Source organism: Boleophthalmus pectinirostris, unplaced genomic scaffold, assembly GCF_026225935.1.
Source record: "Boleophthalmus pectinirostris isolate CB_2022bp ecotype Guang Dong unplaced genomic scaffold, ASM2622593v1 HiC_scaffold_20, whole genome shotgun sequence".
Lineage (NCBI taxonomy): Eukaryota > Metazoa > Chordata > Actinopteri > Gobiiformes > Gobiidae > Boleophthalmus > Boleophthalmus pectinirostris.
The window spans coordinates 17,922,835-18,067,013 of NW_026571153.1; the positions used below are offsets into that span (position 1 = coordinate 17,922,835).

The 144,179-nt window shown below is 39.0% G+C and overlaps 4 protein-coding genes and 1 pseudogene across 6 annotated transcripts; 4 read left to right on the forward strand and 1 right to left on the reverse strand.

Moving 5' to 3' along the window:
* The first annotated feature begins 1,386 nt into the window (after window positions 1-1,386).
* On the forward strand, window positions 1,387-3,601 carry msantd1 (Myb/SANT-like DNA-binding domain containing 1). The gene is made up of 3 exons (XM_020924024.2): window positions 1,387-1,764; window positions 1,851-2,141; window positions 3,322-3,601. Exons 1-3 carry the CDS (start codon window positions 1,460-1,462, stop codon window positions 3,599-3,601), a joined length of 876 nt encoding a protein of 291 aa, XP_020779683.2. The 5' UTR covers window positions 1,387-1,459.
* Window positions 3,602-5,679: 2,078 nt separating this feature from the next.
* Window positions 5,680-47,259, forward strand: rgs12a (regulator of G protein signaling 12a). The gene is made up of 18 exons (XM_020924023.2): window positions 5,680-5,804; window positions 6,317-8,154; window positions 9,462-9,554; window positions 26,170-26,191; window positions 28,184-28,341; window positions 28,870-28,962; window positions 29,525-29,668; window positions 30,883-31,065; window positions 31,163-31,310; window positions 32,050-32,147; window positions 33,254-33,445; window positions 34,235-34,308; window positions 34,407-34,533; window positions 34,969-35,068; window positions 35,171-35,229; window positions 35,549-35,657; window positions 36,219-36,728; window positions 46,967-47,259. The coding sequence occupies exons 2-18, from the start codon at window positions 6,385-6,387 to the stop codon at window positions 47,257-47,259; spliced, it is 4,173 nt and encodes a 1,390-aa protein (XP_020779682.2). The 5' UTR covers window positions 5,680-5,804; window positions 6,317-6,384.
* Window positions 47,260-49,028: 1,769 nt separating this feature from the next.
* Window positions 49,029-79,237, forward strand: LOC110159464 (hepatocyte growth factor activator). Of its 3 annotated transcripts, none has more exons than XM_055156423.1 (15): window positions 49,030-49,375; window positions 49,449-49,497; window positions 49,756-49,849; window positions 55,425-55,498; window positions 56,248-56,388; window positions 59,149-59,280; window positions 62,684-62,794; window positions 64,991-65,165; window positions 66,870-66,967; window positions 71,177-71,218; window positions 71,302-71,551; window positions 75,334-75,473; window positions 76,444-76,584; window positions 77,668-77,810; window positions 78,935-79,237. In XM_055156423.1, exons 1-15 carry the CDS (start codon window positions 49,325-49,327, stop codon window positions 79,103-79,105), a joined length of 1,812 nt encoding a protein of 603 aa, XP_055012398.1. In that variant the 5' UTR covers window positions 49,030-49,324; the 3' UTR covers window positions 79,106-79,237. The 3 variants fall into 3 exon arrangements, with proteins under 3 accessions (XP_055012399.1, XP_055012398.1, XP_020779681.1); XM_020924022.2 differs by having other exon boundaries at window positions 49,035-49,375; window positions 71,302-71,539; XM_055156424.1 differs by lacking the exon at window positions 71,177-71,218 and having other exon boundaries at window positions 49,029-49,375.
* LOC129409966 (5S ribosomal RNA) lies at window positions 64,528-64,645 on the reverse strand (annotated as a pseudogene).
* An 83-nt stretch (window positions 79,238-79,320) lies between the features above and the next one.
* Window positions 79,321-107,230, forward strand: LOC129409762 (protein Dok-7-like). The gene is made up of 13 exons (XM_055156412.1): window positions 79,321-79,621; window positions 79,718-79,763; window positions 80,614-80,844; window positions 84,652-84,852; window positions 92,560-92,679; window positions 96,267-96,365; window positions 96,435-97,267; window positions 98,985-99,033; window positions 100,122-100,688; window positions 101,377-101,459; window positions 101,567-101,636; window positions 103,300-103,476; window positions 105,263-107,230. Exons 1-13 carry the CDS (start codon window positions 79,568-79,570, stop codon window positions 105,397-105,399), a joined length of 2,667 nt encoding a protein of 888 aa, XP_055012387.1. The 5' UTR covers window positions 79,321-79,567; the 3' UTR covers window positions 105,400-107,230.
* The last annotated feature ends 36,949 nt before the right edge of the window (window positions 107,231-144,179 follow it).

The window sequence follows — 144,179 nt, forward strand, 5'->3', positions numbered from 1 at the left end:
AAATCTGATTTAAATATGCACTATGTAACTTTTTGCTTGGAGATTCGTCATCTGCTTGTTTTTACTGTATATGTGTCATTGCTCTGCCGGGAATGTTCCACAGTATGACATTAAACAGCTCTACCTAACAATGACTCAATTACAGGTGGTTTTATAGCTCAGAAATACCTAGAAACGCAGGTGCTGACTGTGTGCGGGGTTGCCTCTCCACAGATCTGACCTGTAACTTGGTCTGGTTTGGTCTCCATGAAGATAGAAAGATTTAACGTACTGTGAAACATTCCAGACAAAGCAGTAACATTTCCATGAAGAAAAGCATCTGATGGACCTGCGTGCACCTTTAAATCCAAAATTATGTGTGAATTAAAACTGGTCCTGCCACTTTGATAAACTCTGGGTTGCATTGCCTCAGTCACATAGTCTCTGAGGCCTGTTGGAGCTTGGGCCTTGCTAAACTACAGCACTTACATAGTTCTAACCAGATAATATTAGGAACAATGTCTTGAATGTGAACAAACTAAGCCTATGCAAAAGCTATATTTAGTAGTTGAAAAGCTCCTGTTGCTTGTCTTTACCCAGTAGAGACACTCCATCCCTGTTGAGTAGCCTTTCAGCTGGAGCACAATGCGCATTTTGTCTACTCTGCCATTGTTTTGAGTTTCACACAGTCACACTGCCAGTATTTTCATCTCATCGCATTGTTCCAGAGAAAGAAAATCCTCCCTCTATCTTCCTCTCTGAAGCAAGACGACTTTTGTATTATTAAAAGCTTTTAAATAGAGCAGTAACTGGCTGACTACCAAATTGGCTGCCTTGTTGCCTTGGAAACACATATCCGTGGTTTTGGGCTCGCGCGCTTTCTTCCCCTCCCTCTCTCTCCCCCTCTCGTTATCCCTCTCTCTAATTCTGCCTCCCACCCACCGACCCTCTCTCTCTTTTTCATTCTCCCTCCTTCTCTCTCGCTCCCACCCACCCTCTCTCCCTCATTCTCCCTCCCTTCCTCTCTCTCTCTCCCTCTCTTTCTCATTCTCCCTCCCTCCTTCTTTCTCCCTCTCGGCTCATGTTTCAAAACTGTCAGCAATATTCTCACACACTGCTGCCTTTCAGCTAAAAGCTTTTTGTGTGTGCGTGCGGCGGCGGAGTGCACAGCGCGAGGGGGGGAAAGGACGGCAGGGGGCGTGTTTGGGCACGGGGAGGGGGAGCACGGTCCCTCCCTCCCCGTTGCCTTGGAAACTTGATGTCACGGTGACATCAGAGAGCATTAAAAGCTTTTAACCGGTTTCCTCCAGCCCTAGGCCCCATTTTGAGTCCTCTTTCAGCGAGGCTAGGGGGTGGGGGCACGGCGAGCTTGCAGGGCTATGCGTATAAGGCTTTTATGGCACAGAATCTGACTGCAGACAGCAAGGCAGCTCTCAATGCAGTAAAAGGCTTTCAAATCCAGCCGGTTAAGATTGAAGGCATGCAAGCAGCACAGCCTGTACAGCAGCCAAAGATAAGCCTCGCAAACATGGCTGCAGCAGAGGACAGCTTCAGCTACTTAATGCCAGGAAGCAGTGAGAAGCACAGGAGGGCCCCCAACTGGACTGATGGAGAAATGAAGGCACTCCTGTTCGTGTGGGAGGAATTCCACCATGAACTCAAGAGCAGCAAGAGAAACGCCAAGGTCTACGAGAAGATGTCTCAGAGGTTCTTCCAGCTGACAGGAGAGCAGCGCTTCAAAGAGGAGATCAAGATGAAAATCACTAATATGTCTTTCCAATACAGGTGAGAGTGTCCAGGTAGGCACAGAGCTACAGGTAATGTTTTTCTGTGCATTATATCTTATCTAAATGTGTTCTCTTTTTCCTTAGGAGGCTAAAAGCAACACAAGCTGACAACGGAGAGGTACCAGACTGGCCCTACTACAAGACCATAGAGAAGATTCTTAATAAACCAGTAGAAAATGGCAGAATAAACAATATGGATTTCAGCGCAGCTATGGCAGGGCCCTCCACGTCTTCCCCCAGCGACCCACAGGTGCTCCACACAGAGGACGGCATTGTGGAGTTTCTGCCCGAATACACTGGCTCCTCAGACGAGATGGAGATCAAACAAGAGCTGGACTCTCTCAGCTCAGACAGCGAGCTCATACAAGCTTCCAGGTAACAGCAAAGTCTGGTTTCAGATGAAGGGAGTTTTTTTTTTTTTAAATTGGTTACACAAAAGATCTTCCAATTAAAGGTGCATTGTGTAACTATTCTGGTGGAGCATCCGACAAATGCTTTGTTATTGCTTTGTCTGGAATGTTTCACAGTGTGGCATTAAACGTTTCTATCTTCATGGAAATCCGACCAACGAAGTTATAGGTCAGGTCCGTGGAGAGGCAACCCTACTCAGAGTCAGAGCGCCTCTTTTTCCAGTTATTTTTGAGCAGTATAAAGCCTGTAATTGAAAAAATGTAAGGTAGAGCCGTTTAATGCCATACTGTGGAACATTCCAGACAAAGCAATAACATCTCCATGAGGCAGAAGTGACATATCCATAGAAACAAGCAGGTGACAGACCCCCAACCAAAACATTATTTAGTGCACCTTTAAAGATGCATTACGTAACTTTTTGGTTGGCGTTTGTCATTATCCCAAATATGACATAAAAAAGCTCTACCTTATCTTTGTTCAATTACAGGTGGCTTTATTGCAAAAAAATAAAAACCTGGAAAAACGGGCATTCTGACTGTAAGCGGGGTCACCTCTCCATAGATCTGACTAGTAACTTGGCCTGGTTTGGTCTCTGGGATGATAGAAAGGTTAAAAGCCATACTGTGAAACATTTCTGACAAAGCAATAACACCTCCATGGAGAAAAGCATTTGACAGACTGGGTAAAACCTTTCTTACTTCATACCTACTTAACAAACTTACTAGATTGCTTTTTTGATTGTGATGCTTCTTAAAGGCGCATTGCCCAACTTTTCAGGTGGAGGGTCTGTCACCTGCTTGTCTCCATGGAGATGTTATTGCTTTGCCTGTGATGTTCCATGGTATGACAATAAACACATCTATCTAGCATTTATTCATTATGGTGCTTCTATTGCTCAAAAATACAATAATTGTCACTGTGAACAGCGCCGCCTCTCCACAGATCTGACCTGTAATGTAGCCTATAGTTGTCTCCCTTGAGATAGATTAAGTAATTTTGGTTTAATCTTTGGTTTAAAAACAGACAAAGCAATAACATGTTCATGAAGACGAGCAAGTGATGTACCCTCCACCAGAAAAGTTGTGCAATGCTTCTTTAAAAAGAGTTTAGTTATTAAGTTGAGTTTTTATTCTCTCTTCTGCAGCTTACAATCTTCGGGTAAAAAACGCCTGACAGACAAAAAGCAGCTCCAGTTGAAGAGGAAGAAAGTGCGGCTGATGCAGTGCATGCTTCAGGAACAGAGGAGGTCCAGCCGTGCTCTGGAGGAGATGTGCAGAGAGGTGCGGAGAGCTCTGCACCAACAGAACCTGGTCCAAGTACAGTGTCTCCAGATGCAAGAACGTATGATGAACCTCATGGAGAGATTGATCCAGCTCCCGTCTGTCCCGTCACAACCCAGGCACCACGATCCTGCAAACCACTGAAGTGTTAAAGTGAACTCTATAGTATTTTTATTATTTTTTTAATCTTTATAGTTTATCCGTGTATTATATGAATAGCATGTTGTAACAGATGTAGACTATTCAATACACAAATTACTTTTTATCAACTGAGGGCATTTTGTGTAAATTAAAAAAATCACTGTGACCAAAGAATCCTGTTTTTAATTTTTAAGGTGCTCTGTGTCTGCCAAGTGCATGTCTCTGTGGATATGTTACTGTTTTGTCTTACCATCTGCATGGACACAACACCAGGTCAAGTTGCAGGTCAGATCAACGGAGCGGAAAGATATTTTATTTCCAATAAAATGCAAGATAGGGAAGTTTAATATTATGTTGTGGAACATTATGGGCAAAGCAGAAACATCTCCATGGAGACAAACAGGGGACCTTCTATTTGACTTACATAAGACAGCTTTAAAGGGCCCATACTACACTATTTTCTGATCTGTTATAATATGATATCCTCATCAGAACCATACTTGGGGTTGTGTTTTGTTTCATTTACACATATTCAACACACAAATCCTGCATATTTAGGCTGAGTTCTTCTCTCAAATGGAAAACACTTCCACCTTGTGATGTCATGTGGTAATACAGGAAGTGTTTTCAAACTATGCACCTTTACTAGAATCATTTGGATAAAGTCAGATTTTGGAATTGCCAATGTCTACTGAACTAAAGGTAAAAGGTAGCTGTTAAATTGGCATCATAAGGTGGAACAGAGCATTTTTTATTTCTTTTTTCGCTTTGGAGATGTAGACGTCTAATAATAAAATTACTCAAATGTGTAAAAATGAAACAAAACACAAGTCAGTATGTTTCTGAGTAATTATCAGCATTATAACATGGCTTATAGCACACAAGAGTTCATTTTGTTTAATATAGGAACATTAATATCAAATATGCCTTTTTTATTTGATTGTTATTATTTCTTTTTTTGCTGTATGCCGTTATTGTTTACAGTGTTTAGCTACATGATTTCTATACTACGTTTGCCATAGTCTTTTTTCACAAAGCTTGCAGATGCATACCGGGAGGCTTATGAGCTTAAGGTTAAACTGAGCATCTTTTGAACATTTATTAATGCAAAATCACTGCTTAATACACAAGCACGTCAACAAGCATGCACCACCTCACTTTAAATAAGACAGAAGATATTCACTTTTCCATTCATTATCTATTTGTAAACATACAGGTCTGTAGCCTACTAAAAGAACATGCTTTTGAGCCCATTTTAAGAGGATTTGGAGAAAATAAGGATTAGTTCCGTTCACATGTTAGGTCAGTTGTAATGTAACTTGTAGCCTTCTACAGACAAACATTGACGCATATAGGCTGAATTTCTCATTTATTACTATAAAAAATCAGCTAGTTGTGAATTTGTGGGTGGTTTGAGAGACCCATTTGCGGCTCACTTAGCTGAAGACAACCACCACTAGTGCATCTCTGCATCTGACCCATGTGACTCTCCAAGCAGCCGTTGCAGCCCTTTGACCAGAGAGCTATTATGTACACACAGCAACACCAGGAAGTTTTGTATCAGTGCAGCAGACAGAGGAAGGAGCATGGAATTTTATGGAAAGACATTTTAAACACTAAACGGTAAGACATTTTCTTTTATAATGTTAATTAGGAGAATAGATATAGGCTATAACCATATGTATACTGTGTATGCTTATAACCTGTGGCACAACGTATGTTTGTTTCTTCTGCCATAGTTTAATTGATATTATCCAGCTGCACATGGATACGCATGTAAATAATAATTTAAATGCAATACACTCAAATTATTTCATATCTGCAAGTTAAATAATTAAAACATGTATTTAAATATTGTCTACTTTACAACAGCCTTCAGCTTCAGCCAATAGCGTAACTCTGTTTGTTTGAATGGGAAACAAAGAGAGATCGCTAATTGGGCGAGAGCAGATGTCACGTGACGCAGAGACGTTACGCTGTCATGGAGACCGTGAAAGACGCTTTGTTCCTCGTGCGTACAGAGCGTATATATAAACGGAGAGAGGCGGCGCTGCTCGGGCTCCATATGGGACCCTAAATCACGGCCACAAACCGCTCTGTCACTTGTTAAAGACGAGTTACGATGTGAAAATGTAAGCAATGTGGATAATACCGACATGAACGGGATTGTTGTGTTGTTTTGAGGAAGTTTCTCCCGCTGAAAACGGTAATATAGTGTTATTTAGTTTTCTAGTTAACATTAAATTTGGTCCGCTCTTGTAACTTAGCGTTAGTTACTTTGTTTAAGATGTTCGTAAACTATGCGTTTTTATAACCTATTTAGGCCGAATATACGGCAAATGCCTTTAAAATCAGTGATTCGACAAGAAAAGTGCTTTTAAAGTAGAGATTTTGGATTTTAAATAAGTTTAACATGCGTGACGGGGCAGCTGGCACTCTGGGTGGAGGGGTGGATTTTATTAGGTGAGTTAGGACAAAAAGCACTTTGTCTTTTTGACAGATAATTGACAAATGTAGTTATTTTCATTTTATTTAGCATGCAACACAAAATCTAAATATCCTAAAAAGCTAAACCTTAAACCTACTTTTATGACATTTCAATCACGAATAAAGACTTACATTTCTAACACAAATAACATGGCATGTGACACACAAAAAGCTTCATTGTGTGTGTGTCTTTGTTATACTTTTTTGTAATTCTCGCTTTCTGTGTTTCAGAATGACAACAACACACACAAGTGTTGGCAGCTTACATTAACTGACATACAGTGGTGGCATCCACAAAGATGAGGATCCAAGGGCAGCCTGAAGGCGCTAGAAGGCGTCTGGATTTAAGTTTAGTTGGTGAACTGAGGGGTGTGGAAGTCAGCCGCGGTCGAGCTGGATATGGATTTACTATAGCAGGACAGCGCCCATGTGTTATGAGTGGGATTTTAAAGGGAAGCCCTGCTGACCTGGTGGGACTTAAACAAGGGGATCGCATAATGGCTATCGATGGGACAGATGTTTCAGCTGCCTCTCATGAGACTGTGGTACAGCTCATTGGAAGCTCCAGGGGCCCTCTGAGACTGGTGGTTCACACTGAAGGTCGCATAATTGAAAATCCTATTCTAGCTGATGAAAAGTTTGGCCAGAAAGGGAGGGGTTTCCAAAGAGCAGGTGTTCTCCGTACCATCTCAGACGATTCTAATAACTCCTCTTTTAACCAAGTAACCACTTTTAGACAAAGGCCTGTGTCAGAGCCGGACATGTCACAGTGGTCACAACAATGGAGTGCTTTAACTCAGCAGGACAAGGAAGAGCTCTCCAGGTCAAGGGACACAGACTCTGTTTTCACTGACACAGAGGAAGTGAGTCCAGAGTGGAGTGTGTTGAACATGACTTTGGTGGTGGGCTACCTGAGCTCCACTGAGCTCATCCTCAACACTTCAGACTCTGATGACTGTTTAAAAGCTATTCTGGAGCGAATCCGACAGTTGGGAACAGAGCAGGACACGCACACTTTGGTCATGATGAAGATCATGTTTGACTGTATTCGACTGTGTGACGATGCAGGTGCTGTACTGGCAGCTTTTCCAGCTGAGAACCTGGTTTTAGGAGCAGTGTGTGCAGAAGATTCCCGTTTCTTTTGCTTGGTGACCACAGCACACATCATCAATGGCCAGGTACCAGAGGACAGCCCCTTAAGGGCCTCCTGCCATGTTTTCTTCATTGACCCAGAGCTGAGCAGACATCAGGACCACATCGGCATCGCTGGACGTTTTAGCTTGAGCTGCACTGCAGACCCGGACACGTCTGGCTGCCTGGAGTTCCCCCAAACACCGTCAGACGTGCTGCACTTCGTCACAGTGTTGTACAGTGATATGGGAGAGGCGGTGGAGAGGCTCAGGACCAAGCTGGACTCTGAGGCCCAGCAGCAGGCTTATGCCAATGGTACCAGTGATAACCACGGCAGCGCTAGCAGCAATGGGGACAGCGGAATAGGGAATAGTTCACCTCCTGAACAGAGAACAGATCGGGATTTCCCATCCATGGTGAAAACCCCCCCTGGATCCCACCTTCCCAGCTGTCCCTGGGATTATCCTGCGTCTGAAGACCTCACCCCAATAAACCTTTCTAAGAACCAGCCCAAACCTAATCTTGAGAACAGTACAGGCACGCATTCCCTTTCCGAGTCTCTTCCTGGCCCCGATGGTCTTACCAGCTTCTATGGGGGACCCCCACCCAGGCTGGAGTTCCAGTTCAAGCCACCACCTCCACCACTGCCGCTCACTAAAAAAACAAACTTCTTGGCAGACCCTCTTCGGAGGAGCCAGAGGTGGTTTTCAAAGCCCAAGTGGTCCAGGACAGTGAATGATGAGAATGAGCCTCAGGAGGTCCCCAGCTGGTCTAGTGCGGGCCTAGGGTCCGGCCCCTCCAACATGCCGCCGCCTATGAGCCAAATCCCCTCAGACAGGTACCAGGCAGCGGACGCCATGATGCTCCCACCACAAGAGGAGTGGACCAAGCGCTTTATTGAGCAAAGAGACAAACAACACAAGTGCGCTCACAAAAATGTAAGACTAACGTTTTATTTACATTATGATGTACATCATGTCCAACCACATTAATTGTTAAATCTTGATTTAATTGGCTATAATAACCTTAATTAATTGATTATTTTGATTAATTGCACAGCCCTGATTCTGTTCTACTATTGCACATTTGAAGGACACTATTTCACACTGTGTTTGCCGCTCACACTCATACAAACATCTGTGTTTCTACTTGTTCAACACAGGAAGTATTAAATTGGTCACCACAAGTTGTCCAGACACTATGGGTGTATTTGTAAAGCTTTTCAATGGCACTTAAAATGTCCCACAAAGAGCTCTGCTTTTTAAATTGGTGGTGAGTGTGAATGAAACTGAAATAACACCTGTTTTTAGTCAATTATGTCATTGTCAATGTTGAATGTTGCTCTCCTGTTTGCCCACAAGATGTCCCTATGTACCCAGAAAGCCCAGAGAAAACCACTTTGATACAGAGCTTATCCAAAATTTTTGAATAGAGTGCAAATGTCTGAGTAAAAAATAAAACTGTTAACAGCAAATTCTACAATGTTCTGCACAATCAGAACTGGCATAACATTTGCTAGACACCCCTTCCAAGTTTGCATTTGATCAGAGGGAGACAGTCTTGCACAGGAAGCCAGACAAATGATAGGGCAGAGCACATGTCACACCAGGATAATTATCTGAGTCAGTGATTCCTAATTTTTTTTATACTTCTTGACTGGCACCAAGCCTCTTCAGAAAACATCGAAATGTTCACCTCATCCATGCCCATATTGTAATTATTTGGATAATATCAGTCCTGGAATTTTCAGTCTCTACTGAACATAAGGTAAAAGGTGCTGTTAACATGAACACTGCCACTACGTGACATCACAAGGTGGAACAGAGCATTTGAACTTTGGGAAGGTAGGTGGACTAATAATAAAAGGTTACTCAAACAAACATCTGTGAATGAAATACAACTTGAGGTATGTTTTTTAGGAGGTAACAACATTCCAACGTGGCATAAAGCTCACAAAAATATTTTTTTGGTAATGTAAAACCTTTAATTAATTTGTGTCAGCCTTTTTACCATTGACACTCAAAATCCACCCAATCACCACCACAAAGACATAAAAGGCCAAATTTATTTAATCAGTTGGTTTTCAATGAATACAGTGCTTTTAATGTGGCTTATTTCAAGGCATTTATAGTGAAATGTTTTAGCGTTATCACATTAGCCAGTTTCCCAGTGTATTCATAAGTTTGAACCTTTTACACGCTTATGACCCCAATTAATTTTCCTCTCATGTTTTCTGGTCTTTCAGGGCTCAAGGTTTTGGGGAAGGGGTGTCGTCCGAGCCTCAAAACGGCGCTCATCAAAACGCCTCAGTCTGGCGAGATCTCTGGACGACCTTGAGGTAATGAGCGACTTTGTTTTTTATCTGGGCCCATACAGAATTTGACCTGATGCAATTATAACTCACCTGCTTTTGCTTTGTGTAATGTTGCCAGCTGTTTGTAGTTGTTTCTAAAGAAAATGCTTGGATCTTGGTTGGTAATTTAGAACAAATAACTGTAAATCTGCAGAAAGAAGACAATACAAAGCTGGGCAATAGTCATTTGTTTTGGCTCATTCCAAATGGTGTGTTTGCAGTTAAAAGAGATGCTTAATATTATTTGTTATGTAATTTGGATGGATAAAGAAGTTCTTATTGTCACTGTTAGGTAATCACTGGTATAAGGCCCTTATTCATACAACAATAACTTTGAAATACAAGCAATTAGAACATACTGTATCTCTTATTTGTGTTTAGTCGATTTCAAACATGATTTCTATACTAAGGAATAAACTTGATACTGAATACAGATTCCGATACCACAATGATTTAAAAAAAACACTTCAGCTTCATTTAGATAATACTATGTGATTTTCAACATAAAATTATAACAATAAACATTTGTAACTTTGCAATCCCTCCATAGAGGTCCATGGGCGTATGCTAATCTTTGATTTATGTGATCATTCTAAAGCGATTGAGAAAAGGTTAATTTCTGTCATGTGAATGTGACTTTTATTATCAATATCTTCTCAAATGAGTGTCTAGTTTTGATTACTAGTTTTAGCATTGATTAGTATCTCATTTTCAATACTCTGACAACCCTATGTCTTACTGATTCCCAAAATGTCACATTTTTTAAACCGCTAAAGTTTTCCAGTCTAAAAGTATCCTTTTGCCTGGACCACATCTCTTTTTAACCCCTCATTTCCGTTACCTTGAACTGTGAGTTTGCTATTACACTTGTAGTAAGGGGTCCCAACAAAGTGCTCTTTGTGCCGAGGTTTGCCTGTCCCCCTGTTTGTTTGCCCGCACTAATGAGTTAGGCCTCACAACTCCTCAAACTCTATTAATGTGCCCTTTCTTCTACTGTACTACAACCACACTCTCACAAAAGCACACTTCTCTCTATTCAGACATGCCATAATTGCTATGAATGCGCATTTAAACATTTGGACAATGCAAACCGAAATAGGCTGTACTGTATTGTGTATCCGTGAATTAGTCAGAGCTGCACCAGGACACGCCCCAGACCTCACATTGTAAATCAAACAAATGAGTTCCTTAGACTTGTGGAAAAGGGGCTAATTTGGAGCCTAGGCGCAGTGGAGTTAAATGGTTCTATTAATGATGAGAGATTCTTTTATTGTCGCTTCCTGTCATAACAAATCCAGTGTCATGCACAGAGCTGTCAGATGATTGGTGGTGGATGTTTGGAAGAATTTTGGCTTCCTCGCGCTGGTAATAATTTTCTATCTGCTGTGGAATAAATGATTGCTCCTGCGTCGTCACTATTAAAAACAAGACAGCTGTTTAAAAAGTGTCATGCTGAGACACCACTCAATGGGAGAGACTGAGACTGTCGGCTTGCAAATTGTGCTCTGATAAAAAACATCACGTCTTCTCTTAAGATTCAGTCTACAAGTGATATTTCTTTCTCATTTTTTTGGCATAGTTTTATTTTTTGTTTCTGCAGAAGCTATTTTATTTCTATAGATGATGTGACTTGTGGGTACTGCTGTTATACAGGGCTGTAAGATATGACAATGAAAGAGCATATTCCCTTTACCTAATCAATAGTTATTGTTATCTTGCCTCCAGTCTAGAAAGTGTTGATTTGCATTGTTTTTCGTCCACCCATAGTGCCAACGCGTTGCTTCATAGTGTAATTCCTTGCTGATGTCTTAAATCAGGCCATTTATTATAACTAAAGCAGTCTATAAATAATTGGTTTATGTGTTAACACTAGAGCTGCACAACTGAATTGAAATCTTAATTATCAGAATGGTAAAGACTAGAGGTGTAACGATATTCATATATTCAATCACGGTATGAATCCCACAGTACGATATTTATTGTGATATCCTGGGAAAGCTCACGATATAGTGGGGAGGCTCACGATTAGGGATGTAACAATATCCAAATCTCTAAGTGCGATATACATCTCACGGTATGAAATTTATTGACATATTTTGTGGAGGCTAAACAGCTAAAACTGTTAATCTGTTACTTTTTCCTCTTAAAACGATTTGACAAGACTTAATCCAAAGAACTAAGACTTGAAAGTGCTTAGAACTGTTATTTCTTCTTGTAGTCTACACTGAAATGGTGCAAAAGATCATGGTCTATGTAGTTCCCTCTGTTTTTAAGCTATTTCTGCACCATAACTTTTAATTTAAGCAAAGAGACTTGTAATTCGATACATTGTGATGGTCCACGATATTATTATTATTGTTACATCCCTAGTAAAGACTGCAATTAGTTTAATAAAAGAAAATCCTCTGCAAAGAACAGAACTTGCTCATTATAAAAAACATCTTGTCTTTATTTTTTTTAAAAAGTCTATGTTCTCAAATTCATGTAATTCTTGCACTAGTTTCTGTTCATATTTCAGTTTTCTCTCAAATCTTAATGCTGCTGGAGGGTTTACAATGCACACTCTGATTAAATGTTTATCAATTAGAGTTATTCCTATCCCTATAGACTAGCTTTACAAATACAAGTTTTTTTTTGAAGCATACAGAACAGTCTATATCTTTTCCTACCCCCATACGAATGTAGTAGTACCTCTTACATTCATAACAATAATACGATCCTCGGAGCTTTAAGCCGGGGCAAGTCTTTTTGCCTGAGCATGTATGAAATGTTACAGTTGTCAGCGGTAATAAAGCATCAGGGTTCTATTTCAAGGCCGAACATTAGTCTGGCTTTGTGGATAGAGATCACAGTGTTGACTTCTCTGCTATTATAGACCCAAGCCCATCCAATGACATTAGCAATTATGTCCATATAAAGAGTTTCACAAGGGGGAAGGCTGGTGGTTTACTTTAGCAACTCTTTATTTAAGCCACCACCGAGCTATAATGTGTTAAAAAAAAAAAGAAGTGGTACTGGTATTGACACGCTCCCGATGGTTTCAAATTACATTGGGCAATCCATCAAAAATTTGCTGTCGACACTTTGCAGCTGATGTCATTAACATTCCCTCTGGGTGTGATGCTAACTGTGGCACTGCTCCGTCTGAAGCTCTGTTAATCATATTATAGACTTTAATCTGAGTTTTTTTTTATGCTATCTGACCAGAAAGAACTGACAGGTGAGCTGATTGTGCTGTGACAAACAAATCCCTCACGAATAATATTACAGTCAAAAGACAGAAAGCATTAGCCAACATTTTTTTCAGTTATTCACGCTCACCTTTTTGTTGAAAATCAAACGCCTATGCAGGACCATGAAGACTCACATCGATCACAGGCTCCTGAAAATGTCTTGTTTAAATCCATTTTGCATTTTTTTTCTCTTGACTTTCAGATTATTGTAAAACTTTTTGGGTAGTGTTTGGTAATGTGTGCAACTTCTCAACATTCTGCCGTATACTTACATGTAAGACCCCCCAGTGTGATTTCACTGCAAAGTATCAATAATATGCCTGAGGTTCAAGTTCTGCACCGATGTGAAAAGATAGAAAAATAAATCATAATAGTCCACATATTTCAGCACTTACTTTTGTTTGGAAGCTTCTAAACACTGTGAGTTTATCAGCTTTTTGTAGTGTTTGACACGTTTCCTTTTGATAGAGGATCTAATTTTGCGTGACTTCACCCTATCTGAGATATTTTGTTATCGTGTTGCCTAGTGCACCTACCTCTTGTGCTTGCCCTTTTTTCATGTTGTCATTATAAAACACTGTTAATTTGTGTCTATAGTGTTAATCTAAACATCTGGTGCTGTAGAACTGTTTTGGGATTCACCTGTTGGCACCTCCGGTTATGTGTAAATCTAGGACAATTTGAAACCTTCCTTCCAAAGACTGTTGCTGTGTGACAGATGAGCTAATGCTAGACTGAGCTTGTTATTTTTTACCTAGGTTTCTCTACCCACGCAGCAAGACGAACCACATGTAGCTTTTGTGTCTTTCTAGTTGAGCGGAGATGCAAATTGGGCAAATTCATTTACTGGGAGCGATCTTGTGAAGTGTATTGATCTTTCTGAGGGCTTTGTTGTTACCCCCCACTACCCCCTATTATTTTTGTTGACAAATTAGTTTTCCCTCTTTATCTTGTTGCCAACGCTTGTCAAGCCAATGTGTAAAACCCCCACATCCCACTGCTACAAGTCTATTTCTGTTTCATCCACATGAGGCAACTGCATTTTTGTTTTCAAACCCATGCAGGCAGATGACTGAGCTCAGTTTCAGAGGGATGACACTATTAACAGGCCACCGAGCTACTGTTCGCACGGATATATTTATGTAAACTAAGGCAGCATAGCATAATGTAAATAGCTTGTTATATCAACACACGCATATAGCAATAAGATGTGGATACCAAAAAGACCTGGTGCAATTTCTTAATGTAATTTTTTTTTCTATTTATGATTTGATGTGAATTTAGATAGGAGTTATATTAAAAGTACGCATCGCCTGTGTGTCTCACGAAAATATTGTTGTTTGTCCTGGAATGTTCCACAGTATGATATAAACTTCTTATCTTTTATTTATATTATAATCTATTGCCACTAATACTTGGTTTTGTTTTATCTACTTATATTATATTACATAAATTTGATTCTTGTGAGCTTTTTACTATTTTAGAATGTTGCTACCTCCTCAAAAACGTACCTAGATTTTGTGTTTTTTAAGTAACATGTTTGACTGACCCTTTATTATTAGTCTGTCTACATCTCCAAAGCTCAGAATGCTCCACCTTGTGATGTCGTGAAGTGGTAGTTTTGAAGTTAACAGCTGTCATTTTACCTTTTGTTCAGTATTTAATTTAGAATTTATTGTCATGTCCATTGAACTGACCAGAGCATAAAGTTCTGTACTGGCTGAGCTTCTCTCCAGTGTTAAATTGAATTATAGTGTTAACAGATCGAATATCAAATTTCGCTGGTCACTCTAAAAATCCAACATTTGTCTTCATATTGTAACTTGCAACTTTTACCTAATGGCAAACATCCCAATCACTCAGTTCAGGTTTCTGTTTTTGAATAGTGACTTTTCTGCCCCATGAATACACAGCAACTCCAGCAGCAGATCTGTCCTGTGGGCTGTTAACATGCAGCGGTAGAAGGCATGAATCTGTAGAGACAAGGGGAGAGGAGGAGGGAGGAATTTCCAGCTTGGAGAGAGAGAGAAAGAGAGAGAAAAAGAGAGAGAGAGGGAGAGAGGGACCAGAGCGCTAGTGAGAGAGGGAGGAGGGAGAGCTACCGGCAACAGCTCCGCACAGAGAGGCAGCGTTTGAACTCCCTGTAGCTGTCAGGATTTTGGGCTCCCCCTTTGGCACGCTCGCCTCTTCCTCCTCTCCTCCTCCTCCTCCTCCCCCCACAGCAGAGTCGTGTGCGTCTCCTCTCCACTGCAAACAGACAGAGGCACTGCACGCGGACCTTGCGAATGGACCCTTTTACTCTCCTCTCCAGGCTCTGAGGACCAGCCAAAACCAACAGCAGCTCTTGCCATACATGGAGCAAACTTTAACGCTCAATACTGTAAGTCATGGATTGGATGATGCTGTCTTCTTTGCTGTCCTGTTACTTTTTCTCCTTCTCCAGGCTGCTCGCAGATCCAGTGAAAGCCTTTAGAGAAACATACAGAGGTTTGCTTGTGTGGTCTATTAGAGGAATGTTTTGACCTGTGCCAGCTGAAAATTCGCGGATGGCATACTCTGCACACACTTTAAATTCACTTTACGGATTTATACCTATAACATTTCACAACAAAGTAATATGTGCTTTTGTATCTAGCACATTGAATGATTTTTAAGCTTCAGAATTTGACATTGAAGTAAAGTGAGCCAAAGGGAAATCTGATAAGCGCACTGTAAATGTAAAGTAGAGTTGTGTTTTCCAGAAGCGCCCTTTTAGCCACAGTTAAGTTTGAACTTGAAATGACTGCCTGTGGTTTTGCCTCGCCTCTGTGAGGTTTGTAGAGACATGTTCCTGCAAAGACTCATCAGAAGACCATTCGTGCTCATAGTCAAAATAGCCCATTTCATGCTTGACTACTGCACTCTGCACTATGTTCGCTGCGTCACTCAATAGACACACTGTGATTTAAAATGAGAATAATGCACTCGTGTAAATCCTTGTGTCTTCTTGGAGTTTGGTGTAAGATGAACCAGAATGCCGTGTTCCTGGGGATTAGCTGGAGAGCTGAGAATACACGACACACTTTTATCTGGATGACATCACATGGCCAGCGCTGGAGTGTGGGTGGACAGTTGCACTCACGAAATGTGTCCTCAGGCTAGCATTATAAAGATACAACAACGCAAGCAGCCTGACATTTTCCAAATGTCTCTGCCATGATTCCCTGACTTCTGTCTTGGGATGTCTGAGATGAGAGCTGCAGCACTTCAGACTCGCACAACTGTTTAAGGGGGAGTTTTGAACTTCCTTTGAACTTTTGTGATGATATTAACATATTGAATTTACATGAGTTATAACCCATTTCCAGTGCTGTGTTTGGAGCAGTACAGCTACCTATTTTGGTGTTTGCTTTTATTGTATCTTTATATTCTTGGTGTGCAGAGATTTGCATACACACCAGATTTTTCTCCATGTATCCAGCTTGAGAACAGCCACAAAAAGTATGCTATAGTTAAAGATGAACTGTGTAACTTTTTGGTTGGGGGGTCTGTCACCTGCTTGTTTGTTGCTCTCTCTAAAATTTTACACAGCATGAAATTAAACTACTTTACCCTAAATATATTACATTACAGGTTGCTTTATTGCTCAAAAATACCTAAAAAAACAACAAGCATTCTGACTGAGCGGGGTCACCTCTCCACAGATCTGACCTGTAACTTGGTCTGATTTGGTCTCCATGAAGATAGAAAGGTTTAATGCCATACTGTGAAACATTCCAGACAAAGCCATAACATGGAGATCCATGGAGAAAAGCGTTTGAAGGACCCTCCACCTGAAAAGTTACACAGTGCACCTTTAAAGGAAATGTTAAATGATCCTCTCTGGCTAGTTGTATATTAATCTCTCGACAGTGATAATCTCGAATCTAACAATTACAAATACACAAACAGAATAGGCTCTGTGAGGAGTTATGAGTCGGGGGTTCTCTCTCTAATTGTTTACATACTTGTAAATGTGAAGTCACTCTCAGATGGGAGACAGAAGCGAGATTTTTTGTTTTGTTTTGATTTGTTGATGAGAGGGACAATGTTTGTGAACACAGAGAGGGAGAGAGAGGTCAGAGGTACAGTAGATGGTTTGAATTTATGCAGAGGAAGAATCTTAAGTCGATTGGAAAAAGCTTGGTATCGCCTTTCATGATGAATACCAAATTTATGGATGCAGTGAAAGAGGACATTGAGGAAAGAGAATGTGAAGAAAGAAGAAGATGGAGGCAGATTCACTGTAGCGAGGAAGGAGCAGACTGAAGGAAAAAAAGATGCAATCCAAATCCACAACCTGTAATTTCACCACTCATTTATACTTGAACAAGGTTTATGATCCTACTGTATTTACTCAACCAAAACAAAGAAAATCGTACATTAAGAAATGTCTAGTTGAGCACTCCAGATGTTTGTGGAACCATTTTAAAAATATGATTTTACTTGTAGCCTATTTCCTTCTAACAAATCACCAGATGTGGCTGTGGTTGCTGATGTTGCATGTTGGCCATAACGTAGCCATGGAAAATCCTGCCTTTCTCGATGTTGCACTGAATGACATCATCTATCACCATGTGGGACCACCTAATATATTTTTAATCAGCCTCACAGCCAGTCAAGTGATCCCTGTTGATTGATTGAGTATCGGAAAACTTGGAACCGGAATGTCTATGGATCCAATACCTCAGAAAATGATTCATTCCTCACTTACTGTTTACCTCGCGTCTTGTATTATTAATCACTTCTGCTTAAAGGAAAGTCTATTACCAAGGGTGTGGAGGTTACACAAGAAGGGTTTTTATCACAGAGCTATACAGTCATCATCATGCCTGACATGTTCCCACACTTCTTCACACCTGAGATTGTCTGACTTAATATTTGAGAAAGGAAATGTTACTGTGGTATTGTTATGGCCTTGTGATGTGGCCAAGGACATGGCACTGGAACTTAGAACTTATAAACACTGTTAAGATGCTTAAATGAGAGTCCTTCATGGGAGTCTGGGGGCATGGCTTCTAGTGTTTTTCCCAGTATCTGCTTGAACTGCATTATATTTCCCACAGTAAATGTTGAAAATCAGTCTCTTGCAGATGCTAAACCAGCTCATTCAATAACAATTGCGCCTGTCACCATAACAAATTTGGAAGTGTGATTTATTGCTGAAATAAATGTAGACCATTAACAATGATAATGAAACTAAACCATAAAGCAGAATGATCCTTTTTAGTAGAATTATCCCCCAAAAATGTTCTGAATGTACAATATAGTTAAAAACCATGAGCTTCAGTCGTAGACTATATATGTATATGGACAACACGCTAGCCGCCACATTCCAAGTTCGCATGCGGCTTTTCCGGCTCCTACTGACCCTGGCCCCTTACATTGGAATATTGTGACCCTTCTCTCTCTAACTGCTGCAGTGAGCCTGGTCATTTTGGTCTTAAATGTTCATATTAACCCACTCTACACGATCCGGGTCGTTTTATTTTGCTATTGTGTTTGTCAAAAAAATTCTGTTATTTATATACAGCCTGGCTCCAAATTCACTGTAACGGCTAGCGCCATGAGCTTCATTTGACTAGAGCTGAACACTGTGGGTGACGTCACTCGCTCACTTCTTTATACAGTATATGCTGCCGATAAATAAATGAGACGAACACAAACATAATGACACACTTAAGTAGTGAGTTTGTGTCTGTAATGACGTGAGAGTTCATAATTTAACCTTCTACTGCTCAAGAAATGAAATGTCCCACTAGTTCAAAGAAAATGTACACACAATAAATGCTGACCTCCAAAACTGATCGCTCCTGCTGTAATTTATTGAACGATAAGTCAAATCGTGACCTAATAATAATAATAGTTCTGAAGAAAAAAAATCATCTGGCCTTTCTTGAATATTTTTATATTATTTGTGTTGAAAATGACTTGGTTTGTATAAAATAGTATTGTTTATTTAGTATCAATCTCAGCAAAGGCTGTTCCTTCATACCAAATTCAAACATGATTTTTTAGTCTAGGTGTGTGGTGGTTTTACTAAATGAGCATTGATATCAAATTGCATAGGTTTTGACAAACATCATTCTTGCTGCAATAGTTTTCAAACCCATTTTATTGTGAGCTCCACTCTGAGAAATGATGACGCAAGTTGCTAACATTGTCAACAGCGTCGTGGTCTTTACCATTGTGACATAAGACCAACCCTGAGGCCCTTTCCCACTGCTTATAGTTAGTTACCTGCTTAAGTTACACATCATGGTATTTCACATAGCGTGGTATAAAGGTTAAAATGTATCATATGACTTATATTCATAGTTCGAGTTCACATGATAATACTAATATATTCTCTCCATAGCCTTTGCCATGGACTTTTCACTATTGTCCATTGTAACAAAACCTATGGCTAGAAGGCATGAACTGCAGCCAGTGTGCAGCCCCTTCCCATGTTGTGGACTGGGCTCAGGTTGCCTCATGCATCAGCAAAAGATTTAAATGTGAACAGGAAGTCAACACTTAGCTCTTGGCGGAAAGGTATTCTGTCCAATTGGGTTTTCATGATCACCAAAACTCTTTGTGCGTACTTTCTATGTATTACAGCCACACGGTGGAGAAGATGGAGGAAAAGCCGTCTTCTCTTTTGGGTGTTGGGTTTCAGGTTGGAAAGTCCATTTGTGTCCTTTATGGAGAGGGGGGATCTGCAAAGTGTGGGTGTGGTGGCATCTTGTGCGGTGTAGCTTCCCCGGGCCCGCAGGCTCTTTCTGTGATAATAAATTGGGAGGGAGGAGCTGTGGTCTGGGGCTCTACGTTTGAACTTTGCTTCTATATTCAGGACTTCAGCTGTGATTTGTAAAACTGGTTTATTTTGGGGCTCTTACTTATTGTGGTTTTTCACAGCGATGTTAACAGTTTCATTTGTGAAAGCTGCAGCTGCAAAGTCAGTTACTTTTTATTGTGCTTTTTCTTTTGGGATTGGTGAAGTCATGTCTGTGCCAGTAAGTCCATGCCATGTTGGGTGAGGAGAAAAAAAAGGATAGAAAATGTTGTGACATTTGTATCATACCATTTGTGTTTCTTAAATATTCAGTTGCGGAGAACTTTTATGTCTTATTTCAATGTTTGACTTAAAAAAACTAAACTAAAAACTTCCATGTATATTTTCACAAAAACAAACAGAACAAAAATCTATATTCACAGACATGTGCATACACAAATCGTAATCATGTTGAATGATGGAAAATGCAGGGACTTTCAGACTTCCCTCACCCCAGGCACTTCCTCCAGCTCCTCCAGTGAGGCATTCCCAGGCCAGCCAAGATACATAGTCCTTCCAACTTGTTCTGGGTGGGAATAGCTAACTATTTAGAACAACAAAGTAATAGGGAACATAGGAAATCTAGTGACCATGAGGAAAGACATTTCTCTTCAATGGAATGCATGTACTGTACTCCAGTCAGCACTAACTCATTAGCAACAAGTGTCTACTGAACGCAGCCTGCTCACTACAGTATATTCTAGTAAAACCTCTTTAATCCATGCGGGACAGAGACCCATCTGCTGCTCTAACTATTTGGAGTCGAGGCAGATTAGCGGTGATCTGGGAGATTATCAGATGAAACGCAGTGTGTTAATGGCCACTGTTTGAATGCAAATGACACTGCTCTGTGGGGTCTAATGAGGGCAGCTTTTTGTTATTGGGGGGATTACACTTGTGAACCACTCGGGCACAAGTCTGGACCATTTCCTCAAACTTCATATCATCCTCCACTATAGATTATATTGCTCAGGAACACACAAAGATCGAAAAGTTTCGAGCAGATCACAAAAAATGTATTTGTTTAGGATGTAATGTATTCTAAATATCTGCTGATCCTGAGCTTTAGACCTTACAGACATTTCTCAATGCTTTCAGCTTTGCTTGCAGCTGAATTTTCAGTCCTCTCTTCAACAGAACTTAATCTATACAGGAAGCCGGATCTCTTAGAGATCTTTAAAAAATGTTGCACATACATTTTTCATTTACTGCAAAAGTTGTTCATGGTGTTTTGCTGTTATACAAATTATAATGATGAAATAAGCTAATGCAAACCTTTCAAAATGCAAACAAAACCATTAAGCAATAATATAGAGTTTGGGAGCCACTCTATAGCTCCTCTTTTATTCATTCTGTCTGTGAGCTGTATTTACTCTTTGAATGAGATAAAAACATGTAGCTGTCTGTAGTTGTCTTGTTGCCATCAGTCTTTTGACATCATGGAGATAATGTGACTATAGATTTTATTTGTTTACATCGGTCTTTGTGAAACATATGCTGACCTCATATGATCTGCTCTGATTTGCACACAGACCTTTCAATGCTGTCTGAGCGCTTCTCTACACTTGACAGTGCATAAATGCTCTGACTTTTGTCATTTTCTAAATTATGGCCACACTCTTTGCTTGCCTCGGAAATGCATGTCTTTTCCATCTTATCAGCTGCCGCACCCTTGCCCTCTCCCTCAGAGGAAGTGTCTCCATGCTGGGCTTTCTTCATGTTATTTCCAGGGAATAGTTGTCCTTTGCAGGAGATGAGGCCCTATGATTATTTTCCATCATCACTGAGATTGCCTGGCAGAGGACTTGACATGCAATTAGTTGTCTTGTGACAAGCTCTTCTTATTGATGCTGAAATGCCTGTCAAGAAATGTTACACAAATTGATTGAATCAATTGGCCCCAGAGTGCATGTGAAAGTTATTCTGTTTAGCAGTGGGGGATGTCTAAGAAACAGAAATATGTATTTGCTAGAGGCTGCTCAGAGCAGACTGCCTTAACACGCTCACCTGCAGCAGCCAGGTCAAAGGTCACACACACTCCTCCAGGGAGAGTAACATGTGTGTTTGTAGGCTTGAGTTTTTACCATAGACATGGCAGAGCCATTAAAATAGATTATTAGATACCACTATAATTGGAACAATGGCAGACTAATAATTCAAAACATCTGTGCTTCTCTTCAGGTATAAACAAACTGTTTTGCTTGAAAATGGCAGCAGTTCATGATTTCACATGTTTTATAAGTCAAAATTGCTATAAAAAGAATATAAAAATTAAGTCAGGATAATGGGGCCATTTTCTGCAAGAGGAGAATAATGAGTAGGACCAAAGGCAAATGATGGCAGGGATTTGCCAAGAACAGTGGCAGAGAAAAGCCAAGGCAAAAATGTTCTTTTTCTGGTACAAGTGTGAAAAGAAAACACCACTTGACACTATTTGCCTGGAGGTGTGAGAGTGGTGACTTCTGTGACAACAAAAGTGAGGTTATTTAGTTAGGCTAGTGGCTCACAAATTTTACTATGATTATTTTAAGTCCATATGGTTTCAATCCATTCAGGGTTTTTTTCTTGAAGTAACTCTGTAGAAGGCGAGTGGAAACAAAAGGGGAACAGTGTGGTTTGGGAGTAATGGATGGGGATTAATCATCTGATTCCTTCATACCACTGTGGCATATGCTCTATGTATTGTCAATGGGGTTGTCATAGAAACAGCTGTAGAGTAAGGAAATCTTTCTTTCCTCTGCCCCCTCTCTCCGCCTCGTACCTTCAGATCTCTCCCTCCTTCTTCGCTCTGACTTGTACAGACATGGTTAGTGGAGTTTTGGGTGGGGAATATTCAGGTATGCATCAGCACATACACACACACACATATTTGCCCTGTGCGCTGCGGCTGGAGCAGTCTAGGGAACAATGAGTCTCAAAAAGAGACTTTCTTTCAAAAGGATGTGGAACTTCGGCTCTGTAAGTAAACTCCGGCCTGTTGGCCCAGTGTCTGAGGCGGGAGAGGCTTTTGTTCACTCAGCTGTTCTTCTCATTACTTCTTTGTCACTCGTCTTTTCCCACTCTCAGCAGCTGTTTGGACCTGGACCTGGATACTGCGTTTCCTGGACTTTGGGTTGTGAGAATGTTTGAGTCCTTCTCTTTTGCCTGTGTTCAGTTACAGTTTGTAGTGGATGTGATTCTTTGGAGCAGACACGTGTAAAAACAGACTGAAAAGCCAAAAAAGTTTTTTAAAAATAGGAAGTGGCCTTGAAAATGTGAATAGGTGACTGACATGAACATTGCGGTTTCCTCTGTTGACTTATTGCTGTAGCGATTGTTTTTGTGGGAAGGCCTTACATTGAGAGTGATGTCAGTGTGGTCCTCAAACTGTGGCGGCTGTATTAAGCCTGATTTACATGTTCCAACTTGACTTTGGATTTGCTTCATTTCCGAAACAGTAATAGTTGTTATTGTAAAGCTTTATGTAACAGATAAAAGCTGTGTTATTGTTTGGCTCATGTGGAGTAGCTGTTCCCCCTGTGGTGTCACCACAGGAGGTCTGTGTGGACGAGAGGTGACACTGTGACTCTGCTGCTCATTGTACAGTGATTCTGAGGAAGTCATTACAAGTTAGACAACAGGTTTGTGTGTGTGGTCGCAACTCATGAATACGACTGTGTGTTTGACCCAGTCCACTGACCAGGTACAGCCACCTAATGATGTCATTACACTGCATTGGTCCAATTGTAAAGGCAAGAAGTGGTGTGTTGCTCTTGTATTTCACACCATAAATGACCACGATTAAGAAATTTCCTTTTATTTTTTTTTCCCACTTTATGTTCACCTTTTGCACTGTGTGTGGGTATACAGTATTTGATATAAATTAAGTTATTTCATGTACAATCTTAAAACATCACTTATTATATTCTATTACAATGGTGGCAGATTGTGTTTAATTATTGCTAGTTACACAATAGCGTATGTGTCAACACCACTTCTAAGTAAGCTACATTTACTGACAGAACATTCCTTCTTTTGTTCATCATCATCTGTTGCGTAAGTCATCGCAATAGTATGTCACACAACTATATAAAATTAATAATATACTTAATGATACTTTAACAGACCATTTAAAGTCTGAAAAGCTCAACATAAAGCCGGTGTCACTGTCTACAACGTGCTGTCTGGGCTGTCAATACGCACCAGTGTGTTAGTGTTCTGTCTGTTTTTAGACCTGAAAAGACTGACGCGTAGACTACATCCCAGTCCTGGTGATTGTACACAGACAGGCCACCACAGAGGGCACAGGGCTGGTTGGCTGTCTTGATAATTACTATATCGACTTATCGTTCTATATATGGAAGCTGGAACCTTTTTTTGTCTTTTTTGAGCATTTAGAATGTTTATTGATCCACAAGAGAAATTATTTGGACACAGAACACATCACAGTATAATATAATAACATACAGAAAAAATATAAATGGTAATAACAAATAATATAGTAATACAAAAATATTTCTCAGCTATATACAAGCAGTTAGTGTCATAAAATAGTTTCAGTATTGCTGTTTATCGTCTATTTTCTTCAGCAATACATCGTACTTCAAAATTTGTTGTTGTGACAGGCTGACTATGTGGAGCTGGGAGAGTTGTGAAGAGGCCGGGATACACAGTTCTTGGTCAGTGTTTGATTCGGATTTACGTGTGGGGAGTCCCAACATGGAGCACAGGGGCAGGTCACGGGAGCGCATGACTCCAGGCACATCCTCAGACTGTAAAGGGAATACATTAACATAAAGGAAAACAACAAGTCTCAATGGTGTACTCTCTAGTCTAGTAGAAGTACCTCTAACGTAGACTTAGACAAACTTTATTGATCCACAAGGGAAATAATTTGGGCTCAGTAGCTCACACATCACAACAAAGAACAATAATATAAATGGTAATAATGAATTCTAAATAAGTAGCCAAAGAGACTGGTCAAACAGAGCTTAATAAGTAAAAATAGTATGCATATAAAGAAATAAAATGTATAGAAATATGGTAATACAGATATATCTCAGCTATACAAGAGCTTTTAAAGAGAAACAGTGTAAAGATGAACTAATGATTGACAGGACATAGGGTTATCTATTACATAAGGGTGAGTTGTTGTACAGTTGTAGGGAGTATGGTAACCTGTCATTCAATAAATGATAAATGGAAGAATATGTTTTTGGGCTCAATGTCGTCATGTTTTTGAGCAGCAATTCATCATAATTTGTTATCATGGCAACAGGCCTAAGTACACAACAAAATTATTGCTTTGGGAAAATGTAACGTTTATTTTTGCAATATTATTGTGTACCAAAAAAGAAAGAAGAAATATGTTACTGAATAAAAGATAAATAAATAATAAGCTCATCCTTAACTTTGAATTAATTTGAACTGACATGACTTTTGATGGATTTGGATTAGACTTGTCGTTCATTCCTCTGAAAGGATTAAGAAGTCAGTATTGTTTTTATGTGAAAGCCTTTTATAAACTTATTTAATACTTGTGACATTGAAGGTTCATTTGTCCAGGCTTGTTCTTTGGGTAATTAATGGTGAATAAATACTTCTTGGCACAGCGCGCTACAACTGAAAGCACAGAAAATATTGTTATCCTTTGGTTTTTAACATTCGTCACAATATCAAAATTGAAACATCTTTTATTCATGTTTTGAAAAGCAAAGCAAAAATAAAACCATCTTCTTAAAATAATCAGCTCTTTTCAAATAAATCCTCCAAGGCAGTGATTTTCAAGTGTTTGTGAACCAATTCTCATTTCCATTTAATTCTATTCATTGGAAGCTTTAGATCTCCCCTGGTAGATATTGTTATACTACTAAACACTATACACTAAAACTGTTGCTCTAACGCACCATTATACATGCCTGGACTAAAATTAGACCTTGTTGTGCATGCTTTGGACACAGTAGCTCACACACCACAATATATTATAATAACAAAGAGCAACAATATACATGGTAATAATAATTTGAAATTGAGTAGCAAAAAGTCACAAGAGACTGGTGTCAGATAAGGCATAAATGTACTGTATATGTACAAGTAAACAACCACTACAATAGGACTAAAATTAGAGCTTGTTGTGCATCTTTTGTGTAAGCGCTGTGAGGGAGTTTTTGTATTTTTACAGCTTGTCTCCAACATTACCAAATGCATGTGGCAGGATTAGCACGTCAAAGCAGACCATTACACTCATAATGGTTTCTCAAGTGGCCCAGACAACCCTCACCCTGGTATTTTGGGGTGTAGTAGTTAAAGGGGTGGAGGGGGTGGGGTCTGTCCTGTGCAGAGGTGTGAACAGCTGTGTGTGGTAAAAGGGGCAGAGGTCCCACCCACTCCCCCCTCAAATGACCAGTAGCCCTGCTCCCGGTACCACACAACTGTATGAACCAAGCACAGAGTAGCACAGATGCCTGAAGAGACGCTGTTAAGGCACCAGAGCTGTTTGAATGTTGGGGGTCATGAGGGCAGCTTCTCACTCATGTCTCTCTTTGTTCTCTTTCAGTCCGCTGCGTCTTCAGATGGTGGTGAGTACATTGTCTTTTATTGCAATTATCCAAACGCACAATCCTATACCAAGGCCTGCAAGTGCTCTTTGAGTTCAAGTGTGATTCATTTCTGTCTTTCATTTTGAACATTTTCTTCCTCATCTTTTCTTTTCTTGACTTAGAGGATTCTTAAGCCATTTAGCCACACAATTGCCTCACAAAATAACACATATTGGTTCTCTGTTTCACTATAACCTATTTTGTTTCTTTTTGTGACAGTTATAGATAGGGATGTAACAATAACTCAAATATTGTGATATCGTATTGTCAGTAGTCTCACAAAAATATCGTGGGCCATCACAGTGTATCAAATCACAAGTCTCTTTTGCCTAAATTTGCAGCAATAGCTAAAAAATGGAGGGAACTACATAGACCATGATCCTTTGCTGTTTCAGTGCAGACTGCGAAACAACTGTTATTAAGCTCTTTTAAATCTTAATTATTTGTATTATACAGTAACAGTACTAAAAGCTTTTCAAGGCATTTTAAAAGGAAAAAGTAACATTCACAATTTGGATAGTCTCCACAAAATACTGCAATAAACACTGTACCGTGATATGCATATCGTGAAAGTATTGTATCGAGACATTTGGATATTGTTACATTCTTAGATAGTCTGTTCTAGATAGTGATGGGGTAGACCAACAGAATTATTAAACTAGCATTCCATTTCCTAATTCATGCATACATTTAACTTTATTTGTTTTGACAATTTGAGTTCTTTGATCTGCCAGCACAGTATTTTAAATGACGTTATTGTTTATGTTAAGGACCAACTAATGGAATTATGCAATCTTAAGAAACTACTTATTCATTTCATGCATAGATTTACATTTGAGCCCTTTTATCCATGGTTGAAATCTGCTTTAACTCACACTTAGCCTATTTCCATTTAAACATGCAATGATAATGTGGTTGGAAGCACCCTTAACAAAAGCTGTTTGTGGAGCATGCTTCAGTCTATAGTGTGTGTTAGATTGCATGCTGTCTGCGGCCTTCCCCTTTTTAAGCACCAATATTTGCTAAAAGGGTCATCACCACCACAACTGCTGCTGCAGCTTTGTGCACGCCGGCCTGGCAGACATGTTTGCTTTTCTGGAACTATCCCATTATCTTTGCTGTTCACAACCTGGCTGACAACTCAATTCAAAGGGGAAATGCTCTCAAATAAAACTCCCCGCTCAATAACTGTAATACTCACTGGTTTTAAGGGTCATACGAAGGCCAGAGGTGATGTCATACACTATTTACAGAACCATTATTGCAGCACATCCATCTTGAGTATTATTACATGTCACATATCACTGTTGCTAACCCAGTGTCGCTAACCTCTCTTTTCTGTGGTTAGCCATTAACACCAGTGACCCTTGACAAACTGGCACGAGGCAAGAACGTTATTGTTGAATACCACTGAGATCCTTTTGTTTCTTGTTGTTTTCTGGCACTCGTGGTGTGGTGGGCCACAGTCCTAAAGTGGCCATCTGTTGCAGTGATAACAGGTACAGAGAAGGTCCACACCAAACTAGTGCTGCTTAGTCGTGTCCCGTGTGACTGAATAATACATTTTGTAGTCTAGTAAAGTTTCTCCTTAAGCCCCATTGTGTTTTATATTTTTCTCTATGCTCAAACACAATTCTAGCTCTGTTTTTAGAGAAGAGGTAATTGTTTCCTCCATCCAGTGATTAAGTTGCCAGCAAATAATTTATTTTCCATTTGGCCAAATTCAGATCAAAATGTATTCTGTATTCCGCTCTGATTATTCAATAATATGCTTGTTTTCCTCATGAGCATGTTGCTATTAGTTTGTCTCCTTTGTGACAAAGACGAGTGCAGATGAGTGCACCGGCTGCTCTTTTACCAAAAGAACCATAAATATTCAGAGATGCACTCACTGGAGGCGGTCCCCTCTGGCACAAATTACCCTTTCACTTCAAAGCTCCCTAACCTTTGGCTTTGCCCTCTTTCCTGCAGATTACGGTGGGGTCCAGTTGCAGGGATGCTGCAGCCAGAGCAGCCTGAACAGTAATGGCAGTCTCCCCGGAGCAGGGGGCCAGGAGCAGCGTGTGGCCAGCTGGGCCACGGGCTTCGAACGGCTCCTCCAGGATCCTGTTGGCGTGCGCTACTTTTCGGTAAGATCGTGGAAAACATGAACCTGAATGTAGTCCTGTTTGTATCCCTCTTACACACAAATAACTTGGGGAGAATGGGGAAAGACATTAAAAGCATTAATTACCAAAAGGCAAATAAATAAAGTCTTAGCAAAATGAACTCATTTAAGTTCTCATTGATAATAGAATCACAGGGTCAATGCAGATGAAAAAATAAATCTAATGCATGAATGTATCTGACTCAACAAAATTACAGTTCAGTTTCAGATTTTATTACTAAGCCAAAGTACAAATGTAAAATGTGGGCGCCTCCTACATAAAAGATGGCTTTGAATTTGGCCCTTTTGAAATCATCACCATTAACTTCTTAAACAGCCACCTTCCTCCTCACCTACTCAAACAGTGATCAGCTGGAGCCTACACGCTCCTCTGCCTACGCCAACACAAATTTTGTTCACAGCATTACACCCATCATTTTGTTCAAGAACTGTAATTTGTAAATATTTGTTCACATTTTGTATTGTTTAACTTTTGAATGTCTTTCTACAGGAATTCCTCAAGAAAGAATTCAGTGAGGAGAATATCTTGTTCTGGCAGGCCTGTGAATACTTCAGTCATGTCCCTGCAACGGATAAAAAGCAGGTGAGTGGATACTTAGAGGTACAGGCTATGATTTAGTGCAGTTTCGTAAGTTGTGTCACCTTTGAATCATCAGCACTCATCACCTGCTGAGAGATCTGTTCTCATCTGCTAAAGCTCACTGATCCTTTTAGCTTTACAAATACAAGCTCATTATTGTATCTTGCTAAAATAATTAATTAGTTTTATAGAACAGACCTAGAGTCAGCACATAGTTGCCTTACTTATAAAGCTCACAAAATGGATTCTTGTGAGCCTTAAGCTAGGTAATGTTAGTTTTTATCCTTACTCTGTAGAGACTGACAATTCCAGTGCTGAAATCATCCAAATGATTTTAGTGAAGGTGTGTGGAGTTCAAAAACACTGGTCCTGTATTAATCACATGAAACAAGTGTTTTTTGTTTGAGGATAGAAACCAGCCTAAATATACAGGATTTGTGTTTTAAACACATGTGAATAAAACAAAACACAAATCTGGGTATGTTTGTGATGAGGGAACAACATTATAACAGATCAGAAAGTGGCATAACATGGACCCTTTAAACAGCTCTTCTCTTCCCTACAGTTGTCTCAGAGAGCCGGGGAGATCTACAACAGCTTCCTGTCGAGTAAAGCCACAATGCCGGTCAACATTGACAGTCAGGCTCAGCTCGCTGACGACGTTCTCACCTCGCCACAGCCGGACATGTTCAAAACACAACAGCTGCAGGTGACCACAGTGGATCTTTCACTAATCACTGACGATTAGAAATTATTTATAAAGTGCAGAGTCCTAACCAGTGGTGGAAGAATTACTCAATTTTGTTACTTAAGTAAAAGTACACATACTGACAAAAAAGAATTCTAATGAACGTATCACATGAAAAAATGTATTCAGGTGATAGTTTTAAATACTTGTTTAAAAATGTAATTAGAAAAAAGTATTTTGTGCAGGTTTTGAGGCTTTAAATCCATTTTGATAGATTTGTGCAGAATTTTTGAGTTGTTCCTAGCTGTTTTTATATGTATATATTTGTTTGCTGAATTTATAAACATTTTAAAAATAACCCCTCAGGCTTTGGGTAGGTTTAAAACTATAATAAAAAATACTTTTACTTTTCAGTGCCGTTCAAACATGTAGTGAAGTAGAAAGTACAGATACCTGCTCTCAAATGTAGCAAAGTAAAAGTAAAAAGTATCCCCTTTAAAATTTACGTTAAGTAAAGTACAAATACAGATACCTAACATTTATATTTAAGTGCAGTACTACTTTTACTTTGTTACGTTCCACCACCTTACTTCTTTAAAGTACATTGTATTGAACAGTATGTATTACAGTGCAGAGTTTAGGTATTATTTAGTCACTTGACACCTACCAAGCAAAGAATCATGATTGAGAACAATGCATTTCAGGTAGATTTTATATTTGAAAACGTTGGCGGCATTATACAAATTTGAGAGATTATTGGTTTTATTGTTTATATTTCAAACAGAACTCTGAGTCCAAGCCCATCGCTGGTGGTCTTCTGCCTCCTACTCGTTCATTACAATGTTTTTGATCCGTATCAGAACTGCAGATCAATCCTGGTTTCATGTACAGTGGGGGATTCTCGCTGCAGTGGAGGGCTCTGTTCTCACCAGTCACTTAGCGCCAGCATATTGCCGGTTTTCGGGTGGCCATCTGGGTTTGTTTACGAAAGGGCTTTGAGGCTTTACCAAAGAGATAAACACAAACTGGCACACACCCACTCGCTGCCATGTACAGCCTCAAACATGCATTTAGATCTGTGTATTTTCAAAGCATGCACGTGTTAGAATGGTAACTGTCGCGACACCTGTCATAACACCAGATGTAACCCAAATGTTAGCACCGGATTCCCACTCATCCCTTTAATTCGCACCTTCTCTGCCTTTTACTGTAACGACCACATCTTCTGTCCACAGATTTTTAACCTGATGAAGTTCGACAGCTATTCTCGTTTCCTCAAGTCTTCATTGTATCAAGAATGCGTGCGATCAGAAATAGATGGTCTTCCCTTACCGGACCCATACCAAATTCCCTGTAGCCCAGCTCCCTCCAAACACAGCGCCAGCTCCGACCGCTCCAGTCTTTCCACTCCCAAAAAGGTACTTGCAATGATAACATTTAAACAAACTTAAATTGAGTGCGGAGTGATTTTTGGAAGTCAATAATAATAAGGTTTTTTTTTTCTTTCACACTAAGGAGGCTAGAAAACAGAGGTCGGGGAGGTCACTGAATGAAGACAGCAATGAAAGCGCAGATAAAAAACGTGGTATTTTCTTTTCGTGGTCCCGGAATAGGAGTTTTGGAAAAGGTCCAAAGAAAAAGGACATTGGGGACCTTAACCTTGGTGAGTATCTTTGTGTTTTACTAGATACAAAAATTTCTGTTGTTTTTGAGCCCTTGAACTACTACACACGGCATGCATATACAGCTGCCAGATGCTCATCAGACTGTAACAACTTTTCAGCAAAAACAACTATGATTTTTAAAGTAGCTATAACAGGTTGGATGTCTCATTTTACTAAAACACAATTTAGATAATTGTATTTGTGATTTTGCAATATATATATATATATATATATATATATATATATATATATATATATATATATATATATATATATATATATATATATATACACACACATGTTTCCCATTTTGGCAATTTTTAAAGTTTTCAAAATTTACTTCTGGTTGGAAATCATGGCACCTCACTGGGGGATTTCATAATGTTCCTGAACAAAACTCCCCTAATGTACACAGAAATTATTATCTGACAAATACAAATATTAGAAAACACCTGTATTTTGTTGAAATAATTTTCAGAAGTATCAGAAAAAAATGTTTCTTTTATGTAAAATGTTCCTAACTTTTGGACAGAATTCTTCTTAGTGTGAAGTCATGTTTGAGTGAGTCATGTTTGAACTCTCCACTTCCTGTAATTTTCAACATATTTTCAACTTTTCAACTTTTAAATTGCTTCTTGATTGTGTAAAACTAGAATGTATATTTTCAATAGTTATAATCTAACCAAATTAAATCATAAAACTCTGTCAGCGCACTTTAATGTTTTGTGTTTTTTTTAGACCACTGGGGTAGCAATGGCCGGAGGGAGTCCCAGGGCTCCCTCTCGTCTGGTACAAGCTTAGAGATGGCGACTTCCTGTTCGGCCGGCAAGATTGAGGTAAGATATCTCTAGCTGGAGCACCATGGCAACTGACTGGTGAACTTTTTGTAATAAGCCAGTGTTTCTTATTTATTTGTCTTTTGCGTGCCCACTCACATTTGTTTATAGCATACAGTACATTTACACGAGAGGCTGGAAATCTAGACACAATTACAGCTTGAACCTTAAAGGGCTCATTTTACGCTATTTTCAGTTCTGTGTTCCACTTTGTAATGTCACGTGGTAATACAGGAAGTGCTCCTCTGCGTTTTTAAACTTCACGAAAATTCGTCTATCATTTGTTCATTCGTTTTTCAAAATAAAAACAAAAATAAGAAAAAAAAACAACAATTTTCTTCATTATTTGTCTCCAAAACCAAAATGAAAAAATGGATGACAATAAATTTTTTCAGTTTTCGATTTTGTGTTTAAATGAATAATGGAAAAAACTTATAACGACCGTTCCCTGTTTCCGTCACTTAAACTTCAATGCCGGACTTTTGGGTTGCAAACGGACTGAACCAGGACTAAACCAGGTCTACAAGGACTAAACCGGTCTCAGTCCCAGTCTCAGTCCTGGTTTGGTCCTAGTCTCAGTCCTGATCACCCAATAGTCTACGTAGACACATTTCCGGGCCCATCCCGACACTGCTGATTCAGTCCTGGGATCAGTCTGTATGCGACGCAAAAGTCCATCTTCGCAGTTTAAGTCACGGAAACGAGAAACGAACATTATCATTTTTTTCCTTTTTTCATTTAAACACAAAATCGAAAACTGAAAAAATGAATCGTTATCCGTTTTTTTTTTTCATTTTGGTTTTGGAGACAAATAATGAAGAAAGCTGCTGTTTTTTCATTTTCTTATTTTTGGTTTTATTTTGAAAAACAAATGAACAAATGATACACGGATTTTCATTCACTTTCAGTACAACCTCAAACATGTGGGAATGAAACAAAACACAACTTTAGATATGTTTTTGATGAGGTAACAACATTATAACATGCCTTAAATCTCACAAGCGTCAACTTTGTGTAATATAGGACCTTTAAAACCTATTGCCCACTCTTTCTTGTACCTCTTCATCACCTTTAACTTTTGCGTTTATTACTGTGTCCCTCTGTAGCTGGAGAACCGTCACTCAGTCGGTGTATGGGAACGCTCGCCAAAGCAGTGCAGCGTGATTCTTCCTGACGGCTCCAGCTCCTCCATCACCCTTCGACCCGGAGCCTCCATCAGGGACGTCCTCCAAGATCTCTGTCAAAACATTGGTGTCAACATCGCTGCCGTGGACCTGTTCCTGGTGGGGGGAGAGAAGGTAAACGAGGGAGAGAGGGCGTACGACTGTCACAAGGACACGTCAACCTTCTGTAGTGGATTAAAATGCACTAGCCATGATTTAATTTGATGGTGCTGACATAAATGCCTTAAAAGTATTACGTTTTTATCAGAGGACATTAAATAGAGCCACCATCTCTGTTACTGTTATCACTTTTAGAAGATGTAACTGCTAAAGAAACTTCTAAAGGCATGGCAAAATAGTGTATCATATTTGAAAACCGTGGATATTCATTTAAAGGTGCATTTTGTAATTTTTCAGGTGCAGAGTCTGTCACTTTACTTATACTTTACTTTACTTTATTTCTTTACTTATACTTTACTCCATGGAGATGTTATTGCTCCACCTGAAATGTTTTACAGTATGGTATTAAAGCTTTCTGTCAGACCAAGTTACAGGTCAGATCTGTGGAGAGGCGACACCACTCACAGTCAGACGGTCTGTTTTTCTGGATATTTATTAGCAATAAAAACACCTGTAATTTAATAAATGTCAGGTGCAGCTGTTTAATGTCATTCTGTGGAACATTTCAGGCAGAGCAATCATGTCTCCATGGAGAGAAACATTTGCAGTTACATAATGCACCTTTTGAAATGTATTTTCTGTTTATCAATTTCATTTCATATTTATTATTACTAAAAGGGATAAAATATAAAATGTTATCTTATCAGAAACAGATGTAGAGTAAATTAGCTCATACTGTTACAACTTTTTCTTACATTTTGCACATATTTATGCACCTAATTTTGGTCCTCATTTGTCCCCCAGCCTTTAGTTTTGGACCAGGACTGTATGACCCTCAGCTCCAGAGACCTGCGACTTGAAAAACGAACATTATTTAGGTATTTTTCATCTCCCAGACATTATGTCACGACTCCAGTTAACCCCAGTGCACCTCTTTTAATCTTCAGTTTGTTTTTTTCGGTGTCTTTGTTCTTAGGCTGGACCTTGTTCCCATAAACCGTTCCGTGGGGTTGAAAGCCAAGCCCACCAAACCAGTCACTGAGGTCCTCCGTCCTGTGGTGGCCAAATACGGCCTCCACCTCAGCGAACTGGTGGCCAAAATAGTAAGTCTTTCCCCAGTGGCTTGTAATGCCTTAATCTTTTCTGAAGCTTGTGTGTGTCCCTGGAGTATAGAGTGCCCTGTGTGACAGTGGCTCAGGGCGGGGTGCTATGGTTAGAGTTTGGGAGGCGACCGCATCCTTTTCCATCTCTACACAGTGGTTAGCACAAACTGACTCAACCCAGCCTCTGAAAACACTGCAGCAGGCTATAATTATGCATGACGACACTCTTCAAACATGCCCACTTTTTACTCCTTCCCCTAAATCCTTGCCAGATGATATTTTGGTCCTGTGGCTTTCTAGGGATTATAACTATGGTATAAACTAGTAAAGCCAGACGAAAGATGTTTGGGGAATTAAGGTCAAAATAACACTGTATAGTCACTGTTATGACAAAAGAATGTCTTTTTAACTCTGTGTAAAATCTGTGTTTTTTAGGCTGGGGAGACTGAGCCATTGGACTTGGGTGCACCCATTTCAAGCTTGGATGGTTTGCGTGTTGTTTTAGAGCGTGCAGATCCAGCAGCCTCAGGGAAAGGTACAAGCTAACAGACATTCTAATAACATTCCCCAAGTCAAGTCTTTGCTCTTGTCTTATCTATTTCTAAACCTAATTAATCTCCCTGCCTTCCTTACTTAGATAAATCCAAGTCCTCTTCTCTCAAGAGCCACCCTCCCACCAGAAGCCTCTCTGCTACTGTAAGTACAGCCTTTTATTTAAACCTGACATTTTAATTTCAGATGGGCTTTCTTGTGGCTTTTCTGTTTTTCTGGTCGGTGTGTTTCCTGTTTTATGGTGTTATCTCAGTCTGTGGCTTACACACATTTACTCTCCTCGTCACATACAGATAATTCATAGACAGAAAGAGCATCTTTAGATAAACTCTGAGTCTTTGCTCTGTAGGGTGCATGGCAGCTCATGCTTCTTCTCCTCCACACATACAAACACACACACACACACACACACACATGTCCCTCCATCCCCTAACAGAGAGCATTGTGATTGTTGCATCTGCAGGGAGATGAGAGGTCAACACCAAAGGACTTTGCTTTGAGAGCTGGACCTGACTCCGGACTCCCAGGCGAAAAGAGAAAACAGAAAAAGATTAATATAGATGAAGCCGAAGGTAAATGACACTTTTCATTCTTCTACTTTTGGTACTTTTGCTTTGCTTTGAGACTAACTGGAGTCATTTGTAGCTTTAAAACAGTTGTTTTGTCTTGCTGCATGAAAACTGTCTAACTGCTTCGTAACGGTGCACCACCTGTTTGATGGTCTAACAAGGTGCCAAACACGTTAACATTACAGCATGAGTCTGAGCTGTGTGATGATGTGCGTGATGAGATGTGTGAGTGTGTGTGAGTGTGTGTGAGTGTGTGTGAGTGTGTGTGTGTGTGAGTGTGTGTGTGTGTGTGAGTGTGTGTGAGTGTGTGTGTGTGTGAGTGTGTGAGTGTGTGTGAGTGGTGGAGTAAATGAATAATGCACTGCAAAGCGTCTTCAAAAACATTATATAAATCATATGCATCATTATTATTAGCAAATGAAAATAACAATGTTTACTGTAACGCATTTAAAACAAATGCCCCCCTCAGTATTTTGAGCTTCTGAACTACAGTATTTGAACCTTAGACAAAGTGAATCTGTTTGTGTAACTCTTATTAAACTCTTCTTCTCTCCTCTGCTCCAGAATTCTTCGAGCTGCTGAGCCGTGCACAAAGCTCTCGGGCCAATGATCAACGTGGCCTTCTGAATAAAGATGACCTGGTGCTCCCTGACTTCCTGCGTCTGACCTCTGACCTCTCCTGCTCGACTCCAGAGTCCATCAAATCGCACAGAGAAAACGGTGTCCCATCACGGGCGCCGCTGTCCTCCCGCTCCGAGAGCTTGGACTCCTCCCTTAGCTCCAGTGCCAACGGACTCTCCCGGAGGTGCCTGATGCCCCCGCGCCACACATTCGGCACGCACCTATCCCCCATCCCACGCCCCTCGGACTTACGCTCAGGCCTACGCACAGTGGAGGAGGACGTGCCCACAGACCTGACTCTGGTGGGAGAGGGTGACATCAGTAGCCCCAATAGCACCCTGCTGCCCCCCTCTCCGCCCGCCGTGCCATCCTTCAACACCAGTCTCCCGGAGGCCAATTTCACCCCTCCCCCGCCCTGCTCCAAGCCCGACGCAGAGGGGAAAGCCACTTCAGGTACAACGGTGTAACAAACTGTGCGTGTGTGCTGCATGCATGTATTCCTCAACACTGACAGATGCACTTTAAAAACACAGTATCATGACTGCTAATATTTTTTGTTTTACATAGAAAAGCATGAGTGTGGAACATTTACTTCAAATACTACTGACTTGTGAATAGTGACATGTATATTTTGTTCAGTAAAAATGTGGAAGAGTTTGATGAGGGACAGAGAAAGACAGTTGGCTGTTTGACATGATAATGCAGAAGCTAAAGGTTCACTATGTAACTTTTCGATCGGGCGTCCGTCACTTTATTGTTTCTGTGGATATGTCATTGCTCTGCCTGTAATGTTCCACAGTATGACATAAAACAGCTCTACTTGACATTTATCGATTATAGATAAAACCATCTATAATGGCCGATGTTACCAATAAAAGCAAACATTCTGACGGTGAGTGGGGTTGCCTTTCCACAGTTTTGACCTGTAACTTGGCCAGATTTGGTCTCCATGAAGATAGAAAATGTTCAATCCCAGACAAAGTAATAACATCTCCACAGAGAAAAGCATTTGACGGACGTTACAGAAACGTTACACAATGCACCTTTAAGAGAGGTTCTATACATGTTTAGTATTTGAGAAGAAAAGATTTTTATATTGAGTTTTGCTGTGGCTTTTAACATTATGGTGATGCACAAATTCATGAAACTGTTTTTGAATCGACAAACACAAAATAAATGCCAGATCGTTGCCATAAACAGCCTCAGAACAATTGCTGTACTCCTCTCCATCCCACCTCCTCTGGTTAAGTGCAATTCAACACTGTCAGTGTCACAACAGCGCTCCCTTTACTAAACCACGCGTTATTAAAACAATTTCAAACGCTCACCGCAATTTGAGCTTAAGCGGTGAAAATAATTAGCAGTTTATGTCCAAGTACTGCTTAGTGTGAGTGACATTGTTGAATTGCGCGTCATCTTTTATCTGAGTGATTCACCCTCTCTGTAGATGCCTGTTATAGATAATTATAACTGCCAATGATCTCTGTACCTGTGACTGAGTAGATCTAATAAATGTTAGAATTTGAAATTACTCTTGTCTGTCTTTTTACAAATTGTGATTCGATTTTTAGAATTTCTACCATCCAAAATCATCCTGTGCTTGTCTCTTTATAAATCTTTTCCATCTCTTCCCATACTGGATACTGGTTTTGTCTTGTGGCCTTCTCATCCTCCTCCTCCTCCCTCGCTCCCACTCATTTGTACTTTTGTTGTAAACGCTTGTTACTGGGTGTGCTGCTGGCTGTGGGTTTGTTTAAACATTGTCTTTGCTTCTCTCACAGGCTGCATGCTTTTTAATGGTATTTTTGCACTGGCGTTTGGAGCTGTGTTCTGTCACAGTGGATCTTCGGGGTCTGTCTTGTGTTGGAAGCGTTTGTGTTACAGTTGAATTCTTCCTTTGGTCTATGATAGTCTGTGTTCCCATGTTCACATTTACCAACAATTGTGCTGTAAATAGTGAAATGTTTTGCTATTTACATTTTGTGCATTTATGTAGCTGTACGTTTAGGCAACAACACCTGAAAATAATGAGGTATAGGATATATTTTCTTACATTATTCTTTCATACTCTTGCATGCATGCAACAATATTTATTAATTCACTTAAAGCAAGGTTCTCTTTATACCAAAGGCATGTCATATGTAAATGTTGGGGTCACTCAACATAAATAGTTTTAACATAATTAATGTTTTCACAATACAAAAATGTCATACACTTATTTTCATACTAATGAAGCAGCTTAGTACTAATTTTAATATCATGATAATAATGAAATACACTCTTTTTGGTACTGTATATATAATGTAATTTTAACACAAAACAATTTTAGTTTCTGTAAAATAACTTCATCTTGTTCTGATATAGGTTAAGACCATTCTAAAACCTTTCAATACAGACTCAATTTTGCCAATTTTATGTATTTTTTATGTATTTTTAATGTATTTTTTCAGTATTGAAACAATCAGTACCCGCTTTTTGCACACAGCCCTACAAAGAGGAGAAAACACTGAAAAAACACTAGAGTAAATTTATTTACTGCAGTTGGAGCCCATCAAACTGAAGGCAGTGTGAGCTGTTCAGATGTATAAGTTTGGTTTATTTGTAAGTTTGTTTTTCCATTTGAGAGAATGGTCACACTTTTCAGATTTCATTCATTCACACCAAAGACTATAGACACATTACAATAAAGAGTCACAGTGCTCCAGCGCAGAATAGTTTTGTTCCAGAAATAATTAATCATGATAATAGGTAATTTATATATTTAATATTTAACAGGGCTTTACAAGACAAGGTAATAACATCAATAAATGAACATGTTACTTATTGGTTAACGTAATGGCAGCTGCAACGAATGAAGCTCTTTTTAAAACAATTTGAAGAAGAAAAAAAAAATCTGCATACTAGTGTGCACTTATTTACTGTAGTTGGAGCCTTCAGGTGTCTAATCCCGTGGCTGGGATGATCACTGACAGCTATTGATTTACTATTGGAATTTAAAGATTATAGTTTAAATCAGGGGTGTCAAACACAAATTCACAGAGGGACAAAATGAAAAACTGGGACTAAGTCATGGGCCAAACTTAATATTTATTTAAAAATTTCAACAACATCTGCATTCTCTTCTTTTGAGATATGTAGTGTTAAAGCTGTCTTATTAAAATAAATGATTAATAATAGTTTTGCTGAAACATTGAATCCAGAACAAGCAGAATATAAAATAATAACACAATTTTACCCCCGGGCCTGAGTCTGACATGCCTAGTTTAAAGAGTTTGAGGATGCCTTAAAGGTGCATTGTGGAACTTTTCTGGCAGAGAGTCCATCACCTACTTGTTTCTATGGATATGTCATTGCTCTGCCTGGAATGTTCTGCCGTACGACATTAAACATTTATTCAGCTCTAGCTTAAAAATACCTAGAAAAACAAACATTCTGACTGTGAATGCCATCGCCTCTCCACAGATCTGACCTGTAACTTGGTTTGGTTGGGTTTCCATGAAGATAGAAAGGCACCAAACACCATACTGTGAAACATTCCAGACTAAGCAATAACATCTCCATGGAGAACAGCATTTGACGGGCCCTCCACTAGAAAAGTTACACAATGCAGCTTTAAGCGCTCGGGGAAGTATTACTGTATAAAATATTAAAAGTAAAGTTGTTTTCCTCTAGTATTATATAATAGGCTCACATTTACGGATAGATACCCACACAAGAGGATGCTGAGGAGACTAAAAATCAAAGCTCTTTGCTACGGGCTCACTTCTCGTTGCTAAGTGCATTAAACTGATTCTTCCCACCACCGGGCGCCATGGAAACCTTATCCTCTGAGTTGACTGAGATAGAAACTGTCACTACTGCTTCTCATCTATCTAACAAACCGATTCTCTCTCTCTCTTTCTCCCTCTCTCCTCTCCTCTGCTTTCCTCCCTCCTTCTCTCTCTGTCTGCGCCGGCTCCAAAATAGAAACCAAGAAAAAAAAAAGAAAAGAAAAAGATGATTCAGTGTGCTCTGTATTTTTATCACCACCTTTCCCAAGAACAAGAAGTGAAAATGCAACCAAAAGTTTAACACGCCCCCGAGTTTTTAATAATAAAGTTGTTACAGTAGAAGTCGAGACTAATAAAAAGATTGGTTTTATCGCCGCAGACATCCAACAGCTCAATTTCGTTTCTAAATTTGGCCCGTCAGTCTTGAGCGCGCGTCTTTTCCTTGCACAGATCCTGTTCCTGCGCTTCTCTGCTGAACTGTCGCCCTCTGCTGGGAATAAACAAGCTCATACATCTTTTCAAACAAGCCTAAAATTTAAACTCTTGCCATAAACTCGTCGCGTTGATGAATTACGCACGAAATTACGCACGTAAAACGTAATTATACAGGCGTTTATTCATGCAAATTTCACAACTCCTCATATCAAAATTAGGACTCCAATTAACCAGCAGGCTTTTGGTAATTCCCCTGTTTTTCTCTGGCCTGGCGTTTCTTGTCCTTTTGCATTTGTTTAGCAGATTGGGCGCAAATGAGCTCCTGATTAAGCTGTGCAAATTAAAACCAGACGCAGCAGAAGTGGCGAGCCAAATGGAGGAGAGAAAGCCACGCGTGAGTTTTAATCACGGGTGTAAATTCATCTTCTGGCAAAAGACGGAATAAAAAAAGTTTCTGCAGTGACAAAGTAGGCCACTAGGGGGAGACATTACACAGTTAAAAATCATCAATAGCTGCTAGTTTATGTGCTGGTTAAATGTGACAAGTTTATATCACACAGTTTAGTTTAATAATGCCAATATGAAATGTTTCCCAGAGATTCTTTAGAGACTAGGATTTTAATTTGAGAAATAGCTGGAAAATAAATAGATAATGTTCAAGTTTAAATTTTAATAAGTCCTTTTAAAAGTATCTAATGCGCAACGAATAAAGTGTGATTTAATTTTGTGATGCTATAGTCCAGGTTGTATTTAGATTATGGAGACACCCATTGTTTCCTCTATTAAAGTTGCACTGTGTAACTTTTCTAGTGGAGGGTCCACCACCTGCTCATCTCTATGGTGATGTTATTGCTTTGTCTTGTATGTTCCACAGTATAGCATTAAACAAATTCATCTTGTATTTATTCAATTGCAGGTTTTTTATTTCTCAAATCTACCGCAGAAACATACATTAATAGCTTGAGATGGCCAACTTCTCCACAGATCTGAACTGTAACTTGGCCTGGTAAAATATTTTGAGAAAAACAACAATATATATGGACATGTGATAGTATTAGAAAAACATGTACGGCGAAGTTTATTTGTAATTTTTAAAGACACTTGGTCACCTTAAGAAATAATTTTTAAAAATTACAAAAAAAAAAAAAGAAAGAAAAAAACTTGGCCTGGTTATGTGTCCTTCTTGTCTCCATGGAGATGAGTTAAATTAAATGCCATACTGCAGAACGTTCTAGGAAAAAAACAACATGTACATGGACTCAAGCAGGTTTCAGACCCTCTACCAGAAAAGTTACACAGTGGCCCTTTCTACCTGCATATGCTCTCGGGTTTGTTGAAAGCAGACAAGATTAAAGGCTCCCTCTCTCTCTCTTTCTCGTAGGCTAAACGGAGTCTTATCGTATAAATGGCTGTTATAGTTCAGAGAGTTGGAGTGGCTTCACCTGTGACCGCTTTGCCTTGGTCTTTGTTGTATCTGAGCTGATTGTGAGCCAGTGTTTCTTATCATCCATCTGTAGCCACTGAGTGTACACAGATCTTTGGCAGAGAAAGCACACTCAAATCTGCTCTGTTTGTTCTTTTGCATTTTGCAGTTTAATGGACATTTTTGTTGACTCTCGAAGCGCTGTGTCCAAATAAGAACGATCTGAGTGGAACAGTGTAGAGATAAATTACAGTTGAAACTTGTATTGTAAATGAAACCTGCTAAGTGTTCGTTTCAATGGTTGCATGCACTGACCTACAGTTACTTTTACTTAAGTAACTTTTGGAAGAAATTGGACTTTTCCAAGTAGTTAGACTTAGACAAACTTTATTGATCCACAAGGGAAATTATTTGGACACTGCTCACTCATCACAATATAATATAATAACAAAGAGAAAAAAGTATAAATGGTAACAATAAATTCAAAATAAGTAGCAAAAATAGCAAGAGACGGGCATCAAATAAGGCATAATTATATAAATGTACGAGTGAAATAAAATATAGAAATACTTAGTAGTTTTCTGGCATCATAGTTTTACTTGTACTTGCGTAATATTGTGTTTGAAGTAACAGTACTCTAGAGTAAAAGTTTTGGTTTTCCTTCTAACCCAGAAGCTTTATGTTGAGAATATTACATGATTTTAAAATTTTGTGCTCCTTAAAGTCACACTGTGGAACTTTTCTGGTTCCCCCAACTGCTTGTCTCCATGGAGATGATACTGTGTTGCTTGAAATTTTACACAATATGGCATTACATCCATGTCCATCTCCACAAGCAGACAGCGCCAACAGACCAAGTTACTAGTCAGATCTATGGAGAGGTCAGCCTGTTCACAGCAAAAATGCAGTGTATTTTTGTGGCAATGTAAACATCCATATTTGAATAAGATAAATACATTTAATGCCACACTCTGGAACATTCTCAGCAAAGCCATAACATCCCCATGGAGACAAGTAGTGCACCTTTAAAATACGATTTAGGCTTTAGTTTAGTTTATTTATTGAGTTCATTTTTTCACCATGTACTTTGAAAATACTCAGTTTTGACCATTGTTTATTGTTTTTTCCATACAGTTATAATAATTTCAAAAATGTAAGTCAGACATTACAGTAATTCATACAAGTACTCTAATGTGAGTACATTTCAAACCAATACTTTGTACTTTTTCTTGAGAAATTTTACATTCAAGTAATGTTACTCTTTGGCTTCTCTACCCACCTACCCAAAATATTATATGTACATGTAACGTATACTTCTCTTCCTGCTGATTTTGCAAAGTTATATTGCAAATTTGAGTATTTTTAATCATATAACACATATAAACAGCATTGCTTTCTATTAAAAGTTAACCCTAAAAGTATATAAGCACCTCTTTTTTCATTCACCAGTAAGTGCATAATCTAGCATCACAAACCAAATATTGAAGCTGTGACTTTTATTAGACCGCTGTGTACTGTCCCATTTTACTTCCTGTCAAAACAATGTCCAGGCAGATAAGCCCATTGTTACTCTTAACAGTATTTGAAGTTCACTTATGGATTGCAGCGACGTATTTAGTGACATTTTCCTTGCAGGGTCAGCGGTTGGACTCCTTGCATTTGTGTTTATGTCTCACTGAATCACTCTGCGTTAGTTTGTGGCAGTTTGAGTCACCGGGCCCCTGTGTTTAGAGTCACTGTGGTCATGGAGTTCAAATAAAAAAAAACGAAAAAAACAGTGTTGCAGCAAAAATGTCAGATGTTTACGTCTTATAAGCTTTGAGGAGAGGTGTGTACTATAATGTATTTTGGAGTTTTAGCTCACTTTCATAAGCAATATTCTATGGGCTTTTTCCCCCATTCCAAAGATACTGTGGGCTGCTTGTTTGTCTCCTTGAAGATGATTTTGCTGAGCCTGGAATGTTCCACAGTATAGCTTTTAACAAATTTATTTTCATTTATTTAAAACTACCTTAAAAACATGCATTCTTATTGTGAGTGTGACCCGTTGAAGTGACACTGGCAGTAGATTTAAAGTTTAAAGCCATAGTGTGGATTCCACGCAATCAGAAAAGTTACGAAGTGTGGCTTTAAAATGACATCTCGTATGCCTATTTTGTTGGTTTATTTTTCTTTGGATTCAGCATTTCTTGAGTATTTAACTATTTTCTTCATATTGTGTCTGATGAATTCCTGGTGGTACTTTTATCTTTTATGTTGTAGTTAATTGCTATGGCAACCGTCCTGATCATGAAACATTGTGAAACTCATGGATTGGTGGTTTTCAGTTTCTAGACTGTGATGAAGTCATACTCCCAGATGGAGGCAGAAGCAAATACTTTTGCTATTGACTACATCTCGTACTTTTGTGACTAGACCCATTAACTTTGTTTCAGGGATGGAACCAAGTCTTTGTTTTGCAAGTCTCAAGTCTTTGAGCTCAAGACAGAGTCAAGTCCCAAGTCAAATACAGGAAAGTCGAGTCTCAAGTCACTGGCCCATAAGTCCAAGTCAAGTCCAAGTCATCTGCTTTGAGTTTCAAAGTACAAAATATAGCTTAGATTTTTGCAATTTATATGAATTTTAAACTAAATTGTACTTAAAAAGTCATGATCATGGAGTTGTAGAAATTGTATTTTTACTTTTTCAATGTTTTGAGAAGATCTTAGTATGAATCATTACGGTCAGAATAGTAAGAATGTTCTATATAGATCCCTCCGTATTGCATTGTATGTACTGTAGTTACATCATGTATTGTTCATTGTAGAAAATTCAGCACCGCATTTATCAACTGTAAATAAAAAATATTTTCTAAAAACATTTTTTTAGGAGAAGCATCAAGTCTTCTCAAGTCACAGGCCACAAGTCTGAGTCAAGTCCCAAGTCACTGACCTTCAAGTCCAAGTCGAGTTCCAAGTCTTAGTCCATTTTATCAAGTCAAGTCTCAAGTCCTAAAAATAGTGACTCAAGTCCAATTCACGACTTGCAAGTCTCACCTCTGCTTTGCTTTTTCTTTGTTACAGAAACAGAAATCTGCATTTTAACAATTACAATTTTAACTGACCCCATCTGTGTTGAATAATGTTGGACCATAGAGTGTTGTGATAACATCTGAAACTGAGCGATACTGTGCAGTGACATCACGTCAGGGGTGTCCTGTGTATCTCTACGGTGCAATGTTCATCAGTTACCATGGAGACACAACGTACACATTAGCAAACACTGTCAAAAGCATTTTAAGATAATCTGAAAACTACAAAAAACACAAAATGGATTTAAACAAAACATTTTCAGGAGCCTGTGATCAAAACGAGCGTTCATGGTCCTGTTTAGCTTTTAGTAATGTTGAAAATATGTTAAAATAAAGCTCAGGTTAAGTCTAACTTGAGTAACAGAGCTTCAGACAGAGCAGTGCCTACAGCTACACCCCCGGATAATGTTGATGACGTCAGCTGCAAAATATCAATAAGTGCGTGACGTCGTGTTTAGGATTAGTCACTTGTCTTGACTTTACAGACCTGGAGCAGTTGTAGTTTTGAGTCAGTTTGTTTTGGAACTTCACAGCTGTCCACAGGAAGTCACTGTTGATTCTGCACCCACACAGAGAGGGGCACCAGCTGCTCAAGATTCACACGTATCAGGGTTTTGTCGAAGTAAAGAAAAGAAAAGTAAAGTAATGAAATGTTTCTAACGTGGAGTGGACACCCAGACTTCTACTAAAACTTTGGGATTGTTGAATTTCCTGAATGAGTGTAAACGAATAGAACCTTACCATTTTTATTCAAAGTGATTGTTGCTCTGTTTATGTCATCTTATTTATTTTTTTATTTTTTTACTATTATTTCTGACAAAGCACTTGTAGCCAATCATGAACCAGTGCTAGTGCAGTCTCTGCAGCTCATTGAGGGAATTCTGGAGGTTCTGAAATTTCACAACAGACATGAGCTGTCCATATACTGAGAATAAGAGGAACTTGTATAAATCCCTTATACGTATTACACGCAAAACATGTTCATTTGTGATTGTGAAACCTTTTTTGTAATTGTAAGAGTGGAGACTATAGTTCCTTGTTAATCACCATGGAAACGGTTCTAATTCTTCTTCATTTTGCAACACATGTATTATTTTTAATGCGCTTTTCTTACTGCAATGGCTTTTAAGATTTCAGAATAATTTCCTTTTTAGATTTTTTTCTGCACTATACACACTGTCATTAAATGGTCTATTTTTTAACTCGTTTCATAAATAAACCGCCCTGGACTTTAAATGAAACACAACAGTTGGATGGGTCAGTGGGACTTTGTTTGACGCGTTCACGGTGACTCTGGGCTTTGTTCAGTTGTGGCGTGTAGGGAGGGTGCTGTCTGGGACCGCTGGATTGTTGGCGTGTTCACAGTGACTCAGTTGTTCAGTTGTGTCTAGAAGTGGCACATTGCACTTGCTTTTTCGGTTCGTTCCTCCGTTCGTGTGTGTCTGCGTGCGCTGCGGCTTTGTAGTTTACTGAAGTCGTGCTGGGACACCCGAGTGGATTCATGTATAGGGCGCTCTGGATTGTGGGGTGCGCAGTTGTTTTATGATGGGGTTGGAGGCTTAAGAGTGCCCCTAATATCCTAGAAAATACGGTATTCATTAAAGGTGCACTAAGTAACTTTTTGGTTGGGGGTCTATCACCTTGTTTCTATGGTCACTGTTCTCTCTGAAATGTTCCACAGTATGACATTAAACAGTTCTACCTTACATTTATTCAATCACAGGTGGTTTTATAGCTCAAAAACACCTAGAAAAACAGGCGCTTTGATATGAGTGGAGTCGACTCTCCACAGATCTGACCTGTAACCTCATCTGGTTTGGTCTCCATAAAGATAGAAAGGTTTAATGCCATACTGTGAAACATTTCAGACAAACATCTCCATGGAGAAAAGTATTTGACAGACCTTCCAGCTGAAAAGTTACACAACGCAACTGAGTATAATGTATAATGCAAACAACTAACTTATAACTTGAATTTCTTTGTTTCTCCACAGACTGTGAGACTGACACGAGCTCAAACTCCAAGTCTCCCATGATCAAGGTGGACCAGGCCCCGTCGCCTGCGGAGGTGATGGACGTGGAGGGTGTACACCTGGAGGAAGGGGGCGCCGCCGAGTCCACGTCCCAGGGCGAGGACTCGGAGCTCAGCTTGAGTTTCCAGGGATACGTGGCCGAACTGCGCCAGTGCCAGAGCAAAATGAGGAGCGCTCAGATGCCCCAAAACGGACGCAATCCTCCAGAGGGACAAGACTGCAAGACAGAAATGTACAAGGCCACAATCGTCTAAAGGGAATTAAACTACTGTTGCACTTTTAAAAGCCTATGGCACTGTTTAAGAAAGAGGGTGACTCAAAACTATGGGCTGCATGTAAAAAACTGAACATTTCAACTCCAAAAATGATTATAGTATTAGGTATTGTATATTTGTTACAGATTCTTGGTGTAAACATGTTGATTTATAGTTTTGGCTGTAATCTGGAGCCTTCAGTGTTTTGTTTTGATATTGTTTAGTAATTTTATGAGCCAGAATAAGACAAGGACAACCATAGAAGAAGCTTGAAATTTGTGTTTGATATCTTTGCTATACAGATTTCAATGAGGCATACTTTATAAAAAATCCTAGATTATTTTGGGAATATTAAGTTGTATTGAAGACTGTCAAATTCTGAGTCGTTCTAGTAAGTCTTCCAAGTACATTTGATTTAGTATTGTTCTAAAAGTTCCACTATGTAACTTTTCTTTTCTCGTGGGGTGCGTGTTTGTCTCCTTGGAGATGATTGTGATTTGCCTAGACTGTTCCACAGTTTACCGTTAAACTAATTTATCTTCCATTTATTTAAAAACACATTCTTATTGTGAGTGGGTCCTGTTGCTATCATTTGTTTATCTCCATGACGATACATTAAGTTTAAATTTAATGCCATAGTGTGGATTCCAAAAAAAGCAAACAATCCACCAGAAAAGTTACATAGTGTAGCTTTAAAATGACAGCTCGTATTATGGTTCATTTTATAAAGTATGCCTTTGTCAAAGTGGTACTATTTTATTGGTTTATTTTTCCTTGGACTCATGAAGGATTCAAAATTTCTTGGATATTTAACTACTTTCTTGATATTTTGTCTTATGAATTCCTGGTGGTACTTTTATTGCCTGTTCTTCCTGTTTCTGTGGCTGCAGGTTGTTCAAACTGTTGTTCATTAAAGAGCTTCAATGGTTGTAACTGAAACAAACCTCATTAAGTCTCATACTTTTTTGAGTTCACCCTGCTAATGTCCTGCTGTGCACATTCTCAAGACTAAGTAAACTGCTATAAAAATGTCTGTTAATATTGTCAATAATTAACAATAATCCTGCTGTAGGTAAGCTGCTCTCACCTGCAGGTCTGTTGCCATGTGCACGCTCTGTGGGCCAGAGCTCCTCTAATATTTTTAGCAGCAGCACATCTGAAGAGAGATTATTACAGCTGTTGAAAATGAGCAGTTAGATTAGGGTTTGTCTTGACGCAGCATGTCACTGCTGGAATGCTGACAACTCTCAGCTCTGGTGGTGGTTAACCGTGGTCCTTAAATTAGCACTAAACTCCAAAGTGGAGCTGTTCATTTCCTCTCCACTGGTTACAAAGTGATTTCTTCTCTGATGAAGGTTCAAATAAGTCCCTCAGAGACCTGTGCACATTATTTCAACTTCGCAAACTGTTTTTCAGTACTAAAACAGTGTTGCTAGTGAAACAGACTACAGACTACTCTAGTACTTTGCAGGATCATACTTTATACTTGAATGTAGGAGGTTTGTAGGAAGCAACAAGGGACTGGAAATTACAATAAACAAGACCATAAAAGATATACAGTGAAACAACAAGTTGCACGTGGCTGTGGGCTCATATAAATAGCTGGGCCTATAGTCCATAGGCCTAATCCAACGGGCCCATCTTTTCCATAAGTATGAATAGGCCCAGGTCCCAGAATACCTGTGTTTACATCAGCGTTGTTTGACCAGGAAAACCCGCACAGGGCGGAGGAGGGGAGGATTGCTCCGGTGTCCCGCCTCCACTTCGGGGGACTTCTCCTGAGCTCTGTCCGCGGCTCGTGTGGCTGCGGTGAGCGCGGCCGTGGGCGTCCGTCGCGTGAAGGTGCGCTCCAGCTGAAGATGCCTCACCATAGACCAGCCTAAATGACGCAGCGAGTTTACACAATAGCGCTTGATATTACACAGGACAGGATCAAACTTGCAGAGTTTCCCACGTTTCCTATGTCCACGCGCCGGCAGAGCGCTCTCCACCTCACAGATATAACGTGACACACGTACGTATAGACGTGCTCCAGGAAGCGTCCGTGAACGAGCACGGGGCGATCATGCTTTACGTAACTCTTCTGCTTCTGTCCTACGTGATGAATGCACACGCGGTGAGTTTAAGATTAACTTTTTTTTTTTTTTTCTGTTAAGATAAACGAGAACTCAGGTTGTGTTTTGCTTTAGCGTTTGTTGACATCCAGTTTAAAAGAGGCGCCCGATCCCAGCAGCAAAGGTGAGCTGTGCAACACTCTTTATACACCTTAAGTTGTCTGTTATTGTCAGGTAACGTTAGTGTGTGGAGAAAAAAATCTAAATTAAAGTTTTTTTGTGCCATTTTTCTATAACAACATTCTAAACTATGTCTGCATGTAAAGTAAAGAGCACATATGAGGTGTCTATTAAATTCAGCAGCATTTGTACTTGTTCTTGTTTCTGTATCAAGTTTAAATCAACTGTTTTTAACATAACTAAGGAAGTCTCTTTGTGGCAGTTTTTACTACAACAGGGAAACAGTGTAAATTCCCATTTCGTCAGGGAGGACGCATTCATCACCACTGCATCACTGTCCTGTCCTCCAGGCCCTGGTGAGTCCACCTGGAGTTCTGTTTTGTTTCATTCACACGTTTAACACAAACCCTATGTATTTAGACTGTGTTCTTCTCTCAAACAGAAAACACTCTGTTTCACCTTGTGATGTCATGGTACTACAGGAAGTGCTCCACTGTGTTTAATAATAATGATAATAATGCATCAGTTTTGTATAGTGCTTTTTGGACATCCAAAGACACTTTACAGAACATTATTCATTCATTCTATACCCGGTGGTGGTGAGCTACTACTGTACACTGCTACTACACAGCTGCCCTGGGGCAAACTGATGGAAGCGAGGCTGCCAATCTGTGCCATCAGCCCCTCCAACCACCACCAACACTCACACACATACCACTTTCATACTAGGCAATGTGGGTGAAGTGCCTTGCCTAAGGACACAACAACTGGCACCCCACAGTTTAAACTCCATACATCTTCACTAGAATCATTTGGATAATTTCAGCCATTCCAATTGTCAATCTCTGCTGAAAAGTAGAAGGAGCTGTTAACTTGAAAACTATCGCTTCATGACATCACAAGGTGGAACAGAGCATTTTGAGCTTTAGAGATGCAGACAGACTAATAATAAGGGGTCACTGTGATCGAAACATAACACTACTCTGGGTCTGTTTTTGAAGAGGTAACATTTTAACATGACTTAAAGCTAACATGAGTCAATTCTGCAGACTAGGACTTTTCACTGCATTAATATTGTTCTTAAATCTTCAGTTTTATCCAGTTTTTGATGCACTCACATCAGTTTTTTTCCTGTACCAGTTCATCTGTGAGGTCTGAGGTTGGGTGTGGGACAGGGCTGAGACATTTTGAGACACACAGACAAAAGTAGCTTGTAAAAACAGTGATTAATATACAATGATTATACACATAATTCACATAATAAGTTGTGCATATTTTTCTTTCTTTTTTTTTAGATGATACACATTTTAATTGCAAAAATAACAAAAATATCAAATGGTAAAAAAGAAATAAACTGACCAATGACTAAAGACTAATGAGCTGGAACTACAAATAAATGGGAAGCCAAACATTGAAAAAAGAAAAAAAACAACTTTTGCTTAGAAGCTAAATAAACACATTAAGAGATAATTAATTAAAGTTGCATAGCACTGTGATTACACATTGCGTAGTAAGCCCAATTATTTTCTTTATTGATGTTTTGTACATTTGACTTGTGCTTAAAGATACAATATATAACTTTTCTAATGAAGGGTCCACCACCTATTGTCATGCATTTTCATTTATATTTTGATTATTATATTTTGGTAAAAGATTTAAATCTAAAACTTTCATTTTGTCTTCTTTTTACATCCACAAGCCTTAAGTTATTTGTTGCTTGTAAACTTGAATCATGTGTTGTATTAAAACAAACTAAATGTAATTTGCTCCATGAAAAGAACTAAACTTAAAGGGCCCATATTACGCTATTTCCTGATCTATGTTATAATGTTGTTTCCTCATCAGAAACATACCCAGAGTTGTGTTTGTTTCATTCACTCATGTTTAACACAAAAATCCTGCATATTTATTCTGAATTCCTCTCTCAAACTGATAACACTCTGTTCCACCTTGTGATGTCATGTGGTAAAACAGGAAGTGCTTCACTCTATATACACCTTCATTAGAATCATTTGGATAATTTCAGCCCTGAAATTGCCAAGCTTTGTTGAATAAAAGGTAAAAGGTTAACTGTTGCTGTTAACATAAAAACTAAAGCTTCGTGACATCACAAGGTGGAACAGAGCATTTTGAGCTTTGCAGAAGTAGACAGACTAATAATAAAGGATTATTCAAACATGTGGGAATGAAACAAAACACAAATCCTGGTATGTTTTTGGGGCAGTAAAAGGATTATAAAATGGTTAAAAGCTCACAAGAGTCAATTTGGTGTAATATGGGACCTGTAACAAAAACAATGACTTAACATTAGTAATAGTTTTCTTGTTTAACCACACACAGATGCTTAACTCATTATAGACTGCTCTGCCAAATCCGAACTTTTTTCAAATACATTTTAATCCGTTTAAGATCACTTTCAATGAATCTCAAAACCTCAAGATTTAAGTGTGGAGAGAAAAAGCATTATGATAAATGAGGGGATAATAGCGGGATAGAGGTAGGTGTGTCTGGATCATTTGTTGTAAGTAGAGCGATAACAGTCATTTTGTTCTGGGTAATTCATGCACACAGGGAGCAGCCCGGGTGAAGCTAATTATAGTTCAGGGTCACAATGGATCCAGGCAACAGGCAAGCAGCAGTGATCTGTGGTGCAGTGGTCGCCCTGTAACCGCAAAGTTGAGCAAGTGAGTGGAGAGTAAATGAAGTTTGGTCTCTTAACATACAAGCTCTCCTGTGGAAACAACACTAAAGGCTGCTCTAAATATGCTTTTCTTCCATAGGGACATATAGCCTGATTCACTTTGTAGAAACCGTCTGACCTCGCAGCATTAGAATTCGTTCTCTCAACTGTAGGCGGGTACTTTTTAAAATTTAACCAGTCGCTACTATTTTGTCGTGACGAATGTAATGCCCCACTAACAGGACTAACTGGTATATTAAGCTTTTCCCAAATCCTGTAGGAAGAAGAACAATAACGTCTTTTCCCTTGATAAAATTCACCAAACATTCTCTTTGTTCTGCTGTGAGATAGTATTTTGACCCCCATAGTATATTGACCCTGGGGTCAGCATACTGCTATAGTAAAATGCCCCCCCCCCCCCAAAGGATTTTGACTCCCCTTACTTTTTTCTTTCTTCTTACTTATATGATCATTATTTCTCATGGAATTTACTTTTATTATATATTGCTACATATTCACTGTCTTTTAAGGTATTTTAAGGAATGTTTTAATGGATAGCGACTTGGTATTTTGTGTACATGTAACATATGTAGGTGAGCCACTTGAAAGTATCTGACTATAATAAACATATTGGGGGGTCAGATTTCTATAGCTACAGGATTTTGACATCCTTTATCCTCCTTTAATGATCCTAATAGATCATTGTCAATATTCAACTAACATTATTTCTTACTTTATATCATAATAACTATAATAAACATATTGAGGGATTAAATATGTCAGTGTTTTAATTTGCAGATATAGTATTAATATTCAAAGTTTTTCTATAGAATTCAAGTTCTTTATTAATAAAATATAGATTTTCATCATTTCAAGGGGGTCAGTATTCTATGGGGGGGTCAACATACCATAATAGGATTCTGACCCCAGGGTCAAAATACTATATGGTATGTTGACCCCGGGGTCACCTCACCGCGGGGTCAAAATCCTACCACACCGGCTTTAAATCCTCGATCTCTGGAATCTTTGCCAACACAGAATCTATGGCGCTGAATGGTTGGTGCCCGAGCTCTTCCACTTCTGGTGTTCTTGCAAACTGTCTAGTGTATTCTAACTCCTGACCTAGTCACTGGAGAGAAATGAAATTGAGCGGAGGCACTACGTGGCACCGGCCTGGCTAAGGGACATAAGGATCACTCCTTAAAGTAGCACCTACACTTTACACTCTTGTATGTAACAGGATTGTGATGAAATGTACTGTAAAGGATTTTTGATATCCAAGTCTGATTTGTTCAAGTTTCAACTCCAAAAAGTTAGTCGAACATTGATATATATATATATTTTTAAATTCAGATCCAGTTTACTCAAATACTAAATCCCAAATCTCCTGTGTATATTTTGTAGTATCTAACATTGCAACAAAATGAAGCAAAACATTTCTTTGAGATGTCCCACATGAAGAACAACATGATACATTTTTTTACAATGTGTGTATGTGAGTAAATTACAGCAGAAGTTTCAAATTGATATCTTTAATTCAAGACTTTTCCCTATTCACCTGCAGTGTCTTGTTTTATTAACAATGCCCAACTGGATCTTGTACTTTAAACTGTGCAGTATATAATGAAATCTAAATCTCAGTTTGACTTGCACAGTTCTCAAATCATAAAGGCTGCAGTTATTAAGAAGATATGCCCCTAACATTTTTAAATAGAAATCTCTTGTACCTAATTAGACCTCTACAAACATGTCCTGAAATACACGCAATTCTTCTATTAGTGTCAGTTCATACTTCAGTTTTGCTACTTCGAATCTTACTTTTGAAACATGTCACAAATCTAAATCGCAATACTTGTCAGACCTAGTTTGTAACCAACTATGTAAATCATTGTCGTTTGTCACGCAGTTCCCAAATTGCTCAATGTTAGAATTACACTAAAGATTTTCTGGTGTCAATAGCAAAGTCATGTTTTTTTGTTTTTTTTTTACGTATTCCAGGACATATTTATTAGTTTTCAAATAAATAGTTGTGATGTTAGATACAAGTGGAAAGTATTTGAGCTGTTCTCTGAAGTTGAAGCAGGGCCAGTCCTTGTACACAGAGGTGGCTAAAGTACTCAGTTTTGCACTATGTAACTTTTTGATTGGGGATCTGTTACTTGCTTGTTTCAATGGAGATGTCATTGCTTTCCCTGGAATGTTCCACAGTGTGACATTAAACAGCTCTACCTTATGTTTATTCAATTACAGGTGGTTTTATAGCTCAAAAATTCCTAGATGTTGTAGGGTTGCTTCTCCACAGATCTGACCTGCCACTTGGTCTAATTTGGAAAGGCTTAATGCCATACTGTGACACATTCCAGACAAAGCAATAACATCTCCATGGAGTAACGTATTTGAAGAGCCGTCCACCAGAAAAGTTACACAATGCACCTTAAAGTAAATTTGAATTTTGTTCAAGAGAAACAGTTGAATCGATAATCTCTTTTCTAGCTGTTTTATTTGTATAGTTTTCTTTGCTCAAAAATGTGTTAAAAACAAACTCCTCAGACGTTTCAGAAGGTCTCAAACACTTTCTACTCCACTACAAAAATGCAGAGGAGTAGAAAGTGCAGAAATATGTTCTCAAATCTAGTGATGTGAAAGTAAAAAGTATCCACTTTAAAACTGACTTATGTAAAGTAGGGTCCACTTTTCTCCATGGAGATGTTATTTCTTGTCTGGAATGTTTCACAGCATGACATTAAGCCTTTCTATCTTCATGGAGACTATCTTCATGGAAACTACACCAAGTTACAAGTCAGATCTGTGGAGAAGCAACCCCTCGCTCACAGTCAGAATGCCTGTTTTTCTGCGGATTTTTGAGCTGTAAAACCACCTGTAATTGAACAAAATGTAAGGTAGATCTGTTTTAATGTCACACTGTGGAACATTCCAATCAGAGCAGTAACATTTCCACTTCTGATTTTGACATAAATAGTTGAGATGTTAGATACAAGTGGAAGGTATGTGAGCTGTTCTCTGGAAGTTGCAAGTTGAAGCAGTGCCAGTACTTGTGCACATGGCCAAACGCCTGTTTTCCACCTACACTTTTTTTACAGTAACACAACTCTGGACGTCTCTGGGAGTTTGCGGCATTAGATCATTGTCACATTGTCATTATTGTGGAAGCTGGAAGAGGGCTGCAAGGAATTCTTATAAAAGAAATTACAGTGAATAATAATTGGATTTTACATTTCTCATTTTCACAGGTGTTCTCTGACTCATAATTTTGACCGTGACCGGAAATTTGGTTTCTGTGTACAAGAGAGACAAAAACCTGGGGGTAAGAACTCTAAAATCCATGGTTTGAAGAATGATAAAAAAAAAATAGGACAGTTGCCATAGTGATTAATAATTTCAAATAAAATACATCTTTAGAATGGAAAGGTACTAAAATGTTGAGTGTAACAGGAAGCTGAAACCCATGAATGCTCAGGTATTTTTCAGGTATTTTCATTAGAAATATCCAAATCGTAAATTTTTAACCTGGTCCAGTCTATTTTTTGTAACAAGACAGAATTTTAACAGTATTCATTATTTTGGGTTTTGTAATTGTTATGTGTACTTACCTGGAAAAAACACAAAAGTGAAGTTTTTTTTCTTACTCTAACATCATTTTGGGCTGCTCTACATGTATCTCTAATGGTGGAATGTTTAGGAGTTACCATGGCGAAGCAATGTACACAGTAGCAAACACTGTCAACAAAGTTTTAAGTCTGTATAAAGACTCAAGAAAAAGAAAAACAAAACACAAAATGGATTGAAACAGCACATTTTCAGGAGCCTGCGATCAATTTGAGCGTTCATGGTCCGGTTTAAGAGTTTGATGTTCAACAAAAATGGTGAATGACTAACTGAAAACCAGCTAAATCATTTATTTATGGTCAGATTGTGTTAAAATAAAGCTTAAATTAAAGTCTAATAGTAGTTCGCATCACACTTCCAGGGAATGTTGATGATGAGCTGTCCAGAGCATGTTGTGATATTATCTGAAACCTAATTGACACTTCATTTTGGTGTATTATTTTGTAGTTGGTCTCCCTGGTCCCAGAAGAAACCTGAGCCCCTGTCTGTCTGGTCCCTGTCAGAATGGAGGTATGTGCTCAGTGATCCAGCGACAGGAGTTTGACTGCACCTGCCCCGAGAGCCACAGCGGGCGACTGTGTGAGCAGAGTAAGTACAGTGTTCAGTACAGCATCATGAACTGCTACAATGTGGGACCTATTCACAAACACACTGACTAGATCTGGGTAATACTCAGTAACTTTTCTAATGCACAGTCCGCCACCTGCTTTTCTCCATGGAGATGTTATTGCTTTGCCTGAAATGTTTCACAGTATGGCATTAAGCCTTTCCATCATCGTGGTTAGTTGCTGGTTAGATCTGTGGAGAGGGAAGAGCTGATAGTCAGAATGCCTGTTTTTCAAGGTACTGTATTTTCCAGGCTATTAGGCGCTCTGGATTATAAAACGTCATTAAATGGTCTATTTTCAGACTTTTTTCACAAATAAACTGCACCGGACTTTAAAGAAACACAACAGTTGGATGGGTCAGTGGGACTTTGTTTGGTGCGTTCACGGTGACTCTGGGCTTTGTTCAGTTGTGGCGTGTAGGGAGGGTGCTGTCTGGGACCGCTGGATTGTTGGTGTGTTCGCAGTGACTCAGTTGTTCAATTGTGTCTAGAAGTGGCACATTGCACTCGCTTTTTTCGGTTCGTTCCTTCGTTCCGTTCCTTGTCGGTGTGGAGTGAGTGTGGCTGTGGGTGTTTTCTGCTGTGCGGTCGCTGTCTGCTTCGTGTGTTTTTGCGTGTGCTGCGGTTGGTGCGGCTGTAGTGGTTGTAGTTTACTGAAGTCGTGCTGGGACACCCGAGTGGATTCGTGTGTAGGGCGCTCTGGATTGTGGGGCGTACAGTCGTTTTTTGATGGGGTTGGAGACTTAAAAGCGCATCTAATAGCACAGAAAATACGGTACACTGCAAAAAAGCTTGGCCAAAATTTAAGATATAAACACTTAAATCTATCAGAGAATGACTTAAAAGTAGTGGAATGATCTGCCAATACCTCTAGACTAGAATGAAGCACTTATAACCTGATATAAATGTTTAAATTTTGTCGAGACCAGAGAAATTTGCAATTTGTTTTTGACAAATAAAACCAACTGTAATTACCGTATTTTCCGGGCTATTAGACACGCTCTTAAGCCTCCAACCCCATCAAAAAACAACTGCGTGCCCCACAATCCAGAACGCCCTATACATGAATCCACTCTGGTGTCCCAGCACGACTTCAGTAAACCACAAAGCTGCACCACCCGTAGCACACGTAAACACACACGGAGCAGACAGTGACCGCACAGTGAAAAACACCCACAGCCACACTCATCACTCCACACAAACGAGGAACGGAACGGAGGAACGAACCGAAAAAGCGAGTGCAATGTGCCACTTCTAGCCACAACTGAACAACTGAGTCACTGTGAACACGCAAAGCGCCTAATAGTGTGGAAAATATGGTAAACAATATAGATGTAAGATAGATCTGTTTAATGTCATACTGTGGAACATTTGAACCAGAGCAATGACACATCTATAGAAACAAGAACGTGATGGAGCCCCAACCAAAAAGTTATATAGTGCACCTTTAAATTTACTCAAATGCAGTGTTGTATTTCTCAGAGTTTCTACATGACTAATTACTGAAGTTACAATAATTACTAAACATTTTGGTTACTCTTCCCACTGTAACTTTTTTTCTTGCACGACTCTCACAAATATAATTTAGTTTTTCTCATTTTTGTCATCTATCATTTGAAAATAAGACAATTCTGTTCATTATTTAATATTTTGTCCTTACAGTTACACTAACTTCAAATTATAATCAGATGTTGCGTCCACACAGTTAGTCTTACTTGAGGTGTAGTTTCCTCAAATACTATTTTACTCTTCACTTTACTACTTTGTACTTCTACTTGAGCAATAGTATTTTGAAGTAATGTTACTCTAACTTTGAGTACATTTTGTGGCTATTTTACTAACCTCTTATAGTGACCCACTGTTTAAATCACTGTTGTTTTTTCTGTGACTTTACGACAATCTGTGCTCCATATGCAGTTCAGATGCTGTTTCACAATATTATGAAATTAAAATCATATTTAGCTTTGAATAACAATAATAATAAAATAAATATGTATTGTCCTTAGTTTAATTATTTAACCTCCCAGTGAGATTTTCGGGGGGTCCGGCCCAGTGAAAAAACACAGCTGTCCTAAAAAGACACGAGGAAGCTTCTGTCAAACTATACTGTACCAAGAATCAAGAAAAACAAATAACAAAAAGAACATTTAAAGGCTCATATTACACGATTTTCTGATCTATGTTATAATGTTTCCTCATCAAAAACATAACTAGAGGTGTGTTTTGTTTCATTCACACATGTTTAACACACAGACCCTGCAGATTTACGCATTAGTTTTTCTCTCAAATAGAAAAAAACTCCACCTTGTGATGTCATGTGGTAAAACAGAAAGTGCTCCACTGTGTTTTTAAACTCCAATCTGCTCATCTTTACTAAACAAAAGGTAAAATGTAGCTGTTAAATGGAAAACTACTTGAGCTTTGGAGATGTAGCCAGACTAATAATGTAGGATTACTCAAACATGCATGAATGAAACAAAACACAACTCCAGGTATGTTTTTGATAAGGTAACAGCTTTATAACTTGGCTTAAAGCTCATAAAAGTTTTTGCGTAATTAGGACCTTTAATGGCTGAACCCATGCAATTGCACTTACCTAAATCTATGCATGGTCTCCCTACAATAACCACACATTTGAGTTAGAAAAGCATTGTCACGGTATTGTGTGAAGCTCTCTCTTCACCGCTCATGTTTCAAATCACAGGCTTTTATGTTATTTTTCTTCTGTCTGCTCCTTTCAGAAAAGTGCTACGAAACCGTACACCTACACTATTATGACACCGGAGAGTCTTGGGGCCGAATTCACCTCCGTAATGTGGAACAGTGCACATGTGTGGCAGGGGAGATACGCTGTGAAAAGGTGCACTACACCGGTGAGTTCAAATGAGTTTGTTTGTTTTTCTTTGGGGATTGGGCGAAACATAGCCAGATATTTGCAACGGGTATTTGAAACCAGTTCTGTTGTAATAATAGCAGATTTTACAAGGTGAATAAAAACTTGAAGTTGTAGTGGAGTGGAGTAGCATTGATAAAAGTATCAAAAATCAGATTCTAATCGATACTCAAACTAGTATTTAATAGGGATGTAACAATAACTGAAATATCGTGATATCTTATCGTCAGAGTTCTCACAATAATATCGTGGACCATCACAATATATTGAATTACAAGTCTCTTTCTTAAATTAAGAGTTATGGTGCAGCAGTAGCGAAAAAAGACAGGGGGAACTACATAGACCATGTTCCTTTGCTCCATTTCAGTGTAGACCACATGAAGAAATAACAGTTCTAAGCACTTTTAAGTGTTATGATTGTCACTTGTCACTTGTCAAGGCATTTTAAGAGGAAAAAGTCACATATTAAGAGTTTTGTTCACAGCCTCCACAAAATATCACAATAAATATCTTACACCCCATCATATCGTGAGCTTTCCGACAATATCACAATAAATATTGTACTGTGAGGTTCATACCGTGACGATATCGTATTACGCAAAATTGACTCCTGCAAGCCTTGAGTCATGTTATAATCTTCTTATCTTATCAAAAACATACTTGGAGTTGTGCTTTGTTTCATTCTCACATGTTTGAGTAACCGTTTATTACAAGTCTTTCTACATCTTCAAAGCTCAGAGTGCTCTGTTCCTGATGCTCATATGCGCTGGTATCTATATTTAAAAAGTCCTAAATAGATTTAGAATGATCTTGAGCTGTATCAGAATGAGTATAAAACCACACAGACTTTTATCCGCCCATGGACCACTATGGAACATACCTGGACAACTGAGGGATTACGCAGATATTAGGCTACATGGAAATATAAAAGAAAGTACAAATATTTAGTGTTGAGTATCGAGCGGAGAGCTTAACAAAAAGCCCAATCTTCATCCACGTTTATCATGCCTCATAAACTCTAAATATCAGGTATTTTCCTAGTAACAGTCCCAGTTCACCTCACCGCGGCGTCTATGCCCAACCCTTCCTTTGATCAGATCTCCATAGTTACAGTAACGTGCTTTGGAAAGTGATGTAGTGACTCACAGTGACTCAGAATAGTGCAGAGGACACACCCATGGGTCCTTGAGGTGCTCTCGCTGGTGGGGCCTCCCTGGGCTTTTAACTCAGGCTTTGATGGTTTCACGCTCCAGGACTGTTTAGTGTCATGGTAACGGGATGGGAGAGGTGTGGTCCTGCAGAAACGAGGGCTTTTGGACTAAGAAACAGTTATTTTAAACTGTATCTATTGTTCAAAGTTCAAAGAAGGTGCACTGTGTAACTTCCACTTGGGTCCACTACTCACTTGTCTCCATGGAGTTCTTTCTTTGCTTGAAATGTTCCACAGTAGGACATTAAACATATCTCCCTTGCACTTTTTTAATTACAGGCTCAAATACACCTCAGGCAAAGTTATTTATAAAGCACAATTCATGCACAAGAAACCTGACATGGACTTGTACCATGTGCAGACTTGTTTCTCCACCTGTCTTCATTGTGATTACCAAGTTTATTTCTATACTGTGGAATGAATAATCAAGGCCAAACATGTAGATGAGCAGATGGAGAACCGCCCATCTGAAAAGTTACACAGTGCACCTTTAATCAATTCTGTGTAATATAGGACCTTTAATGCAAAAATACCAATACTTAAAATCTCTCTATTTTTAAATCAAATATGACAAACATTTTGGACTATATTGTTTATATTTGAGTTTACCTGCATATACATTTATGTTTTATATCAGTTCAAGCTGAGGTGAACTGAAGTTAATGACTGAAGTTAGGCAATACACCAAGGTAAAATTCTTTTAATAGAGGAGTTTTCATCTTAATCATAGACTGTATAAAGAAATGAACTAAGTGAGTGTGATGTCACACACAGCGTTCAGCTCTGGTCAAATAAAGCTCGCTCATAACGGATACAGGGGCGAATTTTATGAATAGGATTTTTTTGACGAACAAAATAGAAAAACAAAACAAAACCAGGAGGATTAATACAAACATTTCAAGACCAAAATGATGAGGCTCACAGCAGCAGTTACAAAGAAAGGGATGACAATATTCTAATGTAAGTCAACAGGAGCCAAGGTCAGTAGGAGCTGGAAGAGCCGCATGTGAACTTCCGATTTGGAATGAAGTGATTATCGTGTTAGCTGTGTCCATTTAGGTATACAGTCTATGGTCTTAGTACAAAATTCAAAGGTACCGAATCTATATTGTGATAATGTGATACTATTAACTGGTATCAGATTGTAACAACTGTTTTTTTTAATCATGTATCTTTTTTGACTATAAAGACTTAAAGGTGCACTGCATAATTTTCTGGTGGATGGTCTTCTTGCCTTAACGGTGATGCTTAAATGTTCCACAGTGTGGCATTAAATGTACCTGTCTCCATGGAGACAAGATGTTGGCGCCACTAGGCCTAGCTACAGCTCAGGTCTGTGGAGAGTTGGCCCTGCTCACAGTACAGGACATCAGAGGTGGGGACTTGCAAGTCGTGACTTGGACTCGAGTCAGACTTGAGTCAATATTTTTAGAACGTGAGACTTGACTTGATAAAATGGACTAAGACTTGGGACTCGACTTGGACTTGAAGGTCAGTGACTTGGGACTTGTATCGGACTTGAGGCCTGTGCCTTGAGAAGACTTGAGAAACACTTTTAAATCTCATATTTTTCTGTTCTGTACATAATGATTCACACTAAGATCTTGTCAAGACATTTAAAAAGGAAAAATTTGCATTTCTACAACACTTAAATACTGATATATAAATATACTATGATTTTTTAAGTACAGTTCATCTTCAAATTCATATAAATTGCAAAAACCAAAGCTATATTTGGTACATTGGTTTAAAGACTTGAAATGACTTGAAGCTCAAAGCAGACGACTTGGACTTGACTTGAACTTATGGGCCAGTGACTCAAGACTCGACTTGGACTTGTCTGTATTTGACTTGGGACTTGACTCGGACTTGAGGTCAAAGACTTGAGACTTACTTGAGACTTGCAAAACGAAGATTTGGTCCCACCTTTGCAGGACATACGGGATCTTTAAAGGTTTTTTTGAGCTATAAACACTGAAGTAAGATAGACATGTTTCAAGCAAGCTACCGTCCATCTGAAAAGTTACGCACCCTTAATAAAACTGACAGCTTTCTTTTTTGGCGAATATATATTTTTCAGCAAAAAAACATACCTAGTACATGCACTGGTCAAAAAAGGAATAAATGAGAGGGAATAAGATTAAGTATTAAATCTGACTTGTCTTGTTTTCAGCGTGCCAGTCCAATCCCTGCCAGAACGAAGGTTTGTGTCGACTGATCACTTCCACTGGGAAAGAAGTGTGCTACTGTCAAAGGGGATACAGCGGGCCTGACTGCAGCCTGGGTGAGAACTGCTCTTTCTGTTACATATAAAATGAAAAAAAAGTACATATATTAAATGTGGGCACTACCAGTCAAAAGTTTGGACTCACCCTCTCATTCAATGTTTTTTTTCCTATACATTGATGACTTTCTACATTTGATATACACAGAGAAGACATCAGATATATGAAGTAAAATGTATGGAATTATGTAGCAAGAAGAGGAATTCTCAAATTACCCTCCTTTAGCTTTGTTGAAAAATATTTAGCCATTTTCTTTTACTAAATAATTCCACATATCTTACTTCTTATATTTGATGTCTTCTGTATGTGTATAAAATGTAGAAAGTAGTAAAAAAAAAACTAACTCCAAACTTTTGAATGGTGCTGTTTCATTCAAGATATATAAATGTGTGTGTGTGTGTGAGTATAAAAAATATGTACAGTTATTAAATTTTTTTCCCCCCTTTCCTACATTCCATATACAGTTCTGTAAGTGTATAAATTGTAGAAAGTAGTAAACATATAGAAAGTCCAACCTTTCAATTGGTAGTGTATAATATGAGTGAATGACTTCATGGTTGCATCACTGTGTGCCCTGTAGTGAGCCTCCATCGTAACTCTGTTTGAGTAACAAGTGAAGACATGAGGCTCTACAGTTGTGCTTACACGGTGCAGCTGCAGTTGTTAACACAAACACAAGAACAAGCTCTGACACAGTCTAATGCAAAGGGGAAAAAGTAATTACATTGCTATTATCAGTGTGAAGAAACTGCCTTATTTATTAACCTACATCAGAAATGTGCTGCTTAATGTGGTGTGACACATGACTAAAGAAGAGGATTAAAGTAGGAAATCTCCACAGAATAAGCCGGTTTTCTCGATAACTACAGTAATATCCACCATTGTTGTGCAATAGTATTCATTATTTAACATGTTTTAGTACTCCCTATGGTTATACAACTACTGATATGAGGTTACTATCTTTGGAATATACTGAAACCATAAACTGTATAAAGAAGTGCACTAAGGGAGTGTGAGGTCACCCATAGTATTCAGCTCCAGTCAAATGAAGCTCATAGTGGCTATCGGGTTATACGGGTGAATTTGGAACCAGGTTCATATTAGAAATAGGAATATATTTACAGAGAAAATAGTGTAATAAAAACTCCAGGATCATATACAGTGAGTTAATACGGATTACGGACATTTTAAGACCAAAATGACAAGGCTTACTGCAGCAGGTACAGAGAGAGGGGTAACAGTTTTTGAATGTAAAGTCAATTGGATTCAGAGATGATGGAGCTGGAAGCTAGCCAGACTGGTGCCACCTAGTGCCTCCGCTCAATTTATCTCATTTCTCTCCAGCAACTAGTCAGGAATCAAAATACAATATACAGTTTGCAAAAATCCTAGAAGTGCAAGTTCGGGCACAAACCAATTAGTGAAGAGTCATATTCAGTGTTGTCAACGATTCCCGAGATCGAGGGTTTAAAAAAATAATAATAGATCAGTTTTATATAGCGCTTTTTTGGACACTCAAAGATGCTTTACAGAGCATTATTCATTCACTCTATACCCGGTGGTGGGAAACTACTACTGTAACCACAGCTGCCCTGAGGCAGACTGACGGAAGCGAGGCTACCAATCTAAGCCATTGGCCCCTCCAACCACCACCAACACTCACACACACACCACTTTCACACTAGGCAGTAAGGGTGATGTGCACACAACAACAGTTTTTTTTTTACAACTGGCCCTGTGGCACCTGATTTTCCTAGTGGTCTCCCATTCAAGTACTAACCAGGCCCAGACCTGCTTAGCTTCTGAGATCTGATGGGATCAGGCTTTGACAAGCCGGTAAAGCCAAAATAAAGAGACTGTTTGGTGAATTTTATCAAGGGGAAAGACGTTATTGCCCTTCTTCCTAGAGGATTTAGGAAAAGCTTAATATACCAGTTAGCCCTGTTAGCGGTGCATTACATATGTCACGACCAAATAACAGCGATTGGTAAATGACAAAAAGTACCCGCCTACTGTCGAGCGAATGAATTCCAACGCTACGAGGTCAGACGGTTTCTACGAAGTGAAACCGGCTGATGAATCAGGGTAGCTGGAAGCGGCCCCATGAACACTTCCTATTTGTAACATGGTGGCTAGCGGGTTTGCCATGTCCACTTATTTATTGTGCAATGAATAATTATGTATTTATTGTGCAGAGCCAAGGAACGAGTGCTACAACAGGCGTGGGACCAGCTACAGGGGGCTTGGGGGCACCACACTCTCTGGCGCCCACTGTCTGCCCTGGGACTCAGACCTGCTGTTCAATGAGCTCCATGTGGGCAATGTGGACTCCTCACCACTCAAAGGCCTGGGGGGACACGCCTACTGCAGGTTTGTGCTTACATCAGTTGTCAGTTCAACTATTCATGGACTCTAAAATTACTTCACTCTTTTGGCAAGCAGCTCTGCCAGAGATGTGAAGAATACCTTGAAAATGTATTTAGTTACAGAATACTGAATATCTGTATTAAAGGTGCAAAGTTTTCTGGTGAAGGGTCCCTAACTACTTATCTTTGCCTAGAACGTTCCCTGGTGTGACATTAAACATATCCATTTAGCATTTATTCATTATGGTGTTTCTACTGCTCAAAAATACATCCATTGCTTCTGTGAACAAGGGCGCCTCTCCACAGATCTGACCTGTAATGTAGCGCAGTGCTGTAGCCTGCTTATCTCCCTTGTGATAGATACAGTAGCTTAATCTATACTGTGGAACATTCTAGCAATAAGCAATAATAAAGCAATAACATTTCCATGGAGACAAACAGGTGGCCAACCCACATTTAGAGATGTTGCACAGTGCAGCTTTAAACTCTATTCTGTGGCATATTCTGATACATGGGCCAATTAGAGTACTGTATTCTGAATACTTGGAATACTCTTGCATCACGTTACATTATATTATAGTTTGAAAAAATTTAATTACAGTTTTATTTTTGTTGCACTGTTTCTTATGCTTTAATTTATGCCTAATTAGAGAAGGACAAATCACCCATGAACACTTTGCAAGACCTGTTTTCTATTTTTCTCACTAATACTGTACAGTTCAAAGCCAAAAGTCCATGATCAAGTACTGACAAGTGTTCAGTTTAATTTAGGAGATTAAAGTGAAAAAGTAAAATTAGTATTCAGACTATGTATTTTCAGTACATGTATTCACTTACTTCCCAACACCAGGCTGTGTTGTATAAGAACAAATGAGCAAAAAATAATGGACTGAGGACAGGGCAATACAAGAGAAGATTTGTGATAAATAACAATAGCGATATACCCAATACCTATGTCAGAATATTAAATTACAAACTTGATTTCACTACAGAGGAACAGACTTGACACTCAGTACTGATTCCGATACCACAATGATAATAAAAAACACAATTAATACAACATAATAGTACTTTATAGCCTTATATTTGTGGAATCCCTGAGTCGTCCAGGTAGCTATGTACTCTTATATTGTTCTGATACAGCTCGAGATCATTCTAAAGCTAAAGGAAAGGTTCATTTTTGTCCTGTGAATGTGATTTTTTTAGTATCAGTACCTGCTCAAGCTTCGATACTAGTTTTAGTATCGATTAGTGTCTGATTTTCGAGACATCTGACAACTCTGTGGTTATTTAACAGTGCTTTTATTTAGATTAACTTTTATTTTGGGACATTTTACCAACTTATTTTCTTATATTATCTTCTTTTTTTTAACTTCTGCAACAACATTAAAAGCAAATGTTGTATTTAAACTTATCTCTGTGTATTTGCTGTGTGTGCTGTTCTGGTCCTCCTGCTGTCTAGAGTTTTTGGTGTTGCCATGGTGACATTCCTCATAAAGAGATGCAATGGCACATGTCCCAAAGCGTACAAAAGACATCAAAGAGAAAGTCCAATTTTCCTGAAGAAGTCTAGGCAAAAAAACCCCAGCTGTTTCTCGTACAGCTTTAGTTTTGTATCTTAAAATTGCAGTGATAGCTTGTGTAATGTAGCGTGTAGTGCTCGGCCATCAAACAAACCTGCTCCTCTCTGCTTCCTCTCCATCTGCAGGAACCCAGATGGGGATAAGAAGCCTTGGTGCTACACTTTAAACGACGGCGCCATCTCCTGGGAGTACTGCAACGTTCCTTCCTGCCTCCAGCCCGTCTGTGAGTGTGCAAATATTCTGCTTTATGTCTAGAGCAAGCGCATGATATAAACACATTTTTATTTTTATTTTTTTCTGAGGGAACTGTTGACAAGAACAGAGCTGTCTGGTTTACATTTAGAAGGATGTTTTGATATGGACACATTAGCAAACGATGTCAAAGAAGTTTCAGGACAGTCTGAAAAAACACAAAACACATTTTCAGGATGCGATCAAGACTGTATAAAGATTTGGACGTCACCCACTGTGTTCGGCTCCACTCAAATGAAGCTAATGGACAAATGGAGAAAATAGTGAAATGAAAACACCAGGATAATGATGATGAAGATGATAATGCGAACATTTTAAGACCAAAATGACAAGGCTCACTGCAGCACTTACAGAGAGAGAAGCGACAATATTGCAATTTAAGTCAAAGGGAGCCAGGGTCAGTAGCAGCCAGAAGTGAGAACTGAAGATACTACACAGTCTGAAGATCTGTTACTCAAGTTAGACTTTAATCTGAGCTTTAATTTAACACAATCTGACCACAGAGAAATGGTTTAGTTTAGGGTGACCAGTCATACCTATTTACCTGGGACAGTCCCAGTTTTGAGCCCTGTGTCCCTGTCCCAACAGATTTATCAAAAACCATTGATTTGCCACCAGTTTTATACAAGAAATGCCCCATGTGTCCCTATTTTTGACCGAATCTGATACCTGCAAACAAAAACCTAAAAAACTCTCAAGTCTTTGACCTTAAGTCTGAGTCAAGTCCCAAGTCAAATACAGGCAAGTCCAAGCCGAGTCTCGGGTCTGTGGCTCATAAGTCCAAGTCGTCTGCTTTGAGCTTCAAGTCATTTCAAGTTTTAAACCAAAGTAGCTTAGATAAATTGTACTTAAAAAAAATCATAGTATGTTTATATATGAGTATAGAGTATGTAAGAGTTGCAGAAATGTAATTTTCTTTTTTCTTTTTAAATGTCTTGACAAGATCTTAGAGTGAGTCATTACGTTCAGAATAGAAAGAATTCAAATTGCTTCTCAAATCTTCTCAAGTCACAGGCCTCAAGTCCAAGTTGGGTCCCAAGTCTTAGTCCATTTTATCAAGTCCAGTCTCAAGTCCTAAAAATAGTGACTCAAGTCTGACTTGCGTCCAAGTCACGACTTGCAAACCCCCCATCTCTGCCTGCAAACAGTAAAGAGAGGCTTAAAGAGGTCAGTAAAGAGGTAGTTTGTTTAGATAAAATACAGAAAAGCTTATTAAAAATAACCAAAACACAGAGAAAATGTGACTACTGACAATTTTCCTTTCTTACGCACTCGTTTCACAGTTTAATTATTACCAACCATTCCACATCGAGCCAGTTTTTGTTTTTGAAATTCTGGTCACCCTAACTTAGTTGGCACTACAAGATGTGAGATGATTTGTGCGGTTAAACAAGTCTGTCACACATAAAATTACAGTCATAAGATTGCAAGCATCAGCCAACAGTTTTTCAGTTTGCCACATTTTTGTTGAAAATCAATCATGTAAACAAACAGGACCATAGACGCTCGAGTTGATCTCACACTCCCGAAAATGTTTTGTTTAAATTAATTTTGTAGTTTTTCTTTTTCCAGACAATCTTAAAACATTTTTATTAAGTTATTTTTGCCACAACACTGTCCATTTAGAGTGGATTAAGTGTATACTATAAGTTACATTTTTGTATTACGAGCACACTGCCTACCAAGCACCAGTTTTGCAGTGGAGCAGTTGCATCATTTCATTCCTTCTAGTATTTCACTGCTTGCACCCTGCTCGAAGAACTAAAATATGCAGGAACTTGCCTAAAAGAACAACTTCACATTTAATTATAAATCAAAAATTGTGCAAGCCAAAACTGAGACGTTTCACTTTGCTGAGTCACAGTTCTTCAAAAAGTTGGTTCGGCTTACAAGTTTTTTGTTTTTTTTTGAAGGAAGTGGGCTCGGTGAGATCACGGCAGTAGGAGTGAGTCAGGGTGATTCAGTATATCAGGTGCTGCCAAATGTTGATGTAGTGAGTGGGCTCTGGCACAGGAGACCCTCTGTCATGACGCCAGTGGTATGCACACAACTCACCCGAGCATCCATCTGCTGTGTCCCCACTAACATATGATTTTCAGCAAGACAATGCTCCTCCACCTCACCTGTTTATTTTTATTTTTTTCATTAAATTGATTGCATATATACATACACATACAGATTACAAAACATAGGGGTTCAGATTGAAGTTCTTTATAAATTAATAACATCTCCACCTTAACACCATCAGGCTATAAGCTCTATTCATTTGGAAACATGCGATGACATCTTCTGGTAGTAAGTCTGACACAATCTAGGAGAAGTGAGAAAATGACCCAGTTTTCTTCATCTCCATATCATTGTAGCGTTCCGTTATGTTCAGCTAATCAACAGTTACAACCATACCTCAGTTTTCATCATTTCCCCAATGACACACAACTCCGAGCGCAAATTAAGATGATTCCAAAACAGCACATACGTACGCAGTCTTTATTTTATCACTGATGAAATTTAATTCAGTGGGTTTTATCACAGTCGGCAGGCAAGTCCAGTGTCGGTAACTACAGCGGAAGTTGTCATTGCATGTTTCTAAAGGCTATGTTTATATGATGACGGTCTGAACAGAAGACGCAAAAGTGGCGTCGCGTCTTAAATTTTTATTCTGTATATAGATGAGTGTTTTTGAGAGGAAATCTGTGTGCATACAGTGAGGCAAACGTGTGTGGAATTAAATTGGGTATGCGTGCCAAGTGACTAGGTGGTGACACTACGTGGTGATGTATGTAACATAAAAGTGTATACGATGTAAGCAGATCTGACCAGAGTTTTGCATCTTGGCCAGTGTAGACGGAAATATTATGGTGGAGCATATTCAGCTTTTCCACTCTGGAGGGTGGCTTTCAGATTTTTGTCTTTTTAAGCCCCAAAACCGCTGTCACCGTTAAAAAATATTTTGTCATTTTTACCTGCAAGAGTTCTCGTGTAAACAGGCCCTAAACATCTTGCTGGTTTGTGACATAAGCGTGAATAGTGCCTACAGTATTGATACGTTGCAGTGACATTGCACTGGGGGTGTTGTACTTGTAGCTGAAAACACCATGATCACATTAGCAAACACTGGCAAAAAAGTTTTAAGATTTGTCTGAAGATTCAAGAAAAAATGCTAAATGGATTCAAACAACATCTTCAGCAGTTTGTGATCATTATGAGCTTTTGTAGTTCTGAAAACTCTTGGCTAATGCTCTGTGTGAGAGACATGTTTAACAGCACAAGGCAGCTCACCTGCTGTAGTTCCAACTAAGTCAGTTCTCTCGGGTCAGACTGTGTTAAAATAAAGTCTAACTTGAAGAACAGCTGCAAAGGATCAGTACATAGACCTGTGTTAGGACTAATCAAAATCACAATCTGAATGGCCATCATTAGAAAATGGCAAAAGGCTGCAATTATTTAAAGGGAAGATATGACATAAAAAAATCTTTTCTGAACTGTTATCCATGTTGTAACATGTGTTTCCTCAACATTATCTTACTCACAAACGTATTTGGGTTGATTCATGCCTGTTCGAGTGATCCAAAGCTTAAATGCTCAGGAAATGTCTGTTTTTACCTACCCCCTATCTCCGCCCACTGCTCTGTACTTACTTAATTATTGGATGATTTCAGATTTGGAATTACCAATCTCTACTGAACTAAAGGTAAAAGGTAGCTGTTATCTTGAAAACTTCACTACACGACATCACAAGGTGGAACAGAACATTTTGAGCTTTGGAAATGTAGACAGACTAATAATGCATAATTACTTAACTCAAACATGAAACGTGTGAATGAAACACAACTCCAGGTATGTTTTTGATGAGGTAATAATATTATAACATGGCTTAAAGCTCAGAAAAATCCATTTTGTGTAATATATAGGACTTTTAACAATGAACAAAATATAAAATAATAATCTACAGATGCTGAAGTTACTAAACACCTAGAAAAAAAAAAAAGCATAATTTATTCTCTATGTAACATAATGTTCCCTGCCAAAATGTCTCAAGTAAAAATACTTTTGGACAAGCTTAATATGTGCACTCTGAACTGAATCCTAATTTTGATACATAAATTGCAAAATTGCAGTGCTTGTCAGAAAAATTACCATTTGATATTTTTTAGCCCAAGCTTGTGTTTTGCTCTTTCAGGGAAGACTCATCCAGCTGCAAACTTGCAAATGTTCGATAAAGGTATTTAGGAAACAGTAGGATGGTGGTAGTTTAAATTATTACGGTTAATTGTCAAGCTGTTGTTTTCTTTCTCTCTTTTACAGCTTTTTCACGTGGTATAACAAGAATAATTACCAACCGCAAAACTAAAAAGGCACAGTGTGGAACGAAGCATAAGAAGCGTCTGTCGATCGCGAGAGGCCGGATCATGGGAGGCACATCGGCGCTGCCCGGGACCCACCCCTGGATGGCAGCCATCTACATCGGACACACAGAGTTCTGCGCCGGGAACCTCATCGCCTCCTGCTGGGTCGTCTCTGCAGCGCACTGCTTTTTCCGCAAGTACGGACATAAGTACGAACACAATGTGCATGAACATATCCAAACTTATACCATGGTCAGTGAGGATCCCACTGACTGACCTCCACACAAGTAGTCTGGCAACACTTAAATCACATTCTGTAACACAGCTCTGCTTAGGCATGACATCACCATAGCAACGGGTGAACAAATGATCACCTGCTGTGACCACAGAACTATATTAAAATCTGAAGGTGAACCCAAGATGGCACCGTATTGTTTTCAATGGCCTGTGCTCTTCTGCATTTACTTCCTCAATACAGGCGAGCGCTTCATGTGTGACGTCTGTAACGTGCACGGTGTGGAGCATTTGGACCAATCAGAGCAAGAGCTGCTAAAGCGCAGCTAGCGCAGGCTCAGAGCAGGTTCAGAGCAGGGCTAGGCTAAGTCTTACAAAACTTAAAAAAATAAAACAAAATGTATGTTGTGAAAATAAAAAAGAATCCCTACAAAATCTGACCTTTGTGAAAGTTGTGGATGCCCTGTGTGTTGTGTTGTGCTTCTATGGGAGAATTCTTTCTGGGTCCAAGCTCCAGGGAGTTGCAGTACCTGGAGCGGCCACTAGTCGGACTCGAGCAGGGAGAGAAGAGGAGTGCCTTATCCAGTTTTTATTGTAGATCTATGGTAGTGACTAGCATGATTTAAAACACTGATATTTTAGACATTTACAGACAGTGAACAGGCTTTTCACATTTACAAGTGAGAAAGTTCAGTTTGTAGGTGTGGTTTCAGCACATTACACAACTTGGAGTTGTGCATTAACGAACTGCTCCTCGTTGTTTAATGTTTACATATCACTGCTCTCTGGCCATCGCCATGACATCACCACAGCAATGGATAAATGCGTCCTCAAAAAAATCGCTTTTGCTTATGTATGCTCACAAAGTTTATGTTGAACTTTGTGCCAGTTTTTGTTTCCTGTGGATATTTCCAGCAGTTACAGAGAAATGAACCATAAACCAGGTCACCAAATCAACAATCTGACTTTAATTAAACAGCAAATTAAACCACAGAATTGTGACCTGTGCTCCAGCTCAATGTTAAGCTATAGTGAATCTAGGATATTATGAACATAACAAATTGATACTTTGCAGCTGATATGATCAACATTCATTGGGTGGTTGATGCTAACAGGAGGCACTGCCCTGTCTGAAGCTCTATTACTCAAACATGAGTTGACCATAAAGAACTGACCTGTACTGTTAAACAAGTTCCTCTCAAATAACATTACAGTGTTTGAGTTTGTCACTCTCACCTTTTCGTTGAAAATCAAACACCTAAACAGGACCATGACTTCTTGTATCGATCACAGGTTCCCAAAAATGTGCTGTTAATAAACATTTTGTATTTTTCCTTGCGTTTCAGACCATTTAAAACATATCTCATAAGGAGGTAACCGAAATATCGTGATATTGTATTGTCGTATCGTGGGCTGTCACAATATATCGAATTACAAGTTTGTTTGCTTAAATACATGGTTTTATAGTAGCAACAGCTCATAAACATAGAGAACTACATATCCCATGATTCATTTCAGTGCAAACAACATGAAGAAATATGTTTTTTACTTGAATTCTTGGGATTATGATGGAAATAAGTCACACCAGAATCTTAATCATATCGTGATAATATCGTACCATAAGATTTGGATATTGTTACATGCCTAGTGTCTAATGTTTTCTCTAATGTGCGCATTGTGTCACCATGATAACTGCTGAACATTACGGCATAGACATATATGCAGTACAGCCCCAGAGTGATATCATTGCATGCATCAATCATTAAACTAGATGCTAGAATAGAATAGAAATGAAATAGAAAAACAACAAAGGAATTCTTGAGGTCTATTGTCTATTTTCCTCTCAGCATGCTGCAGTAGAAGTATAGTTCACCTGGCATGCAGTTTAAAGACTTTGACCCCTTCAGCTTTATGAACGTGCTATATTTAGACAAGCATCCAGTTCGAGGAAAACCTGAAAGCCTGACACGCACCCAGATGCCCTTTACATAAGAATGAATATGTTTCCCTGTGATGTCAATAAAGAGACACCTCCGCTCGCTTTGTTTAACGTGAAAGAGTCTTATAGAAAGCTGATGTTACGTAAGAGCAATCTATTCTGAGAGTGTGGGAGATCTACCTCGGAAAATGTTTTGCTCTTGATTAAAGATAGATCGATATATCAGCCAACTGATATTTGCACTTTTTAACATAGCGGCTATCGGTCTTAAATCTCCAGCGCAGGTCGATATTTAGCTTCGACCAACCAGCTGCCTGAAGAACACGCATAAAGCTTTATTTGAACACTTAACTACGAAGAGGACACTGCAAAATACAAAATGTGACTACACACAGTGCTCTGATACAGTTTGTAGTAAAACAAGTTTGTGGCTAAATTCAATCGGGCAAAAAATATTGGCCATCATATATATATATATATATATATATATATATATATATATATATATATATATATATATATATATATATATATATATATATATATATATATATATATATATATATATTATATATATCACATTTTCCTCTCATTGTTCAATCTCGGTTTTGAATTTAATGTTATTTAAATACTTAAATATATCATTAAAATGGCAGTACTGATTTCATGACCAGTGCCATTTTAAATATAAAGATCAACCAATCTCTACCTCCAAAGTCTGAACTCTGCCCCAAATCAGATTTTCACTGAAGATGTCTGATTACAAAACAAAACAACAACAAAAAACACAAGCATATGATTGATAAAAAGAAATGACTGATTGAATTTTGATACAAAATTCTAGTCTTGGTTTAGTCCTGTTCTAGTTTTGGTTTAATCATGGTTTAGTCCTGCTTTAGTCCTAGTCTAGTCCTGGTTTAGTCATGGTTTAGTCCTTGTTTAGTTCTGGTCTAGTCCTGGTCTAGTCCTGCTTTAGTCCTGGTTTAGTCCTGTTCTAGTCCTTGTTTAGTCCTGTTCTAGTCCTGGTTTAGTCCTCTTCTAGTCATAGTTTAATCCTGGTTTAGTCTTGGTTTAGTCCTGTTCTACTTCTGGTTTAGTCCTGTTCTAGTCATAGTTCAGTCCCGGTCTAGTCCTGGTTTAGTCCTGGTCTAGTCCTGGTTTAGTCCCATTCTAGTCCTGGTTTAGTCCTGGTCTAGTCCTCGTTTAGTCGTTGTCTAGTCCTGGTTTAGTCCTGCTTTAGTCCTCTTCTAGTCCTGGTTTAGTCCTAGTCTAGTCCTCGTTTAGTTTTATTCTAACTCTGGTTTAGTCATTGTCTAGACCTGCTATAGTCCTGTTCTAGTCCTGGTTTAGTCCCGTTCTAGTCCTGGTTTAGTCCTGGTCTAGTCCTCGTTTAGTCCTTGTCTAGTCCTGGTTTAGTCCTCTTCTAGTCCTGGTTTAGTCCTAGTCTAGTCCTCGTTTAGTTTTATTCTAACTCTGGTTTAGTCATTGTCTAGACCTGCTATAGTCCTGTTCTAGTCCTGTTCTAGTCCTGGTTTAGTCCTGGTCTAGTCCTGCTTTAGTCCTGTTCTAAACCTCTTTTAGTCCTCTTCTAGTCCTGGTTTAGTCCTAGTCTAGTCCTGGTTTAGTCCTGTTCTTGTCCTGCTTTAGTCCTGTTGTAGCTCTGGTTTAGTCATTGTCTAGAACTGCTATAGTCCTGTTCTAGTCCTGGTTTAGTCCTGGTTTAGTCCTAGTCTAGTCCTGGTTTAGTCCTGTTGTAGCTCTGGTTTAGTCATAATCCTTGTTTAGACTTTTTATTTATTAATTTATTTTTTCTTACAGCCCATTGATATCGCAGATCCGAGTGGTGTTGGGACAGCACAGATTCAATGTCACGGATTCAAACACTAAAACCTTCAGCGTGGAGAAGTACATCTTTCCCAAAAAGTTCTCCGTGTTCAACCCAACGGTGCATGACATTGGTAATTACTGGACACTTGGATATACAGGAGTGAGTCATACAAACTTGAAGACCTCTTGTCCACTTTGAGAAACCACAAACTCACTCAAGAAGGGGATTTTCGGCGCACAGCTGTGGACTTCAACAGCTGTGCCCCCTCCACGCCAACAAATGCACGTATCAACACACACAGTCATAGAGCAGTGTGGCATTTTCATGGGCCGAAGGAGTCTCGGAGTCTAGCGCTTGACATTTAAAGTGGAACAAAACAAGAGCAAAACACTTTTTCCGTTTCTAAACAGTTTCTAAACAGCATTATCTTCTGTTCTTAGTTATTTTTTGGCAACTTTAGTACAAACTTGGTCAATTTGCAGCTTTCTGGTCAAAACGCTTAAATCCAAGTATGTCCTTCCTTCAGTGGCCTTTGCAATTTCAAGTAGTTGGTGACATCACGCAGCACTGGCCTGATTACAGTCACATGTTTCTGATTACAAACATCAGGCTGCAGTGGTAGAAGTGTTGGTACCTGTTAGACCAATCACACTGCTCCTTAAACCTCCAGACCGACCCCACTCCTCTCTCACTCTCACTCGTAATTTTTCTCATTGACATTCTGAAGAAAAAAATAATATTAAAAGTTCGAAACCTTGCTCAGAATAATATGCTACATATTAACTAATGACCACAAGACATATCATTTTTTAATTTAAAATCTGTTCTTTATAAACGTGGCCTTTTTGGACATAAAACAACTGTATTATTATTATTAGGATATTAGTTATCATGTAGCTGCTTAGCTTTCATTTTGTACTCTTAATATTTAGATTTTTTAAAAAGACTATAGGAAAAAATGAATAGAAAATTTACTTCCAGAACCAGAGCAAGCAGTCCCGGTTGAGCTCCATTTGCAATGTGGGTGTGTTTGGAGTTTAGGTGTGTAGTCCCACATTAAAGATTTATTTTATTTTTTTTCATATTTATGTTTGTGTCAGTTCTCTTAAAGCTGAAGAAGCAGGACGGCCGCTGTGTGAGGAAAACCCCTTTCATCCGGCCCATCTGCCTCCCAGACAAAGGCATGACGTTCCCCGACGAATACTGCTGCAGTATCAGCGGCTGGGGACACATACGTGAGAGTATGTGACACATCCAACTTAAACACCACATTCAGACCTCACATACAGATACCCTTTATGGATTATGGATTTAGGGATTTATTTGTTATTTTTACTGACTGTAGTTACTGTATTTTCCGGCCTATTAGGCGCTCTGGATTATAAGGCGCACCATCATTAAATGGTCTGTTTTCTAACTTTTTTCACAAATAAACTGCACTGGACTTTAAACGAAACACAACAGTCAGATGGGTCAGTGGGACTTTGTTTGGCAGGTTCACGGTGACTCTGGGCTTTGTTCAATTGTGGCATGTAGGGAGGGTGCTGTCTGGGACCGCTGGATCGTTGACGTGTTCACAGTGTCTCAGTTGTTCAGTTGTGTCTAGAAGTGGCACATTGCACTCACTTTTTCGGTTCATTCCTCCATTCTGTTCCTCGTCGGCGTGGAGTGATGAGTGTGGCTGTGGGTGTTTTTCGCTGTGTGGTCACTGTCTGCTCCGTGCGTGTTTGCGTGCGCAGCGGGTGGTGCGGTTTTGTAGTTTACTGAAGTCACGCTGGGACACCCGAGTGGATTCGTGTATAGGGCGCTCTGGATTGTGGGGTGCGTGGTCATTTTTTGATGGGGTTGGAGGCTTAAGAGCGCGTCTAATAGCCCGGAAAATACGGTAGTTAAAGGTCCTATATTAGACAAAACTGACTTGACTGAATTGATTGTTGTTACCTCAGCAACTCCAAAACTAGAGTTATGTTTTGTTTCATTCACACATGTTTGACCTTTTGTTCTATTGAGATGGGCAATTCTACGGCTGAAATTATCCAATTATCCTAGTGTGGGTGTATGATGTTTAAAAAACACAGTGGAGGACTTCCTGTATTACCACAGGACATCACAAGGAACACAGTGTTTTCAGCATGCAGGGTTTGTGTGTTAAACATGTGTGAATGAAACAAAACACAACTCCAGATCTGTTTCTGAGGCCGTAACAACATTTTAACATGGCTCAATACTATATAGGGCCTTTAAAGAGGCTAATTATTGAAGTGTAACTAACATGATGATGATGCTGTAGTGGCACTTGTGGTAACAGGGCTGTTTCTTGCCAGAGGCTGAGGGCTACACTGGTTTACAAGAGGCCATGGTGAGGCTCATCCCTCATGAAGTATGCAGAAAACCTCAAATCTACGGCAACCATGTCACACCGGACATGATCTGTGCAGGGCTCAACGGCTGCGCAGACGCCTGCCAGGTAAAACAGCACTGACATGAATACAGGGTTACAAGCTCACTCTGCAATTCAGTCCATTCAGTATGTGACATGATGTTTGAATGAGCTGTCTGTCTGACTGAGGTGAACTGTGCAACTTTTCTGGTAGAGGGTCTGCTCCCTGCTTGTCTGCACAGAGATGTTATTACTTTGCCTGGAATGTTCCATGGTATTAAACACATTTATCTAATATTTATTCATTAAGGGGCCAACGAGTTAGTTTTAAAGCGCATGGCTTTGGGTCGGGTCCCAAGATTTGAGCCCAGTTCTTCGGATTGGGTGGTTTGGGTTGGATTTTTATCTTGGTTTGGGGCGAGTAGGTCAGAAAAAAAGATGACTGACACATCATTACTCCCTCGTGATAAATGTTGATGATGAATTAGATAGCGGTTATTTTAAGGAGACAGTGTTACTGATGAAATGTTGTTGATAGAGATGGTCTAATATAAATGGTTTCTTTAATGTATTTTGTAACTGCCCAAGGACAAGTAGCTTGTAGCTAAATCTGGCACAGAGCTTTCTTTTCTCTCAAGATTAATGTTTTCTGTGCACTGTCCTTGTTTTAAACAAATAAATAAATGAATAAATAAAAAACTAGAAGAACTACTAGAAATGTTACACATTACTGGACCAGCTGTTTATAAAGTTCTAGTTTTCCAGATGAAATAAGTGTATACTCATTTATGGCCATTTTACTTCTGCAGTTTATATGATAGCAATATGATAAGGCAAAATGTAAACAAACATCTTTCACTTCATTGTCATTACATTTGAATTTGGCTCATGACATTTTCTGACCGTAAAATCCATGGCAGTTGTTGACCCTGTGCTGTGACTAACAAAGGTTGGTATTAAACTTAATTGAGTGTAACAGTATAATGGAGCTGCACTTAGAAAGAAGATATTTGCAGACCACTCACTTGAGCTGGAGAATCAAACATCCACTCTTAAATGAAATGCCAGAGTTAACAGTTTGTCTCTGGGGAAGGCTAAATCTTCATTAATAGCTCATGTTTTGTGTGACTCAGCTGTTTGTGCTTTGATCGCTGTGCTGTAAGTTTATATCTGCAGACATAGGCACGCTCCTCATCTGTGCTTCTCCCCAGGGCGACTCCGGGGGGCCTCTGGCTTGTGCAAAGGGTGATGTCAGCTTCCTGTATGGGATCATCAGCTGGGCAGACGGCTGTGGACGCAAAGATAAACCAGGAGTCTACACCAGAGTGGTCAACTACATCGACTGGATCGACTCAGTGATTGGACGGAAAACCAACAACTGATGAACAGACTTTTGAGAGACTCTAGTGATTCTTAAATGACTTTTGTGCTATAATATTATTCCTCTGTATTTTTATTTAGCTTATCATTTTTATACTGTGAATAAACTATGGTTATTTTTATTGTCTAAAAAATGAATTCTCTATACAGTTACTTTGGTTTGCTTGGTTATGATAGAGGCCTTCTACAAAAAACATTTTATTACATTACGATGAAGAGTTCACTGATTGGCTGCGCGCATATATTTCCCAGGGGCAGCAGGTGGTCTGGGACTGCCCAGGTGGGGTTGTAACGGTTAGTGGGTGGACAGTCCATGGGACAGACAAACAAGCTGCCTGTCATGCCATTTTCCATGTGCCGAGCTGGGGGCGAGTTTGCGCCTCGCGAACCAAGAGCACAGCTATTTTGAAAGTGACCCCTCAGTCAGGCAGCGCCTCTGCAGCTGTCAGGAACCATGACTGAAGATGACGGATTCTGTGGTCGTGGAGGGATATGCCAGACTCAGAGACGGGAAAAAGGTCCTTATCAACTATAGAAATGTCCATGGATTTGGAACTATTCATTTTGCTCACTAAACTCAATTAAAAGTTTGTGCACTTTTGTTTGTTCTGCAGTGGAAAACTAGGTGGATCGCCCTCCGCAAACCGTCGCCTGTAGCAGGTAAATCCTATCCCGTTATTGTACGCAATTGTGACACATCAGTGTTAAGTTTTGATCAAGTCTGCTGTGCACGTGCTTGGCTGTTGCTTTGTGCGTAAACAAGTGCGCACGTAAACTGCGTCACGCAGATAGCGCTAATATTTCTGACGTTTGATATCGTGTGTGAGTTTGGAGAAGGAGGTAGTTTGACGAGGCAGGTCAGGCCTGTGTTTTCTACAATGAAAATTAAATCTTACCTTTTAGTGTCCTTTTTTTTACAAAAGAGGACAGTTATGAACTTCTGCTTTTGCTTCGCGCATGACCAACCCCAGCTTAAATATGTTTCAGCTCCTGTAGAAAGTCTGGCTGCAGTGGAGAGTTTTCTGGGGCCGTAGAGCCCCACATTCCGCACAGGTTTGACTGTGATCCCGCATCTTTGATGTCGCTGTTAGCACAGCTGTCTGCGCTCATACCTCAGCTATGCGCATTAAGAATCGTGTGAAGGAGAGCGAGCGCACTCACTCGTGTTTGGTCAGTTGACACTCAAAGTTGCCAAAAGTACTAAAGGTCCTGATGACCGCCGCTACATTTCAATTACACTTTTTCAAAGTTCAAATTGAAAACAAAACTACAATTTGCCCGCATCTTTACATCCAGGCTCTAATGCTGTTTGGGCTAAATGTACAGAAACAATCAGAGACCGCAGCTGTATCGGACTCATCTTTCAGCAGCAGTGGGTAGAGATTGTGCAACCACCTCTTCTTCTCCAAACAGACACACCGATGAGTGCTTGTCTAAGTCCAGTTTATATTTCCCATGTCATGTCCAGAATGTAAATGTGTAATGTGATCTCACGTCTGGATGTCCACAGATTGCCTCGTGCTGCTGGTTTATAAAGACAAATGTGAGCGGACCCAGGGGAGCAGAGAGAGGGCCTGTGTGACCCTGGAGGATATCTGTGGTGTGGAGACTGGACAGTGTTTTGAGGGCGCTGCTTTCACTCTGACCATCCTCTGCCTGAACCAGTGTGCTCTGCTCGGGTTCGACTCCAGAGAGGTTCTGCTGGGATGGGAGGCCCGGCTCAGATACAGCCTGGGGGAAGGTAAGCCCCAAACTAACCCCTCATACCTCTCTTTTTTATACTTCTGCTGACTACCACTGCTTCATGTGGCACAAGCAACACAACAGATTAGGTAATATAATAGTATCCAGTAGTAGTACTCAGTCACATTTACTTTAGTAACTTTTTAAAGAAATTGTACTTTTCAGAGTACTTTTCTAGCAGCATACGTTTACTCCTACTTATTTTTTATTGAAAAGTACTCTTACTTCAGTAAAACATTTGGTTCCTCTTCCCACTATGAGTAAGTCTACAAGTGACAAAAGCTTTATGTTGATTTATGTATTTATGTATTAAATGATTTGAACATTCGTGTTTCAGATATGATTTAGTTTTTCTAATTTCTCATTCATCTGTCCTTTTGAAAATACCAGGATTTGTGTGCTATTTGTCCAAATACTGTTTTATTCTTACTTTACTAGTTTCTTGGACCATTACTTTGTACTTCTACTAATTTTATTTTGAATTATTGTTACTCTTACTCATACAGTTTGCGGCTGATGTATCCACCTCTGAGTATCTCACAGTGCAGAGTTTTATCAAACCCGCAGGAAAAACAAAAAGTCAAAAGTTGATTCCTGTATGCCTGGTTTATTCTTCAGTCCTCAGTGATAAATAAAGTAAAGAGGTATAATATTATAGTGGAGAGTTGCAGCTTGTTGGTGAGAGGTGTGTAATATATAATATAATAAACGCCTTTACAGGTAAATACAGTTTGACTCATGCTTTATTTAAGGGGAACAGTTTCTCTAAAGATAAAGTATTACATAAAACAACTCCCTACACTCAGTGAAGACAAACAAATGATAGAAAATCATATAATCTCAATCATATTAAATCTAATCTGTAATCTTTCTGGTGAAGGGTCAGTCACTTGCTTGTCTCCATGGAGATGTTATTGCTTTGTCTGGAATATTCCGCATTATGGGATTAATTTATCTGTCTACCCAAAGCAAAGTGTCAAAACTGAATGAAGGCAAATAAATCACAGAATTACTACAGGTGCATTATGTAATTTTTCTGGTGGAGGGTCCATCACTCTCTAGTCTCCATGGAGATGTTATCGCTTTGCCCGGTATGTTCGCTTTGCGCAGTATGGGATTAAGTGATCTGTCTCAAGTTTTATGTTAACTTTTTTTTAATGTTGCGCCAGGAAGATTAAACTAAAGATACACTACCAGTCAAAAGTTTGGACTCACCCTCTCGCTCAGTGTTTTTTTATATATATTTACAACTTTTTACATTTTATATACATACAGAAGACATCAAATATATGAAATAAGATCTATGGAATCATGTAGCAAAGAAAAAACAAGTGAACAATCCTCTAGTATATATTCTTTAATAATTTATAACCAAATCCTCAATTTAGTGACCCTTTGCTTTTATTTAACTTTTTCTTACTTCTTACTAAATAATTCCATGTGTCTTCCTTTATATATTTGATGTTTTCTGTATGCATATGTTTGTTTTTACCTAAAATATCTTAACAATGAATAAGGAGGGGGACCAGGATAAGCTTTTGCCTTCATTCTACTGCTTCTCAAACTCATTGTGGCTTGTTAAATGCTGCAGTTGATCATGTTCTGTGTAATTCATTCATTTCATATCAAATGTAACGATAGGAAAAAAAAAGAAAAGAGAGAGCGTGTTCAAACTTTTGACTGGTAGTGTAGCTTTTTTTTTAATAACCAAAACAAAAAAAACACTGCACCATTATCTCGAGCTGGAGGCCAGTTTCTAACCAAATGTGAAAGGCTGTCTAATGGTCTGATGGAGCATTTGGAGATGTGGAGACGCAGAGCGCACACTCACACTGCTCTGTTTTGTTTTGTTCTTGTGTTCGTGTGAAGTCAAAATGCTCCCTGTATGTATCACCACGTCCACCTGTGTTTTCAAATGCTGTCAGTGTCTGTGTGTGGCCCCTGACAGTGGAGAGGGGCCAGTGTTTCACCTGCCAGCCCGGGCCCCCTGCCACTGTCCACACTGCTTTTATTGTGCCCTGTCACACCAAATAAATCTGTTACAACTGAGTGATGACGAGGGACACATGGTCAAGCTTTCCTCACTGCTGCCTCTCAAAGGTTTCACCTGTCAGGTCTGAATTAACTCTACAGAATTTCATGTTGATTTTGTGTAAGTTAATTGAAAAACTCTGAATGAACTTTAGCTGTCTGCATAGCAAGTTTAATTATAGAGTTATGTGAGAAAATACCTGTTTTGTTAAAAGTGGTGAAAGTAATGGAGCGCAACAGTGCAATCGTTCTGGTTCAGGAAGTAAATTTTCCACAGAGATCCATCTCCGTGATCTTTTTGCTAGTAGAGTTTATCTCTGGTGCATGTTTTGGGTGAATGTGTGAAACCGGAGTGCCTGGAGGAAAGGCCTGGAAATCGATGGGTGATAAGATGAAGATTATTTTCCCCCAGTTATCTCATTTGAATGTAGTACAGACTCATCCATGTCCGTGTTTTACTACAAACTGGAGAGTCACGTTTTGTGCACTGACCTCTTCATAGTAAAGCGTTCAAATGAAGCTTTATAGTTTGTCTAAACAAATTATGAGCCTCTGTTGGTAATTCAAAGCTGATGTGCTAAAAAGTGCAAATATCGGTCTATCTCTGTTATCATTTCAAGGTCCTATATTATACAAATGCTGTTACCTCGTCAAAAACATACCCAGAGTTGTGTTTTGTTTCATTCACACATGTTTGAATAATCCTGGTTTATTAGTCTTTCCACATCTGCAAAGCTCAAAAGGCTCTGTTCCACCTTGTGATGTCATGAAGTGGTAGTTTTCAAGTTCAGCTCCTTTTACCTTTAGTTCAGTAGAGACTGGAAATAATCCAACTGATTCTAATGAAGGTGTATGGAGTATAAAAACACAGTGGAGCACTTCCTGTATTACCACATGACATCACAAGGTGGAACAGAGTTTTTTTTCTGTTTGAGAGATGAACTCAGCCTAAATATGCAGGATTTGTGAGTTAAACGTGTGAATTAAACAACACACAACTCCAGATCTGTCTTTAATGAGGAAACATCATTATAGGCTGTATCAGAAAACAGCCTCGTACACATGGGTCTCTTTGCTCTTCCACTTTAATTGGCCACAACCAAAGTTTAAGACAAAGAAGTTATTGAATTGTTCTTTAGTTCAGAGACAGCTCAGGGATTTCCCTCCAGCTGTTTGCAGCTGTTTGTCTGAGTCAGTGCAGTGAACAGTTTGTAACTCTATCTGCATGTTAACCATCTATTTGCCCACAACTCTGCCATTACATATTCTGACCACTAGGGGTCACACGGCAACGGGGCTTTTCATGCCGCTTCAAAGCCCAAATAAATGAAGAGAACAGCTAAAGACCGCACACATGGTTGTGGATTATATCCTACAAACATGAGATTTTTGTAAACAACACTTACATTTACAACAACACAATGTGACGTCCCCTTTTTTTTCTCCTTTCTTGCAAACCTTCCCCTCCTGCAATTGTCTCCAGAGGGAAGAAAAAATGAATAAAAAAAATAAATAATTAGAATAAATAAATAAATGAGTAAATAAAATAAATAAATATAGGGTAAACCTGATTGTTTGAATGGCATTTATGGTTGCACATACTGCTATTGTAGTCTTAGTAAAGTTTCACTGATGTTGATGTTGTTCTGTCCATTCTGTATATATTTTGTATTTAAGTTCTTATTTTATGCAAATCTTTTAGTTACATTTAGCTATTATTAGTCTTGGCAATAAAACTATTCAGAAGTTAAAATTATCTTTGTCCTGTGTTTAGTCCATAGGTTCTGTGTGGTGGTTTTGCCTGGGACCAAGTTGGAGAGTGGGCCTGCGACTCTTCACCTGTGCAACAACCTGCTGGCTCTGGCTCGGGAGGTCCCACCCGTCATCATCGGACACTGGAACCTCCCAGACCTGCGCCGCTATGGACCAGTGCCCAATGGATTTGTGTTTGAGGGAGGCACCAGATGTGGATACTGTAAGTTTAATAATAACTTATTGACGCAGTTAAAACATAATTTGTCTTAGAAATGTATATATTAAAGGTCCTATATTACACAAATTGACTAGTGTGAGCTTCAAGCTGGATTCCCACACTTTTTCACTGACAAAATTTCAAAACCTTTCCATGACTTTTTGACCTAAAGTGAATTTTCATTGACTTTACAGCACCTGCATGTGTAGAATTGATCATACTTTTAGGGCTAAATATGAAACGTTAACCCTTTCCACTTACCTTATGGTTTGGTTGGTTGCTTATGGTTCAATGCATTTATTGTCGTCTCTTTAAAACACAAGGCGCATACATTTGGAAATAATCATAATAGCCAAATGATAACTTAACAGATCGCTGTAGTTGTGTGAAAAAGATACTAAAATTCAGTGACTTCAAACGTCAAAGCTTTCATTGAATTTACAAAATTCCATGACATTTCCAGGCCTGGAAAATTACATTTTCAATTTCTATGACTTTTCTAAGATTTTTATGACCGTGGGAACCCAGTTTAAGCCATGTTAAAATGTTACTTCCTCAAAAACAGACCTGAAGTTGTGTTTTGTTTCATTCACACATGTTTCAGTAATCCTTTATTATTAGTCTGTCTACATGTCCAAAGCTCAAAATGCTGTATTCCGAATTGTGATGTCATGAAGCGGTTGTTTTCAAGTTAACAGCTCCTTTTACCTTTAGTTCAGTAGAGACTGGAATTTCCAGGTCTGAAATTATCCAAAAGATTCTAGTTTGGAGTTCAGAAACACAGTGAAGCACTTTCTGTATTCCCATATGACATCAAAAGGTAAAAATATGCTAAATATGCAGGTTTGTGTGTTGAACATCTGTGAATGAAACAAAATAACTCACAAACAAATTTGGGCCCTTTAATCCAAAAACCTGTTTATCTCTCATTTACTGAATGATAATCCTGTATAGTAATCATTGTGCCACTTGGCCACTACCACACGGAAATTTAGAAATTTTTTGTGTGTCAAAAGGAAAATAGAATGACGTTTTTGCCTGTATTTGTTCATTAGGGCAGTACGTACATGTGGGAGTTGAGTTTTTGTGTGCCTCTCAAATACATGAAATAATCAGCAATGGAGAGATGAATCACGGCTTTGAGTCAATAGTGAAAGAGAGAGGGGGATGAACAGATTGTCCTAGTAAAATAATGTAGCTGTGTCTATGGGAGAATGAAGTGGGCATCCAGAGTGACAGATTTGTATTGAATTTGTTGTAGATGGCATCATTGTGTTGTTTTGATAGAGACACTCTAAACCTAAAAGTTTTTCAGTTTTAAATATTGCTCGCGCAGTTAAATTTGCGATTGATGTACATGTTCAAGAATCAGTTCAAAGTTGGGTTGTGTAAACTACAGAAAATCATATACTAATCACTAGTATCGAAACAAAATACTGAATTGAGCAGATATTGATACTGAAAATGCTGCATTCACAGGACAAAAATGAACCTTTCCTGAATAGTTTTTGAGATGTATCAGAACAAATATAAGAGCACATAGACTAGTATACACTCATGGAGCACTATAGACCCTACCTGGACGCCTGAGGGATTACACAGATAAAAGACCACATGGGAATATAAAAGAAAGTACTATGGTTTAAAGGTGCACTGTGTAACTTTTTGTTGGGGGTCCGTCACATAGCCAGGCTGGTGCCACCTAGTGCCTCCGCTCAATTTCATTTCTCTCCAGCCACTAGGTCAGGAATCAGAATACACTAGATGATTTGCAAGAACCCCAGAAATTGTAGAGCATGCACCGGCCAATCAGCAAAGAGCTGTGAAGCCATCAAACTCAAGCGCCTGTCTGGGTCCCTTTTGTGGAACAGCACAACAGTAAACAAAGAGGTCAAGATGGATGTAGATGAAGCCATACATTCTGTGTTGGCAACGATTCCCGAGATCGAGGATTTAAAGTTGGACAAAGAGAATGTTTGGTGAATTTTATGAAAGGGAAAGAAGTTATTGCCCTTCTTCTTATGGGATTTGGCGCATTACACACGTCACGACCAAATAGCAGCGATTGGGTAACTAAAAAAATACCCGCCTACCGTCGAGTGAATGAATCCTAATGCTGCGAGGTCAGACGGTTTCTACGAAGTGAAACCGGCTGATGAATCTGGCTATCCGCCACCTGCTTGTTTCTATGTATATTTCATTGCTCTGCCTGGATTGTTCCAAAGTATGACACAAAACAGCTCTACCTAACATTTATTCAATTACGGTGGTTTTATGCCACACTGTGAAACATTCCAGACAAAGCAATAACAACTCCATGGACAAGCATTTGACGGACCCTTCACCAGAAAAGTTACACAATGCACCTTTAATGTTTTGTTTTTTTTAATCATCATTGTGGTTTTGGAATCAGTATTGAGTTTTGAGTCTGTTTCTTAGTATTGAAATAGAGTTTGAGAATTTAATATCATAACAACATTAGTTCACAGTTAAACTTTTCTATTCATACAGGTTCATTGAAGGCACGCTTTGAACACTTTTGGTGTTAATTCTGCTACCTGCTTGTCTCCATGGAGATGTTATAGCTTTGCCAAGAATGTTCCCACTATGATGCTAAATATAACTTTATGCAATCATTCAATTATGTGTGTTTTATTGCTCAAAAAATACACTGAGAAATGTTCTTACTGTGCACTGGATCACCTCTCCAAAGATCTGACCTGTTGCTGATCTGGAGACACACCCTTCTCTTCTTGTCTCCGAGGAGTTAGAACATTTTAATGCCATAATGTGGAAAATTGGTGGTAAAGCACGTTACATGGTGCACCTTTGACATTCAAAAGAAATTGGAACATAAACGGCTAATAATAAGACAATACTGACTTATATAATTCATGAATTATTATAGTGATAGACATTTTGCTTCTCAAAACAACCTACAACATTAAAGGTGAATCCGTGTATCATTTGTTCATTCATTTTTCAAAATAAAACCAATAAGAAAACGAAAAAAACAACAATTTTCTCTATTATTTGTCTCCAAAACCAAAATGAAAAAACTGATAACGATTTTTTTTTTTTTCAACGGATAATGACCGTTTCCCGTTTCCGTGACTTAAACTGCGATGCCGGATTGAACCAGGACTGAACCAGGACTAAAACAGAACTAAAACAGGACTGAGTGTCGGGATGAGCCCCAGGACTGAAACCGGCACTGAGATCGGGACCAGACCAGGACCAGGACCAGACTGGGACTGAGACTGGGACCTGTTTTAATCCTGGTTCAGTTCTGGTTTAGACCTGGTTTAGACCTGGGATCAGTCCTGGTTCTGTCCTGGTTCGGTCCCAGTCTAGTCCCAGTCTAGTCCTGGTCTGGTCCTGGTCTCATACCTGATCACCTGTCAGTCTGCGCGGACCACCTCCGAGCCTGTCCCAACACTGAGTCATGTTTTAGTCCTGTTTCAGTCCGATATCGCAGTTTAAGTGACGAAAACGAAATGAAACGAAACTGCCATTATCCATTTTTATTCATTTAAACAAAACAAAAAAAAACAGATCGTTATCAGTTTTCTGCATTTTGGTTTTGGAGACAAATAATGAAGAAAATTGTTTATTTTTTTCATTTTCTTATTTTTGGTTTTATTTTAAAAAATGAATGAACAAATGATACACGGATTAAGGTGCACTGTGTAACTTTTCTGGTGGAGGGTATGAAACCTTTCTAGCTTCATGGAGACCAAACCAGGCCAAGTTACAGGTCAGATCTGTGGAGAGACAACCCCGCTCACAGTCAGAATGTCTGTTTTTTCGAGGTATTTTGAGCTACAAAACCATCTGTAATTGAATAACTGCAAAGTAGAGCTGTTTAATGTCATACTGTGGAACATTCCAGGCAGAGCAATGACATCTCCATAGAAACAAGCAGCCAAAAAGTTACATAGTGCACCTTTAAACCTACAACATTAATCAGTGGTTGGATCATATTTCTTTTCTTCTTTATGATGTGGAGTTTCTGTCGGCTGTGGCTGCTGTCAACAGGCTGCTCCACTCATGAATCATTTATGTGTCTGAAGATTTATGGAGGAACAAATACAGAATAATTTGACAGCAGATGTTTGAATATTGTAATCTATTTAATGTGTAATGGGCTGTCTATTCACACTTCATTACAGTCTATTAAGCTCCATTTTGATGCTGTCTGTCCCTACAAGTTTCAGCCATTAGAAGTTTTAGTCCAATTTCCAACACAGGGACCAGTTTATGTCACGTCCCTCTACTTTCTTTTATTTCTCACATCTGGACTCTCAACAGCATTTATGAAGCACAGAAAGTAGGATTTTATATTCTTTTATTTGAAGTTTGCCCGTTTGCAGATGGTACCGTGCAGTTGTATCTCCGTTTGTCCTTGAGGAAAATATGTGTTATAAACTTTTATGAGGCAGCAGCTAATGGACAGACTTCTGCATCTGCCCCACAGCTGGGCCCCAGTATGTTTTTATTACCTTTTATTTGATATTTTTGATTAGGATTCACTCTGGTCAAAAGGCATTGCAGTATTGGCAGAACATATTCACGGTTGTCCTGCACCAGCTGAACACATTAATAAGTTGAGTTCATGGACATCATAACACATATTTCTTTAAAGGCCCTATTACGCAAAATGGACTTCTGTAAGCTTTTAACCATCTTAGACTTTTGTTACCTCATCAGAGACACACCTGGAGTTGTGTTTTGTTTCAGTCACACATTTGAGTAATCCTGCATTTGTGGTAGTTTTTAAATTGGCGACTACCTTTACCTACAGTTCACTACAGAGATTTGCTATTCTAGGGCGGAAATCATCCAAATGATTCTTATGAAGGTGTTTGGAGTCTTAAAACGCAGTCGAGTATAGGAGTGTGGTAAAATATTGAAATATCAAGCAAGGCAAGTTTATTTGTATAGCACAATTCAATTTGTACACAAAGTCATTCAAAGTAGTTTCCAGAATAAGAAATACATTAACATCACAATAAAAACAAATCAAAACATAAGTAATCATCATAAAATTAAAAAGAGGGAGATATTAAATGAGAGAGAAGAGTGTGGAATGAAAACCTTTCATTCATATGCAGCTAAACAGCATTGTTTTGAGCTTGGCTTTAAACAGTGTCAAAGTAGAGGTGTGTTTCACATGTTCAGACTGTTCCAGGTTTTAGCTGAATTAATCTGAAACGCTGACTCCCTGTGTTTAGTCGTGACTCTGGGCACCAGCAGGAGGCTGGTCCCTGAGCTCCTCAGAGTGCGAGATGGTTCATATGGCACTAACATGTCACAGATGTACTTTGGTGCTCGACCATAGAGAGACTTGTACACAAACAGAGCTGCTTTAAAGTCTCTGTCTATGTCGTATCCCTTAATGTGATGATACAGTATCAATATCGTGGGCTGCAGTATCGATATATAGCCAAGAGTATTTTTTGGTATATTTTACTCAGTTTTGTTACAGAGATTTTGATGCTTGTTTAGAAGAAGGGAACTCTTCTGTGCAACACATTTGACATTTTCACTGTTTTGATGATTAAAATGTTTGTTTTTCATATTCACTTTGCACAAGACGTGGTTTAACAAAGACTTTTTGCTATTTTCTAATCTTTTAGTCACAGCCATGATTTAGCCATTATTTTCATTATTTTTTAAATATATCGCATCGAATCGAAAGTGCACTATATCGAGGTATGTATCGTATCGGCAACTTCTTAATGATACCCAGCCCTAGTGGAGTACTTTCTGTATTACCACGTTACATCACAAAGTGAAACAGAAGATTTCCGGTTTGAGAGAGGAACTCCTAAATATGCAGAGTTTGTGTGTTAAACATGTGTCAATTAGACAACAACAAAAAAACTACTCCAGGTAGGTTTGTGATGAGGAAACAAAATTATAACATAAATCAGAAAATGGCCTAATATGAGCCCTTTAAGAATCAATGTCTTATATCTATGCCTAGTAGTTATAAATCCCACGTACTTGAGCTGTGTGTTTTAAAAATAACATTATAATATATGTAATTTGGTTGCATAAATGTGTGTTCTGTTTGAGTGCAAAAAGTGAAGATTAGTTCTTACACTTCCCACTTCACAGATCGAATCAGTGAAGTTATTTTTCTATTTCTTCTCAGACAAATGCCTTAACTCACCACCTGTTCTTCAGCTCTCCAGGGTTTCCATGTTCTGTTTGCTTTGGGTCATGCACCTGATACTTGGATAACTGAACCCAGCCAGTTCTACAAACTACTACAGACTTTATAGATTTTCTTTTAATTGAACCATGAGGGAAGTCCAAAACAGACAAGTGATTATTGACTACACTACACATCATTCGTTTGACCAGACCTTCCCCTTGACCTTCTAACCTTCACCATGCTGGGACTGAGACTGGGTGCAGATCTTAATATGTATTGACATTTGACAGTGAGTTGTAGCATCACAGACAGGTCGTGAACGTGACCTCGACTCCTACAGGGTTGTTATGCAGTTAGAGACAAAAAAGGATCGGTAAAAAGATGTTGAACAAGGAGACTGACTGAATCTATGTTTTTGGATATCTTATGCTTAAACTTTACTGCTATTGATTATTTTATTTTTTTATCTGACCCTAAAAAACCTATTGTACTGTTAGTGTTTTTGTTGATTCTCCAACAGTCATGCAGCATCTCAAACTAACTTCTGTTTTACTTGTTAACTTCATCTGTTGGCCCAAAGAATTAAATTAAAGGTCCTATAATATGCAAAACTGACTTGAATTTAATTTCAATCACACATGTTTGGGTAATCCTTTATTATTTGTCCATCTACATCTCCAAAGCTAAAAATGCTCTGTTCCACCTTGTGATGTCATGATGGCTAAAATTCTCTAAATGATTCTAGTGAAGGTGCGTGAAGTTTAAAAAAACAGTGGAGCACTTCCTGATGAAACAGAGTGTTTTTTGTGTCAAACATGTGACTGAACCAAAACACAACTCCAGATATGTTTGTGATGAGGAAACAACTTTATAACAGATCAGAAAATATCATAATAGAATAAGAATATTTCTTAATACCAAATCCCAAGACATTTTAACACAGATTGATTGTTGGATGAGGAACACATGGAAACAGCTGCTGTGACTGTACCAGTTTCTAAACCATGGCTTACAGTTAGCAGCCAAAACATGTCAACAAGGTCAACTTTACTGTATGGTCTTTAAAAAAGAACCCAAGAATTTTAATATACTGTATTTTTGGACTATAAGTCGTGCTGGAGTATAAGTCGCACCAGACAAAACATGCGTAATGAAGAAGAAAAAAACATATATAAGTCGAAGCGGACTATAAGTCACACTTTTTAGGGGAAATTTATTCTATAACATCAGAGACCAGGAGAACAACAAGCTGTTAACGTCACATATGAACAGTTATTCGGATAACTAGATCATAAACTCTCCATCTCACTCCAAAACACTAAATCCATTGAATTCTTGATCCTTGGTGTCACTTCTGAACAACTCCACGACCTTAGGAAATAAACCATAAATCCATGAGGTAAACAGTTTCAGTTTCTTTCATGTTTCAGCATTGGAGTTAGTAGGCAGACCCAACTGTTTATATTTTTCACTCAAGGATTAAAATCAGATATAAGCCCTTTACATTTACATTTCTTATAAATTAAAATATTTCTTAATTTTTTCAGGGGCCGGTGTGTTTCTTCTTGCATCTGGTGAGAGTGAACAGATCAGTTTTCTGTTTGACTGCGTGGTCCGCGGCGTCTCTCCCACCAGAGGCCCCTTTGGACTCAAGCCAGTTCTGCCAGGTCTGTACCACTACGCGCGCACACACACACACACACACACACACAGACACACGCCACACACACGCACGCACAAATCAGCAGGACATAAGGTAGGGGACAGTTAACAGCAGGGGTGAAAGACTCGAATACCTCTCTGTAATTGAGTGGATTAATTGACTAATTGTTCTGTTTTTAGAATACTTTTAAAGAGATAGATATAGGTTGTCTTATATATCAAACCAGTATTTGCTCTTTTTACCGATATTTTGTTTTGCCCGACCTGCTTCCTAAAGAGTACAAATAAATAACTGCTCAATTCCATTTAGCCGTGTAACTGTGCTAAACTGAACCGCCGGGTAATAGCCTGTACTAGGGTTAGCAAACAGCTTAGACCCACACTTAAAATACTATTGTGTGTGGCTCCTGGGCTGTCTTCTTCATAATCGGATGGCTTCCTGGAATGATCCCATTTTAGGGTGAGTGAGTCAGAGGATTTATGTGCTTTGATGTGCCCAAATTATGACTGACAGCTGTTTTATGTAATTGGGTAATCCTCAGGAGCAATTTCAGTCAGACGCCCTCAGCCTGACTTAGGTGTACTGAGCTCCGTCTTTCAGGTCACTGTTACTACCTGCTCCTATTTGGCAGGAGTGGAAGATGGATTAAATGTCGTTACTTAAAGGTGCATTATGTAACTTTTTGGTCCATCACTTGCTTGTTTTTATGTCGTTGCTCTGCGTAGAATTCTCAATAGTGCGACGTTAAACAGCTCTACTGGACATTATTTAATTACAGGTGGATTCCTTGCTCAAAAATACCTAGAAACGCAGGGATTCTGACTGTGAGCGGGGTTTCCTCTCCACTTTTCTGCAGAATTTTGTTCAACAGAAACAACTGAATTGTTTGTTTTTTCCAGCTGTTTTTTATTTGAATATTTTTGTTGTGAACATGTGACTTCACAGCGGGACTCACACAACAATAAAAAATACTTTTAGTTCTGTTAAAAAATGTAGTACATACTCTCAAATGTACTTAAGTAGAAGTTAAAAATATCCATTGTAAAATCTACTTAGTACAGAAACCTGCATTTTTACTCAAGTACAGTACTTTATTACTTTTACTTCGTTATGGTCCATCACTGCTATATGGTGTAAGTTCAGAACAGTATGGTGTGCATATATTACTTTTCATTTTCAACAAATTCCACAATTTGGCCATGTCAGTGTTACTTCTATTTGTGCAGAAATGTACACTGTCAACATTTCTTATTTAAATATTGTGATAAAAAATAAATAATAATGTAACCAGTAACAAAATATACTAGAAAATATCATGTTTTCCTGGTGTGCTTTCTCCAAAATTACAGAGGTAAACAGATGTCTAACCGATCAAAATAATGAGGATCCTGTCCACCCTCTTTGTCCCGTTATTGCACAGACTGACACCGTGTGGCTGCTCTGTTTCTAAAAATAAGATTATTAGCTGCACCATCTTTACACTTTTCAATCATATCAAATGTTATATAATAAAAATACATTTATTACAGTCAGTTTTGTTTTGTTTATTTTTAAAAATCCCTTCCTGTTTCATAATTTAGGTCAGTAGCTCCTGTCAGCAAATGAACCAAAGCCGCTGTCCTTGTCCAGCCGGGAAAGAGTTACATAAATACGCCTTTGACATAACACAAATTAACGTCTAAAGGGTCCATATTATGCTATTGCTATGCTATAGAAACATACCTGGAGTTGGGTTTTGTTTCATTGCTTCATGACATCACAAGGTGCAACAGAGCATATTGAGCTTTGGCGATGTAGACAGACTAATAATAAATGGTTACTCAAACGTGTGAATGAAACAAAACACGACACAGGGTATGTTTTTGTTGAGGCAATGACATTATAACATGGCTTAAAGCTCAGAAGAGTCAATTTTATTATGTCATTGAGAAGGTATAATAAATCCTAAAAAATCCTACTGCAAATACATTTCATTATGCAATAAAATCAAATTCTGAAAATATGTTAGGCCTTAGCAATACTTTAATTAACTGAAATTCTAAATAGCTTAGATTTAGTTATTAAATATTTGATGTGCTTTCAGGAGCTGGAGGAGAAGGTAGCTTGTGTTTCATAACCTTTTGAATGTAACCAAAACTGTTTTTAATCATTCACTCACTCCTCCTGCTGTCTACTTTAACACCATCACCCCCCACGCTACCACTCTGAAAAAATTTTCTCACCCGTTTGGCGACTTAGAGCGATGCGTAGCTGCAGAGTTGTGCTGTGGAGGTGGATATTCTGGTTTCCACACATGACACTGGCCAATCACACGCTGAGCTCATGGCACTATTATCGTAGCCTGTAGTAGAATAAATAGCAGGGAGGATGTCAGGAGGGGGGCGGGGGGTCAAAGTCACCGTCCGCTCCAGCAGAGAAGCCAAAGCGCGCTAATCACTCCGAGCATGTCTGAAACCTCATCCCAGAATTCCAGTGCCCTCCCCCTCGGGACCCTCTGTAGCGCCGCGCTGGTCCCTGCAACTCTGCTCATCAAAGCTCTCATTTATGTAACTTTATTTCCAAAAGTTACAGCATTTGTGTTATGAAAAATATCGATTTGCCTTAGCATAAGCATAGAAAGATGTACTAAACCATGAAGAATGCTAACGAGGCTGACCATTTGTTACCAAGGGCGACAGATAGCGTTTAATCAGAGGTGTTGACAAGTGAACTACAAAGCAGAGGTCTATTCACATTGTTCAAAGTGTTAGGCAAAATGAAGTACCTGTTAACGCTTTTCTGTTTTGTGCATTGACATCACAACATGTTACTCTTTAAAGGTGCACTACGTAATTTTTGTGGCCACCTTCTTGTCTCTGTGGAAATGTTATTGCTTAGTCTAGATTCCCCAGAATATTCCACAGTATGATATGAAATGTATCTTGCATTCATTTAATTACAGGTAGAGTGTAGAGCCAAATAATGAAATAATAATTCAAAATAAATAGTAATTACATAACAATAACACTGAAAAAACATTCCTCTTGTAAACGAGGCGCCTCTTTACAGATCTGACATGTAACTTGGCCTAATAATGTCACCTGCTTCACTAGAAAGGTTACACAATGCACCTTTAATGTACACTTATAATCCTGAATGTACATGTACTGTTTGTCCATTTCCCACTTGCAAAACCTAAAACCCAAACTCTAACATTGTTGTTTCTGAAATGTTGAGGTGAGGGGGTGACATTGGTGTCAGTTGTTAAGATTCTGGGTAAAATGACCTTGATGTCAGTGCGTCTTGGTTCCAGACCCGTGTGGCAGGGCTATTTAAAACTTCTGTTGTGGTGCCCAAATGCTGCAGGTGTTCTCCTGTCTGACCCTCTCCCTCAGCCTTCAAAGGCTGCTGTACTTGGTCTGTATTAATAACAGAACAAAGCATTTTCCCAGGCCTTTCTGAGAGCTATTTCACATACGTGCCTCTTGAGTCACAAAGTGTATGTATGAATCATACTTTATATAAAGAATCCAATACAAACTAATCATATAGCCGTACTGGAGCGTTTCTTCTAAGTTAAATTAGTGTTGACAGTGTGTCTCCTCTTCACAGATCTCAGTCTGAATGAAACAAGTTCTGAAGAGAAGTTGAACCATGAGACTCAGGAGCTGGAGAAGCGTCTCAGCATGCTCTCTCACAGGAGCAGCACAAGTCAGTGTTTGTCTAAACTCTGTGTTTAGTTGTGTTTAATTTTAACATTGAAACTGTTCTGTGTTCCAGTCTCGTCCACATACTGCCCCTCTGCTGGAGGAGATGACCGCAGTATCTCTGGCTCGTCTGACACGTCAGACACCAGTCAGTCTGACTGCAGCATTGGCAGTCGGCTGGTCATTTGGAATGACCCTGCCACCACTGACAACTCTGCACAGCTCAGCTCTAAGTGTGCTCCTCACAGCACAGAGAAGCTGTGTGTGAGCCCTGGGGGGTCACGGCCCCTTGTGAAGACCCCACGCCAGCTGCAGGAAATCGGGCGCCAGAGCTCGTCTGACAGCGGCATCGCCACCGGGAGTCATTCGTCCTCGTACTCTGGGAGCTTCTCCTCCTACACAGGCAGCCTGGACATCCACTCTGAGGACTACGGCTCTGTCCTCATGCTGCCCCCACACCTCACACAGGACCTGAGCCCCTGCAGCTGCCCTGCCGCTCCAGGGCACGAATACCAGGTGCCCAACTCTGTCAGGTACCTCTATGATACGCCCCGAAGTCTACTGCAGGACGGGGCTCCGCGTCAGGACAGTGAGGCCTCAGAGCCGAGCCAGGACGGGACTGACCCAAGTGGACCCTCAGGTCACGGTGGACCCTCAGGTCACGGTGTGGCCCCAGAGGCAGAGAAACAGACTGAGACACAGACTGAGACACAGGACTCTGCTGAAGAGAAGCAGACTGAACCCACTGATAGGCGGACAGTGACTGAACAAACAGAGCAGAGTCAGAAACACACAGTGGCGCCCTCTAGTGACAGTCTGCACCCAGACACCTGTCACATCTGCAGCTCCTTCACACCCGTCTACAAAACCATCGTCACAATCTGCTCCACATGCGGCGGCTATAAGGTGAGAGACAGACACACACTGGCTCCATCCAAAACTTCTCACTTGTGATGTGCATATATTTGATTTGAGAAAGCTGAAATGGCCATCTGTTTGAGCCATTCCTTCAGTTTGCACAAAGATCCCAAATGTACTTTAGCTGGTCTCTGTATCGTCTGCTGAGCTCTTCGTGTCTGACCTTTGTCGTGTGCGGATGAAGTGATGCTGCTCTGTGTTTAGTGTCAAAGCGACCCACGGCCATCTGTCCTTTCAGTCAGAGCCAAATACATCTTCACTGTAAATTGTGCTGGGACTGACCTGCAGTATTAAAGAGCCCATATCATGCTATGTTCTGATCTGTTATAATGTTGTTTCCTCATGAAAAACATACCTGAAGTTGTGTTCAGTTGATTTCAGCCCTGGAATTGACAAATTCTATTCACCTAAATGTAAAAGGCAGCTGTTAACTTGACCAGTACCACTACATGACATCACAAGGTGGAATGTAGACAAACTAATGATGATTACTGAAATGTGTGAATGAAACAAAACGCAACTCCAGGTTTGTTTTTGTTGAGGTAACGACATTAAAACGTGGCTTTAAAGCTCACAGGAGTCAATTTTGCATAATATAGGATCTTTTAAGAGTATGATTTAACTCACAAAAGACAACAGAGCAGTAGTAGTAGCAGTAATATTCCAGTCCGAGATTTGCATACTTATACAGAGTTTGAGTGACCATGTAGTAATTTAGTGTTGTTTTCATTTTCATTGTAATCACAGTAATACAATTGTTTTCAGTTTGTAAAATAGTACCTCCTCAGTCATCCTTCAAAAATGCTTTTCAATATTGTGCATAAAAGTGAACTGACTAAAACTAGTATCAAAATTAGATTCTCATTTGAAAAAGTAATGGGAAAAAAAAAACAAAAAAAACCAAAAAAAACACAGACCTTTTCTGAATAGTGAATAAATATTGGAACTAGTATAAAACCATTTGGTACCATTAAAGTAACTATTATCATCTTGTATTGAAATTAGCTTTCTATTGTCTAGAAAAAGTGTTTCTATTGTGATATCAAAACTGGTATGTAATGTTTTTGTTAGTATCAAAGGCGAGTTGATTCTGCCTTGTAACAAAACACAATACACTGTAGATTCAGCACTTCTCATCAGATCACTGTTAGAGCAATTTCAGATCCAGACTGTGCTGTAATGGTTATGTGCCAACAGCTCCCCCTTCTGGTGGTGTACATAATCCTAAACAGCATTTAGCTTGAACAGAAATTACTGTTCTTATGTTAAAATCTGTTCTAAAATCACAGGGAGACTTGGCTTCCTTTTGTAACTCACACATTTTCACAAAGAGCGTATCTCACAGAATCATATATTAAAGATGGAGTTTTCTTAAATGCCCTCAGGCTGATCCTATGTTGTTCAAAAATGAATAAGTATTTGAAATGTTTTATTCCTACTACCATTCTCCTTTTAAATTCTACGTAGATGTAATGTCTTTTTATTGAGTGTTTCTTAGTCCGTAGAGCTCCTCTTTGTTCAGACTCGCTCCCTGTTGTTCAATGCTCATTTATCACTATGTGTTTTTTTACAGCTCAAACTAATTGCCCCTGGTGGAGTAATAAAGCTGTCCCAATCTGAATCTGAAAAAGCACTGGCCTATATCCAATTTATGTAGCCAATCTCATAGAACAAAATATACAAAGTTCTTATTATGTTTTCGTAGGTGTCACCGTGCATTCCTCCAAGTGGGTTAGCCCCACAGCCAGTGCCAGGTAAGTCTGAGCCACACTTTAAAATGCATGTCCTAGTGAGGATTTTAACGGCTCATATTACGCTATTTTCTGATCTATGCTATAATGTTGTGTCCTCATCATAAATGTATCTGGAGTTGTGTTTTGTTTCATTCACAAATGTTTAACTCACAAATCCTGCATATTTAGGATGAGTTATTTTCGTGAAAGAGTCGGGAAACACTCTGTTCCACCTTGTGATGTCGTGTGGTAATACAGGAAATGTGCTACTGTGTTTAAACTCCATTTACCTTCACAAGAAACATTTGGATAATTTCAGCCCTGGACTTGCCCATTTCTACTAAACTAAATGTAAAAGGTAGCCTGATTCATCCGCTAGTTTCACTTGGTAGAAACCGAGAAATTGTTCGCTCGATGGTAGGCCAGTACTTTTTAAAATTTAACCAATCGCTGCTATTTGGTCGTGATGTATGTAATGCGCCGCTAACAGGGTTAACTGGTATATTAAGCTTTTCCAAAATCCCTTAGGAAGAAGGTCAATAACGTCTTTCCCTTTGATAAAATTCACCAAACATTCTCTTTATTCTGGCTTTAAATCCTTGATCTCGGGAATTGGTAACAACACAGAATTTATGGCTCTTCTCTGATTGGCTGGTACCTGGACTGGCACTTCTGAGGTTTTTGCGAACCATCTAGTGTATTCTGTTTCCTGACCTAGTCGCTGGAGAGAAATTAAATTGAGTGGAGGCTATGTTTCTGGCTATGTAAAAGGAGCTGTCACTGTGAAAACTACCGCTTCATGACATAAGAAGGTGGAACAGAGCATTTTGAGCTTTAGAGATGTAGACAGAGCAATAATAAAGGGTTACTCAAATACCGATATATTGTCCATCCCTAGTTATAATACTTCTCTGATATGATCTGGAGTATTAGTAGCAGTACTTGAAGCAGTGGTAGTATTATTTGGAGTAGTAATCTCTGTGTGAATAAAACAAAACACAACTCCAGTTATGTTTTTGAGGAGTTACCAACATATAACACGCTCACAATAGTCAGTTTTGCGTAATATAAGACCTTTAATGCATGCATGTTTGACTTTTTCACTGCAGCTTCCACATCTAGTTGTAAAAGATTTCGGACAGTAATAATGGGAATTACTGGTAGACATATTTTCAATCCATCAGACGAGTATGTTGACAAGTCCCTGTTCAGAAGTATCAGGGAAGTTGCTAAAGCTACAAACACAACAATGCAGTCCTGTGGATCGACCAACACCGACTCAAAGCCAAAACATGAAGATTCCTACACACCAAAGAAAGGAAGGGACAAGTTTGTCAGTCTCCTTGCAGATCTTTTAGGATACTCAAGGAAGATTGATAAAGTCAACTCCTACGAATCCATGAGCCCCGTTTTTGGACTGAGACTCAAATCTAGAGGGGCACGTGCGTCTGGTGTTTACGAAAATTGCATTCGTTGTGAAGGAGAGCAGTGTCCCCCTCCTCCTCGGCCTCGTCCACCCATCATACGTCCAAACAGGACCTCAGCCAGTACAACCTTGCCATCTGCCCCAGCAATGAAGACAAGCCAAGAGACGGTCAATGTTAATGAGCAAGGCCTTGATCAATGTCGGAGATCACAGACAGAGGAGGTCGCAGGTTCAACTCCCAGCTCTGAAGGTAAGGCTTATGAGGCAGTCTAGCTTCGGATTCATCTCTGCGTTTCTATTTCTGAATTAAATCTTCTCTTCATTCTGCTGAGATCTTTTTCTTGGAGCTTCCTGAAGTTGAGGCTTTTCATTCTGGCTGCGTTGTTTACTCTCCTGCTTCTTTTCCAGAGCTCTCTTTGTGTGGTACAAAAGCATGCCCATTTTGCATGTCATTGTTCTCTTTGATTTGTTTCCTGTAATTTATCTTGTAGTATCATTAATGGCAGTTATACAGTGACTCGCAGAGTGGGTAGCCTGTTAAAAAATTATATATGTATGAGTACTGTTACTTTAAAATAATGTTACTGAAGTAGAGGTAAATGTTGTGACTGTAAGCATAATTTCTGATTTAAGATTTGAAGTAAACGTAATTGCATAAACAAAAAATTAAATAATACGAAAAGAAAAGTTAAGTTAAGAAAAAAAAAGTTAAGAATCTAAATATGATGAAAGAAATAATGCAGAATGGACAATGTACTGCAGTAAAAAGTTTTTCAAAATGTCCTAACCAACTCTGGTGACCGGTCCACTACTCTTGCTTTAATTATCAATAGTTTTGTCAGCAATGATGCTATAATTACAGAATCAGTTATTCATTATTATTTTATTAAAGTGTTTTGGTTTGAAGTTTCATGTGTCTGTCTTTATTGTTTGACCAGATAAACGTTTCTCTGGTAAAGACGAGAGACGCAGAACAGATTATGAGGTCATGGAAGTCCGAGCAATGGACAAGAGTTCAGAGGTAGGTTTTCCCCTGACATTTATAGAATATATATTTTGAAAAATGGGAGTGTATATTTACTGCTATTCCATGGTGATAACCTGAATGAGCACATTTTATTTTGTCAGGGAGAAGACAAAAGCAAGTATGAGTTAATGGGCAGCTGTGGCCATCAGAGGTTTTTCCAGGAGACCGAAGGTGAGGTTTGGTTTTTAACATTTAACATTATAGAAATCTTGTACTATCTTGTAATTGTGATGAAACATGACATATTGCTCTTATCTAGTATAGCTTTATTGAAATTTCAATAGCTGCTCTTAGATTGGGCTCCTGAATTTACATAATGCATTTTTCAAATGCATAGACTGGCTAGATAATGACTATGGATGAAAGATGACCACATAAATCTTATTAGAAAGAGAAAAAATGGTTCAATCCAAGCGTATTAACACTTGGGGGCAAAGGTTTTCATTCAGGAACATTGTATTTTAATGTAACGTTTTTGTAACTGTCAGGTTACCTCCTGTCCCACGTGTATTGTTCCTATGTGATGTTGCACCTGCTGTGATGTGAAGGGACAGTTGTCTTGAAGTTGTTTGGACATTTGGACTGCCCTCACCCTTGACAGGCTCAGAGTCTCACCCACACCTCCGTCTGAGTCGCAGCTGCTGTCAGCACAGGGCACTAGAGCCATCACTCATGTACTGCCCCTCACCACATCTTCAGTGTTCACATCGTGCCCACAACCACAAGACGTGTCCTGTCAAAGTAGAACTATTACTGTAACTACTGTGCACACAGCTCTGACTAGGTCAGCTTTCAACTGCCACTTCACACTCAGGCTATTTATACAGTACCGTGTATTTGATCCTGGTCTTACTGAAGCAGCCTGCCTCGTGTCAGTCTGTCAAACCTCGGCTCCAACGGATGATTTAACATATTTACCTGCATAAAAGAGCATTCTGTCCTTGCAAATGTGTGGAGTTTGATATACTCTGGGTCAACTGAACAGCTAAGAATAAAGTTGTTCTTTGTGTGTGTGTCCACACAGCATGAGACCCGTGAGCCCTCTGTTCCAGCTGCAGTCTTTAAAAGTCACACATATCCACAGACAGTGTGACTCAGTTTGGTGAGAGGCACACATATCCACAGTGTGGATCAGTTTGGTGAGAGGCACTGCCAGAGGCGGTCCTGATCTGACAGCTATAATGGCCCTGACCAAAGAGCCTCCGCTGGGACTCATGTTTGGAGACACTCACTTTTATACTTCGACACAGTCAATAACAAGAAATGCCTTTTTCCAAATACAGCCTCACTCACCGCTCACAAAAGTTTTCAAAGCACTTTTGGGCACATGCACACAGATGGCTGTGACAGCCATTTAGTTCATTTAATCTGTCAGTAAGAGAAAAGGCTTTGACAGTTCCAAGTCACTTTGTCAAAGCTGGTAAAGTGGTAGTGGTTTCATGTACTGGCAGGTGACTTATGACAGGTGAAGCTGTCAGGGGAATCCTGTTGTCACAAGATTAACCATCGATCACTGCTGTAAATCAGGCTGACAGGGCACTTAAAGACTACACTGGCTGTAATTTGTATTTGGCAGGAAAAGCTTCAGTGTGATGGAGGAGGGGGACACATTAGCTCAGGTTCATATGGTGTCCAACAGACAATGATAAAAGACTCTAAGGCTTCGGTCAAGTACAATGTAGATGCCTGTATGTCAAACACAAGCTTCATTTGAAATGGTAGGAATATTGATATACATCGTGACAAGAGCACTATATCCTGTCATTGTGCTTTATCCTAAATCTAAACTGAAATCTAAAAGACATAACATGTGTTCCATGTGTTTGATCTGTAGGCTGCGTGTTTGTGTTCCCTCCTGAAGCAGCAGGAGCAGACAGACTCCGCACTGAAACAGTGACGTATGTGAACATCCCTGTTAGTCCCACCTCTAAGAAGCAGCTCAACTACATGGAGCTGGAGCTGGAGCTGGGCCCCGGGCCCCGAGGGACCGCTCCACACCTGCCCGCTCAGAGTGAGTAGCCACACTACTGCACACAGACTACTGCAGGACCAGCTATAGCTGCTTCACCATGAGGAGTACATCAATCAAACAGATACATTCTGTCCTTTCAGCGTGGAAACTATTCAAATATGAATGCTGTTTCAAGGACACTCTCATCATTACTTTCTCTAAAGCCCATTTCACATGAATTGTACGAGCTCCACAAATGACTTTAAATCATGAAAGTTTTAAACACCCACATTTTATGAGCCCATGGAAGTGCAATCAGAATAGGTTAACCTTTTGAGACAAAAACCCCCCAAACATTTTCTTTTGTTCATCAAGCGGTTCTTTGATTAAACACAATCAGAAAATATAATGGCTATAATAATACTTCATGTATAATACTTCATGTATTATTATAGCTTGTTGATGGCCTGTGACTGTACGCTCAGATTTAATTATTAGAGTCACTCCCAGTTATCCTCAGCTGAGCCCCGGGCATGTGAGATGCTGCTGTGAGCCATCATTGACAGAGGAAGTGCCCATTTGCGTCAGAGTGTTCAGAAATACAGATGAGGGTTAATCAGTGAAGTCAGTGAGCTCTCATTAAAGTGTCACCTGGGAGGGGGCGTGGCCATCTCAGCACCGCACGGGGTCGAAGGTCGCTCTCATCACAGCTGTGGAATCACTGATAGCACCAGCGCTCATCTTCAGAGCAGCTCATTTCCCTGATGACAGCACATGGAAACACACGACCTGAGACATTATCTTTAAGTGATTCTCATTTACACGTGCGGCTTTGTGCAGATCTTACGCCTTATATTATTGTGATTTGGTTTCACGCAAGGGAAGTATTACATTATGCTAATAGCACTGTGCTGGGGCCAGTGTAGAGAGCATGAGGAGAATGTTAACATCCGCCAATGAATTATTTGCATATGTTTGAGCTCGGTGCTGCGTCAAGACAGTGAGGGCAGGCTCCCCCTCTCCCTGAACACTGTGGACTTGTTTGGCCACTGACAGGACTGTCTGCACAGGGTCATTCAGCTGACAGCTAAACTGCACTTTCCACTGGGCTCCATTGTCTAAAATGAATTAATATTTTAACAAAAGTCGACTAGGGAATTCAGAATGTGTGTGTCTGGCTCCAGTGGGTAGGAAAGTTTAGTCTTCACACCAACAGCAGACTAATTCATGGTTAAGTCGTGCAGTTTTCATTGTAATTGTTCTTCCAGACTTACATTTGACACAATTACAGCTTTGCCCAGTTCACTTCTTTGGTATTTTAGGCAAGATACTGCATTCTCCCACAGTTCTCTTTTTGTGATCCGAATCCAATTAAAAAAACAAAACAAAAACATGTAAATATTATTTCTAGGAAGCTGTAACCAGATTTAAAGTCGCATTGTGTAACTTTTCAGATTTTTTTTCTGGAATATTTCACAGGAAAACCTTTCTATCTTCATGGAGACTAAACCAAACCAAGTTACAGGTCAGATCTGTGGAGAGGCGACCCTGCTCACAGTCAGAATGCCTGTTTTTCTAGGTGTTTTTGAGCTATAAAACCACCTGTAATTGAATAAATGTAAGATAAAGCTGTTTAATGTCATACTGTGAAACATTCCTGCAGAGCAGTGAGATATTCATAGAAACAAGCAGGTGATGGACCCCCAACCAAAAAGTTCCACAGTGCACCTTTAAAATACAATAGTTTGAATGTTGAAATTATAAAGTCTCATTGGACAGTGGTAGAGAATATTTAGCACCAAATGCTTCAGCAATGGATTATTAATGCTCTTCTCTGTCTTCACAGAAAAGTGCTCCACTAAATACGCTCAGATCGACATTGCCGCCACAGAGACGGCTCACAAAGTGGGCACCCAGCATGCACTGGGGCGGCAGGAGGGGCTGCACACTCTGGATCTGAGACGAAAGGCTACACCTCACTGACTTTAACAATCACTCAAAACTGTGACAGCCAGAAACTTGAAACTTTTTTTTTTTTTTTACAATAGTCCGGACCTTTGGGTCAGGAGTGAAAGGGGAGGACAGTTAAAAGAGGACTCACCATTTTATTTCACAACTCATATTTTGTACTTTGGTTTGAGACATTAACTGTTCTTTCACATATTTCACATGAACCCATAGACTATATATAATATAAGTGGATATTACAGTGGCCGGTAAGTGCAAAATGCTTTTACATTTCACAACACACGTTCACAAGTTTGAAAACAAAATTACATTTAAAATACACATTTACATCTTGAAAACAAATTCCAAGGTTCTTAAAACACATTCGCAAATGAGCAAACAAATTTACAAAACACGAAAAACATTTGTAGAAGCGCAGAGACAAATTTACATGTGCCAAAAACACAAATAGAAACCCCCGAAAAAAAATTAACAAGAAAGTGGAATGTCCCAAAAATGAGAAATGACGAACGACCATAATGTTAGTTCTGCTCAGTAGTTCACTAATGCATCATCGTTGTTCACCTTTAAGTTTTCGTCTTTCTTTCCTTGATAGTTGTGGATAAATTCTAATTGGAAGAATTTTTATCCTTTGTGGACTTTTTTGATTGAAGATTTGGTGCTGGGGCAGATTTATGAATATTAGATATTTTGCCATAGAAAAGCATTAACTGGAAGTGACGTTTACCCAACAGCGCGGCACTTCCCGCCGTTGTGAAAAAGGTCTATGCATTTCTAGGCTTTGTATTTGTGTTTTTGCCACTTGTAAATTTGTCTTGGTACTTGTACAAATGTGTCGTGTTTTGTTTTATGAAACGTACATTTATTTTGAAGTTCTAAATGTGTATTTTGCCGGCCTCCGTAGGATATAGCTAATCTGCTAGTTGACACGTTCCAAATAGGAAGTGAGCATGTGTGTGCTTCCGGCTCCATCGACTCAAGCTCCAATACACTTTGTATTAAAAATATCGCACCTCTCTCTGTAACTGCAGCAGTCACACTAGTCATTTTGGTCTTAAAATATTTGTATTAACACATGGTCCTGGAGTTTTTATTTCTCTGCTTTGTCCGTGAATCAATTCCTACTTCTAATATGCACCTGGTCCGAATTTTTCCTCGATACCTGCTTGCCTCGTAAGCTTCATTTACCTGGACCTGAACACTGTGGGTGATGACACACTCCCTTTAGTCCATTTCTTTATACAGTCTATGGATGAACCTCCGTGAGCAGCTCCCCCACTCATCATGAATATATTGTTCTCATTTGTATTCACTTATACTGTTCAAACTGAGCTAATCAGGCCCAAATGTATAAACATGAGGACTACAATCAGATCTGCATAAATGACTCATTCATGCAACTTACATGGATTAGTAATACAAAAGCATCTGTCGGATACAATACAATGAACAATGTAAAGCAAGAGACAGGATTTTACATTGGATTCAATAGGCAACATCTCACAGCAAAGGTTTCATTAGTCATTTTTTTATATTTATGCACATTTTAATTCTCTCATGTATGACTAATATTGTGTACGCTCTGTTTTCTTATGTTCTTAGCGTTTTATTTTCCCTTTTAGATTCATTTTTGTACATATGTTTTATGAATGGTACATTAACTGTCTGAGAAATGACATGTAAAAACACAGTGTACAGAAATATGAAAGCTCGTCTCCCGCGGCAAAATATTTCTTTGTAAATTATTTATACTTTTTTGATGTGTGTTCAGTTTGTAAGAGTAGTAATGTATGGGACTCTCCCTGGGGCATTTGTAAACCTCTTAAATAATAAATGTTAAACTACTGTTTGTATTGATAATGTGTCAAAATGTGCAGCCACAAAAATTTTCTTTCACTTTCAAGGTTGTGTTTTTCTGGCCTCGCTTAAAGGTCCCATATTACGACGCTGAATTGACTCTTGTGAGTTTTAAGCAGAGGTGCAATCAAGTTAGTGTGAATCATTACAGTCAGAACAGAAAGAATTCAGATTTTAAAATGTTTCTCAAGTCACAGGCCTCAAGTCTGAGTCAAGTTTCAAGTCACTAACCTTCAAGTCCAAGTGGCGTCCCAAGTCTTAGTCCATTTTAACAAGTCAAGTCTAAATCAAGTCAAGTCGAATTCTAAAAATAGTGATTCAAGTCTGACTCGAGTCCAAGTCACGACTTGCAAGTCTCCACCTCTGGTTTTAAGCCATGATAGAATGTTGTTACCTCATAAAAATCAGACCTGGAGTTGTGCTTTGTTCCATTCACACTTCGAGTAACCCTTTATTATTAGTCTGTCTGCATCTCCAAAGCTCAAAATGCTCTGTTCCAGCTTATGATGTCATGAAGCAGTAATTTTCAAGTTAACATCTCCTTTTACCTGTAGTTCAGCAGAGATTGACAATTCCAGAGCTGAAATTGGAGAACTGAGCCTAAAAATACAGATTTGTGTGTTAAATAAAAACTAAACTTGAGGTATGTTTTTGATGAGGAAACAACATTATAACTAGTGCTGTCAGGCGATTAAAAAAATTGAGAGATTAATTAATTATAATCTGTAATTAATTAATCTAATTAATCTCTTTTTAATCTGACCTAAAAATTGCTGAGAAAAGCCTTCAACATGAGGTATTTTCATTTAAATTCATTATTACATTATTATTATTACATATAAACCATGAACACTCTAGAGCCACATCAGCTCGTTTGAAATTATAATGTGTTTAATGCTGATTTGCGCAAGTCTCACAGAAACGAAACTTAAAAACCGCATGGCTAATTTGCATAAACTAAGCGAGAAAAAAAAATGCTCTTGTGTCGCTGATGCGGTTCAGCTTCTGTGGGACTGAAGGACACGACTCAGTGGAATATAGATGTTCTTTCTGTGACAGAGTGTTGAAGGTGAAGGTGAAGGTGAGTGTGTTCTGTGTTTGAGTCGTGATGTTTTCAGACTTGTGCAGGTTTATCGCAGATGCGGCGAGAACGAGAATGAAAATCACAATTGTTTGCGGGAGCGATGTGTTATTGTCCCAACAACACATAAAAACAGATTTTATAATAAGGCAACTCGTGTACAGATACAGTAAAGTTAGAGATTAAAAATGAGATTAACGCGATAAAAAAACATAACGCGCTAAATATGACTAATTAATTAATCGCAATTAACGCGATAATTTGACACCCCTAATTATAACATAGTGTGATATGGGTACTTTAAATTGAAAACTGGACCAAGTTTTTTTTTTTAAATGTAGATCAAAATGTAAAAAAAATAAATAAATTGAATCGATTCGATTTCTTGCTCAAAATGTTGACAAAGACGACAAGGGGTATATGCTGCTCCTGCTTTTTGCAATGCTCTGCAGATGTTTATACTGTTAAAAGAGCACTATGTAACTTTTCTGGCCGGCCACATACTTGTCTCCATGGAGGATCTTATTACTTTGTCTATACTGTATGCATGGGCTTAAACACAAGACAAGCAGGTGGCACTACCAGGCCAAGTTACAAGTCACAATTTACAGTGTTACAGTTACAATGGAGAGGCACCTCTGCTCACAGAATGCAATGCCACATAGCTAAGCTTAATGCTATACTGTGGAACATTCCAGGCAAAGCAATACCATCCCCATGGAGCTAAGCAGGTGGCAGATACCCAACAAGAAGCATTTCATAGTGCACCTTTAGGGTAAACCAGGTGTGAATTATTTTCCATACAATTATAAAATTTATATTGCACAAAATAGATTCTTGTGAGCTTTATGACATGTTATAATACTGTTTCCTCATCTCAAACACACCTGCAGTTGTATTTTGTTTCTTTGAATAATCCTTTATTAATCCTGTCTACAACTATAAAGCTCAAAATGCTCCATTCCACCTCGTGATGTCATGTAGTGGTAGTTACAGCTTTTACCTTTTACCTTTAGTTCAGTAGTTTCTTGTGTGAATAAAACTGAATTGCTGGTATTTTTTAAATGAGGAAACAACATTATAACACAGATCAGAAAAAATAAAATAAAATAAAGCTTTTAAGGTACAGTTTATCCATTTATTACGTTCTGTTTTTTTAGTGACAGACTGTGAAGCGTGTATCGTTCATCATTATAAACATATGCTTTTATAGTCAAACTCTCTTTTTCCTCCAAATGTCGCTATGTAAAAATATCACAAGGAACACATTAATCATTATACAGTAGTTTTATATAAAAGATCAGATGGAAGAGCAGTGGCCTGAAACTGAATCGCGTGGTGCTTTCAACTTTGCATTTGATTCACCGGTTAAATTCAGTTGAAAGCAGTGAGGTGTAATGATTAATGGGTCTGTACTTCAAGTGTAAATGCAAATTGGCTACTGTAATCCTAAACTGTTTTATGTGCTACCATCCTCACTGCTGTCATCTATAGTGAAAGGCAGGTTCAGGTTTAATATAACAGTTCAACCATTTTACAGTGAAATAAATGTGTCCTTTCAACGCTTTAAAGGTTTTATTTTACACTAAACTGATTCTTGTGAGCTTTAAACCATGTGTGAATGAAACAAAACACAAGTCCAGCTATGTTTTTGACCAGGAAACAACATCATAACAGGTCAGAAAAGGTCGTAATATGTGGCCTTTCAAATATTTGCTGCCATTGTCAAAATCGAAAGGTACTTTAGAAATTCAAATATCTCATTTTCAGCTCAATCATTCATTACAGAGGTCAGACTGTTCTTTGTGTGCGAGTGCTCTTGAGGGATGACTGAAGTTTAATTGTAACATTTCACAAATGAGCTACTAAGTGCATGAACATGTCCCAAACTCTGCATATATTACTGTGTTCTAATCCACTGTTGTAAAAGTATGCCTCAATACGAGAATTATAATATTTTAAAGTCACTCCTCTGCACTTGCTACTATCAGTTTGGAGTGACAACTTCTAAAGCTTTTACTGCTCTGTTTTAAATAGCACGTCTTATGTAAAGAAAAGAGTTTGAGTGTGAAATTACTTTTCATTTAAAGGTGCACTTAGCTAACTTTTCTAGTGAAGAGTTTGTCATTATCAGTGGAATGTAACAAATTAAATGTAGGAAAGTACAGTTCTTTCATAAATTTTAGATATCTGTACTTTACTTAACTACATTTTAAAGCAGATTACTTCACTATATTTGAGAGCAATTACCATATTTTCCACACTATAGGGCACACTCTTAAGCCTCCAACCCCATCAAAAAACGACTGTGCGCCCCACAATCCAGAGCACCCTATACATGAATCCACTCAGGTGTCCCAGCACGACTTCAGTAAACTACAAAGCCACACCATCCGCAGCGCACGCAAACACACACGGAGCAGACAGCGACCACACAGCCAAAAACACCCACAGACACACTCATCTCTCCACGCTGATGAGGAACGGAACAGAGGAACGAACCGAAAAAGTGAGAGCAATGTGCCACTTCAAGACACAACTGAACAACTGAGTCACTGCGAACACGCCAACAATCCAGCGGTCCCAGACAGCACCCTCCCTACACGCCACAACTGAACAAAGCCCAGAGTCACCTTGACTCCCACTGACCCATCCAACTGTTGTGTTTCATTTAAAGTCCGGTGCAGTTTATTTGTGAAAAAAGTTTGAAAATAGACCATTTAATGACAGTGCACTTTATAATCCAGAGAGTCCTATAATGCAGAAAATACGGTATCTGTACTTTATACTCCACTACATTTTTTAACTGGACTGAAAAGTAAAAGTATTTTTATTATTGTCCTAGACCCGCTGAAAAATCTGAAGGATTTATTTTTAAGATATTTGTAGTTTGAGCAAAAAAAAAAAAAAAAAAAAAAGTTGTTTCTGTTGAACAAAATTCAACACAAATCTTTCTTAAAATCACTATTTGAAAATCTGTTCAAAATAGTTTTACATTTTACTCTTTAACTGCATTTTAGGAACTTTAATGCTTTTACTTTAGTAGATTTTTTCATGTGATACTTTTACTTTTACTCATTTTATGCTCTGTACTTAAGCAACAATATTGAATATTGAGTACTTCTTCCAACACTCACCCATCACCCATGGAGATGCTTTGCCTGGAATGTTTCACAGTATGGCATTAAACGTACCTGTCTTGCAGTTATTCAGTTACTGGTGTTTTATTGCTTAAAAGTACAAAAAAATGTATTTGTACAGTGAGAGAGTTTGCCTTTTCACAGATCTGGCACATAACTTGACCTGGTCTCCACGGGGCTAGTTTAATGCCATACTGTGAACCATTTAAAGAAATAAATAGACAAGAAGTGGCAGACCTTCCATCAGAAAAATGACACTGCGTACACCTTTAAGGCTGTTATTAAGCCAAAATATACAAGGTAACAATATTACAAAAGGCTGAAAGATGAGCCTAGTCTTTCTCAAAATGGTAAAGGCCTAGACTCAGACTACAGGTTTTCTAATTCACTTCCAACGAGACACAAAGCCCCAGTATGATTGATCCAGTGTTAATTAAATGTATCAGGTGTGTCCCATTCACGGTCAGGACAAACGGTAGGATTTCCCAGCACCTATCGATCCTCTAAATTGTCTTTCCGGTCACATCATTTTGTTGTTCATTTCACTCTTCTTCACTTTTGCCTCGATCAATTCCCATGGTGAGATTAGATTACAGAATCTCAGTTTTACAGCTGGTGTCTACATAAAAGAGATTATGTAGTGTAGTTTCTCAAGTGGTGGTACGAGGACGGACTACTTCAGGGGGCGTTTGAATTGCAGCGGTCGTTGTTGTTGAAGAATCCGAGTATCATTCATTCGTTTTTCAATATAAAACCAAAAATAAGAAAACGAAAAACTATTTTTTTCATTATTTGTCTCCAAAACCAAAATGAAAAAACAGATAAGGATTCATTTTTTCAGTTTTCGATTTTGTGTTTAAATGAAGAATGGAAAAAACAGATAACGACCGTTTCTCGTTTCTGTGACTTAAACTGCGATGCCAGACTTTTGCACTGCATATGGACTGAACCAGACCGGGACCAGACCGGGACTGAGACCGGGACTGAGACCGGGACCAGACCAGGACCAGACCGGGACTGAGACCAGGACCAGACCAGGACTGAAAACGTTTTAGTTCTGGTTTAGTCCTGATTCAATCTGTTCGTGGCGCAAAAGTCCAGCATTGCAGTTTAAGTGACATAAACGGGAAATGGCGGTTATCTGTTTTTTCCATTATTCAATTAAACACAAAATCTAAAACTGAAAAAAACAAATCATTATCCGTTTTTTCATTTTGGTTTTGGAGACAAATAATTAAGAAAATAATATTTATTTTGTTTTCTTATTTTTGGTTTTATATTGAAAAACAAATGAACAAATGATACATGGATTTTGAAGCTCTGAATGTATTGTTTATTTTTATTTTTACATATTTTTGATTCAGCTGCCCAGATCTATCTTCATGAAGATCAAACCAGACCAACTTACAAGTCAGAACTGTGGAGAGGTCACAGTCAGAATGTCTATTTTTCTAAGTATTTTTTACCTATAAAACTATTTGTAATAATAAATGTAAGGTAGAGCTGTTTAATGTCATACTGTGGAACATTCCAGGCAGAGGAATGAATGAATGAATCCATAGAAATAAGCAGGTAATGGACCCCCAACCAAAAAGTTACATAGTGCACCTTTAACTTACACAGATATTGCTTTTTGCAGTGTACTTCCTGTTTTCTTTCTTTTTCTGAGATAGCCGTTGGAGTACACTTAATAGTTTGCTTACTTGAGGGAATCCTTAGATGCACTCTGGTTCAAGCACCAGGGGTAAATGTCTTTAAATGTTCGTTTAACTTTCGTGGACCTGCTACCTTTGAGCTGCTAACTAAATGTTACGCTTCCACAAATAGCTGCTGATAGCTGGATGTGTCTGAGGTGATTTGCTCAGAATGGGTCCAAGCCTGCAGGGTCCAGTAGCATTTCCAAATACAACCCAATAAACCACAGCGTGACCTTTCTGGACCGGTCATTGGGCCACGCTGGTTGGCCCGGTTCAGCTCAATATGATTACACAGTCTAATGTCCACTTCAACAGCCCGCTCGGCGTCAGTAGAAAACAACCATCTTAGTGTTTAAATTGTTATTGTATAGGTCTTATATTACGCAAAACGGACTCTTGTGAGCTTTAAGCCATGTTAGAATGTTCTGATCTCATGGAAAACAAACCTGGAGTTGTTGGTTGGAGTTTGTTTCATTCACACATGTTTGAGTAATCCTGCATGTCTACATCTCGAAAGCTCAAAGTGCTCTGATCTACTTTGTGATGTCATGAATGTTGTACTTCTCAATTTAACAGCTACCAGAGTGTTGCAGGGTTTGTGTGTTAAACATGTGTGAGATGAGTTTGTGATGAGGAAACAACATTATAACATACGTCTTTAAATAATGTAATATGGGCACTTTAGTACTACAGTATTACTGGATATCACTGTGTGCATTTTCTGATGGCGTGTCTACCACCAGCTTTTCTCTGTGATGGAGATCCTTTGCTTGGAATGTACCACTGTATGGCATTAAACTGATTATTATTACAGCTGTTACTATGAATGTGGTGGATGCCTCTGCCACCACTGCATAGTGTCAGTGTAATTTCATTTCATTTACATTAAGTTAATTACATTACACATAATTTAATTTCTTTATTTAGACTTATATTCTAACTTGAGTGCACACATTTTAGTTAATATAAGTCTGATTTACTCACACTTTTTCTTTTAGTTTTTTTGAGTGCTAGATGGAAGACCCTTGGGAGAGACCATCGTGACTCAAGAAGGGGGGAGGGAGCACTATTTAGTTAGTTTTATTAAATTTGTTTTTTTTTTTTTAGTTTGTGTTAAGGTCACTTTATTATGACTTATTATTTTCTGTATTATAATTATTTGCCTTTTTGTTACTTTGATTAAGTTAGTAGTTTTAGTTAATTATTTAGTGTAATTTCTCCCTCTTGTGTTCAGTTTTAGTTGCTCCTTAGGTATTTAAACACCGCTGTTCCTTTGTCTGGTTGGGTTAGTTTGATCTGTTCAGTTTGATTTGAGTTACCCCAGTTGGGCCCGGCTTTTTTGTTAATAATTTGCCTAATTTGAGCTTTTGTTAAATTATATCTTTTTTTGACTTTATTAAATTTAAACTTATTTTTATACCTTGTCTTTGCCTTTCTGTCCACTACAATGAACATGCATAATTTCTTATTATGAGCGGGGGTCTCTTCTACAGATCTGTCCTATAACTTGGCCTGGTGGCATCACCAGAGGCGGTGCTACCATTAGGCAACAGTAGGCGGCCGCGTAGGGCCCCTAAACCTGGAGGGGCCCCCAACCAATTTCCCTCAGTGCTACTAATGGGCGAGGCCTCAGAGCAATTTGATTTTCTCTCAGTGTGACATTAAATGAGAGTATTTTACTTTTAAACAAGAAAACACCATCAAAAATAGTATCTGATTGTCAAATCTATTTTAACTGTCAAAACGTTCCCCCCCATTCATGTTAGAATGGACTTGTTGCCTTGACTCTGATTTGAACATAATCATAGCATAATCATAATCTTATGTAATGGATATAAACAAAAATGTAACTGTACTAGAAAAAAATAAAACTATTTTCAGTTCTGGTTATCTAGTAGGCGAACGGACTAATAAGACAAGTTTTCAATCCACTATAATTCAAATAAAGAGGTGCGTGTCTCAATGAACAATGGGAGAAAAACAGACCATAAATATATTAAAAAAAACTAAACAGAAAACCAACAAAACATGCATTATAGTGAGAGCCCCAAACTCAAACTCACCTAGGGCCAGCAGATTGCTGACTCCACCACTGGGCGTCACCTGCTTGTCTCCATAGAGATAAATAAGTTCAACTGCATATTGTGGAAAATACAATTCAAAGTAATAAGATGGAGACAAACAGGTGAAAAGTTCCATTGTGCAACTTTAAGCAGTATTGTGTGTTGGAGGATGCATGCCTTGAGTCATATTATTTCTGTCCCTTCAAGTGATTCTCAATAAAAATGTTTTGATGAGCTGCTGTTACATTTCCAAGATGACTGAACAAATCCACAAACTAGTTGGAGACCTTCAATAAAGGCTTCATTTTTGTTTTGGCCACTTTTAAATAAATCTCACTGTCAAATCATTAAAAACACTAATTACATGCTCAGCTCCTCGGGCTGTGTGTGTGTCTGGGTCTGATTCAGGTTTGTGCTCCAGGAGAGGCACTGTCACGTCTCACATCCAACGCTCCATAAAAACACTGAAGAACTTGTGTTAGTCAGACTCACAAACACAGGAAATCTGAGCTGAAAAATATGTCTACAGGGCACATATTACTCTATTGCGTCAAGTGTTTATTTAACCACAAGAGCGTAGAATTAATTTATGGATTGATGTGTTATTCTGTGCCTTAAATCAACCTTTAAAGGACCAATGTTTCCTGATCACTGTTATAATGTTGTTTCCTCATCAAAAACACACTCAGAGTTTTGTTTGGTTTCATTCACACATGTTTAACACACAAACCCTGTGCTGTATATTTAGGCTGAGTTCTTCTTCCAGAAAACACTGTTTGAGAGATGTTGTGCGGTAATACAGGAAGTGCTCCACTGTGTTTTTAAACTCCATACACCTCCAGCCCTGGAACTGCCAATCTCGACAAACTGAGGCTACGTTTATATGATGACGGTCTGAAGAGAAGAAGCAAAAGTGTCATCGCGTCTTCACTTTTTATTCTACGTTTAGACGAGTGTTTTCAGGAGGAAATCTGCGTGCATACAACAAAGCAAAAGTGTCATGAATTCGATTGGATATGCACGCCAGGTTTCTGTGTACTGTATTTATGTGACGTAAACATGTACGCAACGTGAGCAGATCTGACCAGAGTTTTGCATCTTGGGCAGCGGAGCGTATTCAACTTTTCCACTCTGCAGGGTGGTTTCAGATTTTTGTGTTTTTAAACCCCAAAAATGCCATCATCGTCTAAACAAAAAGCACTTCCGATAAAATATTTTGTTGTTTTTACCCGCAAGCATTCTCGTGTAAACAGGTCCTGAAAAGGACAAAGGTAGCTGTTAACTTGAAAACTACCACTACATGAGATCACAAGGTGGAACAGAACATAGACAGACTAATAATGCAGGCTTACTCAAACACGTGTGAATGAAACGAAACACAACTCCAGGTATATTTTTGATGAGGTAACAAGATTATACCACAGCTTAAAGCTCACAAGCTTTGTGTAATATTGGACCTTCAAAAGAAATATTTCATTATGTAATTTTTTGGTGAATTTAAATTACTCATTCGCTGCATGAGCATCAGTAATAAAACGACCTTGGTTATATTTTTAGAATAGACTAATAAGAAAAAAGCAAGAAAAAAAAATCACATTAACACATTTTTTATGGCTTTATACATTGTCGATTTGTGATACTATAAACAGTAAAGTGTACAATACAATCTAATCAGTCTCACCCTCTGTCTGTCATTACTTCTGTTGTCATTCTTCGTTTTGCTCTTCACAACAGTGTCTGTAATTTTTTGGTTGGGGTCCATCACCTGTTTGTTTCTATGGATACGTCATTGCTCCCCCTGGAATGTTCCACAGTATGACATTAAACGGATCTGATTTACATTTAGTCAGTTAGTCTGATTGTTTTATAACTCAACTATTTTTAGGATTTGAGACTTGACTTGATAAAATGGACTAAGACCTGGGACTTGACTTGGACTTGAAGGTCAATGATTTGAGACTTGAGTCAGACTTGAGGCCTGTGACTTGAAAAGACTTGATGCTTCTAAAAAAAAAATATGTTTTTTAAAAATACTTTTCTCTTTACAGTTGATAAACACAGCATTTACTTTTACAGGAACAAACTGGAACATGTCATTCCCACTTCTCTGTTTGTTACTTTGGATGTAACTGAAGTACTGTGACACTCAAATGTACTACAATAATATACAGTACAATACAGTAAAACAGAGGGAAAAACAGAACTACTTGACAAAATAACTGTTATTTAGCACTTTCAAATTAAACTCTTTCTGTTCTGTCTGTAATTCACACTAAGATCTTGTCAAGACATTTAAAAAGGAAAAAATTACATTTATGCAACTCTAATATAAATACTCATATATAAATATACCATGACTTTTTAAAATACATTTTAGTTTAAAATTCATATAAACTGAAAAAACTAAGTTATAGTTGGTAATTTTTTGGTTTAAAGACTTGAAATGACTTGAAGCTCAAAGCAGACGACTTGGACTTGACTCTGACTTATGGGCCAGTGACTCAAGACTCGACTTGGACTTGCCTGTATTTGACTTGGGACTTGACTCAGACTTGAGCTCAAAGACTTGAGACTTACTTGAGACTTGCAAAACAAAGACTTGGTTCCACCTCTGACTACAGGCATTCTGACTGTGAGCGGGGTTGCCTCTCCACAGACCTGATTTGTAACTTCATCTGCTTTGATTTCTATAAAGACAGAAAGGTTTAACACCATACTGTGGAACATTCCAGACAAAGCAATAACATCTCCATGAAGAAAAGCATTTGACAGACCCTCCACCAGATGCACCTATAATGAGCTATACACTTGAGTTTGTTCCCAAGTCTCTGCTCCTCTTTAACATCGTTCAACCTGATCAAATGAAATCACAGTATTTTCAGCTCCAAACTTTGCATTTTGTTTCTTGTTAGTTTTGTTTACCCCAGCGTGCGGAGAGCTTCACAGAGGGAGGTCGTGATCTTTTCAATGGCTTGCTGATTTTGGAAAGAATCTCATAATTTATTTCAAAAAAGAGGCACGATTTGGTTGAAAACGTGTGTTCCTGTCTTTATTTGTTAACCCTGGGAGACTGTTTATTTTAACTGCGTCATTTCAAATCCAAATGATCTGCTCTTAGGAGATCCCAGCAGTTAACACCATGTAATAAAAAGGGGTTATCATGAAGATCCTTTGAAAGCTAAAAGGGCAAATGGGTTCCAGGTGTGAAGGGGAAGCAAAACACAGTCCACATCCAAAACAGCATGTCTTCATTTCATGTCTGATCTTTTTATATGAAAATCATTTAGCATTTTATGAACTGCGCAACTTTTCTGGTGAAGGGTCTCTATGGAGATGTTATTGCTTTGACTGGAATGTTCCAAGGTATGACTTTAAACAAAAAAATACACCAATTCCTTCTGTGAATAGAGGTTCCTCCCTGCAGATCTGAATTATAATACAATTTAGAGCCGTAACTGTGGAACTGGGGACCGATACTGGGCCACGAAAACGCGAACCCCTCTCCCATACACCATGTGGACCATCCGACTGCCCCCCCCATACACCACGTGGACCGTCCCCCCTCCTGTACTCAGCATGAACCGTCTGACCATCGCCCCCCTCCCCTACACCGCACGGACCCTCCCCTCTCCCACACGTCGCACCATGTGGTCAGTCCCCCTCCTGTATGCAGTGTGAACCGTCCGACCAGGTCTAAACCAGGACTAAAACGGGTTTAAACCAGGACTAAATCAGGTCTAAAATCAGGTCTAAAACCAGGTCTAAAACAGATCTAAAACCAGATCTAAAACAGATCTAAAACCAGGTCTAAAACAGATATAAAACCAGGTCTAAAACCAGGTCTAAAACCAGGTCTAAAACTAGGTCTAAAACCAGGTCTAAAACAGATATAAAACCAGGTCTAAAACAGATCTAAAACCAGTTCTAAAACAGATCTAAAACCAGTTCTAAAACAGATCTAAAACCAGGTCTAAAACAGATCTAAAATCAGGTCTAAAACCAGGTCTAAAACAGGACTAAACCATGCCGCCGGGCCGCCGGACCGCCCACCGCGCCTCCTCAGACCCCCAACCCCCTCCGGTCCGTGAAATATTGTCTGATATAAAACTGGTCTGTGGCCCAAAAAAGGTTGAGGACCAGTGTTCTAGACATAGCGGTTACATTTCCATGGAGAGAAGGTGGCGGACCCTCCACTAGAAATGTTACGCAGTGCACCTTTAAGACCCTGCTGCGATCTCCTTTCACATCTCTAAGTTGGACACTTATAATTCATTGATTATGTACTACATTGGAGATGTAATTTACACTTCTGTTTCCATGCATTATATGCTGATAATTATAGGCTAGTGCAGTGTAGATATGTAAAACTCAGACATGACAAAAGCATACAGTCTTGAACAGCATGGACGTTAAAGAGTGTATAACAGGTTTTGATGATTCTCTAATTTAGTATAATACCTTTTGTAAATTTGAATCATGTTTTGAACCAATCAAGAAACAATCTGTGAAGAAAAACTGAAAAATTTAGAAAATTACAGGATGCAGATTGTTCTGTTTTTAGAAGGTTTTATAAAGATGACGTCAAACCAGGAGAATTCTGCCCAAAGGTTCGGCACCATTTACACACAAGAAATATTTTTCTTTCTCATACTTTAAATATTATTTCAACAAAATGAAGGTGTTTTCTTATATTTTTATTTGTCAAATACTAATCTCCATGTAGATTAGAGGAGTTTTGGCCCAGTGTACAATTACAGTATGGTTGTTATGTCATGATTTCCAAGTATAATTTGAAACCTAAAAAATGCACAAACTCTGAAAAAGACTTGTACGTGTTTTTAGTAGAACCTTAAATATAATGATCTTAACTGTGTTTTAGTGAAATGAGGAGGGATTTTCAAATTCAATTACACTTAGACAAACTTTACTGATCCACTAGGGAAATTATTTGGACACAGTAGCTCAAACACATCACAATAAATTCTAATAACAGACCAAAAATATAATTGATAAAAATAAATTCAGACTGGTATCAAATAAGGCATACTTATATAAATGTTCATGGAGAGGTAAAATATAGAAATATAGTAATTCAAATACAAATATCTCTCTCAGCTGTTTGCATGGGGTCATGAGGAGAAACAGTGTAAAGATTAAGTAATGATTGACAGGACATTGGGTTATCTCATGTATAAGGCTGAGTAGTTGTACAGTTGTATGGAGTGTGGTTTGAATGTGGTCCTGTATCTCTCGCTGTTTGAGCCGAGCTGTAGGAGCCTTTCAGAGAATGAGCTCAAATGCCCAATAACAAAACTGAGAACATTTTACATCTTCACAATGAATAAAGGTAGAACAATTATTCTGTTCCATTATTGTCCATTATTATCCAAAGAGCATCCATTTTTACCCTCTGACATTGAAGTACAGTGAACTGGAGAGCACTTTCTTTTATCATGACCATTAGTCCTATGGGCCAGTGAATAACATAGGCCATGCATTTAACATCCATTAGGGTTCCTCGGGGAGAGACATCTATAGCATTATATATTTGGATGGATTGGACATAGATTTCTATGTGACATTAGCAGAAGTGGGAGAACAGAGTACAGGGGTGTACTTTAAACTCTATTGTATATGTAGTCTTAAAAGGGCCCATATTACACCGTCTTCTGATCTATGTTAAGATGTTGTTTTCTCATCACAAACAGACCTGGAGTTGAGTTTTGTTTCAGTCTCACATGTTTAACACACAAACCCTGCATATTTAGGCTGAGTTCATCTCTCAGGCAGAAAACACTCTATTCCACCTTGTGATGTCATGTGGTAATACAGGAAGTGCTCCCCTGTGTTTTTAAACTCTATACACTTTCACTAGAATTATTTGGATAACTTCAGCCGTGGATTTGCCATTCTCTACTGAACTTAGGCCCCATCCACAGTAGTATGTATTCGAGTGGTTTTCGTTGTGGATGTAGTGTTTGTCCACACTAATCCGGTGGAAAACGCCTCCAGAGACGGAACGCTCCCAGCTCCCATGAATTCATCTGAGTACTGCTCCGGCACTGTGTGGCTGCCTAAAAACGCTGATATGCTGACATAGGAGCTGTAGTTGCCATTGTTATTTGGACCACGTCACTGTAACTTGTGTCTCCCTGATTCGCTCAGTTCGTGACATGGGTCATGTGACGCTACTGAGGAAAACAGTTTAAACAAACCACATACAAAGGGGAAACAGCGGAGCTAGAACTACTTACTACTTTTACGCCTGCCATCTTCCTCGGCTCGAAATCGGCTGCTGCAACTTCAGACACGGTGCTCCACTTCCTTCTTTTTACCGCCCACGTGAAGGCGGATTTGCGTTATGGAAGGCTTTAATTGCGGACACAGAAACGATGTGTTTGAATGCAAATAGTTTCCAATACGGTGATACGACGATTCGTTTCAGTGTAAACAGAACCTAAAGGTAAAAGGAGCTGTTAACTCGAAAACTATTGCTTCATGACATCACAAGGTGGAACAGAGCATTTTGAGTTTTGGAGATGTAGACAGACTAATAATAAAGTATTAATCAAACATGTGAAACCTGTGAATGAAACACAACCCAACTCCAGGTATTATTTTTTCTGATATGAAGGACCGTGCGTGTACCTGACTGGGTAATCCACCTGTCTGAAAACGAGATTCACCATTGACCAGACTCGCATCTTCGTAAAGAATTGAAGAAGTGTGTATTCTGGATCCCAGGCAATAAATAATTCAATAAAACTACTCCCGATTCCCATTCAAACATATCAGTGGGTAGTCCTCATACAGCCCCTTGTTTGCTCCTACTTCCTGTTACAACCCCCACGTTCATAAACCTATTTTCAGCATCAAGGATCGTATCTATAGCCTGCGTTTGTATCTGTATTCAAATCACAAAGAAGGATATAAAATTCTTGTCTTTACAAATTCCACTTTCTTTTTCTAGCCTTTTTGTACTGCCAAGGTAAAAATGTTGTGGTATTATAAGCACACAGATATTGGTCACAGCTCATTCTTTCTACCTTGATACTATTTGAAAAACTAGGAATTTTTTTTTTTTTTTTCTTTTTTTTAATCACAGGTTATGGTTCTACATGTGCGTCATCATGACAGAAGCAGAGAAGAATGGAGACTAATAGATACTCGCTTTCTAGTATTTTTACATTCTACAAAGAGCAAGCCTGATCCAATAACACAAGCTGGAAATATGTACTTGATGACAAATCGTATTCATGTCCTTTTTCGTTAAAATAGAAGAAACATCACATTTACTAAAAGAGTACAACATTCAAATGCAAATTAGGCTGAGTGTAACAGAGATTCAATCAAAGTAAACGTCTGTACTTTTGAACATTTTTTCACTTTGCAACATGACAAACCAAGACGTCGGGGATGAGAGGATTTGTATATCTTAATTTTTCCAAGAAAGCAAAGGGGCTTAAAGTGATATCCATGATGTGATTAAAAAAAAACATATGTACCGTTGTCATAGCAATTAAAAGTGCACTAATGTAACTTTTTGATTGGGGGGGTCACCTGCTTTTTCCATTGGAGATGTCATTGCTCTGCCTGGAATGTTTAATACTTTACATACTGTGACACATTCCAGACAGAGCAATAAAATCTCCATGGAGAAAATGTTGCATTTGATGGTAGTGATGTGACATTCCGTATCGAGTGCTGAGTAAGGGAGAGGGCGTTTCCACGATGTGCGCATCAAGGCTTGCTCCATGTAGGGGAGGAGCTAAAAATGATGGCATCTGAAGCCTCGCTGCCCGGCTGTACCACGTGACTTACTCAGAAAGTGGTTCAGATTTTGCCGTGATTTCCATTTTCGTCATTTTCAAATAATAATTTCCCATGCTGCCAGTATATATTTACACAGTTTACTTTCATCACTACAGTATACATGTTTTGCATACTTCTTTATTTTGCTGACAAGTTTTATTCATAGGCTTTCTGCAAAATTCAAATTCATGTCAACTGATATTTTTGAGTCCAGTAGATGTCCTACTAGAGCAAAGAAGCTTCAAGAAGCTTTGACTGGAATGAACCAATTGGATGAAAGGCTTCAATGCTTCATGAAGCTTCATCTGCCCATCACTATTTGATGGAGTTATACTATGTTTTAAATGGTCAAAAGTCCTCACAATGTCACCTTTAACCAGGAAGCTGAATCCCCTGAATAAGTAGAGCAATGTCCCTGTAAAAGCCCAGACAGCAACTGCCGAGTTGAGTCGATTTTTAGTGCAGACACAAAGTGCATTTATTCCACAACCAAGAAAAATTTTGAAAAATATCTAAAAAAAAAAGTACAAAAATTTAAAACAAGCATGACAGAACCTACACCCACACACCACCTCAAAGGCGAGGCTCCTTTTATAGGCCATCTCCTTTAACTGGGTGAGCTCATCTCAAACTGCAGGTAAGTACAGATCATTCCAATTCAATGTTTAAAAGTTAGCTATCAAAAACAGTGCTCAAATATTCCATTACATCAAAATAGAAAAAATACATATCTTTATTAATTTAGCAGTGTTTTATTAATTTAAAAATACTAAATAGAAAAGAGTTAAAATGTCTGTGCCCCCCTCCTGCTAACAAAATGGTTACCTGCCCCAAAACCTTCTTAAGGTGCTCCAGCTCCCCAGGGACTCTTTTAGCTGGAACACCTGAGGCAACGAGAGTAAGTACACTTCATTTTGCTCACAATTCCTTAAATAAATGCACTTCTACCATTTACGTAGATCATTTTTGTTTACAGGTCACTTCACTGCAAAACAATTTCAATCAATTAACCAATAAACATTTTAAAACTTTGCATTTGTTTCTGTCACTAGCTACAGTATAGTCCCTCTAATAGTCAATATATTTTGCAGTGTTCTACTGTAACTTTAATTATTCACACTTTTTTGCAGAATAATCACCAAAAGGGTATGCCTACAAAAATTACTCTTTGTATTTTAAAATAATTCTCAGAAACCACAAAGCTCAGTTATACTGTATGTACTACAGCGTACAGTTCACATGTGAGTTTCGCAGCCCACTGGGACATTATGTAATTGTACGGCTGCATTTAGCCTCTTGATCACCAATAATTCTGAGCTTTGACCTCACAGATTTCATATGTTCTGAACCGACTGAGCTTTTCTTATTAAAAGAACCGTTGCCATGGAAACAATTCAAGCTACATTAACAAAGTCAGTTTCGTCAGTGTACAATAGTATTCAGACATGTAGATTGAGGTGAGAAGATCTCTCTGAACAGCCTTGTTATTGAAATATGTTGAAATATGCAGAAAAAAAAGCATAGTTCAGAATGCCAAAAGAAATGGTAGAACTGTGCATTTTGAGATTTGGAGATGTAGACGGACTAATAATGCAGGATTACTCAAACATCTGTGAATGAAACAAAACACAACTCAAAAAAGTCAATTTTACATAATACAGGACCTTTAAGTAAATTCTTACCCATTGCTACACCTTGTTGATGATAAGCTCTGGGCTACAACAATGTGTGGCTCAATAATACAATTCTTGCTTAAATGTTGTGTTTGTTACCTAAAACACAAAATGAAATCTACAAGATCAAAGGAAAATAGCCACTTTTTTAACTGTTGTAAAAATCAGAAATCCATGAAACTTGGAATGAATCAACATTTACAAGTCATAAACAGATCTATTTTTATCATCAAAACACCAGGTTGATCAAATGTTAGATCCTGTTTTCTTCCAAAAACATTTCTTTGCTGCACAACAGGGAATCATTTAGTCAGGTAATGCTGAGTTGCACAGTGTTCATTTGTGCATAGCCTTCATTGTATTCATTCAAATCACGACTCGACAAAATAGCAGATTTCTAAGTCATATTTGCAGTTGGATGTGGTTTGGTTTTAGTTTCACATCCATTACGTTTCAAAGATTGGTCAACTTTTTCCATGTTAAAAATTCAACCTTACCTTCTAAACGTATTGACTTTAATTTGAAAAACAGCGAGCGCATCCCTTCAGGTAAGTGTGAACGTGCCTTGAGCCTCCTCTGTGTGCACACTGTAATAGTACCCTTTATTTGTCCTCCATTTGACAAGTGGACGGTCCTCTGAAGCAGCAGGGGGCAGGGGCACCATCACAGAGCCAGGGTGTGCAGGGGTGAACCTGGACACACACAGAAGAACCCACTCCTCAAACAGTGACCTCTGAACCCTCTGTTGACCACAGTTTGACCCAAAAGAGCCTTTGGGACAGACTGAAGATTCTAGATAAGCATGTTTGCAGCAGGTTCTGACATGGGGGTTGCAGGGGCACAATGGGAGACTTTCTATGGATGATTTTGTGGATCTTTGGTAATGGGCTCTTGAATATTATATTATTTAGAAGTGGTCATGTTGGACCCAAGTCTATGTGCAGCTGGGTCATAGTAAACCATTGTCTTCAATTAGGTTTTAACTGTCCCATACTGTGCTATTTTCCTATAATTAGATTAGAATTTTGTTTCCGTGTCACAAAAATACCTAGAGTTGTGTTTTGTTTCATTCACATGTTTAACACACAAACCCTGACTATTTACTTCTGTTCTGAATTGACAATCTCTACTGACCTAAAGATCACAAGGTGGAACAGAGCATTTTGAGCTTTGGAAATGTAGACAGCCTAAAAAAACTGGATTACTCAAGCTTGTGTGACTGAAACAAAACTCAACTCCGGGTATGTTTTTGATGAGGTAACAGCTAGGGATGTAACAATAACTGAAATATCACAATATTGTGTCATCAAAGTTCTCACAATAATATCGTGGACCATTATAATATATCAAATTACAAGTCTTCTTTGCTTAAATTAAGAGTTATGGTGCAGCAACAGACAAAGGGAACTACATTGACCATGATCCTTTGCTCCATTTCAGTGCAGACTACAAGAAGAAATAACAGTTCTAAGCACTTTTAAGTCTTAGTTCTTTGGATTAAGTCTTGTCAAGGCATTTTAAGAGCAAAAAGTCGCATATTCACAGTTTTAGCTGTTTAGCCTCCACAAAATATTGCAATAATTATCGTACCATGAGATGAATATCATGAAAATATCATACAGAGAGATTTGGATATTGTTACATCTCTAATCTTGAGCCTCCCCATCATATTGTGAGCTTTCCTATGATATCGCAATAAATATCATACCGTGAGGTTCATACCGTGATGATATCGTATTGTGACACTTGGATATCATTACACCAATAGTAATAGTATAACATGACTCACAAGAATCCATTTTGTGTAATATAGGACCTTTAACAAGTGTTTTAGTGAACAAAATGTTATATTCAAGCGACTGTTTGCCTGTGGTTCTAAAACTGTGGAGCAGTCTTTTATAAACGGTATAGTTCCTTGTCATTTTTATTTGTTTAAAGATGCACTGTGTACCTTTTCTGGAGCAGGAACTGTCTCCTGTTTAACTCTGTATTAATGGAGAGCAGCAGGATCACTCAGATGCTCCAATTTTTTTCAAGCTACTTTCTGAATAAAAACACACAACTGAATAAATACAAGATGGAGAAGGTTAAGGCCATACTGTGGAACTTCACACTTTAAATTATTTATTTTTTATTACAGTTTTTAGATAATATTTAAATATTGCTTCTAGGTTTTACTCATTAAAATCTGGAGCCTGAAGTAGAATTTTAAATGGGAATTATTTTCTCAATTGGAACACATTTTTCACAGAATTGTATCTGATTTTACCTTCAAAACATCTTTTTTTTTCCCTAAAGCCTAAAATTGAATTTGAAAAAGTTTTTGAAAATAAAGATAATACTCCCGTTGTCAATAGCAGATTGTCCCTGAGTACAGAGTGACACATGTTCTTCAGAAATGAGCTTTGGGACTTCTCTCTGCTTCAACATGCTTTCACACTCATCTCAACCATTTCCCTTTGCAGGCACTGCACCAAACACCATCTAAAGATCAGTGAGGGATGGGAAATTTACGAGACTACAGGAATCTGAGCTTTTTGAAATTGTAGAACAGACTGTTATTGTAGAATTTTTTCCTGTGTTAAAAATATGGTACAGATCAGATTTACGGGGAACATACAGAAAGTTTTGATATGGACCTGCATCAACTCTCCTTTAAGATCACAAGTGTTTTCTTTGCCCAATTATAGTCATGTTACTTCAAATCCCCCTCCTCCTCCACTGCCAGAACATACAGCTATAAAAGACAAGGTTTATTACAGGTGTGGAGTGGTTCAGGCTAGATATATGCTCTCATATCTCTCTCACAATCATGTTATATCTGAAATTACATCTGAAATCACTTCTAAGTAAAGGTGGTCCTATATTACGCAAAATTGACTACTGTGAACTTAAGTCATGTTAAAACCTCCTCAGAAACATCTGGAGTTGTTTTTGTTTCATTCACACATGTAGTCCTTTATTATTAGCCTGTCTACTTTTCCAAAGCTCAAAATGCTCTGTTCCTCCTTGTGGTAGTTTGGAAACGAATGGCTCCCTTTACCTTTTGTTCTGTAGAGCCACTGTTAGCTATTGCTATATATGGTACACGTCTGTGAATTTTCAGCAGGTTATTACAATATAACATCTTACATTGATGCACAGCCACTATAGGAAGAGCACTTTGAAGCATGTAAAGCTTTAAATTATAAATTAGGTTCATAGGTTAATTCTTTTCCAGAACAAATGGAGCAGGACTACCAAACCATAACACAAATAACATGGACTAAGCATTAAAATATTACACTATTTCCTGATCTATGATATCATTTCCTCATCCAAAACAGACCTGGAGTTGTGTTTTGTTTCATTCACACATGTTGAACACAAAAACCCTGCATATTTAGGCAGAAAACGCTCTGTTCCATCTTGTAACATTATGTTTTAGTACAGGGAGGACTCCACTGTGTTTTTTGACTCCATATGCCTTCATTAATATCAGCTGGATCATTTTAGTCCTGGAATTGCCAGTCTCTGCTAAACTAAACGTTAAATGTAGCTCTTAACTTGAAAACTAGCACTTCATGACATCACAAGGTAAAACAGAGCTGTTAAGGAAATCACTGGTCGGACCCAAATATGCAGAAATCAAAAGTATTTATTAACAAAAATAGTCTCGGAAAGGGGATAGGTTCCAGGGGAGGCAGGACGGGTCCAGGTTGGCTGTAAGTGCGAGGCATGTGGGGATGAGACTGACCAGAGGCTTGCAGAACAGGTGGCAACGGGATGAGGCTGGCTCCAAACGGAAGAACTGAGGAACGGATAAAAGAAACAGGTAAGAATAAAATCTTCAGAATGCTCAAAACCACACAAAAAGTCTGAGTAGTTCACCACTGGGTTGACAGAACGACCTGGCACTGGAGAGCAGGTCAGCAGGTCTTTTACTGCAGGAGATGATTACTTGACGAGGATCAGGAATGGAGCTCAAGCAGGTGTGATGAATTGGGGACCCGCCCAGGAAATGCCAAATAAGGAGAGAAGGAAAGAGGGAGCAGGGAAAGGAGGGGTAGGAGGGGCAGAAAGAAACCCTCACAAGAGCATTTTGAGCCTTGCAGATGTAGACATACTAACAATAAAGCGTTACTCAAACATGTGTGAATGAAACAAAACACAGCCCCAGGTATGATTTTTTTGTTTTGTTCAGACTTTATTTCTGTATGTGCTTGATTTTTTTGTTTGTTTATACATTTATAGAACAAAATAATTATTATCTATCTTCACAGTATTTCAGCTATGGTATAAACGCACTGTCAAGTACTTAGTGTTTTGGTGTAATCGGCCCATTTCCTCCAGTATCTGTTACATTAAGCAGTAGAAAGTCTCAATAAAAATGTCAGTCTCCCTATGTCATAAATTTCGTTAACTACTTTGATCCAGTCAGTAAGTACAGGTGCATCTTTACACAACCATTTCCTGGTAATGGCTTTCTGACAAAAGATATTTATCTGATTTCAGCCCCAGGTATGACAAAAAGCTCAAAAATTTTTGTTAAATAGGACATTTAAAGGTTATGAAGCTCATAAATATGCATTCTTACTGGTGAGTGGGGTCGCCTCTCCACAGTACTGACCTGTGACTTTGCCTGGCCGTACCATCTGCTCGTTTCAATGGAGACACACAAGTTAAATATCATTCTGTGGAACATTCCAGGCAACTAAATATCATAAATAACTACTCACTAATAACTACTATGTTTCAAAATGTTACTTAGCATTTAACTTTTAATATAATAGCAATACTTATGTACATTAAGTGAGTTATTTTGTACATCGGTTGACATTCCCTCTTTCCACTCACATGTGAATGCTCTTCTAATTGCAGAAGATGCTGAGACTGAAAGATTCATATTTAAATTTAAGATACAGGGCTTTGGTGATGGTCACGCTCTCAAACTGAACAAATGTCAAAAAGGTACAGACTGTCTCCTGTATTTAATTACCCATTGAACCGCTCTGAAAGGCTTTTTGAAGAAGGTGAGAATACCCCCCCCACTAATCTCCGTTTATGTCGACGTCCTGAAAGCGCAGGAAGCCAAGGCCCGAGCCAAAAAGACCATGAACCTCCCAGCCCCTCCAATGCAGCTTAGTCACTTTTAATCGGATTTACAGACTGCAGCGGTAGACCTCACGCAGTACTCAGGGCTGCTGTCTCCCTGTTGTTCCTTTTGATGCACAAATAAACACCTTCAAGGGCAATGAGAGATTCATATTAGAGAGTGGTATTAACCATAGGCAGAAAAGACTAGTTTACCTTTGCAGTCAAGTCAGTGATGTATGTATGTGATATACGTTTATGAGTGTGTGTTTATAAGAAGGAAGAAAGACAATTGGTGGCTTTCAGTTTCTCAAATGCGATGATGTCATTCTCCCAGACGAGGGGCAAGAGGCACATTGTACTTTACCATGAAATGTCCAAAGGGGTAAATGCCCAAATGTTAAACCCAATCATTTCTAACAGTGTCTAGACCCGTGAACTCTCTATACCATAACAAAAAACAGCATTATAGCAATATTCATTTTAACTTGTACATAAAATAAATCACCATGGTGTTTAGAAATATTTTTGGAGATTAGAGATCAAATAAGAAGCTGCACAAGGTATGAGAGTTCACCAATTCCTGTTTTTTCCACATCATCGTATTGAACATAACTAACTTGAATCTATTCAATTATTGCCCTTGCAAAATAACTTCAAACACAGACATTTTTACTGTGAGCGGGCTCACCTCTGATCAGATACGATCTGTAATTTTTTCTTGGTCCATGGAGCCAGAAAAGTTCAATGCCATACTGTGGAACATTGCAAGGAAAACATCAGTTGAAACTATGTTAAAAAAAAAAAAGAATGTGCAGACTTAAATTCTTGATTCATTTATTTTATGTTTTTTTGCCATGTTTATCAGAACTTCACTTCAAATTTACATTTTTACAAAAAATTTACAAAAAATTCCTTTTTACTCCATTCCTTTTTACACAATCATTAAAGGTGCATTGTGCAATTTTTCTGGTGGATAGTCCGTCAGATGGGGCACGGTGGCTGGGCCTTTTTGTGTGGAGTTTGCATGTTTGTTCAAGTGTCTGGATGGGTTTCCTCCGGGCACTCTGGTTTCCCCCATCAACCCAAGACATGCTACATAGGTCTCCAGGAAGAACAGCTGATAGCTAAGGTCAATAAAATACAATCAATCAATGAACCTGCCTGGGGACTACAAGTGGAAATTAGCACTGGTGCTACAATGCATCTCTCCTCTGAAGGTTAATATATACTGTGCACTGTCCCTGTCTCATTAAATAACATAAATAAATAAAATACTTTTAGCCAGACATTTTTGCTGTGTCTGGCATGTTTCACAGTATGACATTAAACCTTTCTATCGACATGGAGACCAAACCAGACCAAGTTACAGGTCAAGAGAGAGAGGTGACTTTACTCACAGTCAGAATGCCTGTTTGTTTAGGTATTTTTGAGCTATAAAACCACCTGTAATTGAATAAATATAAGGTGGAGCTATTTAATGTCATACTGTGGAACATTCTAGGCAGAGCAATGACATATCTATAAAAACAAGCAGGTGATGGACCCTCCACCAGAAAAGTTGCGAAATGCACCTTTGAAATTGAGGAGTATATTAACCAAGTGTACTGGCATGTAGCTCAAAATGTGGTGGCGATCACGCTTCATGATTCAAAAATGTGAAATCCTGCTCCGAGGGCGTTTGAAAGTGGTTCAAGTACAACAAGCTGCAACACACACGACAGACAGAGCCTCGCCAGCATCCTACCAAGACGTCTGGAAAGATCTTAAACTCCTCTTAATCCCCTTAAAACGTCACAAATTTTTCTCCATAGTCCATTTATTCTGCGTGTTAGAAGGAGGATTAAGTCTGTTCATTCACCTATCGCATCCAAGCGCTTAATTAAAACCAAATATCAAATTCCCATCATGCGATCCCCAGTGAAAATCTGACCCACCAAAACACTTTCCAGTCGTTCCCATCATTTGAAGAGTTGTGTCCTTAGTACACTTGAAACCCGGAGGCAGCTTCAGCTTGGCCCCAGGGCACACGTCTAATTGAAAGAGACACAGAGAACAAGGCAGAGGTGAAAGCTGAATATGACCAATCAGGAGCCAGAGAAATGTCAAGATGAGTGACCTTCAAATGTCACCAACTACTACTCAGTTCATTGGAGAATACAGTGGAATGAGAAATGAAGACAGTGAGACAGTAATGCCTTAGATCTGTGTGTGTTGTTAGAGGGTCCGTGTTACTCGGTTGTTTCCTCAGTTCTTCTCTCAAACAGAAAACGCTCTCATCTTCCACCTTGTGATGTCATGTGGAAATACAAGAAGAGCTCCACTGTGTTTTTAAACTCCACACACCATCACTCTTTAGTTTCAGCCCTGGATTTGCCGAACAGACAGAACAAAAGATAAAAGGCAGCTGAAAACTATCACTATGACATCACAAGGTGGAATAGAGCATTTTGAGCTTTGCAGATGTAGACTGATAACACAGGGTTACTCAGACATTTGTGAATGAAGCAAAACACAGCTCCTGATGTGTTTTTAATGAGTTAACAACATTCTAACATGGTTTAAAGCTCACAAGGTCATTAACCAGGTTTCCGCCACCTAGTGCCTCTGATCAATTTCATTTCTCTCCAGCGACTAGGTCAGGAATCAGAATACACTAGACGGTTCACAATAACCCCGGAAGTACAAGTTCGGGAACCAGCCAATCAGTGATGATGACTCGAGGATTTAAAGCCGGAACAAAGAGAATGTTTGGTTAATTTTCTTCTTCCTAGGGGATTTGGGAAAAGCTTAATATACCAGTTAGCTCCATTAGAGGTGCATTACACACGTCACGACCAAATAGCAGCGATTGGTTAAATGAAAAAGTACCCGCCTACCATCGAGCGAATGAATCCTAATGCTGCGAAGTCAGACGGTCTCTACGAAGTGAAACCGGCTCATGAATCAGGCTGCAATTTTGCGCAATAATGGTGGGAACATTTCAGGTAAAGCAATAACAACTGCATGGCTACATTTTTGTGGTGTATCCTTCACTTGAAAAGACTGACAAAGGAGGTAGTAATTGTGACATTTTACGTAAAAATGTAGCACCGGTTTCTATAGCAATAATTTATAGCAGCTGCTTTCATGGTAGTCTTTACTAACAGCACTTTTCACTTTCACGCACGGCTCCACATTCTCTTGCCTGACCACCAAGTCCCTTCTAAATTCTGTTTGAATCCAAAAATTATTGGAACCGGACCACAAAGCCTGAAAAGACTCCATCCAAATTTTCGATGAGACAACCACAGTCACTAATTTATGTCCCTCAAAAGTGGAGGACATCTCTTCTCAAAAAATTCTGTAACATTCAGAACAAAATACATAACTTACCTGAAATAAGTAATAGTTTGGTGTTTCGATTGTTGATTCTGTAAAAATCCGCACTATTGCTCACTCCTTTTTTATATGTAAGCAGCCACATTTGTTTTTGACACGAACAGCCCATGCCTCTCTCTGATTGGTCAATCCGCCTGTCAGTAACACCCTCTGAAATCAAGGAGACAGGATACCGCTTCAGATCCACTCGTCTTTGTAAAGTTTGTTCAAAGCATGTGAGACCTGTGTGAGGTGGCTCATTGTTTTATATTTAGTTTGCAGAGCTGCCTTTTAGGAAGAAAAACCCCTCCGGAGATCCACACAGAGCTGATCTCTGAGCCATGATCGTGAATCATTCATTTGATTTGTTCACATTATTTACACATATGCTTCAGAGGATCCATACATACAGCTCGAGGCTACAGTAGTCCGCTTTACACTGCCCTTTGCAAACGTCCACACAAATGACGTTGCTATCACCAAACGAAAAGGATCATTTCATTTTTATTTTTAGGATTTAGTGCCTGAAAGTTGTAATTTGTGTGAAACTAGAGTTGTATTTCTGTGTTTAAAGGTCCGTCACCTGCTTGTTTCTATGGATATGTCATTGCTTTGCCTGGAACGTTCCACAGTATGACATTAAGCAGCTCTACCTTACATTTATTCAATTACAAGTGATTTTATAGCTCAAAAATACAGAGAAAAACAGACATTCTGACTGTGAGCAGGAGTCACCTCTCCATAGATTTGACCTGTAACCTGTTCTGGTTTGGTCTCCATGATGAAATACCACACTGTGAAACATTCGAGACAAAGAAATAACATCTCCATGGACAAAAACATTCAACTGACCCTCCACCAGAAAAGTTGCACCTTTAATATGATGGTTACTGAGGTTACTGAGCTGCTTATAAGACCAGATACAGAATAGAGCTCCCACTGGTTTGAATTTATACCATAATATTATCTTTTTCTAACAAGCATGCTTCAAATACAAAACAGTGTGGGCCTTGTAAAGATAAATATGATCACATTTTTGGCATAGCTAGATAAGTCTACAGGAGGAACTGATTTTTAAAAATGTAAGAAATTTGTGAAAGAAATGAAATGCATTGTAGTGAATCACTTCATTTTAGAGTAGAAGAACAACTTCACTTTTAAAAACTGGTAGAAGTCATTTTGAAAATTTGTGCGACTTTGGCTGGCAAGGCGTAAAATAGTCAGCTTTTTGGACGGATGCCATGCTCTGTATTCTCTGTTGAACTTGCTAAAAAGCCTTGAGCTACACAACAAAAATGGTTGGCAGTTGGTACATGTAGTCCTAAAATTCTCCCGAGTAACTGATGACTGAACTAATTAATACAGTGAGTGCATATGTGGCTGAGAAAACAAACAAACTAAGTGTCACTTAAAGGTGCAGTGTGTAACTTTTCTGGTGGAGGGTCCGTAAAATGCTTTTCTCCATGGAGATGTTATTGCTTTGTCTGGAATGTTTCACAGTATGGTATTAAACCTTTCAGTCAGAGGTGGGACCAAGTCATTGTTTTGCAAGTCTCAAGTAAGTCTGAAGTCTTTAACCTCAAGTCCGAGTCAAGTCCCAAGTCATCTGCTTTGAGCTTCAAGTCATTTCATGTCTTTAAACCAAAGTACCAAATATCGCTTAGATTTTTGCAATTTATATGAATTTTAAAATAAACTGTACTTAAAAAATCATGGTTTATTTATATATGAGTATTTATAGAGTATGTAAGAGTTGTAAAAGTGTAAATTTTTTTCTTTTTAAATGTTTTGACAAGATCTTAGTGTGAATCATTACGGTCAGAATAGAAAAATATCAGATTTAAAAGTGCTTCTCAAGTTTTCTCAAGTCACAGGCCTCAAGTCCAAGTCAAGTCCCAAGTCATTGACCTTCAAGTCCAAGTCGAGTCCCAAGTCTTACTACATTTTATCAAGTCAAGTCTCAAGTCCTAAAAATAGTGACTCAAGTCTGACGCAAGTCCAAGTCATGACAAGTCCCCACCTCTGCTTTCTATCATCATGGAGACTAAGTTAGTCAGATCTGTGGAGAGGCAACCCCACTCAGTCAGAATGCCTGTTTTTCTAAATATTTTTGAGCAATAAAACCACCTGTAATTAATGCCAGGCAGAGCAATGACATCCATAGAAAAAAGCAGGTGAGGGACCCTCCACCAATGCACCTTTAAGTCCAATCTTGTCAAAAGATTTAAAAAGGTGTTATATCACAATTTACAAAGCGACACATGTTTACAACAGCATTTCACTGTACCCCTTGACAACCTGTGGGCCAGAGGCTCTAACCACTCCACCAGCTATGTTTATTTCAGGAGTAGGATTCACACTGCCAACATCCAGATCAGAGCACAAGCACATTTCCTTTCTCCAAATAAAATACAAAACTGTAGAGCAGGGGTCGCCAACCTTTTTCCTCTGGTGAACTACCTTTATAAAACAAAAATGCCAGAGAGCTACTCATTTTAGAGATCACCAGCAATTGAGAAAGTAGAAGAGCTATGGCAGTCCTTAGACGGGGAATAGTTAGATGCCTCTTAAACATAAACTATTATCCATTTAATTAGTGCACAAGGTAGGCATCAGAATGACATTTTAAAATGACATTTACAGTGGTAATTAATCAGATTTTAGTTATTCAGCGCAATTCCTATAATTCAAAAATCCCTTGGCAAGCTACTTGGAAGACGGTGGAGAGCTCCTGGTAGCTCCCGAGCTACAGGTTGGAGACCCCTGCTGTAGAGCTTCTACCACTTGTACCACAATGTTAATGCTATATTATGAAGTGAAATATCACAATATAGTAGTAATATTTAAAAATCCTACATTATGCAAAATTTACTCTTGTGAGCTTTAAACCATGTTGTTGTTATCCTTTCAAAAACATACCTAGAGTTGTATTTTGTTTCATTCACACAGGTTTGAGTAACTCTATTATGTCTGTCTACTTTTCCAAAGCTCAAAATGCTCTGTTCCACCTTATGATGTCATGTAGTGGTAGTTTTCAAGATAACAACAACCTTTCACCTTTTCTTCAGTAGAGATTTGCAAAATCCAGGGCTCTTGACATCGCAAAGTGGAAAGTGGATCTGCTTGAGAGAAGAACTCAGCCTAAACATGCAGGCTTGTGTGTTATATGTGTGAACGAAACAAAACACAACTCCAGGAATGTTTTTGATGAGAAAATATATAACATAGATCAGAAAATAGTGTTATATGAGCCCTTTAAATATTAAGTCACACACAACAGATGAATTTGCAACTTTGAGCCTTTAAGATGAGGTCAGCTGTCAATGGTATAGGGAACAATGTGAACAACGTCCAGTTAATTGTGTTCATACGGACATCATTCACACACTGGCCCCTTGCTCTGAAGTTCACGGCTAAATGAAAGCATATGACTGCACTTTGATCCCTGACCTCTGCACTGTCTTTTCTGCTGTAGATAATACGTGTGCCTGATATGATGGGATTGCACTTAGTTAAGATCCGATTTCACGCTCGGAGGGACGACACCACAGAGAGCTTTGAGACTGAACTAAATCACAAGCGATACAGTGGTGAGAAGTGACATTGAGTAATAGCTGGTATCTGCGTGAAGCTGACGGTAAAATGAACACACTCCAAATACGGACACACTGTTCATAATTCACACTACATGTGATGGAGTAATATATTAGTGAAAAATTACATAAAAAGTGTGTCCTCATAACCGATGCAAGGACTATTACATAAAAGTCCTTGAAACTGTCCAGCCCCTACATTGGTTATATGTGGTAATTTTACATCTGTTTTGTTTTTAATAATAAATAGATAAATATAGGTCTATAAAAATTCAGTATTTATAAGAAGTGTACATGGTTATTGTATTAGCAGGGGCGTGTGTAAGGAATGGCCAAGAGTAGCACAGCCCCCCCGAAATCTGATCGGCCATATTACCTTGTACTTTACAGGCAGGATTCTGGGATTAACAAATTAATATTTTGTGTTTTAGGCTACGTTTATATGATGATGGTCTGAACAGAAGACGCAAAAGTGGCATCGCATCTTTACTTTTTATTCCGCGTTTAGACTAGCGTTTTCGGGAGGAAATCTGCGTCCATACGGTGAAACAAAAGTGTGTGGAATTCAATTGGGTATGCCTGCAGTTGCATCAGTTACTCTTTCCACAAAGTTGTTACCATCGACTGGTTCTCCAGGTATCTCCTTATCCGTCTGGCTCACCTGCGACGAACTAGGGCATCCAGAATTTGACAGAGGTAACTGCAGTTCCTTCTCTGTTCTCGAATAGTATCTCTGCATATTCTGTACATTTGTTGGAGTGCCTCCTTTAAGTTTATTGGAGCTGAAGGTCCGACACGTGGAAATGATCCAACATGTTTGTTTCTGTGTACTGTATTTATGTGATGTAAATGCGTTCATGACATGAGCAGATCTGACCAGAGGGTGGTTTCAGATCTTTGCGTTTTTGAGCCCCAAAAATGCTGTCACTGTCTAAACGAAAGGCACTTCCGATAAAATATTTTGTCGTTTTTACCTGCAAGCATTCTCATATAAACTTCTTGAATTATACTTAGCTTATCTTTAAAGACAGGCAGCACCCTTGCATCACCACATTGAAAAAAGTCTAGACACACCCCTGACAATCAAACCATGTACAGAAAGATGTTGTCTTTCCTTAGCAGGGTTCATGAACGCTTTGAGACATTTTAGTTGCATATTTAAATCTGTAAAACTTTTAGGCATTGACTAAGAAAAAAAAAAAAAAGTTAAGTGCAGGCTTACCAAACGCAAAGGCAAGCAGAATAAGCAAAAACGTACACTGTTAAAATCCTCCCATGTTTAGTAAAAAAAAAAAAAAAAATCTATAATCAATACTTTGCCTCATAACAAGAGACATCTCAACTAAAAAGAGTGTATGCCCTTACAAAAGTAACCTCTCCATCATCCCGGCTTCATTTGTGGACATGAAAACAGGACAAAAGTTCACAAATACTCACAACAAATAGTACAATTTGCAAAGACGCTTGAATACATTTTAATCCAAGTGTGAATAACACGCATGGACGTTGTGTAGAGGAAGCTTTCTCATTGTGCTAGTTATAAAACCGAGGAGCCCCAGGGCCCCCCGAAGCCTCTTGCTCACACTGACTCACACTTCTGTGAAAAGGACAATTTGTATCTGTTTGATTGAATTAGGAAAGACGCGCATAATGGAGATCAGGCCTGCTTCATCTGCTGAATAACAAACACGCGCACGCAAATAACTCCAAGCTTGAACCGTAGCTCAACTGAGACAAGAGGGACCATGAAAGTCTATTGAAAAGCCATTGACATGTCATTTATATTTCAGAGATAAGGATTAATCATAACAAAGCAGGCGTGAAAAGGACTAGATCATCAGGGCTTTTATACGGACACCTCTAACCACGTGCACATCTATCAGCTCATATTTCAATAATTATGCTAATGGGGAATAAGCAAACTCATTTATTTCAAGTGAGTCACGCCGCCAAATATTGACTTTATGAGAGGTTTTCAACAGACCGTGACACAACAAACTCCAGAGCAAAGAGAGAATAAAAAGGAGACATCATTAAGAGTGGAGTAATGGGGAAGGTATGCGCCAGACCCTCCTCCAAAATCACAGACAATCAGATCCCAGCTGTCAGCGCCTGTCAGCTCTCGTCTGCAACTGTCTACACAATGACAAAAAAAAAAAAAAAAAAAAAAAAAACACAATGTAATTTATGCAGCGAAGAATGTACAGCCCTGCAATCAGATGTATTTGTGAAAAGGAGGATTTCATAATGCAGCCCTGTCCATCTGATTCAATCATTTCTGAGAAGATACAATGACTGATCGACACAAACCATGGTAGGATACTTGTCTGTTTTAAAGGGCTCTTATTACACAAACTGGACTCTTGTGAGCTTTAAGAAATGTTAAAACGTTGTTACGTCCCCAAAAACATATCTGGAGTTGTGTTATGTTTCATTCACACATGTTTGAGTAACCCTTTAGTATTGATCTGTCTACATGTCCTAAGCTCAAAATGTCTACCTTTTATTTTTTGTTCAGTAGAAATTGGCAATTTCAGGGCTCAAATTATCCAAATGATAATACTGAAGGTGTATGGAGTTCAAGAACACATCGGCGCACTTCCTGTATTATCACGTGACATAACAAGGTGAAACAGAGTGTTTTCAGTTTAGGACACAACATAAGACATGAGTGAATTAACCTAAATATAACTCCACGCAGGTTTGCAATAAAGAAACAAAATTATAACATAAACTAGAAAAGCACTCAGAGAGCGCAGACCTCCGCTAAGGACTACCCCCATTTTTTATATAAATTGCGATAAAATCAGTCTTCTGGATCAGATCCGGATCAGCCTTTGGAATATAAAAAAGGATCCCATTGTCCATCCCTGAGTCAAATTTCATGGGGTTTGGTCAATAATTAACCAAGATATTGAGAAACAAAATTTTTGGCCCCATTTACCACAATGTTAACTAAAATTTCAAAGTGATCCAGAATCCAGGATTTCTTCCGGATCACCCCCAAAATGAAATCAGTTCTTCCTTTTCACATTTCCAACAAATCCTGAAAATTTCATCAAAATCGGTCCATAACTTTTTGAGTTATGTTGCTAACAGACAAACAAACAAACAAACAGACAAACGCCGGCAAAAACATAACCTCCTTGGTGGAGGTTATAACATAAATCAGAAAATTGCATAATATGGGCCTTTTAATACATAACTGTTCCATGAACCCTGTGTTCTTCGTAATGTTGTTAAAAATATAAATACCTTTTCATAACAAAAAATTAGTTCAGGGGAGGAGTAAATAATAATTAATAAAAATAATTAATTAGAAAAAAGTTATGGGGAAGTTCAGAGGCTTTCCTTCTTGGTGGATATAGTGACATTTAACTCATGCTAAATTATGTTAAACAAGTTAGTAAAGGAACAGAGTCACACAGTAGCACTGTCCACTGCTGTTCGTCATGGTTTTCCTCCTGACTACAACTGCACAAGAGGCAGGAAGCTCCTGTCTATACCACTACACTGACAGAACTCCACTGTGAGTCCCACCTTCATCCAACACACTGTTTCATCTGTCACACTGCTCCTGCCACACTACTCCTGTCACACTACTCCTGTCACACTACTCCTGTCACACTACTCCTGTCACACTACTCCTGCCACACTACTCCTGCCACACTACTCCTGTCACACTACTCCTGCCACACTACTCCTGCCACACTACTCCTGCCACACTACACTGCCACACTACTCCTGTCACACTACTCCTGTCACACTACTCCTGCCACACTACTCCTGCCACACTACTCCTGTCACACTACTCCTGCCACACTACTCCTGTCACACTACTCCTGCCACACTACTCCTGTCACACTACTCCTGCCACACTACTCCTGCCACACTACTCCTGTCACACTACTCCTGTCACACTACTCCTGCCACACTACTCCTGCCACACTACTCCTGCCACACTACTCCTGTCACAACTACTCCTGTCACACTACTCCTGTCACACTACTCCTGTCACACTACTCCTGTCCACACTACTCCTGCCACACTCTCCTGTCACACTACTCCTGTCACACTACTCCTGTCACACTACTCCTGCCACACTACTCCTGTCACACTACTCCTGTCACACTACTCCTGCCACACTACTCCTGTCACACTACTCCTGTCACACTACTCCTGCCACACTACTCCTGTCACACTACTCCTGTCACACTACTCCTGCCACACTACTCCTGTCACACTACTCCTGTCACACTACTACTCTGTCACACTACTCCTGTCACACTACTCCTGCCACACTACTCCTGCCACACTACCTCCTGTCACAATACTCCTGTCACACTACTCCTGTCACACTACTCCTGTCACAATACTCCTGTCACACTACTCCTGTCACACTACTCCTGCCACACTACTCCTGTCACACTACTCTGTCACAATACTCCTGTCACACTACTCTTGCCACACTACTCCTGTCACACTACTCCTGTCACACTACTCCTGTCCACACTCCTGTCACACTACTCCTGCCACACTGCACCTGTCACACTACTCCTGTCACACTGCATCTGTCACACTGCTCCTGCCACACTGCACCTGTCACACTACTCTTGCCACACTACACTTGTCACACTACTCCTGTCACATTTACCAAACTACTCCTGCCACTGCACCTGTCACACTACTCCTGCCACACTGCACCTGTCACACTACTCCTGTCACACTGCATCTGTCACACTACTCCTGCCACACTGCACCTGTCACACTACTCCTGTCACACTGCACTGTCACACTGCTCCTGCCACACTGCACCTGTCACACTACTCCTGCCACACTGCACACTGTCACACTACTCCTGCCACACTGCATCTGTCACACTGCTCCTGCCACACTGCACCTGTCACACTACTCCTGCCACACTGCTCCTGCCACACTGCACCTGTCACACTACTCCTGCCACACTGCACCTGCCACACTACTCCTGCCACACTGCTCCTGCCACACTGCACCTGTCACACTACTCCTGCCACACTGCACCTGCCACACTACTCCTGCCACACTGCACTTGCCGCACTTGCCACACTGCTCCTGTCAGGCTGGTCCTGCCGTTCCTTGTTCCTTCATCTCATCTCATACATAAGTTTTAATTTACCATTTGTCATTTTTGATGTGGTCCTTGTGATTTTAACATTTTGATGGATCAATGTGTTTATCAAACAAGACTTTAATTAAGAGAAATACAAACTGTAAACTCAGTTGGGACCCCTCCATATCATTACTGACAAAATCAAAGCACTTCCTCTATCACACCTCACACTCTTTAATCTTTACTTCAAAAAGAGGTGATTTTTGGTCCTCAAGAAATTTCACTGGAATTTCAGAAAATCCAGTCATCACTATAGGTCCTTGCTTTGATAAAATAGTGTGCATAGCCTACAAGAAGCACCTCTGGTCACTTTCAGACTCTCATTTTCATTGTAATAGTTAATCAAATCATAAATATAAAACTTTTCACATAAAGTAAACTAAATTTGAATGATCTGTTGATTACAATGATGATGATAAGATTTCACAACACACTGTATCACCAGGGCTCTCATCAATCATGTTTGTAAGAAAAAACTGCCCACTGCATTAGCTTCAGACCGTATCCATGACACTGTGCATGCTTTTATGAACCACAATACTTTGCTCAGGGAAGTGCGCCATAATAAGTGAGGCCCTAATAGATCATTAACATTGACCACACTGGAGAGCGAAAAAGTCCTTCTCGAAAACAGATATATTTATAACAGTGGTGTAACTGTAATAGTGTCATCATCGAATTTAAATCAATGGGATGTAAAGACTATTTAATCACAGTTGTGGAATCCATTGAAATGGTTGTTCAAAATATAAAACATTAGAGGAGTAACACACTCAGACAGTATAGTATATCTTGTATCTTTTGAATGGACCCTGTATTAATAATGATAATGATTAAATTGCTGTGTTTTCTTGAGCATTTATAAGCTGTTGAATGTCAGGACCTCAAAGACAGTTTCCAAAGTTTCTGCAAATTCAATTCAGGAAAAAAAACTTTACATAAAATATTTGTAGGAGTCCTTTGGTATTTACTGAAAATGTCACAAGAGAAATGAATGAGAAATCACAAACTAGGACACCTGGCATTCTCTGCCTGCCCCAGATTTCATGTCAGTCTTCTATCTCTGCCACATATATTTGTACTTCCCAATTTACTTTAGAAAACATTGGAGATTGCTGCAATAGACTGTATATATAAATGGACGTAGCTAACCCGCTGGCCTCTGTGTTCCAAATATGAAGTGAGCATGAGGGCGCTTCTGGCTCCTTTGACTCTTTACATTTGACTTAACAGTGAGCCTTGTCATTTTGGTCTTAACATGTTTGTATTAACCCACTCTACATGATGCTGGTGTTTTTCTCTATTTTATTATTTATTTATTTGTGTGTATTTACTATTTTGTGCGTAAATAAATTCTTATTCCTAATATGGAACCTGGCTCCAAATCCTCTCTGATAATCTGCTGGCCTCATGAGCTTTATTTGACTGGAGCCAAACAAATCCATGTATCATTCATTCATTTGTTTTTCAATATAAGACCAAAAATAAGAAAATAAAAAAACAACGGTTTTCTTCATTATTTGTCTCCAAAACCAAAATGAAAAAACAGATAACAATTGCTTTTGTTTTTTTCAGTTTTCGATTTTGTGTCTAAATGAATAATGGAAAAAACAGATAATGGCCATTTCCCATTTCTGTGACTTACACTGCGATGCTGGACAGAACCAGGACTGAACCAGGACTGAACCAGGACTGAACCAGGACTGAACCAGGACTAAACTGTTTTCCATTCTGGTCTCAATCCTGGTCTGGTCCTGGTCTGGTCCTGGTCTGGTCCCAGTCTCAGTCCCACTTTCAGTCCTGGTCTCAATTCTGGTCTGTTCCTGGTCTCAGGCCCGGTCTCAATCCTGGTCTGAAACCTGGTCCTGGTCCCAGACTCAATTCTGGTCTGGTCCCGGTCTAAGCTCTGGTTTCAGTTCCGGTCTGGTTCCAGACCTGGTTCAGTCCTGGTTCAGTCTGGCTTCACAGTTTAAGTCACAGAAATGGGAAACGGCTGTTATCAGTTTTTTCCATTATTCATTTAGACACAAAATTGAAAACTGAAAAAACGAAAAAAAAAAAATCATTTTGGTTTTGGAGACAACTAATGGAGAAAATAGTCGTTTTTTCTTTTTCTTTTTTTTGGTTTGATATTGAAAAACGAATGAATGAATGATACACGGATTTGAGTGCTATGGGTGACGTCACACTCCTTCTTCCAGTGTATGGTCTGCACAGATGATACATACCAGTCCGTTATTTTCACAGTATTCCTGTTATAAGTTCACACCCAAGTTTGAGCAGGTACCATTGAGAAA

What these genes read in the sequence shown, in the direction of transcription:
- msantd1 (XM_020924024.2), top strand. Translation starts at nt 1,460, where the DNA reads ATGCAAGCAGCACAGCCTGTACAGCAGCCAAAGATAAGCCTCGCAAAC. An exon ending in AATATGTCTTTCCAATACAG is followed by an intron (nt 1,765 to 1,850) that starts GTGAGAGTGTCC and finishes CTTTTTCCTTAG; the next exon opens with GAGGCTAAAAGCAACACAAG. An exon ending in GAGCTCATACAAGCTTCCAG is followed by an intron (nt 2,142 to 3,321) that starts GTAACAGCAAAG and finishes TCTCTTCTGCAG; the next exon opens with CTTACAATCTTCGGGTAAAA.
- rgs12a (XM_020924023.2), top strand. Translation starts at nt 6,385, where the DNA reads ATGAGGATCCAAGGGCAGCCTGAAGGCGCTAGAAGGCGTCTGGATTTA. An exon ending in CATTGGGGACCTTAACCTTG is followed by an intron (nt 31,311 to 32,049) that starts GTGAGTATCTTT and finishes TGTTTTTTTTAG; the next exon opens with ACCACTGGGGTAGCAATGGC. An exon ending in TAATATAGATGAAGCCGAAG is followed by an intron (nt 35,658 to 36,218) that starts GTAAATGACACT and finishes CCTCTGCTCCAG; the next exon opens with AATTCTTCGAGCTGCTGAGC.
- LOC110159464 (XM_055156423.1), top strand. Translation starts at nt 49,325, where the DNA reads ATGCTTTACGTAACTCTTCTGCTTCTGTCCTACGTGATGAATGCACAC. An exon ending in GTCCTGTCCTCCAGGCCCTG is followed by an intron (nt 49,850 to 55,424) that starts GTGAGTCCACCT and finishes TCATTTTCACAG; the next exon opens with GTGTTCTCTGACTCATAATT. An exon ending in CCCAACGGTGCATGACATTG is followed by an intron (nt 75,474 to 76,443) that starts GTAATTACTGGA and finishes TGTTTGTGTCAG; the next exon opens with TTCTCTTAAAGCTGAAGAAG.
- LOC129409762 (XM_055156412.1), top strand. Translation starts at nt 79,568, where the DNA reads ATGACGGATTCTGTGGTCGTGGAGGGATATGCCAGACTCAGAGACGGG. An exon ending in GACTCAGAGACGGGAAAAAG is followed by an intron (nt 79,622 to 79,717) that starts GTCCTTATCAAC and finishes TTTGTTCTGCAG; the next exon opens with TGGAAAACTAGGTGGATCGC. An exon ending in CAATGGACAAGAGTTCAGAG is followed by an intron (nt 101,460 to 101,566) that starts GTAGGTTTTCCC and finishes TTATTTTGTCAG; the next exon opens with GGAGAAGACAAAAGCAAGTA.